Source organism: Serinus canaria, chromosome 4 (assembly GCF_022539315.1).
Source record: "Serinus canaria isolate serCan28SL12 chromosome 4, serCan2020, whole genome shotgun sequence".
Classification (NCBI taxonomy): domain Eukaryota; kingdom Metazoa; phylum Chordata; class Aves; order Passeriformes; family Fringillidae; genus Serinus; species Serinus canaria.
In genome coordinates, this window is record NC_066317.1 from 58,341,701 (window position 1) to 58,458,441 (window position 116,741).

The window sequence follows — 116,741 nt, forward strand, 5'->3', positions numbered from 1 at the left end:
TGCACAAAGCTGTTACATAAACCCACTGATGGAGATGTCTTCTTGCATCCCAGAGCCAGCCCACTCACTAATTCCAGACACCCAGGCAGGTAAAGCCTCAGTGAGGAGAGCTCTGCTCAGGGTGATGCAGGAACATCTTGTACACGGGTACCCCTGAGCCACCTGCAGCCAGCTGGGTCCAAGGGAGCTGTCACACCCCTGCACAGGGATCCCTGGAAGCAGAAAGGACACATGGGCAGGTGGGGGGGCACCCTCTGCTCTGCTGCTCTGTGCTGCCACTGGAGCAGGGGAACCCCACAGCACCAGGCTGCACACCCTGCTGGCACAGGGGTGCTCGGGGAGAGATCAAGATTTCCCATCCCCATTTCCCCAGGCTGCTTCTGATTTAATGAGGAAAAATAGGATAAAACACAGGCATTGCCCCAGGAGCTGGAATCAGCAGCAGGTGCCTGCACCTCTTGCATCTGATATCACTGGTTTTCTGCACAAATCCAGCTTAAAATGGTGTACTAGCCTCAACATTTGAGTAGTAACTAGAAAATGAAAAAAAATCTAACTCAGGTTGGGATAATTCATTTCTGCACCACCAGAAGCAGTTTCCTTCATTTTCATTTGAGAAAATTATTTTATTCTGGGTAAGTTTATCTTACCAGCAGGGCTACAACTATGGTTAACTATAACAACATATGATTGCTTTAGCATAGGAATGTATTCACCCTCGATGTCAAGCCATTAGTAGGTTGAACCTGGTTATGGGCATGAGATCTGTTTTTCAAGTTTCTCTAAGCCACAGTCACACTACCCTTCCCTAAGGACAGCTGTAAAGGGATATCACACTGAGATTTCATATCAACAGCAAAAAAACTGCTCAGGTAGATGTCAATCTTCAGTGACAAGCAATTGAAAAGGTAATCCAAGATGACACAACTAATTAATATCAAAGACTAAATACATAAAACATTGCTTGCAGACCAGATTGCAGCAGAGCCACCACAAAGGGATTTCAATCACGTGCCTCCCACACTTCTCCCACCCCATATCCCCAGGGGGTGGAAGATAACTCCCAAACCAGAATGAAGGGTTTAACTTCCAAGCAGGCTCAATACTAAGCCCATAAGATTCCAGCATCTGTTAAATTATTTTCCCTGAACCAAGCAGGTCCCACTTTCCCTCCATACATCTTACAGGGGCCTCCAGCTCCCAGTTGGGCAGGAGGGGGAGGCCCCAGGTCAGGGCCATTAGGAGGGAGGGAGAGCTGCAGAATCTACATCTACCACTCAATTTAAATCTGCTCAGCTCATTGCACAAGTATTTCAAAGGGTAAATTAATCCAAGTGTTGTTCACTTTGTGAGCCAAAACTTGAAATAAATATTGGTATTGCTTTCACTACCTTTAATCACTTGTTTTGGAAATAGCATCACTTTTGATTTCTGAGCTGAAAGCTTGCAACTGTTTCTAATATTCCATTTGATGTAAATGATTCAATAGAAAGAGAGTCAAAAATGCTCTTTTCAGTTTTAAAGATTGCTTTGAAATGTTTAGTATAGTTGTACTTACTGCACCTTTAAATTCCAATTAATAAGTAACTAAAATAATACATTATCAGAATTCTTCCTTCAGTGTGAATGAGTTCTCTAGTGTCTGCACTGGGAAATGATGATTATAAAGATAATTTTCAACCACAATTATTGTTTTTAGACATACCCAGCTCCTAATTCTATCACCAAATTCTTTACATCAATAACATTGTTAAAAAGTTCAACTACAGAATTAAATGGAAAGTTTTAATAGCTTATCCATATGTATACTTGATATTCTTGGCTTCAGAAAGGGATAGCATCATAATATTAAAGAAAAACAGGTATAAATCTAGCTGTAGGAGCCATATAAACAAGTTCATCTATGTCAAGAATTCCTATGAGCCTTGCTTTTACTCAAAATTTGTATTTTCTATACAGACTATTTGCTTTTAAAATAATAGGGTTAAGCTGTTAGTCATTCTAACTATTCATACAGAAATGTTAGTTGGAATACTTGTTGTAAACCCTTCAGGGTGACAAATGAAAGATAATAAACCCTTGATCAATATAACTTTTATTTATTCATCCAGGAACAGAGGATATCATAGGCAACAACGCCGCCTAGGAGAACAAGGATTTCACATAAACTGTTTTGGCAGAAACACACATTTAAATAATCATCCAAATCACCACCTCACTATCTCTATCTTGAAAAAAAAAATAAAACTAAACAAACAAAAAAATGGAGAAAAAGAAACATAAGATCTGAACAAACCAACAGCCCAGATTTTTTTTTAATGTCTGTGCCAGCCACATCTGTCCCTGATTATAGAAGTCATAATACTTAGCAGTGACAATGGCACCTTTCATTTGCAAACACATTATAAACATGAACTGACTGCAATTATGCCACAATACCTCACCACAGCTAATCAGCAGGACTGCCTGGTCTGCCCTCAGCCTGGAGAAGTGCTGATTTCAGCTTGTGCCGCCAGGCCTCTGTGTGACAGTGTCTACACCCTGCAAAGTACTACCCTCAGAAGTGAATTTAGCATAAACTGACTGACCAAGCTACAGCACATCATCAAGCAGGTTTTTCCACTCAGTGCTAATTTTTTCTTTTATATTGCAAGAAGAACTGACCAGACCAGGACACAATTTAATGTAAACCATTTGGAGTGAAAGGTGTTATCTTGCCTAGCGAAATCTCCCCCTCGCAGTCCAGCTCACAGGCAGAGTCAGTGGCAACCTCATGGTCAGGGGAGATCTGGGACATCCTATCAAAAGGGTCCTCGCGATTTTCCTCACAGTCAACCACATTTGGGATCATGTTAACATAAGCAGTCACTATCTCCTTATGGTAAAGGGTGTCCTGGTTGTAAGAGATAAGCTCATTGCTTATATTAACAGTCTCCACTGCAGTACCAGAGCAAAACTGACCACATCCCAGGAGGTTGGAGAAAACCTTTCTAAAGTCAGCATTGAAGGCATAGATGATGGGGTTAAGAGAAGAGTTAGCCCAACCAAACCAGACAAAGATATTAAATGTGGTCTCACTGACGCAGGGCAGGCCAGCGTGGGGGTCACTGGGTGGGCTCTCGCAGAAGGGAACCATGCAGTTCAGGATGAAGAATGGCAACCAGCAACAGACAAAGACACCCATGATGACTGAGAGCGTCTTTAACACCTTGGTTTCTTTCCTGATGGAGGACTTGAGGCTTGTGTGATGGTGGCAGTCAATGTGGCTGCTCCGGCAGCTCTGTGCATGCTCGGCTGCCCTCTCCAAGGAAGAGATACGACGAATCTGCACCTGGGCAATGCGGTAGATTCGGGTGTAGGTAACTATCATGATAGCCACCGGAATATAAAAACTGATCAAGGAGGAGGAAATAGCGTAAGTCCTGTTGAGGCTGGAGTCACAGCTCTCCGACGGTCCAGTGAGGGTATCATTGTTACCAGAGGTCCCATCAGAAGGTCCCACTGCCGCTAATGCCACCCAAGTGGTACTCATATCTTCTGCCCAGGTGGTGACAGCACCTGCTGCTGCCCAGGCAGTGCCAAATCCATCTTCAATGTCAGCAGCTGGAACAACATCCCCACCTTTGTGCCAGTTGAGCTGGACAGGGATGAAGGAGATGAGCACAGACAGAGCCCATGCCACGCTGATCATCACCAGAGCCAAGCGCTGGGTCATCTTCCTCTCGTAGCGGAAAGGGCTGGAGATAGCCCAGTACCTGTCCACGCTGATAACGCACAGGTTGAGGATGGAGGCCGTGGAGCACATGATATCAAAGGCCACCCAGACATTGCAGAAAGCCCCAAAGGGCCAGTACCCGGCTACCTCTGCCACCGCCTTCCAGGGCATGACCAGCAGGGCCACCAGTAGGTCCGAGACAGCCAGGGACACGATGAAGATGTTGGTAACCTTGCTCCGCAGGTGCCGGTAGCGAACGATGGCCGCGCACACGAGCACGTTCCCGAAGAGAGTCCAGAGGATGAGCAGCGCCAGCAGGCTGCCCGCCGCCACCTGCGCTGCGCCGGGGGAACCCGCCGTGCCCCGTGCCTCGCTGGGGGGCCCCGTCGCCGGGGGCAGTGGGCTCCGGTCACCCCGCAGCATCGCTGGCGGCTCCCGCCGGCGGCGGGGCGGCTCCGGCCGGGATGCGCCGAGCAGCCAGCGCCGCCCCGCCGCCCGGCCCCATGGGGCCGCTGCCCCCCCGCCCCACCGCCACCCCCGCCGGATGGCCCCGCTCGGCCGCTCAGCACGCACCGGGCTCCGCGCCTCGCCACTACCGTGGCGCCAGCCCTGCCGGGGTCCCTCTCCCGCGCTCCGGGGACCCCGCCTGGGGTCCCCGCCCGCGGCTCAGCGCAAGTACCTCTGCTCGGGATCCCCGCCCCGCGGCTCAGTGCAAGTACCTCTGCTCAGGATCCCCGCCCCGCGACTCAGTGCGAATCCCTCTGCTCGAGGTCTCCGCCCCGCGACTCCTTCCAGGGGCTCCAGCTCCGCGGTTCAGCGCGTCCCCCTGCTCGGGTCTCTGTCCCGGGACCCGGTTTGGGTACCCGCCTCGCTTCCTTTCGCTTGCACTCCCCGCTCCGCAGCTCAGCGGGCTCCTCTCTTGCCAAGCTCTCCGCTCCGCGGCTCAGCGCGTACCCTGCCCGTGGCACACACGGCTTCGCGCCCGCTCCTTCTGGGTTCGCTCTACGCCCCCGCGATTCCCCGTGGCTCCTGCCCGGGCTGGCGGCTCCGCTCGCCCCTTGCCCGCCCGGGCTCCCAGCGCGGCGGAGCGGCGCTCCCGCCGGTACTGCCCGCCAGATCCCCGCTGCCCGGGCCGGCCCGCCCGCCCCCGCCGCCCTGTGAGCATGCTCCGCCGCCAGGGACGCCCCGTCCGGGCCGGTGGGCACCGCGGCTGGCAGGGGACGGGACGGAACGGGAAGGCGCAGAGGGGCCAGCTGCCCTCCCCGCTCCTTCCCTCCCTCCGAGACCGAGTCTCCCTCGCAATTGCTCGGTGCCGTCACCGGCTCTGTGCGGCGGCTTTGCGCAGCACAAGAGAAGAGCGCGGTCCCACCGCGGGGAGCGGGGAAATGACCCCCAGCATCCCCGGAGCAAGAGGGGCTGTCCAGGACGGGCACGGACACAGCTCGGCCGGCCTCTCGCTGGGAGCGAACGGGGCTGAAAGGTGCGGTGTGGGAAGCGGGACGGGCTGGGTGTCTTCCACAGGGATGGGAAATAGAGTGTGCGTCCGTACTTGTTCAGCAGCTTCTGCTGGATGGCTGAGATGTATTACAGGCAGAAAGCCCGGCAAGAGAAAATCCGATTCTCTCTCTTTCCAGTTCTATGGGATGAATCACTCCTGTCGGTAAGGCTCCAGCGCAGCTAGAAACAGATTATGGCCGTGAGCATCACAGGTGTTAATGCTCTTGGACTCCCCGTGTGCTAATGTCATGCTTGAGTTTCTTCAGAGAACATGTCTTAGTTATTTTTATTGGAAATACAATTGTTTTAGTTCCTCTAAAACTTAATTTCTTTTCCAAACGGTTGTCAGAGATCAAGCCCATTCTTGACTCAGCAGCCTGGGTTTTGGCACTGAAAGGGCTGGAGAACTGACACTCTCCAGGGGCCTTCCAGCTGCTTCTCCAGACAGATCGGGAAGGACAAGAATCACTACATCTTGCTGGATCTGCAGTGACATGAAGGAAGATTAAGTGCTAGAGTTACTAAATACAGATGGAAAAGGAAAAAAAAAATAAATCAAATTCTGAAACCTTTTAGGTAATTTTATGAAATTGTCACAAGAAAACTGAAGCTTCACTTTAGCTCTCGCTTAAGAAATTGGCGCTACTTTTCCACATTTAAGCAGAGTTATATTTAATATTGGAGGAAGAATTTAGCTTTTGTCACCACTGAATTCTAAACAGTGTGACTAAAGCTCTGATGCTGAGGCAATGTGTTGCTTGCACAAACTCTGCTTTCCTAAGCAATGCCTCCTACAATTTCTCTAAACGAAGAAGCAGATTGCACAAGTATTTGTGCACATGCCTATTGGAGCTGCATGTCATGAGGTTTTTTTGTAATGTAGTTAATGGGGACATTTTATTCCAAAAAGCAATGATCCAATTTGCTTGTTTAGCTTATATTCATTGCTTCAGAAAAGTAGAGGTGCATGCATTTGCTTGTAATATGGTATCTGTACATTTACATGTGTGTTTACACATTTGCTGCAAGTATGCATGAGCTATTGAAATAAACACACGTGTAGGTATCTGTCTCAATAGCAAAAGTAGCCCAATAAAACATAGCCTGCTCACAACTCAGCAGCCCCTTGCCCACACTGGTAGCTTGGTACAAATCAGAGGTGCAGGTGTGTGTTATCTCCTGCCAGCTCTGCCGGCTGTGCTGGAGTCAGGCACAGAGGAGGTGCAAGCAGATGGGAAAGATGCCTTAACTCATTGAAACAGAAATTATAAGAGCTCACTCGTCAGATGTTTAAAGAATGAAGTTTCACTATGCTTTGTTCTTCACTGTCTGCAATAGGTGGACCCAAAGTGGAGGACCTTCCAAAGTATTCCATTTATTGGCCACGAGTTGCATTTGGCTGTCTGAATCCTGCAACTCAGAATTTAGAGGATGCAATATCCTTTCCCACCTATTTAATCTTTAGCAATCACTCTTGGTTTCCAGCTGGGGTGAACTGATGTTGTTCCCCAAAGCTCCCTGTGGATAAAGATCCAGCTTTGAGCTGGGAGAAGATTTGTCACCCAACGGTGCAGCTGTAAATGGGTGCATCAGTGACAGGGTCTCCAATGCTGATCCAACATTTCATGCATGCATGTTCAAAACTTTCTTTCAAGGCAAAGGAATGCATTAAGAGATCAAGAATATTTTCAATGGTAGTAGAAAGAAATCTTAGTTTGTGATGGGGTGGCATGTGAGACTAAAGCCCCCATGCTGACAGACTCAGTGAGTTGGGAAGAAGTGGAGCAGGAAGGAGCAACAGGACAACTGCTTTTTGCTTTTACTGGATCATTCATAATGGCATCAGGTCAGAGAAACAATCATTTAATGGGGACATTTATGGAGCGTTATAACATTCCATCCATTGCCATCAAAATTTTTTGAGCCTGAGATAAAAACCTTTTGCATTTATAGGTTATTAGCATCCTTTTTTAACTTTCTGTAGGCAGTTTGCATATAAATCTCATTTTAAGAATAGTCCATTAAACCCACAGCTGTCACTTGCTGAGAGATCTGGGGTGGGGTTTTTTTTTCATCCTGAAATCATCTTTTTAATGTCTTTTGTGCTTTTCCTTCAGAGCTTTGCCTCATTTTTCTTTTTTTTTATTCACCTGTTAAAATTGCAGTTCTCTCTCACAGCTGGCAGATTGGAAGTAATGGAATTTAACTGCTATTGCAATGATTCTGAGCAAAAAAAAAAAAAAAAATTCTTTTCAGTTCCTGATTTTAGAAATGTATGTTTTACTAGCTCTTTCCCTTCATTGCCACATTTTCTATTTCCACTTCAAAATACAAATACCTGTTGTTCTGCCTAATAATATTTGTTTAAAAATCATCAGTGTGGATAAATTCACACATTCTCTCATTTGAGAGACACTTGGTATAAAGAGATAGGAAAATAATTATTGCTGAAAGGAAATTAAAATACAGAGACACAAGTGTACTGCTGAGGTTTAGGCTGTAAAAGCAACCCATCAAAAACCTCCCATTACTGTCAGGCTCTAAAACAGAGAAGAGGTAGTGGTAGAGGCTTAAGTGTAGAAGGATGCTCAAGTGGAGCTGTATTTTGGAGCATGGCTGAGCCCATGCTTAAGGTCAGTCACTTTTACTCCCTGACAGTGACAGTCCTTATTGCACAGGTGCAGGTGTATGTATAGCCATGTGAGAGGACTGAGGAAGGAGGGAGATAACTGGTATCATCACTTTATGGTGATGATACCAGTTTAAACAAAAATAAATATGAGCAATTGGAAAATGATTAGAAGTGCATTACAGGAATTATGTCTGGGAAACTTCCTCAGCTGAGCAGAGGGCAAAAGGAGGGTTAGAACAAGCTGATGATACCTGACAAGGGGAAAACTTTTCCATAACAGATGACTTAATATTTTAGGTAAAATTAGAAAAATTTCAGAGGCTAAAAGCTGAATCTATGAGAAATCAGGGTAGAGGTAGGGTACACATTTTTAACAGTAAGGATGTTTAATGGCTGAAGCAATTGGTTTTGGATTGTAATAGATTTACCATCATTTGTAATCTGAATGCCAAGGCTGAACGCATTTCCAAAGGCTGTGCCTCAGCTCATCCCGCAGCTCTGTCTTCATCCCAAGGCTACCAGACAGTACTCTGTAGCCCATGTTGTGGGAAAAGTAATTTTGGATGGCTACAGTTACCCCCGCTGGCCTTAAATCCTATTTCGGTTTCTTTGGACATGATTAGCAATATGTAACAGGATCTGTACTGAGTGTGACATGGTTCCTCCATCAGCCACGGATCACTCAGGGAAATCATGAAAAAACTGATGCTAGCAGAAGATATTTTCACAGATTTATTTTCTTTTAATTCAACCAAACTTGACTTCATTTTAAACCTATGGTAAAAGATAAAAGATGGATGCAAGCCAAGGCCAAGATCAAAGGGAACAGCATTTTTGTAAATATGATTCCTACTGTATTGTCTTTGTTAATTTTGGGGCTTTTGTCTTATAAAATATTATCTTTTCTTTTTAGATACTTATAATCATGTCTTGAAAATAGTATAATTTTTTCCTAATAAAGCAAGGGTTCATATGATTGAAAACTACTAAAGATCAGTCACATTTGAAAGAAGATAAATAAAAAGAGGAAAACTCCTGGTTTTTACAATTTGGGAATTTTATTTGTATTCTCTGTGTGTGCATGGCCATATCGCAAGGGAAGAACTGTCCTGAGAAAATAATCAAGATGAAAAAGGTGATTTTTAATTTTCTAATGCTGAATACTTCAAGATTTTTATATCATCTTTTGCCAACTATACTATCAAACTGCAAATAAAAATCAGGTAGTCTTAGTTCCCCAAGAAGCTGCTGTAATACTGTATCTGGCTTCAATAGTGTAACAATTTGCCCTGTGGAGTAATTTGAAAACAAATTTCTTTTCAGTGTTCTGATTTCTATGTTTCTCTAACCTACCATACATTAGGAGGATCTATGAATTTTATATTGAACCTGTACAATATAGGCTTTTTTAGTTAAATAATTTTATCAGAACTTTTACCAACAGCATCATTTATCTTAGGATTTTACCCTGTCCATTAACATAGTATGAGATTATCTTTCACAAAATGGGTAGGAAAACCAAATCCCTCATGGAACAAACAGTAATTTCAGCAATGAAATCAGACACTATTGTGAAGACTGTTAAGTCTGATAGAAAAGATGGGGCTCAGAAAACAGAAGTCAGCAGCTGGGTGTCTGCCTCTCAAGGAACACAGATGATTTCTCATAGGGTCAGACAGTGACTCATCCTTGGGCTCCCCTCCTCCCAGAAGGCAGCTGCTGCATGGAAGGAAATGGGGTTGGGAAGAAGGACACCCAAACCTCATCTGTTTCACTGGCACTGTGGGACAGCTTCATCCTTGCAGAAGACCCTGTTGCAACTGCTACACAGAAAACTGCAGAGCCAGGTAATTTTACAAGTGTGTCAACAGTTAGAGCTGATGGGGTTTTTAATCTGTACATTTTAGAGTTGTGTAAGACCAGCATTAGATTTTGTAGTTCAGGATTTATTTGGAGAAAGAATTCCAGCTTCAAATTTTTAAACATTAGTGGTAAGGATGAGCAACTTTGTTACTTTGAGATAAACAGCAACAAACTGCACCTTTTACTTATTTCTGCCTTCCCCCCCCCCTCCCCCCTTAAGCAGTACTTGAAATAACGTGCTCATTTAGAATCCTTCTGGTTTCTTGTCCAACACACATAATGAGGGTCAAAGGAATTTCAAGTGCAGAGAGTGTCAAGCACCCCTGTAATGCCTTTAGGACCTCCCCATTCTCCTGGCTGGTGCACTGCAAATCAAAGGAGGGACCATACAGGTTGAAAAGCATATGCTCAAATAAATCAAGGCAAACACCCCAAATTCAGCACAAGGTCAATGTATTGCTGCAGTGGAGCAAAGTTTGAAAGTGCAGGCACAGTCAGCTCTTCTTCATGTAGTGAAGTTTGGGTTCTTGACTCTTATTGGATTGGAAAGGTTTTCCAAAATGGAGAACAAAGAAAATAAAATTAAAGGTTTAGAGAGAAGACATTCTGATGCTTGGAAAGGACTCGAGGACACTTTCAAAAGTCTATTTGGCTAGTGATACATCTTTTAAATTTACTTCTTGGTAATTAAACTATTAGATTCAAGCAGGCAGTGGTGGAAAACCTACTTGGGGAGCACTGCAGGCATGCTTCTGCTTCTGTCCCTCCTGCTGCTCCTTCTCCCTCCTGGGAGAGGAGCAGCAGGAGGGACAAAGAATGGAGTTCATGGAACCAGCCACCATTAAGATGTTGTTACAAAGCTATTGCTTACTGCATTGTTGCTGTTGGTTGCTACCTTCCTACAAAAGTCATTGCCTGCTAGAAGTGAAATTACAAAATTCAGAAAATTATGGACTCAGGTTGGAACCAGACACAAAGTGTGGACTTAGCCTGAGGTATATTCTATCTGTTCATTCTTAAAAGCATTCTAATCTTCAGATAAGCCTGGAAAATGTTTGATAGCACAAAAAATTAGAATAAAGGAGTTATGGTATCATTAAAAATCCTGGCCAGCCACTCACTCCCTCCCCCAGAGTGGGATGGAGGAGAGAATCAGAACAGCAAAGGTATGAAAATCTGTGGGTTGAGAAAAAGACAATTTAACAGGTAATAATGCAAAAGGCATGTGAGCAAGCAAAGTGAAACCAGGAATTAATTCACCACTTCCCGTGGGCAGGCAGGTGTTCAGCCATTCCCAGGAAAGTAGGCATCCATCACATAACAGAGACTTGGGAAGACAAATGCCACCACTCAAAATGTGTGTCCCCTCCCCCACTGCTTCCCTCTTCTTCCCTCAGATTTATGCTCAGCACAAAGCCATAGGGTGTGGGATATGGTGTGGGATATCCCTGTGGTCAGTTGGGGTCAGCTGTCCTGGCTGTGTCCCCTCCCAGCTCCTTGTGCACCCCCAGCCTCCTCACTGGTGGGTGGGATGATGCACAGGAAAGGCCTTGGCTCTGTGGAAGTGCTGCTCTGCACTAGCTGAAATATCCCTGAGCTACCAGCTGTGTTCCCAGCACAAACCCCAAACACAGCCCCACACTTGCTGCTCTGAAGGAAATTAACTCTATTCCAGCCAAAACCAGCACGTGTGGAGCTGTTCCTCACTCAAATTAAAATGCTGATGTAGTTCACTATAGAATTAATGATTCTATGTGTGGTTTTCACAATATGGCTTTTAATTCCAGGTGTATTGCAGTGACATTCAAGCAAAGATTTATTGGAAACTAAACATAAAACACCCACTGCTTTGTTACAAATGAAGTAAAGAGATAGCAGCTGTTTTCTCTGCAACCCCTGCTCTTTCAAAAATGTCTACCTACTGCATCTATCCTTATTTGTACTTAGGCATAAATTGTGATCCATTTACTTCTGGCAAGAAAATAAAAAATAGGCTGGTAAAGATTTTACCAGATATCATATTTTAAAGATGAAATTCAGTTCTCTTTTAGGTGAAGAACAGTAACAGTGGAAGGCAGGAGGATGCCATATAGAACTATAAGTTTTGCTTTAAATGACAGCCAAATTAACATTATGGGACATGACACACCTCCTAATTAAAGAAACAAAACTGAAAACCAACCAACTAAAAACAAAACAAAAATATACTCCAACCATTGACTACTGGCATCAAAGTATCATCAACTTCAAGATGAAATTGGTCATTTAGATACTAATAGAGCCAAACCTCTTATTTAAAGTTCTCCTTAACAATTGCAGCTGCTTCAATTCTGTTTAAATCCAGATCTCATTTTATTCATGCATGCATAGAATGAGGCCAAATGCTTGGGGACAAGGGCTCCCAGGGAATAAGTGATCCAATGAGCCATCTGTACACACATCATGTCTAATCAGGGTGAGGTGGGGAAAAGAAAAATTATTAGATTAATAAAATCTTGAAGTTTGGGAATCTTTTTTATCTCATGGATTTCTGGTGAAGATGAATGAATTCTTTAAGCTAGTGATAAGAATGCCCTTACGTTACTTGGGTAATTTCCTTCTCTGCTGTTCTCTGGAGCCATCTATTTCTCTGCTCTTATAAAGTCCACTCAAAGTCTATGGAACTCAAATGGACAACAAAACACACAAATATTTCCAAAACTATCAAAATGGACGTTATGTTTTGCATGATTAAAGGAGGAAATTCAAAGTATTGAGAAATACTAGTAAAAGGAGTTAACTTCTTTTAGAAGGCCTCAACCATGGGTCTTCCATTTTCTTCTATCTCAGTGTCATTGACACAAAAAACCACTTGGAAAATCTGTGGTCATGCAAAAATCTGTTGACTCTTCTGGTAAATTGAGGATTGTAGTGCTCTTTTTGCAACTTAGCAGCCTTTAATTCTGCACACATATGAGTTTAAATGTAACCAAAGCACGCATTAATGAATAGATAAAATTATTCAATGAAGAAAGGGAAGGAGTGGAAGAGCCTAACAGAAGGATAACTTTCTGGTTAAGATTATGAAACAAAAATTCAGAATCATTTCTATATCAAGTGCATTTCACTAAAGAAATTCCCTTTTAAAAAGGTCTCTTTTAAAGTAATATTAAATTGGAGCACCTCAGGAGAATATCAATGAGCAGCTGTTAGACCTCTCTCCTGGGTAAGCAGGCTCTCGTGCCTCCTGTCACATGCTCAAGCAGATAGGTAGGCAGGAATAGGGTTGTTTTGTGCTATTTATTATCTTTTCAAACCTGTGATAAATCAGTATTGTTGATACGTACTAGAGAAGAAAAAGTAGAAAACAGTTGTTGGAGAAAGCCCAGGTTTAGCACTGAGCAGAGAGCTAGAGGTCAAACTATATTAACTATGTTAATCTAAGTATTTTTCCTTGTCCAAAAATCTATGCTTCTTAAAAATGCATGCTTCTATTTTTCCTGGTTCAAAATTCAATATTTCTTAAAAATATATAATCTCAAATATTCAGAACTTCATGGCTCACTATTGCTTCAAGAGTAGTTAAGCTAAGAGCTGCTTCCATAGAACAGTCTGTATTTGGATGAAACAATATTTTTTGAGAGAAGTCCTGTTGTGAAAACCTCTTAAGCACGTCAGGTCAAAATCAAGTCTCTGGTCCTGAAACAGAACCGTTTCAGTCAGCGGGATTTCATCAGTGCAGCTTGGAATAGAATTTGCCCATTAGCATGTTTAAAGCATTTGCTCACTGCCAGAGTGCTACCTTAATTCACTTTTCTGAATAAACTTCAATTTCAGCACTCAAAAGCAATTTAATATTGTGGGCAAATGAAATTATTTCAGTCATCATGTGAAAAAGCAGAAAGGGCTAAGTAATTGCAAATGAAATATAACTAAATAAGGATGCTATTTATTTTTGAAACTTCCAAATGTGTGCTATATGTTTGTAATAGAGCATATGGCCACTTCTTGGCCTTAGGGATTTACAGCTAGCTCTGCTCTGCTGGAAATCAGTTAAAGAACACCAGTTCTAGCTAAAGAATGACATGGGACCCATCCCACAGGAGCAGAGGAAGAAGAAACAGCCTTCCTCTAGCCATTTTTATGAGCACTTGAAGGTTGAAATAGAATTTTTGCCCCTACCTAGGGAAATGATTTTTTTTTTAATGATACTGGAATTAGCTGTAGAGTTTGTGCAGGATGCAAGATTAATTATTGCTCTGGAAGGAAAATTAAAGCTTCATTTCAATATCTGGATGGCCCTATTTACTCAAATTGTAGAGAGACAACTGAGTGGTGAGAGGTGGTATTTACTAGAACTAGGTGAGATCAAGCTACTGAGTTCAAGCAGAAAGATAAAATATGTTGTCTAAGAATGAATATAAGAGCCAATAAAGATGTTTTAAAAGAGCATGACAAGCAGCCCTAGGGACAGGCAGAGATTACAGTGATGTACAATAGTGTCTCTTCTAAAAACCACTTAAAATCAAACAACTGAAATTGCTTTGCAGAAGACTGCTTTGCTCAGTCTCCTGATGCTTCATCTAATTCAGACTTCACCAGAGACTTCAGATGGATACTGAAACTTCTTTACCTGATCTGGGCTCTGCAACAGGAAAAGACAGTAAAAATTCCTAAGCTGCCTATGGCTATGTGTACCACAAAACAGAACTGAAGATTAATTTTGATGTGAAGCAATTCCTGAAGCAACCTAAAGCAATCAGGTAATTTATCGAATGGTCTGTGTTTGCCATCTAGTGGTACAAAGCCATAAGTTTTTTTCCTGCTGCATGAGGGCAGATAGAGCTGCTGAAATCTCCTATCTCAGGAGCAAACCTCTCCCACACGGAAATGTTCCTGCTCTCGGGATGATGGTGGTGATAAGTGTACAGCTGTCCTTTCAGGAACCAGGTGCAGGAATTTTTCAGCCCTTGACCCCCCAGATTTAGAACTAGCTCATCAACAAATTAGCAAGGGTTATCCAGTAATTAATTGATCTGTAGCTCCAGTATCCTGGTTACCACTCCAGTCTTTTGCTCTTGTAGGTGAAAACTCTAAGAATATTCAGGCACTCAATATTTCACAGCTTTCTGTGAGAATTCAGGCAAGTAAATATCACAGGGTTTTGAGAATATATTCTAACACCTTTTAAACCACACTTACAAAACTCTTGGCCACAGGCCCTCTAGATTTCTAAAGGCTTCAGCTTTGCTTTACAGCACCTCTGTATGAAAACCTATGATTATTTTCCAACCAGGAGTCTGATCTACAATGAAATTAGCAGCTCATTAAAAAATTGTGCAGGGAATACATACCATTCTGGCACTGGAACATATATACCTAAATATGAGCTACAGGACTAGTTTTTTCTCTTAAAACATTTCAAGAATACTTGAATAAAGAATTTAGTAAAAGGAATAATTTTATTTCTCAGTCACAGAGCAAATACAAGAAAATTATTAGTAATATATTTTATCAGAAAAAATTATATACAGCATCATATCTAATCATACATGTTACCTGGATTTCTTGCTATCTATATCTATCTACAAAATAATAATTATATATTAATTTCTACATGCAATAAGGAACTTCAAACTAATTCCCATGCCCTAATTTTCTAGCAAATATTTCAGTATATTAATATTAATTATTAATATTTTAAAATTATTTTAATTTTATTACCAAAAAAAAAAAAAAAAAACAAACCAACAACCCCAAAGCTAAGAATTAAAACTTGGAGTTTTCCTAATATCTCTGTGATTCAGGAGAAGCTCTTCCTGGGATTTTCTGTTCTAAGCCATAAAGAATTTTTTGTAAACCCCTTTCACAAGTCACAATGAATGAAAACAAAGCCATACAAATTGTATAGAGAACAAATCCCAGTTGACTAAAACAAAGATTAATGAGATAGAATTAACTTTACTATGTAGTGTTAATCATATTAACACTAATATGATTCTGTGAATTAACTTTACTATGTAGTGTTAATCATATTAACACTAATATGATTCTGAAAAGAGTATTTATACAATAACACCACATATATAACAAAACATGTGGAAAGAAAAAAAAATACATGCTATTAGCTATTGTCCCTTCTTTAAAAAAAATTATTGAATCTTCTATTTATTGAGCAGCTGCTGCATTCACTCATCCATTCATCCACTCCCTCAACTGTTATTTATGTAATTAATTATTCAATCAATTGTTCACTGAGGGACCGTATATGATCTATGTTTTACAATTGACCTCAAAGAGAGAGGCAGCTGAATGCATCCGATAGAAAATAGAAAAAGGCATCGCAAGGTTCACAACAATTATCCAGGGTTCAAAGCCAAAAACTATTTCTTCCAGTCCATTGTCATACTCCGGGCGGCACCCGAACGCCGGTGGTATCCACAGCTGCAGGGAAAGAACGTGAGGCCAGTATTAATCACCAGCGGTACAAGTCAATAGCCCTTAATGACTGTGACTCACCGTGCTGCAAACTGGCTTCAGGAGTCCCTAAGAAATCCCTTCCTGTTGCTACGGGGCCACACTGGTGGAAGAGGGTTTCAGCTTCTGCTGTTGCTACAGTTTTTGGACCATTACTGAAAGGAGCCTCCCATATTCCTCATTAAATAAACTTTGTTCCCCAAAAGTATATTCACCTCTTCTAGAAGTAAAATATACTGCCTACAAACTATAGAACCATGCAATTTTAATATACTTATCAGACTTGAAAGGATAGGAAGCTTTTGGGTATACCTTGTGAACTATATTCAAAATGTCTTACCGAAAGGTTGCAGAGGAATAAAAATGCAGCGATGTTCTTCAAAATTCTCCTCTTGTTGTTAGTAACTGAGTTTCTGCTGTAAAATGAGAAATCTGAGGCTGAGTGCATGACCAAACTATTGTCCTGACTCATTTCTTCTCCGGCAACACCAGCACCATCGTTTTCTCTCGCACAGATGCTGCCTTTAAACAGACAGGGTACGTCGCCGCTGTCACGAGCAGCTCTGCCGTTGTAAATCTCTTTGTACAAGGGGGTGAGGGACAAAGTGCTCCCCCGAGATATGGTCACTATTCGAAGAGTTTTAATGTCCTCATTCGCCTTCTCCTGCTCACGGTGGATGGATTCAATGATAAAGAGGTTCTGAATATATTTCTCAATAATAACCAGAACAGAGTAGGGCAGGTTATACCATGTGTATTTGGGATGACCTTGGGCACAGATAATGGCAAGGATTGAGCCCCAGGAGAGCAGCCAGGACCCTGCAGCTGTGCCCACCAGCAGTTCTGCATCCAGTTTTCGAGCAGGGTTCTTGGAGTTATCCAGCGACCTATCCTCCAGTCTGTAGATGAGAAGGGCGACGATTCCAGCTGTGCACATGAGAGCCAACACGAAGATAGCGTGCAAATAAAACATAGTGAGTGCTAACTCACTTTTGATTTTTGAGCCTCCAATCTGAATTAAATACACAACAACTATGGCTATTGTGCTAGTTAACACTATTAGTCCAAAAATCATTCCAACAGTTATGCCGTGGAATTTGAATGGAGTTTTGTTTTGCTGGTGGTGCTCAACTTTACGACCAATGTTCTTCCACAGGACATAGAGCATCGTGGATGCTAGGATGTGATACTCTATATTAAAGGGATATAGGTAATATATTCCCTGTGAAAATATCGAGCAGAGGGTTGTTGTTGTGCAATTGCATTGAGGTGCATGATCATCTAGAACTAAAGGAGAAGGAGAGATCAGTTATGTGCATTATCAAGGTTCCTTTTTTTAAATGAATAAATAAAACATAAATAAAATAATGAAACACAAAAGGTAAGATTTCAGTCAAACAACACGCAGATACCCACCTAAGAAAAGGCTTCCCCCTGCTTCACTGGGGTTTGAAAGCAGAGGACATCCCCACCAGCTGTCATAGAACAGCCTGGGTTGGAAGGGACCTTAAAGATCATCTATTTCAAAACCCCCCTGTTGTGGACAGGGAACCCTCCACTAGACTAGGTTGCTCAAAGCTCCATCTAACCTGACCTTGAACATTTCCAGGGATGGAGCATCCACAGCTTCTCTGAGCAACCTGTTCCAGTGACTTGCCACCCTCACAGTGAAGAACTTTTTTCTTTATTTCCTCCTTACTCTAAAAGTTTGCTGACTACAGCTTGCACCATTTCGCCGATGGAGAAAATGATTCATTAGTAAAAAAAAAACCCAGAGCAAAGTCCTTGTCTTGTAAAACAGCACTAATAGACAACTTCTATTCCTTTGAGCCATCCCACTGAATCCTGTAGCACCACAGGCTACATGCAATCACTCTCCTGGGAAAGACTAGCAAGATTATCCATACTTGTTTTTTTACAAATAACTTAGTAAGGAGTAAAGTCTCTTTTTAACACTGCTATGTTAATTTATTACTGTGATTTAGTAAAAAATTGGTTTCTTAGTGATGTTCCTCAGTGATGTTATTCCTTAAAATAAATGTTCTCAAAAAATTTATTTGTTTGGAACTTACAGGAAAAATACTGCCTTGTTCACATACATGATAACAATCCTGTATGAGCTAATTACCATGTGCCCCATGATATGGGGCACATGGTAATTACCATGCCAGAATGACTATGCTGACATAATCATGAATGACTCAGCTAAATTCTACAGTGACTGTGTTTTGTATCAGTGTGCTAGAGCAGGAATTTCACAACACACCAAGCCTTTTGCTTACCTATAGTTATGTTCCCAAAACCAAGTGTGATTAGTCTTTCTTTATGTTCATTCAATTGATGTTTTGACTCTGTCAACACGCCATTTGTCCACAGGAGCAAATTTGTGAAAACAGAATGGATAACACCAAACCTACAAAACAAAGTAATTATTGCAGGAATCCTCACAGACTGTATCTCATGAAATATGTGAAATGAAATTAAATGGATTAACTTTCTGTGTACAAGCTAAATGGCACTATTTATTTGCCAGTGCAGGGAGAGGGTTGAAAAAATCATCACCAATCTCTAAAGATGTTCTGCAGTCACTGAAATCAGTCTTCCAAAACCTTACAGAAATTCAATATATTAAATGGCCTAATGCATTAAACTATTAATAGAATGCTTTTATTGTTTCTTATGCTCTCTTATGTGATGGGTTTTATTCTTTGGGCTGGATAAGCTTCATGTTAGTGATTGAACAATCTGAACAGGATTATTTGTTTGCAAACCATATTTCACAGCCTTCTGCAGTGCTTCTTCATATTCTCTGTCTGATCTTTCTTCACAGATGCCACCACCTTCTCCAACTTCTAGCCCAAGCATTTTTGTCTCCTGGAGAGAGCTGAAGCTAACAGAGGGCTTTATTCTATTCAAAGTACAAATGAGGGTAGGTCTCCATGCATTTTTGAGGTCCCTGGGCTCTGACAAGCCATTGCAGCTTGGCGAAACAGAATGGCATTGGAGAAAGAAGTGTATTAATGGTTCTGAACTTTCTAATAGAATCCAGAAAAAAAAATGTCCTCCATTGCCAAGCAGTCCCTTTTCTGTAGGAGGTCATGTATCTATCTCTTTCCTAGGCACAATCCTTTCACAGTGCCAGGTGATTTCCTGCACCTGAGGATGTTCATGTTTCTTCACCAAGAAACAGTTCTTTATTACAACACTGTTCTAATGATAAACTTGCAGTTAGAAATTTTTAAAATCTACTTATAAACAGAGCTGATAGCTGACATTGCACAGCCTTTTGTAATCACTCTCTTCATGAGCATGGGGTTTCAACACTTACCCAAGAGAGTAGAAAAAATGCAGAACCTTCACCACAGATGATGTTTCTGAGCAAATTTATTTTACCTCCTACAGAAACTGGTCAGATCATTGATAACTTTAAATTTAAAGTACTTTGAAAATTACCATGTTTGCTTACTTATGTCCTATGTACAGACAGATTAATATACATAAATTCACCTTCTCACAAAAGTAGAAAACACATTGGATCTGATTTGTTAGACAGGATACCACCAGGGAGGTTGTGTTTCCAGGTGCATGTGCACAGCTGCATCCAGCACAGCTGTGAGGTGTGGTTGATGTGCCTGAGGGGTGGGATGCCAGAAGGACACGGATGAGCTCAAGAAGTGCCCTATGGGAACCTTATGAGGCTCAAAAAGGCCAAGTGCAAGGTCCTGCAGCTGGGTCAGGGCAAGCCCCAGCATCAACACGGGCTGGAAACATTCAAGACCAGGTTGGATGGACCTCTGAGCAACCTGATCTAGTTTAAGGTGTTCCTGCTTATTGCAGAGGGGTTGGACTAAATGGCTTTTAAAGGCTTTTTCCAACCCAAACTATTCTATGCATCTAAGACCTAGTTTTAAAAAGATGTTTTCCATAAAATCAATATAAAATACCTCAGTTACATTGCATTGACTGAAGGTTGGTGGTACAGGTTTCCTTTCAGTAAATAAATAAAACATAATATAGTGCATAGTCTTAAAATACATATATGATGCTTCCTTCTTAAGTGACTCTGTGGTATCATATATTGCCATCTTCCTCTCTCATGAGAAAAATATATGTATTCTGTCACTATTTTGTATTACAAAATATCAGTGTAGATTAAATAAGGCTAAATGGAGTTACTTTAACTGTTCTATTTCTTTCTACTTAATGCAATCAAGAGGAGAATCGATCTCTGTATATTTTCTCTGTCTCTCATACAATAAATTTTTGGTGTTAAAGCAGACCTACATCTATTAACTTGCCAGATGAGGATCAGATCCACTTTACCTTTCAAGTGTTTTGAAAGACTGGATGACATCCTTTGCATGACACCACAGAAAATACACCTAAATGGAAGAAATACAGAGAAATATCATTACACTGATGCACACATGTAACACTCAGAAAGGAAAGTGCATGATAGACATTCAAATTGTTAAAACTCCTGATGATTTAAACTGAGGCAGCTCCATCTCCACACATGTGAACGAGCTCATGATTTCATGTGATATTTACACAGAACCTGAGATTTCTTACATGAAAAATCAGTGGCTTAACAGTAGAAAGTCTAAGTATCACTCACCAAAACATATTTTCCTTCTGTATCTGAAGAGATTTTATTTCAATGACAAAATAAAGTCACTGGCTGTGGATAGAGGTGTGATTGCTGCAGGGCATGGTGATGCTAAGTTTGAATAATTTATGAAATATATTAAATTCTATGGAGGGGAAGAGATTGATGAAAGGATGTTAGATTTGACTAATAAAGCAACAAATTCCCAGGAAGCATGAGAAAAGTTTGTACTAACTGCATGAGAGACAACCCCATTAAGAACACAGCAGCTGCACTCAAGGATAGTCCAGAAAACACAAACAAGGAACAAAAGAGAGAGATAACAACAAGTTAGCATGTGAAAGCAAAGAGGAATAAAATTAGAGCTCTCTGTTTGTGACAGTATAATGGAGACCTCAGAAAGAGATTCCCATTGAAACAAAACAAAGTGTGGATAGGTTCAAGAGCTATACCAAAATTCCTCAGGGATGTTAGGGTGACACTAACAGTCTGTTAACTCCCAAGAGTTCCTAGGATACTGAATCATCAGTAGGTGAACTATCAGGAGAGAAAGAGTCCTAAGATTTCTCTTAGAAACCTGCCTGGTTTGGTATTCCAGAAATGGTCTGAAAAGTGATAAAAACTTTGGGTTCTTCTTCAGCAACCAGTATAACTGGAAGCCCTTTTTTCCACAGCATCCATTACTGTAGGATGCCTTCACAGCCACTGTTTCTGAGCCAACCAATGCTGGGCAAATGCAGTTCTTTATGGCTCAACAATGCTACCCAGCAGTAACAATTCCTCTAATGAAGCATTTATCAATGAGAGGAGTGGCCACTGGAAAATCCTAGATGTAAAGACTAAAATACTTAATGTAGGTTTCAGCTGAAATCAAACTGAAATTACCTTAGTCTCTAATGCCATATTCAATTTCCCATCCTGGGATAAATGCAGTAAAATCTGACAGCAGATCTGAAACCATTCTTTAAAACTTATAAAAACATTAGTTTTGAAGCTCTGTTCAGACACAAGATGATAGGAAGAAATAGGAAAATTTAGTACAGAAATAGCATAAAATCCAGTTTTGGCTCACAGAATACTCATTGCCTCAAGGGGACTTCTACCTGCAGAAGAACATAATGTACAGCCTGCTCTGGGAAAGCAGGTACATGTTAGTTCATACATGAGTGCAGAATGTATATATTCATTTCATGGCATGTATCAGGATGCCTCACTAAGAGTAAATGACAACAGAATCTGATACATATCTGGTAGAAAACAAATTCTTTGGTTTTTAAATGACACATATTAGGGATGTTCTCTGCTGTGATTTCATTCACTGTTTCAAAGACACAAGAAGTCTTAGGTAAGAGGTATTTGGTTAATTACTTTTTAAATTTAACTTTTTCTTTGATTTCTCAGGCTAACATTCAAGTGTTCATTATTTTAAGCTCTGTAATGATAAATTCAGTGACACTGGGTGATGTAAAATTTAAATTAGAATTCTTGTTGCCTTTGTTCAGCATTTTTATTCACCATTCTTCCACACTCCAGTTCATGGTGGCTGGAAACCTTGTCAGCTCTGGGTCACTGGCTGTAATGAAGAATGCTGTGTTCAGACCAGCATACAGAAGAGCTTAATTTCATTGGTTTATTTTTCAGAGATGAAGGAAGGAAGTTGCAAGACATGGAGGGTGGATATTACAAGAATGTAAAACTTAGATTACTTCAACCAACTCAGAATTTCAGAGAAAAACATAGATGGGGTGAGAGTTACTGTTTAAATTTCAGTGCACTATTTATTTTTTTTACTGTTGAAGAAAGCAGAAAAATGTAGGCTGTTCCAAAGCTCATTTACATGCAACCACAACTGCCAGGAAAACCTTTCTTTCTGAATGACATAAACCCCTTGGAAAATTCATAAAAGTGCCTGGCTGTGATTATCTCAACTGAGTGGCTTTTTCTTTTCTTCTTCCCTACAAACCTGCTGACAGGGGTTTAGAGGAGTTAATGTGAGAAACAATCAGCTATGGAGTGTCACCACACACTCTAGACCCAAAGCCTTGTACCAACAGGCAGCTGGAATATTTCACAGGAGTCACTGACTATGTTTGCTACTGTGCAGCCACTGATAAGAACAAGTAAATGCTTCTAGAAGGAACTTCCATGTTCATTTGTTACAGGAAAGTTGTGCAAGTGTTTTAGAACCAGCTAGGAAGGGTTTTGTCCCCTTTAACTTACCAGGCCTACACCTCTAACCACACAGGAACATCAGTTTAGACAGATTGAATTGAACTTGTGTGGCAAGTCCTACATACATAAACAAGGGAATTGTCTTTAGCCAAAATACTCTTTCAGCCTCAAAATTCTGAAAATTCTCTATGTAACTTCAATTAAACAAAAAGGCCATGTGACTTCAACTACAGGAGAACATTTTTTTATTATCCTTTTTTTCAAATCCACGTTTGAAACCCGTGAATTTCAGGTTGCAAAGCTTGAATTTACTATACATGCAAAAGCATTTAGTCCTCAACAGTATTCTGTGACATGATTAGAAATGAAATTAGTGTTAAGTCCACTGATGACAAGATAAAATATATTTTTGAAAAGAAAAAAGATTAATATAAAAGTGCAACCAGTGACTTTTACCTGTAAGATGGTGTGGACAGCATGTGTAACAGGAAAAATGCCTTCAGTTGGTGATAAGCAGTTTGAAAAATCAATATAATATCCAATTTTAAAGGAGTCCAGAATTAAAGTAATCACGGCAAATAATGTAATCCCACCTACAAATGAAAAAGATATTAGAAAATTATAATTTATAGTTTAGTGTCTAGAGACTATTTGTAAAATATACAAAAACCTCTTTAGGGGAGTGAAAGTTGATCAATACCTGTGTTCTTGCTTAGGGAAATAAGGGAAATGCTCAAGAAGATAATGGACTCTATGAAATAAGTGCCTCTAATTTGTAACAGCCTCTGCCCAGTAGATGAAGCAAGGTCACCACTGGACAAACAGACCCTGCATGGTCAGGGAGGAGTTGCCAGCCCAGCAGTGCCCAGGACATTCAGCCCCTGGCAGAGTGCCCAGCTCTAGGCAGGACAGGCTCCCAGGTGACAGTGGCACTGAAGCAGCCATAGAAGGCAGGAATTACTGCCCTCAGCAGCTCCACAGCAAACTGGGCACTCCTGGGGAGCTGAACAATCACCTCACATCCCCCAGCCCAGCACCTCCACAGTGGGAAGTCACACAATCACTTGGTGTGCCCTCCCCATGGCTGGGGGGGTCACTCTGTAACTCAGAGACCACAACCACAACGAGCTGTATCGTTTATTCTCTTAGAAAGGAACCACAGATTTAATTTCAGTATCTATATTTCACACACACACACACAAATATCCTAACATATTACTCTATACCCTAAAGAACTTTGAAATACATTTCCCTTTGTTCATTTTTTTGTTGCTGTTATTATTGGGTTTGTACCTGTACGACAAAGTATAATTGGCTACAAGATTACTGAACCAAGTCTTAGGTTTGGTTTGAGGGATTTTTTTTTTGTGTTTGGGTGGGAGGTTTTTTCCTCCTTTTTAAAAGCTTTTTTTAAAGCAAGTTTTCACTGGATTTAATTTGGACTTATTTGAATGAAGACTAGATAAAAATTTATCCACGGACCTTAACCAGACCTCATGATATAAACCAGCATCAGTAATTTAATCTTTCTTTATAATTCCTTACAGAGTAAATAACCTCACTAGTGTTGACTTGGATGAATATATTTTATATGGGGCCACAACCTAACTTCCTATAAGTACCATGTATTCCACTTGACATGTGCTAGTAAAAAAGTAACACTAAATTAAAATTTATTTAATTAATACCTTTATTGTTAAAGTTACATTGATAAAAATTAAGTAGAAATTATATAAACACACTGCAATTTAGTTTCGTATTTCATTCACTCTTTAAAATTAAACAAAAATAGACTTCAGAAACCTTTTCAATCACAAGGGTATGAATTCCAGTAGGATTTTATGCTTCTGCTTTACAATCCCTCTATAATAAAAACAGTGTAAAATTACTGATTGAGTGTAATTTCTACCAGGAGCTAAAAACTTTTGCTTTAATATTGCAAAATCTAAAACCTCAGCTCTGCACTTCATGCATGTGTATAATCCCATACATTTTTTTTTAATTTATGCTTCTTAGGTCAGCTAATTTGTATTCTAACACACATTACAGGACTGGAGTCCACATTTTTAAATAGAGGTGCCATTTTTATTGTGTATGAAACTAAATGGTATCATAAAATACAAAATTATAGGCTGCTCTTGAGATCAAATGGTAGGTTTCTTTCCTTATCTAAGCAATGTTAATAATTACGATATAAATTAGAATTTCTAGTTCTGATTATAAAATTATAAATATAACTGATTATAAATCACTCTGCTTGAGGTAACTAGACATGCTCTGAGCAAGGTGTTAGACTAGATGGACTTCAGAAGTCCCTTCCCACCTGAATTATTCTAAGATTGATTTAGAAGACTGATTTTGTGATTTATGGTTTATTTACTAAGTAGGCAGGAAACAGCCTATTGGTCTGAAATGAGTCCATTTCACATGTGTTATAATAAGAAGGCAAAAGTTATCTTCTGAAGCAACAAGATTATAGACTACTGACCTCCAAGGATTAGAAGAATTTATATGATCCTTAATTTTAGATTGTTTCATTTATTCAAATGGTATTTAGATATTTCTGCAATCGCCCAGGTGGCCACACTACAAGTGTATACAAAGTGTCCAACATGCTTATTTATGGGCTTCAAAAGAGAATGATTGTACTAATTTTCTTAGTCAAAAATCAAAGCCCAACCTTAATGACCATGCATATGGTATGTTTCTGACAACTTTTGTGATAGAAACTTCAGTAGTATGTGCTAATGCTAAATGGACACCAGTAATTTCAAGGAAGATAATGCCACCACTTAGTTATTTTCATTTAAAGTTGTAAGAAATGTGAAATTATTGCTATGAGTAGCTGTTTCATTATTTTTTCCTTTCAAACATTCATTGAAACCTCTGTGTCTTACAGGATCAATAATATAGGATTTTCAATATTGCTAAGTGCTGGCTCATTTCTTGCTAGTTACCATCAAGAAGATCAGAAAAACTTAATGATACAGTTGCAAAAATGCCAGTCTTATTTTAAATTATTGTTCAAATAATTGGCAATTCAATGCAGGCAGTAAAAAGAAACAAGCTGAAGTCTGTTAAGAGCTTTTAAGTTGACCAGTTGTCAATGCTCTAAGCAGAAACTGTGCTGCTAAAGAATGTGATAAAATAAAGCTGTTTGTGAAGCCAACTGATTTTCGAGTTCTCTGGCTCACTTCACTGAACTTTCCCAAAAATGGTCAGAGAGCTTTTCCTAGCAGGAGAGCTTACTTAGGGGAATAACATTTGGAATGAGATAAGGAAAGACTTCCTAAGGTTCCCTGTGGTTATTTGGGTCAGGATAACAGTGTTGTTTTAAAGACACAGCTCTGCCACAAACTTTTCCCACATTCAGACTCCAGGAGTGGTTCTTGGTCAACCACGCAGGTGGAAGAGAACCAAGCACAGGGGTTCACACAACTGACACCTTGGTGCCGAAAGGCTCAAGGAAACCTTCCTGTGAGCAGTTCTTACAAACCAATCATCTGTCCTTCTAGTGTTGATAAACATGTACAAGGAGTCAGTTATAGGAGGTTTTTGTTAAATCATTCTTTTTCAACATTTGTCAGAGCAAAATGGTCTAAGCAGGCAACTGCCACCACTTTTACTAAAATGATATTCACAGTTTGAAAGGATTCATGAAAATACACTCATTTAATACTGTTTAATACAAGGGCATTTGCTCTCACAATTACAGCAAAGAGATGTTCTTCAAAAGTAGCTGATAGAGCTAACAAAAAAATTGCAGAAAGCTTTCAGTGGAAAAATCCAAACAAAATATGTCTGTCCCACTCCATCCTCCCCTTTCCTTTTTGGACTTTTGATCCTTTAGGTAAAAGATTTCTGTGACAAATGAACTGATAAAGAGGAGGGCAAGGGGGATCTTGGCAGAGGAATTGCCACCTGAGTTTTTCCTTAGCTCAAATAAGTTTTATTTTACCAATAGAGGATAAAGGAGTTATACAGACTTGTTGTAACTACAAGAAACTCCCAAGAACAGGAAAGTGTAGGTCATTCCCTAAGGGCAAATTTGTTGAATTGCAGCCTAAGAGAAGCCATGGAACCCTCAGCCCCTGTGAAGCCAGTACAAAGAGGTATCCTGTGCTGGTAAAAGAAATGGATAAAGTAACCTAGTTGTTCAATTTAGGATCTTATTTCTTAGTTTCTGTGACTCCTTATATTCTGTAGGACAAATGAAATGTTGTGAATGCGGCACCAAAAAAAGAGGGTGGGGGATCCTGCTGTACTTGCCCATGCTAGGCAGTATTTATTCCATATTTAGGAGGGGAAAGCTACCCCCTGAGTAACAAAAGCTTAGCTTGGCCCAAGGTAGGATCATATTAAGCCTTGAATGAATTTCAGGAGGTTGTAAGCCACATAAGCTAATAAATGAAAAATGCATGAGAGATTAACATTGCCTTGAAAAATAGTAAATAATCAAGAGGAACAATTCAACAGTTGGTATGTGAACTCCATGCATTTCAGAGATAATGGCCGTGCATAAGACATTAAAAAAAAAAAGGTTTTCTGTCAGCAATTCAAACACAAATGTTAACAGTTGCTAAGAAAGTAAATGATACACAAGCACTGAGATTGAGAACTACATTTCCACAGCACAACCTTACTTTCCAAAACAATCAGGTGACAGGTGTTCTTGGAATTTTCATTTAGATGTTTAATTAGCTGCTGTGAAAATTAGCTGTTGTCTCATTGTTAGTAGGTAGAAAACATTTTAGGGGAAAGCTCTCATAACATTCCACTTAAATACTTCCCAATCTATCATTCACAGTGCTGAGACTGGAAGAGGCTGGTTAAACTGGGACTGCCTATTATTCCACAAGCACTGATGCAGGTTTTTCCTTGGTACCTGAAAACAAAGATTCCTGTCACTACAACTCTGTGATGTGTTCCCCAAACACCTTCTCTCAATATACCTTCGTATCCTCACTCTGGTACACAGCTGACTGCAGATAAGGGCCAGCACACCCCAATACTACCTTCACAAACTTGTGTACTTTTTCTGCAAGCAAATACTCAGTTTAGATTCCTTGTTTAACTGCTTTATGTACTGATTACAAACTGATCTGGTCAGGGATTTTTTCCTCTTCTGTCTAACTCGAGACGTTTTGGAAGCATCACTGTACACATATAAGCAGGAATCTCTGATATACGCTGCTATAGACACAGCTTCAGGAACTTTCTGACTGGTACTACCATAAAGTAAATTGCATTATATCATCTGAAAAAGGTGATAATTCCTCCAAAACGGCTGAAAGACACCAACAAAACTGCCTATTCCACTAGCTATATTTCATTTTTCAAGTTTCACCAAACAAGCCTGGTAAGGAAGAAAGGCACCAGAGCTTTCAGCACTAGAAATGGTAGGTTGGAAAGTGAGGATGTTTAACAAACAGCTTCCCAATACAATCTTCTAGTATGTTCAGCTTATGCATATATTTACTTTAGAGTGCACTGCATGTTCATTCAGTTTGCAAATACCAGGATGCCTCCCGGTAGGGATGGAGAGGTAACAAAGAGGCAGCAGACACAGGTGATGGCACAGATGTCCCTTGTGCGGTAGGCACCACTCTGTGCCATCCACAAGTACTTACACTTCAGCCAGCGGGCTCCTGCGTGTGTGTCCTTGTCCCGGATCAGCCTCCTCTGCGTGCAACTCCTGCAGAGGTACCACAGCATCCACAGCAGCTGGATGAGCATCAGCGTGATGAGGTAGGAGAGCAGGTGGCTCTTGCTGATGCCCACAGCATGCACAGCCCAGGCGAATGTGAGCAGCAGCCCGGCCAGGAAGAGGTTGATGCCGTACTGGCTGCTGAGGATCTCGGCGTTTTTCTGCGGGTAGCTGCCGCCCACCGCGGGGCACCCCGCGGCTTGCTCCATCTCCCACGCCGCCGGCCAGGTGCTCCAAGCAGGCGGCCCCGCTTTCCCCGGGGAGCCCCGAGGCCGCTGCTGGCCCGTCCCCCATCGCGGCGGGGGCGGAGCGGGACCGCGGGCCCTGGCCGTGCCCTGCCCGCGGGCGGGGGTTCCCCGGCTGCCGGGGCAGCCCCGCGCTCCCCGCTGCGGGAGAGGCTGCTGAGGTTTTTGTGGGACATTCCTCCTAGAGACTGACAACAGCTGGGGTGCAGACCAGGGTGAGGAGAAGTGACTCGGACGAAGGTTAGCTTGGAGCCAGCTCTGCCTGTCTGCCTTTGGTGAGGGACATGGGGACATGGTCCGTGTTGGGAGACACGTGCGGTGTAACACATTCCCTGGACAGGAAGATGCAAAAGACACCATGTGTTGAACAAACCCCCGGCTCGACGGCTGGAAAGCCGAGGAACGGCCAGAACCTGGAGCTGGTGAGGCTGGAGCCTGCCCTGCAGCCCAGGAGCCAGCAGCTGCTGATGGAGCTCCTTAACACAGCGAGGCAGAGGGATGACACACGTGCTTCACACTCTGGCCTCCACAGGCCATCTTCTTTTGAGCAATCGGTACTTTCACTGGTAGGACAGAACCTCGTTTTCCAGGAATTTTCTAGATCTTTAAAAAGTGGTAATTTACTTTGGTTTTTTTAGAAAGTCCCATTCTGACAACACAGTACTATAGGAATTGCTAGCTGGAGAAGCAGCTACTGAGCTCAAAGTAGCAAAACCTTCGGCAGAATTTAGTCCGCTTCTTATATATTCATTTTCCCAATATTTATACACACTTTCAGTATTGACCCTTTTCTACTTAAACTGAATTCTCCTAACTTTAGGTATTTGGATGCTGAGCATAGCTTGGAGGCCAAACACCAAGATACACTGGTCCTTGTTTAGGCCAAGCACATCTTTTGCATTTTTGCTCTGTACCTGTTGGTTGCATATTGATTACCCAAAACACTGGCTTTTACAGTGAGCGACCCACACCTTGCATGAAATTAAACCACTAATTCAACTACAATACAAATGTAAAAAAAAAGATATCTTGAAAATACAGTGTCTATTTTACTCCACTTCCTCTGGCAAAGGAGTCATTTTAAGCTTTTTGTCTTCTGAAGCCAGAAATTAATAGAGGGGTTTTTCTCATATAACAAAGGACACTTCTCAACTTACATAAAAGTGTCTGGGGTTCACAAGACTCTTAAAGAACAGGGAAGGAAAACAAAATGACAGAAAGGTGGAATGAGTGAATTCGGGACAATCACCTATTTAGATAAACATAAAGAAGTAGTTCTTGTCCTTTATCCATTTTGTTCTGTTCTCAAGAAACAGGTATTTTATACCATGTGCAAATTTTCCTTTTGAGGAATGCACTTAACAGGAAGCAAGCCCCATGTTTCTGTCTGGCCTGTTAAATCAAAAGCATAGCTAGTCAAACAGTCAGGCTTCAACCACCTCTAGCTCACAGCTACATCCATTGTTATCAGAAATGGCATTGTGGAATTGCCAAATCCTACTTCTATCTCCTATGATGTAACCTTTAAAGAATAACTAAGAAAGATCTTTCCATTTCACAGAGCTTCTATGGGTAACTGTGATAAATAATCTTCACTGCATGGACTATTTTACTTCAAATTATCCAAGAGCATCCCTTGTCACATGTAAAGGAAAGCTCTCTGGTGCTGGTACACACTCTCATCCTGAAATGAAATAATGTAAATGGATACAGAGGATACCTATGGTGGTCTGTACCAAGAGAATACATTCAAGCTTTAGTAGAGGTGGAGATATCAATTGCTACCCCCTTGCCCTAAATTCTTTATTTGTGGTAAGGAAAATAACAAAAGCAAGGAGTTCACAGAAGTGGCAGCAGCATTGTGTCAGGTTACAACAATTAAAACAAGCATTGTTTTACATTCTTACCAGATTTTCCACTACTTCCTTTTGAGCACACAAGTGAATGAGCATTGTGTTGGATACTCAGATCTGTTAAAGACTTTGCTGAACTTTGTACAATGAGCATTTCTACCTGGGATTCTCAGAAAGACATCAAAGTAGTCTGAAGGCAAACAGCTCTCCAGAGGTGAACAGAGTGTTATTACACCTTCAATAAACACAGCTGAAGGGGCATGAAAGACAAAGGTACTCTGAGTCAAGTACAGTATGTAAAATCTACATGAACATCTATTTTATAGAAAAAGCAATGAGATGGGGTGGAAGTCTCCAAGAAAGTGTAATTAGATGGTTAAACAATTAAATATTGAACAGCTATTGATCATTTTTGTACAAAGTTTATTAAGATGTTCAGAAGAATGAATTTTAAAAATCATGTAGCAAACAGTAATTTTAATTCAGATCACAAGGCAACTTAAAACACCTAGAGCATTTATATAGCTGACAAATAAAAACACAGCTATAATAACCATCCCTGAGCAATACTGCATTTTAAATGTTGTAATAAAGAAAGTTACTCAAATGTACCTGTGTATGCAGACATAAAATTGGTAAAACCTTTTAAAAATTGAAGAACTGAAGATAAGCTATTTGCACTTTAAAGATGTGAAGCATGACTGGTTTTGGCAAATTTAAATATTACATTTAAACAAATCAAGCTGTTCACTTATCCTACAAACTACTTCAAGTAGTGCTGAATGCACTTTATTTTGGTTTGTCTGATCCACTGTATTACATACTACTAGGTCCCAATTTTTTCATTAATGGAACAGTAACAACCAAAGACAATGTGTATTCTCTGTCATTACTAAACATTCCATGTGTTCAGCAATGGTGTGAATTTGGAAGTCAGAGTGAAGAACACAGCATCCTCTGGCAATCCAGACTTTAAGCTACACTCACAAGGAGTAGATTTTAACAGGTTTAAATGCCCAATTTCTACATTCTCCTATTTTCAAAAAGGTGTGCATGGAAAAGTATTTACAAGAGGATCTACATAAAGTGGTCTAGCAACCAGATGGTGCCCAGGTTTTCAGGTAGTTAAGTATCTCAGCCAACATGAACAGACACTTAATAAAAATAAAATGCTATTTTATTTTCCCAACTGAGTATAACTAGTAGCTTTTAAGTTAATATCAGCCTCTTCATTGCTGAGTAAGGAAAATGGCAACTTCATTAACAGGCACTGCTAAGAATTAAAATTTGATTTACAGAAGAAAAAACAACCTGAATACTGAAAAACAGTACATACATCAAAAGAATTTAACGTGTACTCCAAATTTCTTGTGTAGTGTTAATATTGTTCATTGTATTGCTGATTATTCACATCTTGATCATTCACCTTTGGCTGTGGACAAACTGTATGAGCACAAGTAGAATTTATTTATTTAATTGATGGCACTCCCAAATGTCAACCAGCTCTCCCTTACCCCTGTCCATACTTTTTTTAAACATTAGCATATCTGAATTCAAGACATTAGATAATAAAATATTTCCTACATGGTAACACATATAACAGCAGAAATTTAAGAGATCAAGAAATGTCTCCTGTAAGTAAGTTTACAAGTACAAACACAGGTTCCAGATAAGAGTATTTTACCTTCAATAAGAGTATTTTACCGTCAATTCAAATGGAAAGAATATAGTATTAAAACCCCACAACACTTGATTTAAGTATCACTTACTTCCAAACCAAACAACATGATTTGAGCAGGAAGTTTGAGTAGGTAACCTCTAGGCCCCCAGAGATAATATTTAAAGGTCCCTTTCAACAATAACTATTCTATGGTGCTATTACTTACTACCCATGTGCTTAATACTCAAATATAAATAGAAGCTTTACAAAGCTTTACAAAATGAAAGGTTTCATGTTACTAAGAGATGTACAACATATTTATCTTCCAATTATTGACTAATCTGTTGGTTTTTCCTATGGTTATGTCCATTGATTTATAAATCAAGTAGATTAAGAATTACTGTATTAGAGCAAACAGGCAGTATTAGAAACAACAGGAGTAGTGGAATGTAACAAAAGTGACATACACTTTGCAGGATTACAGTTACTTGAGTCCTTCACATGAAGCTGAAAGAAAAGAAAAAAAAACAAATTTAACAAAAATATTTGAATGTTCTATATACTGCACAAGATGTATCATAAATGAATTAAGGATTTTGGAACACTAAGTAATAACTTGTCCCTAATTATTAGGCAAATAATTAGTTGACCTAATAGAGAATTTCCCACATACTTCAAGTGCAGAGACAGAACATGGCAGATGACAGATCCAGCAAACATGGACATGTTTGTATCAGCAAGTGTGACTCAACATTTTGACACAGTAAAGAGGTTCCGAATTAAGTATTGTATTTTTCAGAAGTGTGAGTTTTCTGAGTAGAAGTTAATTATCTCCCTAAAAATCAGGTTTCTTGATATCTCAAAAATAGAGGGGAAAATGCAACAGTGGTTCAGCTTGTTATTAAAAAAAAAAGTCAGAGTTTCACCATCCCAGACATTGAACACTTTTGCCTACAACTTTGTCAGTACAAGAGACTACACTTGTACTGACAATCCAGCAATCCAGCATGGTGTTCTTTTTGCTGCACTCCTAAAAATGCTGAGGATCTCTTCAGAAAGGATTTGTGATGGCAAGCAAAGCCAAACAGGCTTCCTCCATATTCCCTTGAGAAGTACAACAAACAAGACCTGCTGAAGGAGGAGCTGCCCTGGATGATGTGAGACACTTGTGATACAGAGGACATCCTTTACCCTATTTACTGTATTTGGTGTCTTCCTTAGCTTTTTACATTTCACTGGATTCATTTGATAAGTATATCCTAACAAGAGATATGGCAGTTATTGAGAATGCATTTTTCAAGTCAACAAAACAGATGGGTTGGCCTTTGAAAATTCTTTTTAGAAAGAACAAATAACTTCTCATATCTGGCAATTTTCCACACAGCAGGTTGATCTGGGCTGTGCATCACAGAAAATGAAAACAGCACACTTGAAGACAAAGACATGACAAAGATTTTTAATTTTAAAAAATGGAGAAGGGCTTTGTCCATAGATGTTGATATCTTCTCCCCTTTACTATCAGGTCAAACACCTTTACTAAGAAGTTCTCCCAATCTAGGTAAAAGCTGCAGGTTTCTGGCCTATACATCTCCAAACCATCCATTCTCACTAACATTTCTTTTCAATGTTTAGAATAGAATTTTAGAGAAGTGGAAAGGATATTCTTCCCCCTTTGATGTTCTCTGTTTACTCTATATGCCACAAAATGTCACAATTTGAAGAATGTCCATAAAACACAGAGAAGGAACCCCTAAACAGCCTCCCAATCCTTATCAAAGCAGTCCCCACAAGATAATCATTTTTATGTGCTTGAAAAATTCAATTATTTACCTGAAGGGCTTATCCCAGGAGTGACACAAGCATCACAATACCCATGAATTGAATGAAGAGCAACACAGGTGTCAAAAATGACCAGACAGGCCACAAGGCAACATTGAAACTGGGAATAAAAGCAGAAAATATTTGGTAAGTTCAGTTGTCACATTACAGAAACACCAGGTGTACAAAGGAAACATGTCAAAAGAAGAAATAAGATATAAATTACTTAACCTGGAAATATACTTCTTTGTTTCTGAAAACACAACACATCAAGGGTAAAGGATAAACATACCTTTTACTTTCAGAAAATCTGTATCTGAAGCCCCTGAAAATGACCTACTCTTTGATTTTTCAATGGGCAGACATGGCTGAGAGAAACCCTAATCTAAACTTTGATCCTGACAGATTTCAGTTAACTCAAGAGACAAGGGGAAAACCAACTTATTTTACAACTGATTTACAAGAATTACAGATTTGACTGATTATAAACCATAGGGAACCTTTATTTTCTTCAGTCTTCCTGTTTTTCACCATTGCAACAATACTGACTGATACTTCGACACAACAGCTAAACAAGAGGAAATCAATTTTCATGCAGAAAGCAAATAAATTAACTGGCACAATGTATGTAATTTTCTTCATTCACATTTGCTCAGCTCTCATATAACCTCATAAGTAAAGCAACTCTTACTAAAAGTACCATTCTCAGACAAAATATAAATCCTTAAAGCTCAAATGGCAATAGTCAGAAGTCGAACGTTATGCATATGTTTGCTACTTATAGATTGTTTCATAATGAAGAACTCTGACAGAAACTGATTTAACAGAATTTTTTCTCAGACAGGGAGAGTGCACCTTTGTCTCTAATTTGTAAACTCCACAAGAAGTTGCTAGAGGTGAGAAATTTACACTAGCAAAGATAACTTCAGTTTACCCCTAAATTTTCAAGACAGAAAAGATCCAGTACATCATCAAGTAGACAATATACAGTTTCAACTGTTGCAACTCTTGCTTTGTGGGTCAAAGTTGAAAGTGCAAGAAATTATGCTACATAGAACTGGTAGTGTCATCAATACACATAGCAGAATTACAGAAATTATAGTTCTTATAAAATGAGCCCATTAACACACAGACTTGCACAGGTTTAGCAGAAGTTTGCACACAGTGTTGGAACTCACCAAATTGCTGCTGCTATAAAGGTAGCTGTTGTGATAGGAATCAGTGCAGGGTACTGTTCATCATAGTCCTGAATTCCACAGTACCACTCAAGATACAGTATGCAGTAAAAGGCAACACATAAACATGCAGCCAATAAACAAGTGCCACAGAAAAGCCACCAGCTGCAGGAAGAAAAGCACATCAAACCATGTTTAGCATAGTCATGCTGCAGTTTGCACAGTAATCTTCACTCCAGTTGACAAACAGAACAGGCAGTATCTATTAAAAACACAGATTGTGGCCTAGAGTTCCTGTAGGTTTTACCTTAAATTAATCTTACTAAACACTTTTTGCCCTTAAAAGCTCTTAAACTGAGTTTAATTTTGCAATGAAACATTCCTTTCATATATTGTCCCCTCCAATATTTTGGAAATTCAATGTGACAGATCTTGTCAGGAATCTACTATACTACCACACCAAAACCACTTTGTCCCTAATAAAATAAAATAGGCTCCACTCCAACTGTGCTTTTCACTATAAATTAGGCTGGTGATCTTTGTGCAACAGAAATGCTGCAGAAAGCTTTAATATGATTTCAGTTTGGGAACTCTCAAATTTAACAAGAAGCATGAAGATTATTCTTTATAACTGCTGAAGAAAACCATAGAAAAATTCAGTATTTTAAACTCAGAATCATAAAAACACAGGGTATGTGATTATTTAGGGGGAGACACTTTTGAGCCTCTTTGAGGATACACTTCAAAACTAGTTCAGATAAAGCAACTTGGGAGAAGGATGCCCTTTAATAACACCTTATCTGAACGTGTATTAGCAAATAAAAAATTTGAAAAATGAATTCTTACCATAACTTGATTACTAAATTACAAAAGGTAATCAAGGCTCTTTCTACTCAGGTACCATGTGCTCTGTAATGGTACAGCAAACATAATATGCTACTTTGAAATCTTGTTACTACCAATGGAGAATCCTGCACTAAGAGAACTGCTGCCAGGGCCTACCTAGACAAGCAGTGCAGGAAGACAGGGTCCTGACCCCAAATTTTGATTACACATTGGAGTCACTGGTTTTGCTTTTGCAGTCAGGTGTATGAAGAGTATAACTAGCCTGGGAGAGCAGCTCCAGAGAAACCCCCAGCACAGAGCCCTGTGCAGCTACCTCATACTGATATAACAATGACAACAGCAACGTGTTTTAAAAGCACTTCCAGCTGAAGCTATCTAAAACCATTTAACATACATCAATCCCATTGAAAATATTTTTAATAGAAAAGAAATAGACTAAATATAAAAATTACCTCACAGAAATTATTTCACTATCTTTTGCTGACCTACTCAAAATAATCTACAGATCTTCTAGAGAAATGAACTTCTCTTTGACCTCTAAGGATGAATTTCAGGGGGCTTGTTATAAAAAAATAAAATCAAAACCAAAATACTTCCAACAAAACAGGCAGCTATTTCTTGGACTTAAACGAAAACTTGAAGGTACAGTATTTAAATGTCTGGTATCAGAGCAAAATTTGCACGTACAAAGACAGCTCAGTAGAGTTTACAGAGAAAAAACCAATTGTAGCCAATTGCAAGCATTGTATTTACTTTAGAATTAGTTCAATAATATCAGCTTAGGTGGTCATCTGGTCCAACCTCCCTGCTCAAGCAAGCTCAGCTACTGCCAGTTGCCCAGAATCACGCCCAGATGGTTTTTGAGTATCTCCAAAGACAGAGACTCCATAACCTACCTGGGCAACCTGTTCAGTGCTCAGTCACCCTGACAGTAAAAAAGTGTTTCCTGATCTTCAGAGGGAACCTCCTTCATTTCAGTTTGTGCCCTCTGCCTCTGGTTCAGTCCTGGACACAACTGGACAGAGCCTGGCTCCGTCTTCTTTCTCTTCCCTCCCTTCAGGTATTTACTTGCATTGACAAAATGCCTCTGAGCCTTCTCCAGGATGAACAGTCCCAGGTTTCTCTATTCCTATTGCAAATCTTATTAATCCATTATTTAAAATACAGTGACCAGATATAACAAACTGAGTATGATTATAGGACTAAAACACACCTTTTTGTAAGAAAAGATACCTTACCTATTTCCTTGCATAGTTTCTTTAATATTTTTTAAAAAATCAAAGTAGTATGTCACAGCTATTGATGCCAAAATCCAGAATGCAGAATGAATATTCAGTCTGTTAAGAGGCCTCATCGTCTTCTCTACAGCTGTAGACTCTTCTGTAAATAAGAACATAATTATAGCACTAAAGCCAGTCATTAAATGAAGTATGATTACAGTAACATAAAGCATGATACTTTATCTTTTTAATTCATTTATCTTGGGAGATTATTCTACTCATCATAATACACTTTGTGCTACGAATATTTTAAAGAACTCTGAGCATTTACTGAAATGAAACAAAGCAAAGTATCCTTTGATGAAAGGACAAAGCAGTAACAATCAGCACAACACCATATCTGTGTCTCTTTTTAGGAAACAGCTGACTAGATTTTGTAAGGGCTGTTTAACTAATTAAAAACCCCATATGTTATTAAACCATTTTTATTAATCTAGTATATAGAATTTCAGGTTGTTACATCCAATTTAATTTATTTCTATCCTTCTTAATGAAGGGTATATGCAAAACGATTGCAGGCATAATTTTCTTGTTCTCAACTGCAGATAATTCACAAATTTTCAGCTGCAGTTTCAGGAACTAGCGGGACCTACACTGCACACTTTCAGCAGGTAAATTGCAACTATCACTGTGCAGGAAACTACCTTCTTTTTCCCCTCATTACCACGTACTGTTTTAGACAGCGAGACATCAGAGCAAGCAGATGAGAAAGCCATTTTTGTGCACGACAGTAACCGTGCAAGACAGTATTATACACACTGTCAAAAAAAGGTATCAGAGGTGGGTTTGATGTCTCACACCCTTAAGTTTATCACCAGGAGTTCCTGGTGGCCCGTGTGCCTTCAGCAGTGTCACATGTGCCGACTCCTCCACACGCACCGCCACCAGCAGAGCGTACCCACAGCTCTGCTGGCGCTTACAGGCAGCTTTATTTTTCATTTCCTAGATTCCTCCTCATCCTATTGGAGCTCGGGCCCGGAGCAGCCGAGCACTTCATCCGCATCCTGCAGTCCTCGGCTGCAAGCCCCTCGCATCCCCCACGCCCAGCTCGCAGTCAGGAGCGGACACCTGAGGGCAGGCGGGGCCGCGCTCCGCGCCGCTCCACCCGAGATGGCCCCACTGCCGTCCCAGCGCCCGCCGGCGGGGCCCGGCACCGCTCCCCGCGCCCCGGCACCACCCACCGGCCGTCCCGCCGCCCCGGGCAGGCGGCTGCGGCTGCTGCGGGTCCCCGGGCTCCGGCCCGCGCCGCCCCGAGCGCCGCAGCCTCGGGAGCGCGTCCCCGCCGCCGCCGGGCTCCATGTTGGGCCGCTCCGGCAGTGACGCGGCGGGGCGGGAGCGCGGCGGCCGCGACCGCCCCGGCGTGAGGGGCAGCGGCGGCGGCCGGGCCCAGGGACCGCCGGTCCAGGATCCAGAAACAGCTTCGGGAATCGCGCTGATCCCCCCTGGAGGGAGGGAGCACTGCCGTGTACAACCGAGTGCCGCAGTGAAGGCTGTGGTGCCGAAATGATTCAGGAAAAGCCCCCAAAACACTCTGTGGGTAGATATGTTTTCCTCATCTGCCAACCAGATATTCTCAATTTCTGTGACACAGACCAGTGGTGTGAGTTAAAAATGATGGGAGCGTGGTGCTAGTAACAGCAAGCTCGGAGGTTCGATCCCATAGGGGCCGTTCACTCAAGGTTGGATTCCGTGATCCTTCTGGGATCCTCCCAGCTCGGAATATTCTGTGACTGTGAAATGCAAAGCTCTGGGAGCTTTCCAGAGCCACGCGAATCCTGTAGCACTCGAGGCTGCAGCTCCTAACTGGAAATAACAAACATATTTGTAAGACAAACTGGAAATAACAAACATATTTGCAAGACACTCTAGGTAAAAGTTAAATAAACTAATAAAATTGTATAATAGATTGTTTCAGTTCTGTAGTTGATTTCTGCATAAGTAAATACCAAATTCACACCTGCATATTTCTGCAAACAAAACCTTGAAACCAATTGGGCTTTCTTGTTTATTCACATGGACAAATTCAAAACTAGTCAATTTTGCTGGCAGATTAACCTTAGATCTGGTCATTATAAGAATACTCTGAATATATGTACTGTATCTTCTGGGGTGTGTTCAGTGATTAAGCCATTAACATGGCTTTAAAATTGAAAATTGATTCTAATAGTTATGATTGATTAGATTAATTAGATGATCCATGTGATTGTTACAAAACCTGTGTTTTCTCAGAGAAAATTTTGTGGTGTAACATTCCGCTTAAGGCAAAAATCCCACTGACTTCACTGTGGAAGTACCTGTCCAATACAGCAGCTGTTATGTATAGCTTTTCTTTACAACGGGATTAAATGTAGAAATATTCAATAAAAGCTCAGATTATTATAAGGGTGATTGAAGAAATAGAAACCTAATTTCAGTATGTGTGTTTTACTTACCAAAATCAAATTTACTAGCTGTATATAAATTAAAGTTCAAAAATCCAAGTGTTTCATAACCTGATTGTACTTCTCCTCTCAGAAGGCAAAATATTGTCCATTAAAACAGTGATTATGAGAAATGTGTTAAATTTCCACTTACCACATGCATTCTTTGCATATTGTGCAGCATTTATCAACAGAAATGCCTTGCAGATACTTCCTCTGTAGTTTTATGTTGAGAAAACAGGAAAAACAAAAAGAATGGATGTAGGCTGTGGATAAATAATTATGTATTTTATCAGGAAAACCTAAAAAAAATGTAAAAAGACCCCTAATTTTAGGCCATCATAAGGGAAGAAACTAACTGGTAGAAACTAATTAAAAAACTAAAAGCTAATTAAGAAACTAAAAGCTAAACTTTCTGTGACGATCTGTTTTTAAACAGTTCTAAATCTGCTGGCGAACTATATTTTACTAAATATACTATTGTGTGTTTTATTAATGAGGGAGATTCTAGGAACAAGGGAAAACAGGGCTCTCATTATTTTTTATTACTGCACATTGAATTTAAGTAAATTCAGCCTAAGAGATGCAAGAACAGGGAAAAAAAAATCATTCTCTGCAGAAAGACAGGCCTTCATTTACATCTGAATTTCATATGAGAGGTGTCATAGTAAGTAGAAATTGTTTTCCCAGCCTCAGAATATGTATTACATAAGGGCCAACCACACTGCAGTCCTTAGTAACTACAGGGATTATTCTTTATGTAGTTCAGTTGAATATTTTGAAGTTAGCAGCTCATGGGAGATCAGAGCTCTGCTTTCTTATCAATGAAATAGAGGTTTCTTTGTTTTATTCCTTTGAGTGAAATGACTACCTCAGCCTTCACTTTCATCTTAGTGATTCAAATAAGAAACAAAGGAAATCTTCATGCACTTTCTTTGCAAAAGCTATTCATAGGATATATCTTTGATTTAAACATAGCAATTAAATAAATATGTATGCTTGGAAAGGTTAAGATCTGTCAGTGTTGTTAAATGAACACTTCTGTTTACCTACAGAGTAGGTATTGTGCAAAGAGCTGAAATAAGAGCTTCCTTCCTGGGCTCACTATTGACCTTAACTGAGACCGCTCATGTTCTGTGTTTGTAGAGCTGAGATGTTTTCTGTGATCTTTTCACAGTGCTTCTCTGATTCAGAAATTATTAATCTGCCAAAGAATGGATAGTGATCAGGAGCTGAACTGAGACTGTCACAAAATGAACAACGTAATTAACAAAACATCTAATCAACAGGCCTGTTATGGATAATTAATTCTTCCAAGTTAATGTTTAAGAATCCCTGCACAAATGTTAGGAAGTATTTTAAAATGTGATGCTTGATGTGATAACTTTAGTTAAAAGTCTGTGAAATAAATTTGTGAATTTGAAGTTTCAGTTAAAGAAATGTACAAAGGGCAGAGTTTGCAGTAATTTTTTTGTGAACTGTAGTCCTGGACTCTCACATAATGTGATTCAGTTTCCACATCTTGGGAACTGAATTCAACACCTTCACATTCTTTTATTCTAAGCAGAAAATAATGCTTTGTATGCTAGTTGAATGTCTTTAAATACTCAGATTTTTTGGTTATAAGGTGAATTTCACAATCTATTTGGATATTTTGAATTTTATTTTCTGGTTGCTCACTGAATATTTGCTCCTTAGTGATTACTTAGTTATATGTTGATTTACAAGTAATTCTTAATGGCACATAAATGTGGTCTCTTGACTGGGTAGATATAAAATTAAGAATTGGAATTCCCAGTTAAATTCTCACTTTTAGGAAGTCAAATTAGTTTTCTAGTATTCTAGCCAATTTTCATAGCTTTTTCCCTATTACAGAAATCAATAGCTAAATTAGCCCAAATGTTATCTGTTCACAAAACACCTGATTGGAATTTTCTTCATTCCATATCTAAGTAGGGTGGGCTCCTTCCTATGTTAATTTTTAGCTGAAGTAGGTTGGATACAATATAGACGTATTTTTTCATTTTGAGGAATAAAATAATAGTGCTATAATAGTCTGTGCTTCCTGTTCACAAACTAAATAAAGTCAGTAGTAATCTGCCATTTATCTTCCACTATCAGGAGTAAAAGATTGGATGGGTAGAGATTCTCAATCCTTTCTGAACCTTGTCCTTGGACTAAAGTATTGTGCATCTTCTCTTACACTGAGTGAAAAAGTAAATACATTGTCTGACTCATCTAGGTAACAAAAAAGCCTCCAAATAGTACAAACAATTCCCCTGCTTTCATCTTGCATTCTTTTAACTATTTTAAATTCAGTACAATGGAAAGGGACTTAAAAGCATTTGGTGTGAATAACGTAATGCAGATCTGAAAAACAACTGCTGGGTAAAACTCAATTGACTCTGAATGTGGTCAATATACAAACTCCTGAACTCAAGCTGAATTCTCATGCGAGTATTAAATTGCAGTGCAGCCTTGGATTGACCCTTTAGGAAGGAAACAATACATAGAATAGTGTGTTTGATACCAAGAAGGCTCTATATTTAAGCATGCAAGCATTTGAACTTCATGAAGAAAAAGAAAACAGCAAAGATAAAGGCAGTTTAAAAGGTGAAGAGGACATCTAGGAGAACAGAAAAAAAATGCACCACAAAGAGACATCTAATTTATGTAGGTATGTAATTCCCCACCTTGAAAGTTGTCAGCAAATTACAAAAAAAATAGCTGAAGTATTTATTTGATAGAAGACCATCTTCACCCTCAATTATCCTGATTAAAGATGTTAGATATCTTTAGCGTTCAACACTTGCCTTTTTATAATCAGCAGGACAAATATAAGAGGACTGTTCTGTTCTTTCCATCTTTAACTGTGCAAACAAAACCAAAATATTTATCCAAATATACAAAACTCATCCTATTTATCCAAAACAAATCTGGATAAACCATTCTCCTAGGAGTAGCTAAGTCAAATTTCTTACTCTCTTCTAAACCATTTGTTTAGTTTCACTTAACTATGCTTACTTTCTTCAGGGGGTACAATGGCTCTCAAAATGTTTTCCCAAGACTACAGTTTAATGATACAAAGCACTTGGCAGCAGTACTCCAGCTATAATTGTTCTTGACTACTCAATCCCCAGTAGTGGTATATAATACCTCTCAGTTTGAGGATTTGATCTGGTTTTAAAAGCCTGCAAAAATGCAGGGGGTGGTGGAGAGGCAAAAACAAATGGCCAGATGTGGGAGAGTGGGAAAGAGAACACTTGGGACTTACTGAAACTGATTTCTTTACGTAGAAAAAAGTCTGTGCAGCCATGCATCTGTAACAATATGAAAAGAATTTCATTCTTAGGACATTTAGGAACATCCTAAAGTATGGATTTTAAATACTGAATGTCAGATTTAATTCATACAGGAAAACTATCAGTTGTGGGAATGGGCATTCAAGTGTATCTTTCAACATTTACTGTACAGGAGTATTGGTCTCTCTTGGTGGGACACTTTATTTCTCTATTGGTAGAGGTTAACATTATTTTAGGCTGTGATAGAATTTTAACTATGATTTTGCAGATGTCTAGTGTCACCACTGCTTGTGATTTGACTGATGTACTAAAGCAGTGGCTCTCACTGTTAACAAGATTGGAAAGTACAGTTCAGCATAGCAATATCTCCTTGCTGTATTGTGGGATTCAGCTCATGCTATTTCTGTGGAGTCTTGAAAAAAAATAAACACAAAACAATGTTTCATTCACAGTGAAGGTTTTCTTTACCATTGCCTTTCACAGTCCATTACCACTTACATATTCTGTAGGGTCAATTTTTCATGTATTTTGAACAGGTATTGTAAATTAATTGGACAAGAGTTAGAAGGAACACTGACTGAGTACTAAACTGTCCAAGACAGACAGGAAGAGAAAGATGTTTCCTTTATGAAGACTGAATTCAGCAGTTTGAATTTTTGGCTAGAGGATGACTGTACAATTCCCATTACTGTTTTGGCTACTCTGCATAACATAAACAGGTCTTTAAGAACATCAGCTGAGCTCAAATTGTTTCTTTCATGGAAAACTTACCCAGTGCTAACCTCTAGAATCACTTCTGGTACTGTAAGTCCACCAAAAAAAGCTGAAACTTTCAAAGGCATAATACCTGAAACAGAACTGTAGGAGCAAGAAGCAGGAGGAAACATATTTTCAGGGTATAAGACTTGGTAAGAAAGTAAGTCTAGGAGAAAATCCTGGTCCTGTCTCATCCACAGAAAACATGAGCCTTTGTCATGTATGGATACTGTAGAGTGTCAATAGGTGTGTATTCCTCCTGGAATTCCTTCTCATCAAGAGAAAAGGCCAGCAGAAGGGCAAAAAATTAGAATATAAAAGTGCACTTTGTGCTTTGTGTTTATACATTAATGGCTGGCTAGTGGAAGTTCATTGTCTGGCTACTGCAAGAAACAGAGAAGGAGGAAACACAGTGTGCTTTGAGCCACCTGCAATGCAGGCAGAATTTGGGTTTTTTTCTTTGTCACCTAAGTGAGATTCAGTGATCTGAATACTTTCAAGTGGATTTCATGCTGCCTGAGAGGAAGATCCCATTATGTTTAAAAGCACCTTTTTTCTGGTAAACCAAATATATGTGAGTTGAGCTTGACTGTAATCAGGCCTTAATTAGGCTTTTTATACTAATTTTGTATTAATGCATTCCACACAGAAGCTTGAGAAGATGGGTTTAATGGGTGGGCAGGCATAAAGATATAATTTCTGTTTTTCTGTTACTTTCAAGTAATTCCAGAACTATAAAACTAATTCTGTTGGAAGTCAGTATTTTACTTCTGCTGTAGCTCAGGTATGAAGTTGTGCAACAAGAGCAGTTTCTACTAAAAGATTCTAATGAGAAGAGCAAAACACACAAAAGACTGGACAATTCTAAATCTTCTAGAATAAATTTTAAAAGGAAACATTAAAAAAATATGTGTTTGGAAAGGACTAAGATCTATGATCTGCAGTCTTGAAGAAAAAAGTCCAATCTATGCAAAAATCTTGATGGTTTTTCAGTCTTTGCTGTCTGACAGCATAAAAGCATGAAGATTCAGATGCAAAAGGAATTACATCCAAGAATTGCAAAGAGAAGCAGTAGATTACCAGGGCCAAAAGGAACTGTATCTTAAAAGTATAAGGCAAAGTTACTAGTAAAACTTCCTCTAGTCCAAGTGAAATTTAGAATTCAATATAAAGTAACACTTCCTGTAAAAGTACTAATGGGAAACATAATATGCAGTTTTTCTTGGCTGATAGAGCAGAAAAGAAACTTATTCCTGTTTTTTTTTTTTTTTAAAGGCTAATCTGGGAGAAGAAAGGGGTAAATGTTGAATATATTGACTGAGATATCTTGTAACCTGTGAATACAGCTCAATGTACAGAACAATATGCCTTTTTTCACTTATCTTGCACAAAAAGTTTAATATTTGCTCTCTTATTTCCTTAATAAGGGTGAGTGTTACAGCCTTAAAAGTTTCTGAATGAAATAATGTATTGGGTCTCTGTATCCTGTGGTCATCAGCTATGAGCCACTACTCATGTTGGGCTCTGACTACATTGTCCTGATGCAATTGGATTATAGCACCAGGTGGGAGGATCATTTTTCATTGGAGAAAGAATGAACTACTCTAATGCACCAGGACAGTGGAAGGCTGAGCACAACAAATAAGTAGCTGTCCTTTGAAGCTTTTTTTCTTCCAGTGATTAAAGTCCCTGCTTAAGTGCTTATGCTATAGTCATAATGAAAGCCACTAGCTTTAAACAATTTTCTAATTTCTCCCTCAATCTGCCACAAAGACACTCATTTTTCAATATACTATTTTAGAAAGGAAAATTTTAACAATAAGGTATAATTATGGAGCTATGTTATGCTGTTTAGAAAATCACTAAAATATATTCTGGATTTAAAAAATACTGGTAAATATTTTACTGCTGTTTAATTATTGAATAGAAATTAGAGAGGTCCTGCTGTTTTTCTGTCTTCTTGAAGGATTCTCAATGATCTCTGAGGGATTGTGTATGCCTCCCTCTGAAACAATTACCAACAAATTTGTAGTAAATTCAATCTGATCAAAACATCATTAGTTGCGAGGAGTAAATTAAAGTCCAGGTCTGTTGTAAGGGGAAAATCAAAATTCAGTCCTCTGAGTACTTTATTAATATTGTCTAATGAAAAAACATCAAAGTCTGGGATTTTTTTCACTGGAGAGCTGCATGTCAATAATGCAACTATGCATGGACTGGAATAGCACTTGCAGCCTTCTACAATTAAAGGCATAGACTCATCTACCATACTACATTTTACTTACCATACTTACCGTATTACATTACATATTACATAGATGACCATACTACAGTATTCCCAGGAACACTCAGAAAGAAAAATACGCCTACAAAGCATATTGCTCCCCCTCTTTCTGCCAACAGAGCAGAAAAAGGTAATACTACTGCAGCAACATACACTGAGGTTATATTATTGTAATTATAACAGTTGCAACAGACTCCCACTAATGACTGTCAAATAGAGACAAGCATTTGATTCATGTGTGCCAAAACATGAGAGGAAAAAATGCACATCAGCTGGTGCTGCTTTACCCTTTAGACAGAGAGGGGAAGAGTAATTTATAGTATGCTTACTACTCCACACAGGCACCACTAAGCCAACCATGGCAATGCACAGGGGAGTACACTGTTTGAACCTTTAAGAATGGTAACAGTTAAAGCAGGAAAGAAAATGACAAGGTCACATCCTACTCTGATAGGTCATCTGCATACAGTTGATTTGATATTCCTTATTCCCAGCTTTCAGCTGATCCATGATGTTTGAACACTTAGCCTGCTGCTTTGCTTCATTCAGTGATCACTGCAGAAAACCCTGAGCATCAGACACCAGAACTCTGCAATGATAGGAGCCAAGATTCTGGTTATCTGTTAGACTGAATAAAAAGAACTGTTGCATAGCTACAACAAACAACTAACACTTGTTGAACAGATCTTAAATTCATTATGTCCCTTCTTGCAACCTTTACAGTAAGACAAATATGTACTCAGAAAAACTGAACCCAGTGTATCACAGTTAATTTTTAGTATTTATGCCTTTAATATAGTCAATATTTCTAAAAATTCAGATATTTTTACCATGGAGTTTTGTAGAAGTATATCTGCTTGAAATCACTAAGCAAGTTTTAGAAACACCATATGACTGACTGCTTTATAATGCTGTTTTTAACAGACTATTATCATAATATGAAACTTCCTACATGGAAGTAAATTTGCAATTAAGTAAAAACCTACAAAACTTCAAGTAACTTTCCCCAGGCAGCTCTGACTCTTACATACCTGTAACATTTCTAGCCTATCTACATTGTTTTGGTGACAGCAATACAACAGCCTCTTCAAAGGATGTATAATTTGTGCATTTATTATGCAATTATAAAGTGAGAAGATTCATTATATTTAAGCTTGTATTTTAAAGTAATCTATTTAATCAGTCAATTTTTAGTCCGTGTAACCACTTCTATTGAAGTCAGTTGCATTACTAATCAAGACTTTCAGTAGCAATGCATATACAGTTAACTCAGATTTTCACTGAATGGGCAATATTGCATACACAAATCTGACACTTTATTTATGCATTTTACAACACAGAATCAACAGTTTATTAAAGGCTGCATACACTATCCACAGTGCATAAAGTGGGTATCAGCCATACCATTTTGAATTTTAGCATAACAAAACATTTATTCCACAATGGGGTTTTGAATATGAAAATCCTATTTGCTCTGAAAATAGTTCCTGCAAAAAGCCACACAACCCAGGTCTTGAAAAACATTCATGCCTATAAATTATATTCATTATTGGAAGAATTTTAATACAGTAGGCCAGCAATTACTTTCAATGCCGCTTAAAACTTGTACCAAAAAATATACATTTCCATAAAATCAAAAAATAAAGTATCTGAAAATGTTTTGTGATAAATCTAGAAAAAGGGGAGGGATCCAGTATTAAAAGTTAAATTCTGCTTTCACATACACAATATAAATTGATACCAATGCATAGTATTTGTACAGCTGACAGAAGAGTTTGAGACCATCTGCAAGATTAAAATGCAACAGCTATGAAAAGTATGCAAACTGTTTATTTGACAAGTTTCACTTTGTCCTTTAGAACTCTAAATTTAGGATTGTTATTCACTTTCTTATTGAATATGGCCAGGATGTCCTCTTCTGTTTTGTGACGTTCACCAGCTACTGCATAATATTGAGCTATCACCTGCACAAAGACAGAGAAATGGTTTTTAATCCATGAGATGATTCCACTGTAAGCAATAATATATTTACATTACTGGATTAAAAGTGGCATGGAAGCCATTGTGCTATTATTCCTTTTTAGAACTATCACTGCATTTCTTGTGTAATTCATTAAGCAATAAAAAATCTGTCCTACAGCTGACATTCTGTTAATTGATATTCCATTAAAAAATGTTGAACTTTTTTTGTTTATGCCATCCAGAATTTTCTGAGCTCCAGCATTACACAAATAAATTCACAAGACCATAGGAGATTTTAAAACCATGTTGTACAGTACCTTTTTTCTTAGTTTCTTAATTGAAATTTCATTATCTGGAGCCTGTTTCAGAACTGCTTTGATGGTTCCCTTCCAGTTGAATTTACCTAGGAAATAATTAGGTGTACGACATTGTTAGTGAAAGGAGGTATTCTGGGTCTTCTTCTCTACCAGTAACCAGCCATCAATCTCCTAATTTTGTAATCAGTTTGGCTACCACAACAGTTGTTACCTTACTGACCCTACAAGAGGAGGGTGTCTTAAGCATAAAAGTCATCAGTTGTTCCTGAATATAAAATGGAATAGAGATGAAGAATCAACCCAGTACTTGAACAACAGGGGTCAGAATTGTTTTTACCTAACTTCTGCACTTCAGCTATTAAGCAGAAACTCTCAAATAACGCAGGGATAGTTAAGATCCTGTCTCTTCACGCTTAAATCACAGGCAGTTAAATTTGACCATACCACCTTCAGAGGTCATTAATTGGTAGTTTCCAAAGAAATGATCTGTATGTTCAAACACAGTCAGAGCATGACAGGTGTTGGGCAGAAGTAGGTTTATCTAAGCATAAACTAAGGTCCAATGTATCTGAAGTCAAATTTATGATTCACTGGGCAAAAGTGAGGATATGAGAGATATCAAGAAGTCTAAGAGTTATTACCCCTTTTGTTATGCTGTCTAATGTGCATGGCAGCAGGGAAGAGACCCACTGTGGTGAAACGTCAGTGTCCACTGGAATCAAGCATAGCCAAAGGCTGCCAGCACAGTACAAACAACAAATTAGAGAAGTAATTTGTTATCAGAGTAGCACAGGCTACTTATTTTGGAACAGATCTGTATACTGAATATACACACATTCATGTATACTAAGGCAAAATTTATTTCATGGCTTGTTACAGAAGCTGTGTTTGTATCACGCATTAGGTCTTTTCCAGAGTAGTTTTGTAACAATCTAAATCATTCCTTTAAGAATACCTTTATCTGTTCCCACATTTTCTTCATTGTCATTGACATTTTCTGTTTCCATGTCTTCTGAAATGCTTTCAGTTTTCATTCTCTTTGGTTTGGTATGAGGTTCCTCTAGAGATGGAATTGGACAAAACATACACAAGAAAGATTTAAAATGAGAAGTTCTGACATGACTTAAGTTTTTGTTATTGTAACATGACTTTATATTTGCAAAGTGGTTCAGATTTTATAAAAGAAATATGCAATCATTGTTAAAAATAATCTAATTTGTCTATGTTATGCACTACCTTAAAATTCTACTTAGGTAGTTTATTGAGCTTTGGAATTGAAAAAAAGCCTCTTCAAAACAAACATGAATGTAAGTTGTATGAAGGATACCTTCTACATGTTTATGTTTGCGTTTCTTTACATTTGTTTCCTCTTCTGTTTCACTGTGATTGCCATTTCCATTTATTTCAAATCCATCCTCCACACTCTCTTTTCCTTTTTTGGACTTTTTACTCTTTTTTACTTCTTCCTGGTTTTCCAGTTTCAGATCTTTTTTCTCCTTCTTTTTGTTCTTTTGTCTCTCTTCTTTTCGTTCCCTCTTGCTCTTTTTTTTCTCAGTTTTTCCATCTGTAATTCCATTTTCTTCTGCCTTTGTATTTTCCCCAGTTTCTGCAGGCTGCTCCTCTTCCTTCTGTTGTGGTTTGTCTTGTTCTTTTTCATTTGAAATCTTTTGTTGAAAGAAAAATAATTACAGTTTTCACATGCGGTTTTTGACATTGCAACTTTCCTCTACTAGATCACTGGCAACTGTTCAGAACACCGATATCCTGAAATCAATTAAATTGCTCACATATGATGTCACCAGTTACCTGAGAAGCAGCACTAGTGAAATAATGTGCCTGATTCTTTTAACTTAACAGACTAAATGCTGATCAACATCACTGAAGAAATATTATCTTACAACATATGTAATTCCTTGTTGAAGTGTCTATTGTGTTTTAAATTATTTGTTAAATGTAACTAAGGAAGTGACAGCTCTTTAATTTACACAAACAAAACTACAGCAAGATGCAGAACTTCTTCTCAAATACACAGCCCTTGAGTAATTATCTCTTTTTCATCCACTTCCCTGTCTTGGATGAGTCTGGGACAACAAGCTGTTATGACAAGATGCTAAAAAAGGCACTCCTGCTTGTTTTGATTGTACTTTTCTCAACATATTTGGTTTTCTTTTAATGTTCCTGGGCTTATAATGATTTTCTTGTAGAATAATTAGTATATTAATGAAAAAATTATTGTTCAATTTAAACTAGTTTTAATAACTATAAGTGAATTACTGAAATGTTAGTGTAGCTATTTAGAAAGAGAATAGATCTTTAGACAAGCAATTTAACACCAACATATAAAGAGATATTTTAATTAAATTTGAATTTTACTTAAGAATTTCAAGTGAGTATATACACATCAAGGTATGTATTACCAATCATATCTTAAGATCTTTTTAAGAATTCTTAGAAGTGAATTGAAATGCTGTGTTATATATTTTATTTTAATGCTAAGTTCTATGAACAGTGTAATTGTTTACATTTGTGTTTAAATAAAAGTTTTCAGATTGAAGACCTTTTATAAATTAGTGTAAGTCAAGGAAGAACTGCTTACGACTTTAGTGAAGTTGTATAAACTCAGTATTAATGCTCCAGCAAAACAGTGTACTTCAGTGTTCAGAATTTATGTTATGTTCCTATCCTTTAGTAAATGCGTTTCTTTCTTTCCTGGCTCTTACCTTTGGATTCCTCAGAAAAACTGCAAATAAACTTAACTGGAATCATAAGATCAGAAACACAAAGCACCATCAACAGGGGGTTAATGCCAAAGCTTTGCCTATACTCTTCCTCAAAAGAATTTGGGCAAAAGGGGGGAGAGCATCTTTACATCAGCTGGGAAATGAGCTTCTCCAACAGCTTTCAAGTAGCAGCAATAGATGCAAACAAACAACACCCTACCAAAACACACTGAACTATAATGAAATACTAAAGAATTAGGCACTGCCAAAGGGAAGAGTGAGTCCACAATTTGGACAAAGGAACAGGAGGAACTTCCACCACAAACTGGAGGATTTCTCTCCTCACTAATGAAGTAAGTAAACTATGTGCTTGTTAATTTCTCATTCCAATACACATAAATTTGAGACCAATAAACTCTGAAAGATGTCTTATTAGTGTGTGATAAAAGACTGGAACAAGGATAAAGGCAGTGCTTTTCCCTTTTTTTACGTACTAGTAGCCTCCCGATCATCATGGCACAATTGCGTCACCATGTCCAAGTTTTCAATCACAACCTACTCATTATGAACAACTTCAGCAACAGTTCTGTGTTCCACAAATTAACAATTTAGTCAAGAAATATTACATCATAACATAATCTATTGGAACTATGGGAGACAATGTTTCCACTAACATCTACAAAGGGAGTCTGAAAGGTTTCCCTTCAAACATTTTGGAGTGCATTCCCATTTTATAATGTACCTCCAGTTAAACTTACGTTTCTGGTTGCTTCTGAGAAAACACCCCACACCTGATCTTGCAAATTGCTGTCATTAATTCTCAAACTGTTCTTGATCCAATTCTGTACATAGAAAAAACAATAATAACTGAAAACATGATCTGATTTTATTTCTTCATTACTACATAACTGGTTCCTGTTTTTTAATTTTCATTTAAGAATAGAATCTTTTGACTAAGATCTGGTTAGAGGTTACTCCTCTTAAATCTCTCAAGCCTCTTTGCTGAATTGTTTCATGTAATGTCTAGGAACTGTTAGGAGGCTACACCATATATCTCAGTTGCCTTCCCAAGTGGTAAATATATACAAAAGATAATCCTGAAGCTTTTTGATACAAATGGCTATGTTAAGGTCCCACCAAATCTTCTGACTGTTCCCATGAGTTAAAACATTAGTGATCTGATCTTATTTATTTGTGTACTGGACATATGGTCACACTCCTAAATGGATACCTTAGTTTATTACAAGAAAGTATAATTTAAGCAAATAGCTCAATGCAAACATTTCAAAGTTGTTTGGGTTATTGCAGGTGTTCCTGGTGAAAATGAAAATATAGCAGTGAATTATGCTGTTCACATTATCTGCAAGAGAGATCAACTTTCAGAAATGTGGAATTCAACGTTAAATGTAATGTGAAGTTTTTTGCATTGCAATAAAAACCCCAGGAAACATGCATTAGTAAATTGGAACAATTAACTGCAAAAACTTTTGACCTTCCAGTGCAATGTATCTTATCAAAAAAGAAAGGCTTCTGGAAAATACTAGTTTTCCTGCTCAGAACATTAATCCTGTAGGGAAATAGTCTAACCTTCAGCTTGCTAGCAGCAATTTCACCATAACACTATTAAGTTCTATTTGAGTGCTTTGGAAGCAAGCCTGATCTTCTCTCAGCCTCACAATCTGAGGCAAAGAAGGGGGAGGGGGTGGGGGGAAAGGCCCATTTGTGAGTAATTCTTCACTTTTAATGAAATTCTTTACACACAGTAAATTCTCCACATCTGTAATTTACTTTAGTGAAGCATGCAGAGCAGGAGAGTCAGTCAGAATACTGAGTAACAGGAAAACCCTCAAAACAGGACCTTGCCTTCAGAAAAAAAAACAAAGCCCAGCAAATAAGAAATCTTTAAAAGTATGTATAAGAGTTTGGGCATTCAATAGAAATAGCAAATAGTAAAAATAGGAAAGGTATTGAAAACAGAACAAACCCACATAGGGAGATTAAGCTTAAAAGGTAAGTCTCTGGCTTAATACCTAATTCACCTAGCAGACCAAGAGTCCTTTTAAGCAAATTTTACAACCACTGCCTAACTGAAATACAGTTATTACACAATCTAATTGCCCAAATAAGCAATTTGTCCCACCTGCAAATCTCTATTAAAACATACCTGAAACTTTACTTTTTTTCTTGGAATGTTATCAAAGGCACGTATTTGCTCCAGAATGTTCCGCACTTTGGGGCTTATGTTTGGCTTCTTCATTACCTCATGAATTTTCTGAATGAAGAAAACCAGAATTAAATTAGCAAAGCAGCATAAGGATCAAATGGTACATGTCAGGTGTGCAAGTCTGAAATACACTAGGCAGAAATCACCCAGCACTAGCAGCTGGTATAGTGTGCTCATAAGAAATGCTCAAAAAACATGGGATAAACACTGACCTTTGGCTCTGTCATAGCTTGTTAAATGTGTCAAAATTATCTATATAAACATTTATACCTATGAAGTAAGCAGAGGTAAGCATGACTGCTAACCAGTGCTTTCTGATGAATAAGTTACAAACTGTAATAAAAACATTTCAAACTAAAGTAACTGTATCACAGAGGGGATTCTTGCAGCATGAAAAAGACCTGCATTAAGAAAAGCAACTTTCTTGTTTTGGAGGTAATTATGAAAAATCAGGCTAACTTCTGATGCCACAGCTGACATGCATTTCTTCTGGCAGCAGTGCCAGCTTCAACAAGCATTTATCCTTATATGACAGCTCGGGATATTCCTGGTGTCAACATGAGAGAAGAGAGATTAGACCAAGGCCTCATGGCAGCCCTTGAACAGCACTGATGCTTGTGGGGGGGAAAAAGGCTCTGGGCTTCCCAGTGCTTAAGAGAGTGCAGCCACTGGACACTGCAGAGCCTTCCTTACTTCTGAAGATCTGGTGACTGAAAGGCTTTGTGAATATCATAAGACTGTCAGAAAAAGGTGACTGATAATCCCTCATCCTTCTACATAAGAATCACTTACTATTGAGGCAGGTTACCAATGCTCATAAGCAACATGCTGCCTTTACAAATGTCCTCAAACAGTGTTCAATCTCAACAAGAGCACTCATCTGAGTGATGGTTTTCATCATATGCTTCAAGTATGCATGTAGCTTAGCACCTTCTTAGGATGTGTTCTACATAATAGAAATAACAATTCCATACATAAATGTGATCTAACTTACTACTAATGAGGTTTTAAATGTGTTTGAGGTCCTTCCAAAAACCTTTGAAGGGTAGATTCTTGTGTAAGACAGAAAGAGAAGGAGATATTTCTATCCATGCTGGAGCTTCTCCTGCTCAACGTATTTACAAAATATCTGACAAGAGGACAGAAAATTTTCCCAATGATATGAAGCTATTCAGGATGAGGACTATGAGGATTCCAGAAAGATCTTAAGAAAATTAGTAACTAAGTAATAAAAAGGTGAAATGCCTTCAACACAAATTCATGTAAAGCAAGAAGAAACGGAAAAGCAATCCTAATTTCACATTTTAAATGACAGCCTTTAGTTGACCACTGGAGCTTAGATACAACATCTCAGGGTTAAAATAGCCAATTCCATGAAAATGCCAGCACAATGATCAGCAGCAGTGTAAGAAAAAAAAAAAAAAAAAAACACTCAAAAGTAGATTAACTGACAAAAAACATTTAGAAAGGAATAAAGGACACTGAAAACATAATTATGACATATGGTTCATCTATGGTTCTACCACATCTTGAACAGCGTTTCACAAGCATACAGTAGAGTGGGAAGATTTTAGAAGACCAAAGATCTAATTTACACATGAAGAACAACTGAGCAGGGTAGGATTTTTGAGCCTTGAACAAAGAATATGAGATGGGGACAGATGCCTGACAGAGACCTACAAAAGCATAAATGTCATGAAAAGGGTAGACAACTACCAATGTCTCTTTGTATGCAGTTGGGAACATTATACTAATTCAAACCAGTAAGAGAGATTCAAAACAAAAGACACATTTCTTACCAGGATAAACACAGACCTATCAAGGAAATTCCAGAAGACAGCTGGGGATAGTGGTAAAAATAGATCTCTGGCTTGAGCCAGTACAGGCTCTTTTCTGTCTTTGGTAATTACAAACAATAATTACTGTAGGTGTATATAGCACAAACCATACCTGAATCCACTCCTGCTGTTTAGCATCTCCTTTGCTAGCTTTGGCTTCAAAGCCTTTCCCGCCATATTTCTGGTCTTCACTTACACACTTGACATGTTCCTTATAGTCATCACCCCTGAACAGAAGAGATTTTTAACCACAAGTCACTGAAATGCTTCACTCTTCAATCTATGCAACGCTTAGCTAACCAACAAGCTAAAGTAATAGATTATTCAAATGAATGGATCATTTAAACCTTATTGCTGTCAACACTTAAATTATTAAGATGTGAAGCGCGTAAAATACCTGTTTGCAAGACCACGGGCATTTCTGTCACGCTACAGCTTTCAGTGAAAATTTCTGACTTGCATCTCTTGCATTTGTGACAAGAGCAAGTGAGTTTGCAGAGTGAGCAAGGCTATTTCCCATTCTTTACATACCAGAAATCCTTGCCACAATCCATGCAAGACAGACACTGGCAGTTTCTGCAGATGTTCACATGCTTTTCAACCTGTGCTTTCTTCACAGCTTCCCCACATGCATTGCATGTGAAAACTACCATGTTGGCGACTGGTCAGGAGCCTCTTCCTTCCCACAGAAGCTCAACTCTAGGAATACAAGAAGAAGATTATCTTAATTTACAGCTTGAAAGAAGCACTTGGAGGGCCGAAGGAAAACACACCCATGCACCCACTGACAGACAGGGTGAGCAGCCCCGTGCGGAACGCGCAAGAGCTCCTTCCACCTGACGCCATCCCTGAGCGCAGGGGAGAGCATTACCCCGGGAACCAGCAATCCCTACATCGGCCACGCCAAAAGAGAACCGGTAACCTCGAACCCATCACCCGAACCCGGAACCGGTAACCCCCATACCCATCACCCGAACGGAGAAACCACCTGTAACTCCTGCACCCACCACCCCAACCCCGGCACCGGTGACCCTCGCACGGCCCCCACACCGATACGTCGCGCAGGCGGCATTCCCCGTCCCGCTCCTTTCCCCTACGGGACCTCGCCGCTCCATCCCGCTCCCCGCAGCTGCAGACCCGTCTCGGCCGGGGCCCGCCGGCCGAGCAGTAGCGCTGACGGGTGGCCGGGCCACACGGCTTGGGAAGCCCAGCGTGGCCGCCAGCCGGGCTCCTGGGCGGCAGCCGGCTGCCGTGCCGTGCCCCGCTCCCGTTCCCGCTCCCCGCACCTCAGCAGCGGCCGCCGCCGCCTCCGCAGCCGCCCCCCGCGGCACGTGCCGCCCCGGCCCCTCCGGCCTCACCGCCCTGCGCCTGCGCTGCCCTCGCCCCGCGCACCGGAACGGGAAAGGGAAGGGGAAGGGGAGGGAGCAGCGGCGGAAGCGGCCGCTGGCGGGGATGGAGCTGGGAGGTGGCCGGAGCCGGTAAGCACTGGGCTGGGCAGGGCCGGCTCGGCTCCTGCCCTTGGGCCGCTGTAGCGCCCGTGCCGGGCCGCGCCGCGTTTTCCCTCTCCCGGGGCTGTGTGTCCGTGGGCTCCTCCCGCCGCAGCCCCGTCCCCGAGCCCGCCACCGGCCGCTCGCCCGCGCTGTCCCCGGGCAGAGCCGGCCCGCAGGGAAACAAACCCTCCCTGTGTCCTCTCCTCCGTGCAGCACCTCGAGCCTGGGCTCCACCTGGGCGAGGCTGAGGCAAAATTAGCCATAAATAGCGGCTGTGCCGGAGCGGTTCCTGTGCGGGAGCGGCTCCCCGTGCCCGCCGGCCCTGTGGGGAGACGCGCACCTGATGGATGAGAGGCACTTCGCTGGCAAAGTAATTGCAGGATGCCGCGGTCGGACATGTTCACAGGGAAAACAAATTGATGTGGTTTCTTTATTTTAAAGCCTGGTCAAAGTATGAAAAGCATTCTTAGAGAAAAAGCACAATATAATAGCCCCTCCCCCGTGTAATACAGCCAGAGACAGGGAATCACAGAGCAAACCAGGATAAATTAATGTGGAATCCTTATCGTTCATGAGGTTTGAGAATGGGGCGACCACTATCTGGTCATGCTTAACAAAAGGTGTTTTTTCTGCTTCATTCCTTAAAACAGGAAGGTTTTCCTCTTTCGTTCCTAGTTTGAAGACTAGAAATTTGGATTGTCCTAATAGTTGGAATTGTCATATGTACAAGGGGAGGTATTACATCCTTGTTAGGGGAAAAAAAAAAGGAAGTCTGGAATTCAATGTAAATGTGTTGTGTTGGAATGTGGCTTGTCTTTTCAACTTGTTTTTTTTCAAGGGTTTTTTTTCCTTTAGATATTACATTGTATTAAAAACAATACTATGCTAATGTGTCTAATTAATCAGATCCATAGTGGAAATGTATGTAGCTAGAACAGCAACAAATGCCAGAAATAATACTAGTACTATGTTCTCTCTTCTGAGTTTAGAGGATGAAGAAACAGGTTTTCTTCTACAAATGCTATTGATTTTGTACATGCAATGTGTTTTTGCATTAGAATCTAATTATCGTGGAAGTTGTCTAAATTGTGGTGCATTTTTTTGTGGTTATGGAGTCCAGTTTATTGGCAGCACCATTAGATTTTTGCAGATGCTCTTTGTTGTAAGCAAAGCTCTGTTAAAATCAGTATTTGATATGTGCATTGCTGTGTATCTGTTGGTGAGCCATACTGTGACTCATCTTTAACCAGAAAAATGTCATTAAGGATCAAATTGCATGTGTAACCTGAAGTCTGTTTCTTTTGAAAGCTAAAATAAATTGTAACAATGTTCTTAATATTTTAAATTAATTTAATATTCACCTTAGCATTTTATTTCCTTATAGGTGATTTAAATGGTTTTCTAGCATGGACACTGTTGCTAGCCATAGCTGTCATCTTCTCCAGCAGCTACATGAACAGCGCATTCAGGGGCTTCTCTGTGACTGCATGCTGGTGGTGAAGGGTGTCTGCTTCAAAGCACACAAAAATGTGTTAGCTGCTTTCAGTCAATATTTCAGGTATGTGATAGAAAATTCTTCTCTTTAAAAAGTTAAATAATTGTTGCTGGCTGAGGTTTTCTCTGAGAAGAATATTATTTCTGTTGGTCGCAGGAACTCTTTGGAGTATAAGGAGAGAAGGGAACTTGTTTGGAGATAAAGCTGTGTCAAGAGCATTCACAGTATTCTCTTTGATTTTGACATTTTCTTGATTTACTTGCTTATAGGGCTTCATATAATAGATTCAGTCATGGACCTGCATTCAGTGTTTCACCAGAAAAAATTAACTGCTTACAAGGAACATAGTAGAGTATATGAACAGAGCCAGATAAGGGATAGAATTGATAAAACGTTATCCATTTCCAAATAATGGGACTTGTTTCATCAATCATATTCTAAATAAAATGTGACTGTAAGTTATTAGTGAATCTCTTCTTACTCAGATTCTCAGAGACAGCAGCTGTGTTTTAAAGTATACAGGTGGCCCATTGCACCACATCACTGCTTTTCTTACCTGTCTGTACTGCCCTCAATTGTGTCTCCAAATTTTGGAGGGTGCTGGATCTCCCAGCTTAGTGTTTTATATTAGTTATGAGTAAGCTGTTAGATCTGCAACAGTTAAACAGCAACAGTTCTTAGATCTTGTTTTTTGAACCATCTCTAAAGCTTGACTGCTAATTCATTTGTAAGAAACCTAGTTTTATGTTATGACCAGAGAAAAAAGATAATAGGTTCCTTTTTCTCCTCTAGTGCTCTGCTGCTGATGAAGTGCAATTATGCTCAAAGACCAAATTTTTAAAGTAGTTAAAAAGAACTAAGAGCTCAACTCCTATTAAAATTCAATAGGATATAAGTGGCTAATTAATTTAGGCTCTCAGCCCATATCTGTTCATTATAGTTCTGATTTTAATTTAGATTGGATGGTCTAGATTTATGAAAGTTTTTGGATGTGGGCACTGGTTTCAGAGTATCCCATGCATTTCTAAAGTTTCAGCATAGACTCACATTTTCTTAATATTTAGAGCTCATTGATATCATGTTCTCCTTTAAACAAACCCAAATTTGAGAATTAGCCCACAAAGAGGAGCCATTAAATTTGGGGCATTTTTTAGTGTAGGAAAGTAACTACATGTGACTGACCTGACTCCATTTATATGTCATTGTTTACTGTGGGAGTATCAGGATTTTAATGGGTCCAAAGTTTCTGACTGAGGGAGAGTATGAACTCACTTCATATAGGACTGCTTGTGCATGTGAAGAACTACATTTCTGATGACGAGAATACTTTACATCAAATAGTAAGAACTTCTGTAAATTCATGCATTTTAAAGATTCAGTGACAATTCGGTGTATATTGGTTGTACTGCTGTTTTAGGATTATGTACCTGTACTCTTCATTATCCTTTTACTTGGTTCTTATCCAGTACCAATAAAAAAGTATCTTTTTTGATATGAGAAAATAAATTGAAAATAATGCCATCTACTTGTTTAATATTGTCATCTTCTTTGTATTTGTGGCGAAAAATCTAATGCTAAGAACTTTGATAGGCTTACTGATGCAGTTCAATGGACAAGCTCAGTTGCCAGAGGAGAAGAGTTTAGCTGACTTTGAGGTCTATCTTCTCCATTTTGCTAAAAAATATATATCCTGTTTGATCTGCCATTGATGAAAGGAGAAAAACCATTCTGAATCAACCAGTTCTGCAGATTGTCCATAAGTACACCACTGCACCTAATACGTGAAGAAGGGTGGATAAGAAACCACAAGCATAGTGTTATTTGAAAACATACAAAAATACAGAATTAAAATTAGATAAAGGATTGTTTACTTTGATTTATACTTCAAGTGCACTAATGTAGGACTAATATATAATACAAGTAATTGAGCAGTTTTGAGAAATTCATCATCAAAAACACAGCAGTCTTTAGAGTACAGACTTGTTTCATACCAAGCAGCCCATTTGAGATGTATGTATGCTTTTCTTATTGAAGTGTTTGTGAATTATTTGTGTTTGTATTTGAATATTTGCCTTATTTTATCAGGACCCTTTTCCAGAATTCTTCAGGCCAGAAGAATGATGTGTTTCACTTGGACATCAAAAATGTAGGTGGCATAGGTCAGATCCTGGACTTCATGTACACCTCCCACCTGGATCTTAGTCAGGACAATGTACAAGCTATGCTGGACATTGCACAGTGCCTCCAAGTGCAAAATGTGCTGAACATTTGCCACACCTTTTTAAAGTCTTCCACAGCTGTGGAGCAGGCAGCCAGCATGCCATGTAATAGTGTATTTTCACTGCAGAATGCTGTGGGTACAGATACCAGCTGTGCTGGTGATGGCTATGGGACAAACCTGTTGCCTGAGTGCTCAGCTGACAGGCAAACTAACAAAGGCTTGGCTGAGCACCACTCACAGTCTGTTAATCTGCACACCCCATCGGGTGATGGACAGAAACCACCACAAGATTCCTTAGATGGCAACTGCACAGAGCTCCCATTTAAACAACCAAATTACTACTATAAACTGCGCAACTTTTACAGCAAACAGTTCTACAAACAAAATGCTTGCTCTGATCACGAGAGAGGAGCAGAACCGTCCTCTTCTTACAGCACATCCACAGAAATAAACACAGTGGAGAGTAATTCTTGCACTGTCAATCACTCTGAGTGTATTCTGGAAACCTCTGAGCATTTACCATCAAACTTCCTGGTTCAGTCTGCAAGTGAAGCTGCTCCAGACCAAAATGCAGAGAGCACAGTTATGCAGCCCACCAGACAGATGCGGCTGAAAAAGGCAGTGCACCTCAAAAAGTTAAATTTCCTAAGATCTCAGAAATCAGCAGAGCAGCCCCCTGAGCCCCAAAGGGATGACAGTAGAATAACAGAAGTAATTGAACCTGTAAATGAAAGTACCACAGACACAACAGATGTTAGAGTTACTGATGAAAAAGAAGCTGATATAGTGAATTCAGAGAATTTTGAACAAACTGTTGATGTGGAAAGATCTCAAGGTCCTTTGGAACAAGAAGGACAGTCACAGACTCTTCAGTCACAGAAACAATATACTTGTGAGTTATGTGGGAAGGCTTTCAAGCATCCAAGCAATTTGGAGCTACATAAAAGGTCTCATACAGGTACAGTTATCAGTTACTTGGTCTGCAGACCAAATATTTCAGTTACAGAGAATATCTTGCCATGTCTCTTGATTTAGAGATGCCAGTTAAGGGTCTGCTTTCAAAAGGCTGTGGTTTGTTTTGTTGTTGGTTTTTTTTTTTTTTTAATGGATAATCCTACAGAAATAAAGAACTGTAATACCGAGTTTTGCTGGGAGTTGTAGAAAAGATTTCTATGTATTTGGGGCTTTGGGTGCTTTTTCAAAGAACATCGTGTGAATTTGATGAAAATGAAATTTCAATGAAAATGTTGGTTTTGTCCTGCATTTAGATGAGTCATGTCTAGTCAGTTTTTCAGGTGGCCCAGATGTTTGAGCCAGATGACAACAAAAGGTGTAAACAAATAAATGGTACTATAAGTATACTAGAATACATTGTTCTCTCTGGTCATATATTCATTATAAGATACAAGTGATTGGGGCTTGGTAGTAATTTTTTTTGACCTGTAGAAATATGCCTTATAACAACTTTAATTGTGTTTACCTAGAGAGTAAGGGCTCTTGCAGGCCGCAGAGTAAATGGGAATTTTGAATTAATGTACTTTGTTTTAAAAACAGGTAATATTTTTAAACCTAACATAGATTAATTTCTAAGTATCTTTTTATTCTAGTGAAAAACAAGCCCTAGTTTAACTACAAATTATTTAATTTGTCTGTTGAATTTAATGAGCATGTCCTATTATTAGATATGCTTCTTTAGGAGAGTTTTTAAAAGTTACCTTGGTTAGGCAGGTGACACCATTGATTCAACCTCCCTGAGATGGTATTACTCCTGGTTAAGCTGTTGAATATTTTTTGCTTTTCTTTTTCCCTGTATTAAATATACAAATGCATCTCTCTCAATCTTGTCAAATAAACATCATTTTGGAAATGATCACGTATTGGTACTTTGACAGTAAATATGAAACTTTCTTAGCAGACATTAATTTATTTTGTCAACTGATCCTTAGAATTAAAAGTTTCTTTTTTCTATGTTATTAATGGAAAAATCTTTCCAGAACCTGAAAATATGAACATTTTGCATTAGCCTCCTGAAGTTTTCAATTGTAAGCTTTAACTGCTTCTGTATGTTCATGTTGCTAATACATTTTCTAAAATTTGTTCTCCTGTGAAAGAGTTGCCTATGCCTCTTACCTAGGTCCTCTTTTTGCCTTGTATTGTTTTGAATCTTGGTATCTGGTTTGATCTGGTATCATCAGGTCTATCCTAGATTTTCAGGAAAACAGATGATCAGATAGATCACAAGAGCATCTAGAAAAGTCCCAGCTAACTGCAGTAACATGTCAGTTTGTGCTAGAGAGACCCCAGGATTCTGGTGTTCTCAGCTGCTTTTCACATGCCATCTTCTTCCAGTAGTTTTCAAAAATGTAAGACTTGAATGCTTGTTAATAAAGCATTAGCATTCTTCTGTGGATGTGCTAAGATGACAAAAGTGTAAGAGCCTAAGTTTAACAAATAACAAGCACATCAAAGGATGGAAAAACTGAAGCAAGGATAGGACTAGAAATGCCTGTTTGCTTCCCTGTTATTTTGGGGAATTATTCCTTGTAATTTCCCTGCTATTCGTGTCAATTTTTTTTTAAATACCCCAGCAGTACGAAAAGAGTGTTTGGGAAATTGCAGTGGATGGTGAGTAGGATGTTGATATTGGAAAGACCTGTAGCAGAAGGTACAGGGCACATCTGTTTGTAACTGTTAGGTGCACTGGTAGTTAAGTAATATAAGTGTATGCTAAAAGCCATTTCTATTCATCTGCCACTTCAGAAACCAGAGCAGATTGCTAGCTATCAATTTTATTTAAAATCATTAAGTTTCTAGAGCTAAGCAAAAGGGTTAGCAGGCATTTAAGTCTTACAGGGGTCACTGAAAGCCCTCCCAATACAGCTTTGCTGAAGAGATGGAGGAAGTTGAAGCGGACATATCACAGTGGCAAACCTGTTTTTAACCCAAAAATGACAATTCTTTCAACACAAGTGCTGAGGTGGTCTGATTGTCAAGAAAAAGCACATGTAAAATTCTCTGTCCCTGAACACTAGGAACTACTAAAGAATTTACAGGTTAGCATGGGTGCAACGATGAGCTTTCTATGTGAAGGCAACCAAACTGTGTTCAACAGTCATTGTACTGGCATGTCTGACTGTTTTATTTGTATTACTATCATGGACATTTAAAGGAATCTCTAAACAGAGCTTACTACACTGACTTTGGTTGATTTTGACTGAATATTATAATTTGTTCGTTATTATTATATTGACTTGTCTGCAAAAAAGGAAACAAGTTATCTCTTTTATATAATAGTCCATACCTGTCCAGGAGCATCCAGTGGTTTTGTTGGGATATTTTATGTATTTTCAGGGAACATCTCTAAAGAGCAACCCAAAACAAACTCGGGCCAATGGAAAGAGCTCTTGGCAGGATGGAATGCAGCAGGAGCAGAGTAGCACAGCCATGTAATACAATACATTGTTGATCCTCAACCTTTTCATTCTGAGCTCTGCTTGAGCAACTTCCAGCATTCCTTGCCTTAGTGAGTACAGCTCCTCACCTTTGTGATCTGGTCAGGAACACCACTCCTGCCTTCAGGCCTTTCTCCTCTGGAGCTGACACAACACTGCTTTGATCACTGCTTTGTTGTGTTCTTTGTCTTCACCTCTTCTTGCAGAATGTTGAACAAGAAAGGATGCAACAGAAGGTAGAAAGCACAAGGCAGGCCAAGAGTTCAAAAATAAGGTCCCCTGGACTAAGCACTGTCTAAATTGTATTCATGCACTACTTTTCCCCAGTTTTTATCTATTGCTGTTGATCCAGCCATGTATCCCTCTATTGTGTACTTTATCTTCTTGCAGGCTGTTAAACCAGAAGGATACAATCCTGGTGTTCTCAGAAGAGGTTTTTGGTTTGGAATTTATTGACGGTTGTAGAATCATAGACTAATTTAGATTGGCCTGGATCTCCTGAGGTAATCTGCTCCAGTTTCCTGCTCAAGGCACATCAAATTAGATTGGCTTGTTCTGCTCATGACCTTGTGTAGTGAAAATTTTGGACATCTCCAGAGACACAGTTTCCACAACCTCTCCAGACAATCACTCCCAGTATCTGACCACCCTCGTGGGGTAAAAGATTTTTTTCATACATCTAATTGGAATTTGTCATGATCAAACTTGCATCTCTTGTCCTCAAACTGTGTACCAGGAACAACCTCCTTACATCTGCCTTCCCAAGCCTGTACTCAACAGTAAGATTTCCTGTGTGTTTTCTTTTCTGAAGGCTCCAGATATGGTCTCACCAGTGATAGGCAGAGAAGAATAATCTTCAGCTTATTAGCTGCACTCTTACTAATCCACCCTCAGGTACAGTGAGGCTAATTGCCTCTGAGCAATAGGCTACTTGATAAGCTCAGTGTTTTAGAATTCTATACAAGTGCAAAATTGTTCTCCAAAAAGTCATTGGATGTTTCTTTTCCAAAAAAACCCTGTTCATTTTATCTTTATCTTGGGAGAAAAACACTCCAATTCTTTGTACATCAGTGCAGTTAGAATGAGGCTGCATGCAGCCTACAATAATTATTTGGAGAAATTTGAGCCTCCAATTCCTTCCCGCTCCCTCTAGTCATTTTACAATGGATTCCTGTTCAGACACTATTCTTTTGGTCTCCAGTAATTTTTATTTTTTTTTGTATGGGTAATTTCTGCAAAAACTGCTTACTGTTTGCTACTTCCATTTCATATTATCTTGATGCTTGTATGGCTTTCAGAATCCTTCCCAGTTGCTACAGATCTGGCTCCCTGTTGGTTTAATTTACATTTGTATTGACAGTATCAGAATTTTTAGTGTTTGCAAGTTTAAAGCTGTAATGAAATCAAGCCTCAGGGCTCTTTAGAGTTGAGTGACTTTATAGTTGATTTACTGGTTTCATAATTTTTATCTTTAATTGAAGGAAAGCTTTCTTAAAACTGCAAGATTTCCATTCTTCATTAAGCAGACAAAGTAGGTAAAGCACCAAGCTGTCAGACTAACTGCAAGGTTGCAATCTGTGAAGCAACATAACTGTATGTTTACTCTGTGCTTTAAATATAAAAAGAATTGCATTTAGTCCTTGATCCTAAAACATGTTTGAAGAACTTCATCTGTATTTGGCAGGAGGAAAGGAAAATGGAATTCTACGCCTGTATATAGTAGATATTCCTTGTAAAATTTCCAAGGATGGAGGAGAAACATTGATATAGAGAATACTTAATGGAAGAGAAGCTAAGAAGTGTTCTGTAAAGTCAGGAAAATTAAGGAAGTAAATAAAAATCTTTATACAGATCTTAATCATGATCAAGATGAAACACAGTTTAAGATCTCTTTTTTTCCCTTTGGAAATAGTCTGTTTTCAAAATCACGTGAATTTACACCAGTTTTGTTGCCTGCACATGTGGAACAGATTATAAATGTCCTTTAAATGTGCAGTTAGACTCATGAAAGATGATGATAAGCATGACTGCCATTGAATGAATGGTATTTGAGCATCATTTTTGTTTTCAAAATTCTAAAAGATGAATTCTAAAACTTTATCAACACTCTAAAAACTTGGAAACCAGGAACTAAGCAGGGGGAATTAAAAAACACCTATATGAAATACTATAGAGGAGAAAAAGTTATTACAAAAACATATTTGTCTTAAATTAACAACGAGAGAGTTGAAGTGTTGTATAATCACATTCTAGATTGAGAGTCAAGTTGTTTTGAAAAGCTAAAGTGGGCTGCATCAGTTTTTACTAAGGTTGCTAATCTGTTTTTAGAGATTCAAGGATAACAGTTTTACATGTATAATTTCAGAATTTTGGAGCAAAATACTTGGGTAATTTTCAGGTACTTCTATATAGGATGAGAATTTGAAGGCGAATATATATTTTCTGGAAATGAATGGCTATGTGCTGAGCAGAGAGATATGGTAGACGCTAAAATCAGAAAACACAATTCTTCCAAATTAGCCTCCCTTCATTCCTCCTTTTTAAGAATGTGTTTCTGTGCAAGTGAAAGAACAGGTGCTCTTCCCATCACTGTTGTTTTTGGGCCTTGTCATCTATTCTGTTCTTCCTGGTCTTAAGATACTGCTTTCATTTAGAATCAAAAGTATTTTAAAAAGATTAATATCTGTACCCATTCATATCAAAACTCTTCTACTTGTTTTGAAAGAAATTCTGAGCACGTCTGCTTTACGAACTTAGTGGTAAAAGCTATATTTCCCTCTTGAATTTCCCCTTAAATAGATGGGTAAGTATCCTTTTGGGGATATTTTTTACTCTTACATTACATGTTTTAAAAGGAAGTGTACCAATTTTAAACATTTCTGTTCTACTGCAACTATTAGAATTAGAATTTTAAAAATTTCTGTTCTACTGCAACTATTAGAATTATTACTATGTTTCCTCTTTTAGGTGAGAAACCTTTTGAATGTAACATTTGTGGGAAACACTTCTCACAGGTGGGAATATTTTATATATTTTGGTACTTACACTTGAAATGCATCTGTGTGTTGATTCTAAAAATCTTGGGTTTAAGATTAGATTAGATTTTTTTGTTCAAAGACACAATTCACTCTAGGGATAAATTATTAAAATGTCTTATATGAAAACAACATGTTGACTCTTTCAGATATCTTTGATTCTTTCTGCTCTCAGTATATGTGTTATGTATTTTACATTCAAATGAAGGTTTAAGTATACAGAGCAACAGCTATATTTGAAATACAAACAACATTAATTTCCAAACTGTTCTTTTGCTTTATGCTTAAAGGTATGTTGTGAATAGCATTTTTACAATGTCTGAAAAAAGCAGATTCAAATTTTATGTAATGTTGTATTTACAATACAGTTTCATCTTCCTAAATGGCATAAATTATTAAGTAGATTTGAGTCAGATAAAAAGAATTTGTATCCATGTAAGTAGGCTCAATTTCTTTCAGTGAGAACACCACCTGTTGGAAGTGACAAAGCTCAGCTATGATTCAAATAAAACTTCTTGTGAAATTCCATACTTACATACAGGGCCTAAGCTTTAGCTGCTTTATTTGCCCTCCAGCGTTTACTTCCTCTTCAGGGTCCAAAAATAATTTGTATTTCTACAAATTTGGTGCCTAGTTGTTTCACATTTCCAAAATGTCGATCTCCTTTCTGATTTTGTGGTTGAGAGGTGCACATGTAAGAACAGCAGACAATAAATAGGTGCATATTTTTATACTAAGATTACATAATTATTGTTGAATAGCTTTGACATTTCTTATGGGTCCTGGTTTAAGAATTAGAGCTATGTGCTTTTAGCCTACCGACACACCACTGGTTGTGCTGCTCTTGCTTCAGTTTCACAGCCCACCATGGGCCTTGTTTGACCCATGAGTCTGATGCCTTTGTGTCCTCCACCTTGTTGCCAAATATAATAAGACTGCATCCAGTGAACAATACTGTTTCACCATGCTTATTGGGCAATTCTCAGCAAAACTGGGGTTTTTTTAGGAAAAGAGCAGCATTTTCATTCATTTTGATGGCTGAACTCCCAGTTATTAAAAGAAAAAACATGGCTATTTCAAATTCCATTGAAAGTACTTTTGGTGAATAGAGTGGTATTTTGTACTACTACAGTGGGGAAAGAGGGGGGAAGTGTCACACAGTGTTTGACAGGCATGACAGACTCCTCATGCAACATGCTTTGCTCCTCTTTAATTACAGAAACAAACAAAACCTCTGACAAAGCTGGAAATTTCTGCCTTTTAATTAAACCCTCCCAAACATCTTCCCTTCCCTCCCTGTGACTTGACTTGCCTGAAAGGGCAGGCAGATACATTTCACTCCCTACACATCCAGCATAGAGCCAGAGCATTCAGCCTCTGTGCTGCAGTTCTTTCTCTGCTCATAAAGGGGTCTTGCACTTTGCTGAGGTACTTGCTTTTCAGTCCTGCAAATAAGATTCCACTCAACAGAAAGTAAGATGCAACGATAATTATTGTCTACTTTTTGCTTAAAATACCATCTCCGATCTTGTCCTTTGTCTTCTCCGTCTGCAGGCACAGAAATAGAAACACTGTTCTTATTTAAGCCTTCATGTTCTGTGCTTTTGAGACAGTGCAGCTGTTGGGCCTGGTGGGATGTCTGCTGCTGCTGAATGTAGCTGATGGGCTGTGTGTTGGAATGTGGAGCAGAAAATGAAAGAAGTAGGGGAAATTGATGTGGGAACTCAGTTGGGAACAAATAGCCATAAAAACCTTTGGGGTTTTTTTTATGGAAAACTTTCCTTTTTTACTTCCAAGTCTTCATCTTCCCTTATTGCTTGTACACAGCTTGTTGTGATGTGAACCCTCTCTGGCTGGTGATCCAGGATACTGTGTTTCACCTCCTCCTGCAGAGATTCTTTTGGGGCCCACATGCAAAAGGTGCTTTACTTTGAAAGCTTGCCATTTACAAAAGGACTAAGTCTGGTGTATCTCTCTGGTCTCCAAATCTGGGAGGAGATCTCTGCAACCATTTAGAGGATTCTTCTGAACATTTTTTTTCTTGCACTGAAATGCAAGCAGAAGTTCCCTTAGTTTTTTTTCCATTGGGATGGCATGTGATGCTTTAACCAAGGTTGTGTGCCAGCTTTAAAGCTTTGAAAGAATACAAGCTATTGATGTTTTTTACTGTTTTTTGTCTTAGCAACAGATAGTAACAAGCTTTGCCCTCATTAGGAGGAAAGGACATATGCTTGTAATAAAGAAATGGATCTACTTGCTGCTTTCTGTAAAATGTTTTTATTCTTACTTAATATACCTTTGTGGGAAATAGTTGCACTTCAGATTCGCCCTTTGTCTTTATCTGGGATAGCTTTCAAATTCCCATGATAGGGTTTGTTTGTGACATGGATGGAAGTAAAACTTCTGTCTTTTTTTTCTGTTTGTTTTTCTAAAATGCACTGTGACATAAAATCCCTTGTCTTTGAAAAGCAAAAATTATTCCATGATTCATCTCCTTCTTCCCCAGAAATAAGTACTTAATGCCTCTCTTTGAGTAGATTTCAGTATTAGAAAGTTTGGCCTTAGAAAACAGTTGTTCAGTCACACTGTTGTCTGAAAAAATGTACAGGGGTTAAAGAAAGCTCTTTCAGGGTTCCCACATTGATCCATTCAATACTGCCTTATGTGTGTGTCTGCAGTACTTCTGGTATATTATAAGGTCTGATTCCAGTGATAGATCATAACAGGTAATTTATTATCTAAATGAGTCAGAAGGAATTTGTCTGAGTCTTATTTTTGTTATCTTACTGTGACTGATGAAGACATGATAATCTTAGCATCCCAAATTTTCTTTCCCAATGTAAAGGACTTGATGTCTCCTTAGATAAATAAAACCCAGGCAATTATCAATCAAAAAGGTTTAAAAACTGACTGTGGAAGTGTGCACCATGTATGGAACATATGCAGCTCTTCTAGAAGGTGTGTCTTGTGGTTTGAGAACTGGACTCAGTGCAGTAGCCATTCATAAGGACTAGTGGCTTTAAAATATTTCAAAAAATGTTGGACTCAGTAAGAAGATTTTATCTAGTCAATGTTTGGTTTGCTGGCTAGACTAGCAACTAGCATGATTTTTAGAGGATTGAGAGAGGAAAGATATGTAATACAATTGTTAGCAGTAGTCCCATTTGTTCTTTTCTCTACTTCCTATTCTGTTTTATTTTGGTATGAGTGAATAATTTCACTCATACCAAAATAAAACAGAATAGGAAGTACAGAAAAGAAGGTTTGGAGAATCTGAGTATTTTATGGATAGAAAAATGCTCACCCTATTCTTTACTTTTTAACCACCTGGTAGGTGAATTCAGACATCTTTGTGTAACAATATTTTATTTGTAGGACAGGGAAAGTGAGACTGTCGTGAACCATATTGCTAGTAAGTTAGTAAGTTTTCTTTTTCACTGCATTCTAGATAGTGTAAATTTCATTTATAATTGGATCTGCTTTCAATTGTAGGTCTTTCTTTTCTCTTAGCATTTGATTTCAGTCTTCTTGTTTTTATCTTTTGCCCTATTTCTCTTCTTGTCAATGGATAATTGCATATGTAAACAATTTGATGTTGGGAGTACATGGTAGTCTGTCTTTACTAGATAAGAGTGCTTGAGTTCATACATGCTTTGTAGTTGTCACTGCCTTAGAAGTAGGAATAAAAAGCCAGTTTCATAGTTCCCATCATTGGGATTTTTTTTTTAATCTATATACAGCAACAGGCAAGCTGAACTTGAATGCTTAAATTGCTCTCCCTTCAGGCAGGTAATCTCCAGACACATTTACGTCGACATTCTGGTGAGAAACCATACATTTGTGAAATCTGTGGGAAAAGGTGAGTAGAATTGTTCATCTTAGTAAAGTTAACATGAAAAAATTTGTTCATGTTTTCTGCTGATCTTCATGATAAACTGCGAGCCAAGAGCTAAGGCAACATGCTGCTCAGTTTTGTTTAGAAGATGCCGGGTTTAAATGTGTGCTGATGAGATTAAAATACATAAATGCTTGCCATTGACTTGTAAAATAATTGTGTCACCAGAGCTTGTGGTCTAAATTTTTTTTTGTATTGGTATGTAGATAAGAATAGCATGGAGTGTATTTTGTTGTGTTATATGTATTGTGTTGTGTATTTTTGTGTGCATTTTGAACAGTGTGAGTCACAATAAATCATGTGAATTTGTACCTTTCCCTCACATTTCTGTCATTATTTGGTGATACTTTTTTTTTTTTTTTTTTACGTTTTATAGAATTCTGAAGTATGGGAAATTTGACAATTTTAAGCAAAGCATTAAATGATTCCGCTAGCTGACAGGTGACAGAAAATACACTAATGTGGGAATAGCATAAAATGGAGAATGAGTTAGTAACATTAAAGGTAAAAATGTTTTTTTGGAGGTTTTTTCCTAGCATAAATTTAATTGGACATTGTCAGTTTAAATTATGCTTATTTGCATCAGTTTATCTGTTTTAGGTCTTAGTCTTTGTTCAGAACATCAGGCATTCATTCAAGCCAATTTCCATATGATAATTTAGGGAAGTAAGAGCCTTATAAAGATACTAATTGGGTTTCTGTGTTGTGTTACAGATTTGCTGCTTCTGGTGATGTTCAGCGTCATATAATTATTCATTCTGGAGAAAAACCTCACCTGTGTGATATCTGTGGCAGAGGTGTGTAAGAACCAAAGTTTCTGTCTCAGGCTTTTTGGCTGAAAAGTGAGGAGTCATTTTAATCTCAGAGTCTGTCATATTTTTCTAGGTTTCAGTAACTTCAGTAATTTAAAGGAGCACAAAAAGACCCATACAGCAGATAAAGTATTCACCTGTGATGAATGTGGGAAGTCATTTAATATGCAACGAAAATTGGTCAAGCACAGGATAAGGCACACTGGAGAGAGACCATACAGCTGTTCAGCTTGTGGTAAGGTTACCTCTGCATTGCTTGGTTGTGTCTTTGCTTTCCAAATGATGAGTAAAAATTCCTTTGTCAGCAGAACAACAATTAATCAAATCTGTTTTAAATTGAAATACCATGTTGTGAAAGTCAGTCACAAAATTTTCTGTCTTGCATGCTTCATAGTCTTTCATTTGGTGTAATAAACTCCTTTATTTCTCCTAATTTTAAAAGAATTTCAATTGAAAATTAGAGAAAGGAAGTAAGAGGAATCAACATTGTGTGTGTTTGCTAACATGTTTGCTACAGAGATGCTCAGAGTAGCTGCTTCAAAAATAGATTTATTTTCAGAGTATTCCTTTCTGGTGGGAAGTTAGGTTTGACATCATTTAGCTATTGATGGGGTCTTTTCTTTTTTTCCAATTGCATACCATTTGATTTTAACTCCATTCACCCAGAGTTTGATAATAACAACCTTTTATTACTTTGCTTCAGCCTCTGGAATAAAATCAAAAACATATTTCAATATTTCAGAGCACTCATTTTCAAAGTCTGTCAGACAGGCCGTACTGCCAGGAGGTCTGAAAATGGCTTTTGATCAGGTACATCTTGATCTCATAGGTTACTTAGCATCCTACACAGTATTTCTTTTTTTTGCCATTATGTGTTTTTTTGACAGAATTTTATTAATGTTCTGAGGAATCAGCTTTGGAGGAGGGTAGCTTCCTATGTTCAAATCCAGCTGCAGTATGTTTTATTTGCACTGTCTTAAGGCACAAGAAAAAACCAATATTATCAGGAGGCCTTGCATCAGAATGAGGAAATAGATACACAGGATGCAAAAGTAAAGACAGTCAGTTGTGTTGCTGCCATTAAACAGACTTGTTTTAATTTTGTCTTGTAGTGATCTTTTGAATATTTTTGATTTGTGCAAAGAGGATCTGATGAAGCATTAAGAAAGCATTCATTCACACTATGCAAAACATCCAGATGTATTACTCCAGTAATTTTTAATCTTATCATTACTGTTTAATGGCTGTTCTGAAGAGAAATCTATGCAGCAAAATAAAAAGTATGCTGCTGAAAATTGAGACTGCAGTTTTATTGGGCAGTCATTTAATATGGTTCATTTTAGTTGGTCCTTGCAAAATAAATGAGATAAAAAATCACAAGCTTACTTCTGCTGTTTTAAAGAATGAGGTGTCTGAATCATGTGGCAATTCTGGAAGTTAATTCTCTCTTTTTCTGCTTGTTCTCCTACACTTTGCCTTGGTTCAGCCTCAGACTCATTTCTTAGCAATATGGTGATTGAGCTTATTTGAGTCTGTAGCTTTGAAGATTGACAAATAGTTGAATATTTTTCTGTGTTCTAATATTTATAGCAATAAAAAATTACAGTTCTCACACATTCTCTGGCCAGAATATAAAAAGGACTGCTGCATTATGTTAGCCTAAAGTAAACAAAAAAGCTAACTTTGTCAGCAGTTTGAGAGTAGTTCCTTGGTGATGAACAAACCATTTCTTTTTATGATGCAGCTCTCACTGGAAGAATATATTTAGAAGCTTATCAGCATATTGTTTTTCCAGACAGACAAATTAAATTGATAGTTTAATTTTTTTTTTCTCTGTTAAGATTGAGAAAAACTGAGAGCACTCACAGCTTTCAAGTACTAATGGATATTCCTGTCTCTGGAGACAAAAACTAAACCCATTCATTAGGAAACACAAGTTAGAAAATCAGAACAAGAAGAAGAAACAAGTTAATGGAATTGTAAAAACAGATGAAACTTGTTTGAACCTGTTCTAGATAAATGATGATACCTTATTGCTTGATAGTTTCTGTAAATAAAATGTCAGAACCCAGGAAATTCCTCTGACTGCCCTGGAGGACTCGAGACCCTGACTTTGGAGTCCTTGGCACAGAGCCCAAGACACCTGTGCCTTTGATTTTGACCCATGGAAAAAAATGACCAACCTTATATGAGGATCTGCAAGCCATGAAAGTTTAAGTACAATGATAGTGAATTTATCACAGGGTGAAAATGTAGAATTTTGGGGTTTTTAGAATGGGGGTTCATGAGGCAAGATGGAGGAATCTGGGCATGTCCAGTCTTTCTCCTACTTCTTCTTGGTGGCCTCCATCTTCTGCTGAGATGGTGGCAATTTTAGATCGGTTTAGGGTAGAGACAAACTGTCTAACATAGGTGATAGGTATTGGGAAGTTATTGTAAATAATGTACATCTAGTTTTTAGTATAAAAGACAACACCGCCTCCGAGGGCGGTCTCGGGTGTGCCTCTGTCTGACCTGCTGAACAGACCTCAGCAGAGAAAGAATGTTATAGATAAAAAATAATAAAGAACCTTGAGAACGAGAGCAGAAGAATCCTGACTCCTCCTTCGACTGCCGGACTGGGAAAAGAGACCTGGACATATCTCGGGGTCACTCTGACCATTAGAAATCCCGAGATTAAACCATGTTTACTCACTTGTGTTGAGAGCAATTTCTGAATCTCTCCCTGCTCCCTTGTAGGGAAGTGCTTTGCGGGCTCTGGTGACCTGCGCAGGCACGTGCGGACGCACACGGGGGAGAAGCCCTACACCTGCGAGACGTGCAACAAGTGCTTCACGCGCTCGGCCGTGCTGCGGCGGCACAGGAAGATGCACTGCCGGGCCGCTGAGGAGGGGCACAGCGCCCTCGAGGAATTCGCCCAAGGGATTGAAACGCCCGACCTTGACAAGTCCCAGAGTTCTGACTCCTTTGGCCCAGAGATGTCCGTTACCTTGTTACCGGTGTCTGTTAAATTTCCCATTCATCCTGCTGGAAGCTCCCCTGAATTCGACACTCCTGCGGATTCTTACTGTAAGCTGCGATCGATGATCCAGCAGCACGACTCGGCAAACCCAGAGAAACTGGCGGTGGATTCTGCTAAAGTGCTGAAAGCCCAGGCCCAGCAGGCCCCAGCAGCACCCCCGGCGTATGCTTACCCAGAGGTGGATGTGGCTGCAGCAGAGGAGCCCTTGCAGCCCGATGGCATTGCCCTGATCCGCTCCGCCGTGCCCGGCCTGGACGGGCCCTGCGCCGAGCCCCTGGGCAGCCGGGCCTCCTCTGCCGCCTACAAGAGTAACGAGGGCCCCTTCTTCTCCAGCATGACCCTCTGGGGCTTGGCCATGAAGACCCTGCAAAATGAAAGCGAATTGGAGCAATGAGGGCTCAGCTGACTGTACCAAAACTTCTCAGAGGCGTTTCATGCTAACGTGGTTGCAGTTGCCCTGCAGCACAGAGAGTTTTTAGGCCAGGTAGCTTGGACACTGACAGGAATCAGAGTGCTCATTCCCAGAACCACATGTAGGCTGCCTTTACTTACACTGCTTCTCAGCAAAGTTTAAATGCACTGTTGGGGACCTTTGTTGTTCTGTGACTGCACTGTGTAGCTCCTATGTTACTGCCGTGATTTACTAAAATTTGCTGCCAACTAAATTTACCATTTAACTTGAAATTTTTTTACCTAATAAGGGAGGAAAGGATGGCCAGTGTGTAAGTTCATGATATGGGTACAGCTCCAAACATGGGTCATCAGAGCTGTGTAACAGTGTGGAGATGACAGGAGGAAAATGCTTAACCAATCTCTAGTGAACCTGAGTTTCAGTAGTGGCTTTCTTACCGGTAGGGTCATCGGGTTACAAGACCTGAGTATTGTGACATTGAATTTAAATATTAAATACTGGGCAATATTTGTGATAGTGCAAAGTAACTGTATATCTAGAAACTTTATTTTTTTACAATAAAAGCTTTTTTTTTTAGTATTTTATAAACTATTTTGCACAGCAGATTATTTGTAAAATGAAGGCCAAGATTAAGTTGTGAATAAAGAGAAATTGTTTTACACTGCTTGATGTATTTTGTCTTTCTATGAAGGATTTTCAGTAACAGTTCCATCTATTCCAGGTAACTTTACAGTACTAAAGGGGATGCCATCACAAGAAGAGCTGCACTATAAAATAAATGCAATCAGTACACCAGTAAGTTCTCTTGTACTGGAATGAGTATAAGACATTGGCTGATTAATGGAATAAATAGACTGTCACAGGATAGAAATGTTGCTTAGAGAGGCCTTTTTCTGCTTTGGTGCGTTGAATAGTTGCTGCATTTCAAACTGCTTGCTACAGATACATGATATTCTGTGGCAATTTAAAGTTTGGAAAATGTAGTATTCTTCTATCTTTTTAAGGTGTTTTCCCCCCCAGGAATTCACAACTAGTTGTTTCATCTCTTGTTGTGTTAACCACCATACACTACAATTTGGGGCTTCACTTCCTTACTTCCTTTACTTGGTCCTTGCACCTTCCTGAACTGCTTTCAACCTGACTTCAAATGAGAGAGTGTTTCTGGCCAGAGTGTTTGGAGACCTTGGCACAGAGGTGTGCCAAAGTCTCCAAACACCTTCAAACAAAAGGGCCAGCCCATTGCAGTGTCTGTGTGAGTCTCAAAGGATACACATTTCTCTCAATAGTCATTTAATGTTACAAAAAACTTTTTTACTACCTTAACAGGACTGTTAAAAAAAAAATTAGCTGCACTGGTGAGCAAGTTGGGATTTTTTTTTCACCTTTCTTTTCTTGTAGTGCACATATACTAGAAAACTTAAAAGCACTATTTTTCCAGCCAGTGAAGTCAGAACAACAAAGTTATTGCAGGGTGTGTGTGTGTTAAAAATATCACATAGTCCAGCTGAGCACAGTCCCACATGGATTAAGCAGGGAACACTTTCTATAGGTGAACCCTGAGCTCTCCCCTCATTCTTTGCCTTTGGCATTGTTTGCATTGGAACAGTGCAGTTCCCTGTGGGAATTGCCCATGTGCCATTCTACAGTCCAGGTATTACAGTTCTGTCCCTGACCACGTGTGCTCATGCTCACTCTCACTCTGCTTTCCTTGCACTGGTGCCTGAGGCAAAATGTGGGTATCTGCCAGTCACTAGCTCTGTAGGTTTCCTCTTGTCAGAAACTATTTTTAAATTTACTTATCCCAAGAGAAAATAGAAATTTGACTCTGTTCCCACAAGGATTTTGTTGCTTGGAAAGGATAAATCTGCAATTTAAACCTCCTAACTTTTCAGTTGTCTCTGATTCCACAGTGATTTTGCTTTCCCTGTTGTATTTTTGAGGAGTCACTAATGGGTAAGTTTAAATCAAACCGTGTTGCAACCTTTGTGCTCTTCTAACAGTGTGTTGGAGGTCTGGAGAAATGTGTAAGATTGTCACAAAGGGGAAGTGGCAACTTGAGATACTTTTAAACACATAGATTAGATCAGATCATGGATTGGTATCAGGTGCTTTGTGCCAAGAGGACTGCTCTGTTGCATTAAGGATTATTCCCCTTGCTTGGCAGTATTTCTGTGAGACTTGTTTCACACCAGAAACATGACAGTTCTCAAAACTGCTACCAGACTGGGAGTGCTGTCTGCACTTTGGAGGGTTTGTTAAAACACCACGTTGCAATGTGGCATCTTTGAGAAGGAAGTAGAGCAAACACTGGTAAGAGGAAACTGTTCCATCTGAGTTTGTGCAGCTGGAACCAGAAAAAGGAGGAGTTACAGCCCTGGGAAGGAGCACGAAGAACTGTTATTTCTAGCTGGCTTGAAGGAAAAGCTGAGCAAGAGAGAAAATGCAAAAGATTAGTAGGTGGATGGAGTCAGATGGAAGAGAATGAATTTTTATGTATGGAGTAGAAATTTTGGATTAAGAAGCCCCATCCCTGCAGCCACTCTGCAGTGAGAATATCACTGCCTGACTGCAAGAAAATGTATTTTGCTGTTGTGTTTCCAAAATAAAATAGAGTCTGTCATTCAATTTACTATTGCCTGAGCTTTCGTCAGGGAGACATCAGCAAAAAATGACCTTGAAACAGGATCTTTGCTGTATCCTAATAATTATCTATGCCAACCTTTAATGAAGAGGATATTTGAGTGGAAATAACAAATAAGGTTTGACAGTCCTAATGCTCCCATAAACCTGGCAGAGCTGGAGAGGAGCAGGGACCCTTGTGGCTTTGAGGAGCAGGTGGAAACCATGACACCAGTGCTGAGCCAAGGATATTTTACAAGCAGCAGATACCCGTCCATAGCTATGGCTCACAAATACCCACAGCCAGGGTGCTGAGGGGATGGATAAGCATTGGTCCTTTGGCTAGTACCAGACACTGCAGTGGTGCCATTATATTTGATGTAAATTATATGCTATTAAATTTATATATATATTTTTTTTTTTTAATTTTTTTTTTTTTTTTTGGGAAGAGGATGTTAACCAACCTGGCCTAGTAAAATTGGAAGACTACTAATTGTTATTTCTTGCAATAATTATCCTGCAGCTCAGAGCTGCTCTTCATCTTGCAAACCTGAATCACTTTTCTTTACAGAAGGTGCAGGTGACCATTCAGGGCTTTGTTTGTGTTTGTTCAGGGCAGACATATCTGTCATTTGACTCCTGAACAATATTTAAAAAATCAAATTAGTGTTTTGATTTCGGAAGGCATTACTGTGGTTATTTTGACTGGCTTTTTTTTTTATTTTGATTAAAGAGCATTAAATCTGTACAAAACGTAACCTGCCATTTTTATGTGAGGGTGTTTACTATGTATACATAGGAAAAGGAGACATCATATAATTACATCCAAGTTCAAATAACTCCCTTCCAAAAAAAAAAAAATCCTCTGCTTGAGACTTATTTTCTAGTTTAGTTAGAACTGAAAAAGTTGTGTAAGGAAGGAAATTTAAATTTACTAGTCAGGACTTACTGCTTGTTTATTACTTGTTGCCATTGAGCACAGAGTGTTTTTAGTGGGCTAACACTTCATCTGCATTCTCTCACACTCTTTTTAAACCTGGCCCTCTAGATGTTTCTGAAATTCAGAGGTCAGGCTTTAGAACAGAGCACTTGTGCTTTGTTTCCACTGCTTCTTCAGCAAATTCAAATACACTTAAACTCCTGTTGATAATATTACAGGGAAGTAATTGCTACACATGAAGTATTCCCAAAACATCTAAGTGGCATATACAAGAGCAAGCCAAATTTAAGACAAAATCAGTGTGAAGCAAGTGGAACTGGCCCCATAGGCCATTTGCTTCTGGAATCCACTTTTTTCTTTCCTTGCATTGTCTTCCCCACTGTGGGTAGCTCCATTCATATGTGGACAGCTGCATTCAATTCTTGCTGCTCACTTCATGCCACTTACCCCCCCCTCATAATCCAGCCCAGAGGTTAATGTATTCAAGCTCAGGAAGGAAAAGTGTTGAGGCATATAGGTGAACAGAGTTGTAAAACTTTACAAATTCTTCAGGCTCCATGCTTTGGAGTGAGTGCTGGGATTTTGGATATTTAGCTTTCTTTAGCTAAAGAGCTTGTTTGAGAAGTAGTATGTTAGATAAACATGGCAAGAGCTGTAGATGGTCCTGCTCGAGAAGAAGACTGAATAGAAAGCAAATGAACATGAGCTTTACAGACAGATTCAAAGGGGAAAATGTGATAGCTTGGGAAATGTGTTCTAAGGACAACGTGAAGTGCCTTAGATGCAGCTATTTGGTAATTCAGTAGGCAAATGACTTCAAAGTGACCTGTGCTCCACTGTGCTGCAAATAGATTTCTTTGTATAGGTACACACAAGCTTGTGCTTTCTGGTCCATAGCCTTATTCATTAATCCTTACTGACATCTATTATTGAATTTGCCTTCTCTAAAAGTTGCTTTCCACCTCTGCTATTAAATCTCCATCCTAGAAAATAGATAAAGACTACCTTTAAAACACAGCCTAGTGAAGACACAAGCTAGTGACTCAGACATCCTTTTTGCTGAAGACAGTACCCCTACTGTTTAAATATAATTTTTTCTTCTTTTTTGTAGTTGATATTCACATGTGTGTTCAGACCTGACAACAGTTTTGTTCACTTGGTGAGGGAATTTTTCCTGGAAGGTTACAAAAGCCCATTAACAGAAGCACACAATGCAGTGCTGAGGAGCGTGCATGCATGAACTACAAGTCTGCCAGCTTTTTGTGAAGCTCTGCATGGGGCACTATACTGAAATAAAGCCTTTCAGACCCTTTTAATGTAGTTCTGACCTTCCACTCTATATTAAACAGATGACTGGAACCAGAAAGATAGGTCATTGTGATTGCAGTTAATATTTGTAAGGACCAAAGCAGCTCTCAGCCTTTGAGGTAGAAGGGAATCATCTTAAGTGTGAAAATGTATCATCACAAGAATGGAGAGGATCAAAGGAAGGCCAGCTGGTGCTCGGACATCTTTTCATAACCTTTATTACAATGCTAGAATACACTAACCTCAATGGGAAGTCCATTCAGTTCATGTATTTCAAATAGATAATCTGTATTCTGGTGAAACAAAGAACGTGGAAAAAAGCCCTTTCTAAAAGGGAGGTGGTCAGCACAAATTGCCTATGATTTAATCATTTTGGTTTTCTAAAATCAGCTTAGCTTTTTCAATGCAAATATATGAATGTTTAACATGCTTATTTTAGAAGTGATTGAAAATTTGTAAAATTTAGGTGCAGAGTGTTCTAGCTGATTTTATTGTGGTTTACTTCCACTTCAGAATAAATGCCCTCCACACATTCACATATTTCCATGTACAAAAAGTAAGACATAGTATTTCAGGAAAAAAAAGCCAACAGAACAATCATAAACATTAAATCATCCAGAAGGCATGCACATGTGGAGTTGTGAAAAGGCCGAGGTTAAGGCTGACTAGTTTTGACAAATACCCAAAATTTAAGTTTGAGCCTTCAGGGAACATCAAATCACTGTAAACATCTATGAAATGAGCAATATCAAAGCAGAAAATCAATGAAGATTGCTCTTTGTTGGTCTGCTGCTACAGTAAAGCAGCCCAGGGGCTGAGGGCTGTGCTACCCTATCCATGTTGAATGGGTAGGGAAAAGCAGTGGGACTGCAGGTACAGACCAGAGGTGGGAACTTCTGCCAGGATATTTTTTAGATGGGGAATGCTGTATATCACTAGAATATCAAAGTTCAAATTCAATTGTTATGTTATTTAGTCATTGCTTTTGGATTTGAGTTTCAATCAATCACTTTCTGGATTTGTTCTGTGGATGCAGATAGTGGAAAATATCCCTTCGACTTGTTGAGCAGGGACCTGCTTCCAGCCAATTCTATTCAATTTTTTGACTAAAGATGGCTACCAGTGACCAAACTGCATTATTTATGAAGTTAGGATTTGCCAGGAAATGCAGCAGTCAGTCTCTTAATATTGCAAAATGCCAAATGGACAAAAGGATGTTGCCTTTTCCTACCCAGACAGTGATGGCAGAGTCATAGCATCAGCTGGATAACAACTGTAGCCTGTGGAGCAGACCTGAGGTGCACTGAAATTCTGACAGATCCAGGAAATGCAACTTCATTTCAATTCAAAAGTCATTAAAATAATTCCTAATTTCTAAAGCTCAGAAGAAATGGTATTTAATATCTTTTTCTCCAAGTCATTTGCATGTAAAGTCTCTCTCCCTCTCTCTCACATGCTCTCCCCGTCTCTCTCCTGTCAGTGATGTCTCTCTCAGCAGCTGTCTAGTCATGAATCACTCCAGTCATCTGAAGCATATTTTTAACACTTCTGGACGTGCTCTAAAAGCAAATGCTGTTCAGCAAACAATTTGCACTGTTTTTCCATACATTTCCTTCACTTGCCCAAACCTTTTATAATCATGACATTAAAAGCTGGGTCACAGGGGAATCAGGTACTGGAAAATACAACCTTTTGTACTTGTGAGAGTATCATAATGCTACATCAAGTTCTCATGTAATGCAGATATTGTCTGACTTGCAGAAGACTTGAAGTTGCCTGAAGCTTGAGAATTCAGCTTCATTAAGATTCATATAAATGTTGCCTTTGGTTTCACCCATTGTATTCTGCACCCTCTCAAGCTCAAACTTCACTTTAAGTTTAGGAATTGAGCAGACAAAAAGGAAATCACTGTCAAAGCTTAGTTCAGCTGCTGTTTCAGTAAAGTAGATTAGATTATGCCATGTTTGCCTCAGAGCAGCTACTTTACAGCCTGAAATGGAGAACATAATCATGGAGCTGATAAATTATTTTCCTTGTAATCATGAGTTTCAGAGCCACCAGAAAAATTACATTGACCAAAAAGTCTCTGTTTTTCTCATCTATTCTTTGGCAGAAGGATGCCTGCTGGGGCCTTAGGGCACCAAGGATATTTGCTAAGTGCCTGGAAGGCCTTTGGAACCATCCAGTAACAAGTCAAAGAAGAGCAAAATCTTGTTCTTCTGCCACTGGCTAGTAAATGACTCTTCTGGTAACTTTTGTCAGGAATACAAGTTTTTGAGCTCCAGCTCCAGATCATTACATTGGCACATGGGAGAAACAGGAATCCTGGTTATGCCCAGCTGGAAAGGACTTTCTTTTTTCAAATAAAATGTGGCTTTCAAATACCCAGGACCAAGTTAGGTTTACATTTGCAAAGACTAGAAGCAGTAACCCTAAAGGATGCTTTTCTCTGAAGTCCTAATGAAAGTGTTGTACAAATTATGAGCCATGTACTTCCACTTCATGTTTGCACCTGGAACTTTCTGGAAGCTTTGATGTCACATCCCTTTGTATTTTTAAGTGCTTAGAAGAACCCTTCTGTGACAAAACACTAAATAATACTTGAAGTCTGGAAACTATCTAAAGTACTTCTGATAAGGAGTGCTGTCATATGTGGACTGTGATATGGATGAGCACTGAGCACTCTGACTGTCCTAGGTTTATAATTTCATCTTTCTGACAAGCCTGGCTGTAGTGGAAGCATCAAAGCTTTATCACTGGAAAGCTTTGTTTTAAACAAGGAAGCTTTGTCAGCCACCAGTAATCATACCACCACTTTTCAGAAGCTTAATTATATGATTTGTGCTACTTGCTGTTCTCAAAAACACTTCCCTTTGAAAAGAGGATTAAATAAAACCTACCTTTGAAGGGGGCAGCCCTTGTCATTGCAAGAAAAGCCTAACACACTTTAAGTGCCTAGAAATCAGAAGACAAAAAGCATTTCAAAACATCCTCATGAGCGTTGCTGAGCAGTTGATTTTATCCCGCGAATCCCCAGATCCAGCGCCCCTGATGCGCCGCTCCGGCCAGCGGCTGCGGAGCCTCTGCCCGCCGGGGGGCAGTGAAAGCCCGAGAGATAAATGGGCTGGGCTGGGCTGGGCTGAGCTGAGCTGGCTTGGGTTGGCTTGGGTTGGGTGAGCTGAGCCGGACCGGGCTGGGCCGGGCCGAGCCGGACCGGGCTGGGCCGGGCTGGGTTGCGCTGTTCCGCTCCGCTCAGCTGCGCCCGCCAGCCTCCCGCACATCCGCGGCAATCGCGCTGCGGCGTTCTCAGCAGTAATAAACCTCCTTCCGTTTCGTTATGAAATGATAATGTGCTAACTGCTTTAACACTGCTTTGTTATCCGCATCTTTACAGACGGCAAGGACATCATTTCTTGCCCTTGGGCGTTCCTGCCGAGCAGAGCTGGAGATTGCATTGCCGGCGACAGGCAGAGCGCGGCTGTGCCTCGGTCTGGTGGATGTTGTGATGTGTGACACAAACACCGCCAGTGCTGGGGTGTGTGACACAAACACCGCCAGCTCTGGGGTGTGTGACACAAACACGGTCAGTTCTGGGGTGTGTGACACAAACACCGCCAGCTCTGGGGTGTGTGACACAAACACCGCCAGCTCTGGGGTGTGTGACACAAACACGGTCAGTTCTGGGGTGTGTGACACAAACACCGCCAGTTCTGGGATGGGTTTTATTTAAACACCGCCAGTTCTGGGATAGGTTTATCTCTGTGCTTTGTGACCGTGCGCTCCCGCCCTTCGCCTGAGCCCTTCCCAGCTGTTTCTCTTGCTGCAGGTTGCCACACGAGGTAAGCCAGCTCCCTGGCAATCCTAGAGAGGTCCCTTAGGAAACACTGACCCCCTGGCAGAGCTCTGTGGGCTCTCTGGACCTCTTACATTTCCTGATACTATGCTTTACACAAACCCTTAACCATTTCCATCACATGAAGTGAAAGTGCTCAGCACAGCAACACTGCTCTATGTTGATCTCACTGGTAGCCACCTTCTTCGACTGTAGCATGCCCACCTGCCAACTTAGGAAGTCACTCCCCACTAAATCCCCCGACAGAATAAGTGTTTTGGCTTCTACTTCTGGCAAGGATATAAAAATATTGCACAGCTGCCTGTGTTCAGGCTGAAAGGGCAGGGATCACAGAAGTCAGACAAAGCATAAACAGTGAGAAGTCTGTGTTCAGAATAATTGGAGTTTGAGTGGAAAATGCAAAACTGAAATTGTTCAGCAATGTCTTCTCCAAAACAAGACGAGAATAGGTTAATAATAATAATAATAATAATAATAATAATAATAATAATAATAATAATAATAATAATAATAATAATAATAGTAATAAATCTGAAAGTATTTCCTGTAAGAGAAAGCAGAAAATCTCGTTAAAAATTTACAAAACCTAAACTCTAATAGTAAAGTGAAAAGTATGGATTATGTTCCCTACATGTAATTTTCAAGGATGTCCTGATGTGGAGTTTCAATATTTGGCTTAGTGATTTTGGCTGTACAGCTTGGTAATAGATACAGATCAAACACGATCATTAGTTTTAAATCTATTTACACATCTGGAAGCAAAAGAGGTATCTCTGAGGTGTTGTGAGTCAAACAGAATGACTTTGTCAATGCCATAGCTTTACAGCCCAGCTACATTTCATTGCTGTAGCACTTGTGGTGGTGCTGGCTGTAGTGGAACTGCCCTGTTGATAGGACCTGTGCCACAGCAGAACAGCAGACTGCCAAAAGTGACACAGGATGTGCCCCTCCCTCTTGCTCCAACAGGGATTTGACTGCTGTTACATTTTCAGCTCTGTTCAGCTGAATTTTTCCAAGGAAATCTTGAGTAAATGTCACTGTGTTTATTTGTACATTATTGCTCTTTGAAAGCAGTGTGCTTTCACAGAGTAACAATTTCCAAAAGTTTTTAGAGTGTACAGCAGCTGATAACCACAAGTTATCAGCTGCTGGTTATGAAAACCACTGCTTGTTTATCACATTCTCAGTACCCAGCTCTACCAGAACTGTCAATTGCTCTGTTAGTTGGCAGTTTTGTAATACAGATCTGTTCAAATACTGTTCCATAAAACCCTTCTAAAACAACTTGAACCAATTATTTTCTAGAAACTTACTTTCCAAATATTTTAAATATCTTGATAATAGTATTTTCTTGTTAACTGGTTTTGCTTTAAGTAATCTAAATGAGTTATGTACATTGGATGTAAAGGATATTCAGGCTTTTTGTTAGACTTGGGAAAGTACTGAGGCATCTCAAAAATACACCCTCCTGTACCTACCTATAATCATGGAAATATGTAAAAATGTCTCTAAAAGTTGGCTTTGAGTTTCCAGCAGAGCTGGTCACTGGTTTTCTTTAGAGTTTGTGTATACAATGCATGTTGGGTTAGTTGCACTACTGAATGAATGTAGGGTCCATATTTGTGTCTATTTGTAGTCCCTGTTATTTGGACTCATTATTTATGCTTGACATACATAAATGTAATTTTTCCCAAAAGAGAGGAAGAATAAGCTTGATGAGGATGAAATGCCTCTACAGAAATGGAACTGCCATTGGGTGTTGTGTTCTGTATCCCATTCTTTGGCAGTTTTTTTTAAAAAAACTAAAAACTTTTTTAAAAACTAAACCATGTCCCAAACTCACATAGCTGTAGCCTAAGTAAAAGTAATGTTTTGAACAGGCTTAAATTCCGCTGAAATTCCATGAGTTAATATGCTGATCCTCCAGAAAAATGTCTTAAGAAAGTAATTAAAAGCCTCTATGCATTAAGATCACAAGTTTTTCCCAGAAGAAAATACTGGAGACTTAAACTTACTGAAGCTCAATGTGATCTAGTTTAAGAAAAAAATGTATATATAGATTAAAAGTTCTTCCCTTCTGGAAGGGAACTGCTGCTCCTTCTAGAATGCTGTCTAATATCCCCAGCTGCCCAGTAGGACTAGACTGGCAGAACAGACAGGATAGCTCTTGAATGGCTGATGTCCTCCTTAGGAGAAGTGACAGATTTTTCCTTGTCACTGCCAAATATTTCCTTACACTCCTTTTTGATTTTCTAGGAGTCAGCATTTGCATGTGATTATTGGAGATAGATGGAAACAAGACCAGACTACTGAGAAACAACAAAATCATCCACCTGCTCCTCTCAATGTCCATTGAGTTGTTGCTTTATGATCCTATGCCTGCAAATTCTTTTGCTAGTATGAGCCAGTTGGATTGAGTTCAGCCAAGAAAAATGCAGTTAGGCAGCTGGGAGTGTATTAAAATATACCACTTTGGACTTTTCTGTAGGAATTATGACCTGGAGATTCTCACTAAACTACTATTATTATCTAGCCTGGCCATCCCAACACTCTTGAAGAATTGTCCTTTTCTGTCTCTGAAGCCTGAGGCCTGATTTGCTTTTCTTTTGGAATTCATCTTTGTCTGTAATGGGAAATGGAACAGGGAATTGTTATTTCATCTTTGTCCAGTGCTTTGAAAATGTAAAATATTTTTGGAAGCTGCTTGGTGCAATTGCCTATATTCTCCTCAGGGAAACTAAAACAACATTTGCTCTCCACAGCCCTTAGCAGAGCATTCAAGGAGATCTCTCTTCCCTTGTGTCCACAGTTGGAAACTGGATGTCTTTACTGCCAGTTCTGATTGAGGACACTGATTCAAGAACCCAATTTATGGGGAGTCTTAAATGTGTTTGATGGATTTCTTCAGCTGATGTACTTTAATGTTTAGTGGGGGGGGTTCTGTCTTTCTGGAATTATTCCTCATTTGTCATTCTTATTTTCTGTTTTTCACAGTGTTTTTATTTCAACTAATTATTTTTCAAATGTACACCATGTTTAGAGACTTGATTGATTTAAGATTCATAAGTACAGGATTTAAATTTCTGAGCATGTAAGGTGCTTAATGCCCTCAGCTGCAGTTTCCTAAAGTAACATAAGTAATTCAAATACAGCGGTGACAATGTTGTGCATTTTACAGAATACAAATAGGGGGGTTTAAGTTCTTAGATCTCTTGCTGTGAAGTACCAGTAATCCTGTGGTAGTCAACATCTGGGCTGTCTGGATGTAGTTGGTCTTGGGTTTAATTTTTTTCAGCTAGCAGGGGAAGAATTATTCCTGTGGCAACCAGATCCTGCAGGGTTAATACAATTTCTTTGAAGTTACTACTGAAACTGCTTGCTACTTCCTTTGTCGTTGTTTTTCAAAGTATCTCCTGTTGCATGGATTGTCAGTTTAAAGGAATGCAAAATGGGTTACCAGGATAGGAAAAACTCTGCTGTTTTAAAGCTCTAATCTTCCAGATGAGTGTGATATGCAGTGCAAATAAGCTGCACTGCACATCACAGCTTTTTGCTTTTACAGGTCTTAATAACAGGCAAGTGTAAAACCCTTTCCATTCAGAATATAAAGCTAATGATATTAAATGTAAATTGCAGTACATTTTTAATCCAAGAGTACCCTTCTGATATCAGTTAATTAGCTACACAGTTCTGCTTCATTCATTGAGTTACTTTATTTCATATGGGAGTAGTTCAAAGGTGCACCAGGAGGGGTTCCAACTGGACATTAGAAGGCATTTCTCTGCCAAGAGTGTGGTCAAACACCAGAAGGGAGATGGTTGATGGCCCAAGCCAGTCAGTGTTTAAGAGGCATTTGGACACTGCCCTTAACAACTTGCTTTAACTTTTTCTCAGCCCTGAATAGGTCAGGCAGTTAAAACAGAAGATCAGTTTAGGTCCATTCCAGCTGAAATACTCTCTTCCATACTTTCCTATACCATTACTCCATGCCCATAATTACCTTGCTCCACCCACCCTGAAAAATATGAATATAATGTAAGCACAGCACCTTGTTTTTTAGTAATATCTCTGTTTGCAGTTTTGTTTTTCAATATAGCATATTGAAAGCTTTCTAAAAAAATGTATACATCAGTGGACAGCTGCTGCATTCCAGGCACCTAATTCTAATCATTCATTACTTTCTAAAAGGAATAATTCATCCTTTCAGTAAAGGTGGCTGGCTAATTCATGAGCTGCTTTGCAGACTCCCTCTTATTTTTCACTTGTTAGTCATCTGGAGTGAGCAGATGTTTTGTACACCCCCCTCTTTTGTCTTTTGACATTTAGATATCTGTGTAAATAAACATATTTAGGAATTCCCCAAAACCATAGACAGTAACAGAATTGCCTACAGATTGAGGCTCCTCTGTCATTTGGCTGTTTTGAACAACTTCTCCCATAATCCTATACCCCTTTCCATTCTTTACAGCATTCCTTCTTATTATATCTTTAAATATCAAATATCTTTTTAAAATGCTGACCTTAATTATCAAAAGTGATCTTTAATTTCCTATGCCTCAGATTTTAAGAGCCCAAATAAAGAGTGAATCTTGATGAGCTGGCTTTTTTCCCTTGAAGCCTGTTAGATTCCCTGCTAAAGACTGAGATACCACAAAATCCCTTGGTGCTTTGAGCAATTTCAGTCAGTGAATATTGAAGTGAAAGTGAGATCCTAGGACTCCATCACAAGCACAAATTGAATGAAAGAGCACAGACACAAAAGATACAGAGCTTTGAATTTACATGTACATTAGAAAATGTCTGATTGCTTTTTTTTTTCTCCCCCTCTGGCCAAGTTCTATTTGCAAGCTGAAATAAAGCAAGATCAATGCCATATGCAAAAACTTAAATGGCAGCTTTTGAAAAATTGTCCCATTAACCTGATGAGTTTCTAATTACAGTAAGATATAAGAGCTTTTTTCCTGATGCTATGTAGGATTTTGTCCTAACAGGGTTTTTTTTAAAGCTACCCTGCTGTTAAAATAATTTAACTGCAGTGTTTGAGTATAATTTGTCCTATATTTCTTTTGCTTTCTCTGAGGAGTTACATAACTTTTTCATTTCTAATGAGGTTTCCTAAATATAAATTGTGATGTTATATTATGCACCTCCTTTGGCTGCAAACCAATTAATTTGAAGTGGTTCAAGGCCAAAGAGAAGTTTAGGATCACATTCTAGTATTCTTGGTGAAAGGTTTGTTTATGCACCTTAAAAAAAAATATATAAATGGTTTAGTGGTTAAGTCCAGCTTCTATTGGAATTGATCTTATCCTTTAAATTCATGTAATACTCTAAATTAATAGAGGATTGCTTTGAACTACATGACCTTGTGTTACTTAGATGCTGTTTGAAACCCATTTGTATAATAGCCAAAACATTATTTTGCTTCTCTAAATCAGGTAACCTTAGCCATTTAAATGGCAATTTAAATCATAAGCAGGATTAACCTGGGAAGAGATCAGTAAAAGATCAACCTCACTTTATCCCTAAAGCTCTGCTTCCTTGTGTTTCAGTATATCCCATCACTGCTGTCTCCCCAGATCCCTGTGCCAGACAGAGCTTTGTCTCCTCATCATAGGACTGTCACTTCTCTGCCCCAGCTTAGCCAAGTGATGGGGCTGATTTTTGGGAATATCAGGAGGCCTGGAGAACAAAGCACCTGCCTGTACTGATTCTCCCCTCCCTTTCTCCCCAGACCCAGAGCTGTCATCTCCCTGCTGTATTTTGGCACTTCTCCTCACCAAGAGATGAACCTGCAGGCCTACAGATGGTGTGAGGAGGCACAGGACATAATCTGCCTTGCAGCACAATTTATCCCTTCTGCTGCACCTGCAAGCTCAGGGCACTGATTCTCAGAGCAATCCTTCTGCCTTTTATGCCCTGTATTTTATGTGGGTGTATCACTGATGGTTTTGTCACCACTTGAGAAATACTGCTCTTGAGAAACTGAGTGCTTAGAACTTGTTCTGTCTCAGCATTATTCCAATGTGTGGACTACCTTCTTTCTGAAAAATCCCATTTAGATAGCTATGTATGAATTCAGTGTGATTAACCCAAGGATACCAGACTTGAAAAATGGTTCAGTGTTTTAAAGAATTTCACAGCTTTCCAGTGACCATTTCTCAATTTTCCCCAAAGAAGAATTCAAACCCATCCTTTTCAGTAATTTTGGAAATAGCAGATGTGCATTCTTCAGTAACAATACTTTCATTTTCATTTGACAGTTCTACAAATCTGACAGTAAGTGAAAACCACTATTTTTCATATTGCTGTTTTCTGTCACAAAGGTGACACTTCTGTTCACGCACAGGTTCACTATTCATTTATCCATTACCCATTTCAGTATGAATGCCACAATTCTAGAGTTGTTCACACATATACAAATCTCTCACATATAGAAATCCAAGCATAAAATCCTAAAGAAAAAGTTAAGTTTTAGGTTCCCTGCTCTCCCAGTGTGGATTTGCTGGGCAGAGGGAGGGACTAAAGGGGCTGTACAACCTGAGCCCTGCCTGCTGAGGTGAACTCCTGGCTGCATCATGTGCTGGTAGCCATGCAGCTGGCTCTACCTGGCTGGCTTCACCATGCATTTCCTGCACCTCCTTTGGTACATCACTTAATCCAAGTTTCCCCATTGCTGCCCAAGAGTTCAATATAATTTCTGAAGTTTATTGGCTTCCTAAAATGGATTGGTGGGAATGCTCTTCTTCTTCGGTATTTGTAAGTACCAAACACCAAAGGGACTGGATGCTTTAGGGGAAAAAAACCTGCTGGGACACCTGACAAACAGCAATAGGTAGTGCTGCTCTCCTTCAGCAGAGTTTGTTCCCTTTCATGAATGCTTATGTTGCACAAGCAATTGCAGCATTTTACTGCATCAGCACTGTTCCTAATCCTGATTTGGAAACATCAACTGTTAACTTGACAAAGCGTGACACATGGCACGTTGAAGTGTTTTCAGCTGCACTCACACAACAAATTGTAATGGCTCCAGAAGAGCCATTTCAATTGATTGTGTCAGTAAACTACAACCCACAAAGAAAAAGACATGTGGCTAACCTGAATAAAGCATCATCAAATCACAAATAATAGATTAATTGTCACAATTTCGGCCTCATTTTTAGAAAAACTATTCTGCAGGAAAAAAAATCCTGTAATTTCTTGATGTTTTGCCCATGATGAATCAGAAGTCCAGCCCTGTGGAACATAGCAATTTACAAAACGTCCTTAATTTCCGTATGCAGAGACTGTGTGACTTTATTCTTCATGTTTGTGCTTCAAAATGAGGGCTTGGTAAGTGGTTAAAATGTAGGCTGTCCCATGCAATTGCTCTTTCTCCATCTTTTGTGAGACATGGGCCTATTCTTATTTGAAAAAGACTTCTCAATCTTTTCCTAGACCAAGTGCCAGCAAACACAAGCTCCACATTACTTCCTTTTTTCTATTTTCTCTGGTGCTTTTTTCATTGGGAAGTACTACACCTGCTTGATGGTGAACTGCACATTTTCTGCTTTCATAATCAGGCTGATGGTGCACAGGGGGAATTCTAACCTCACTGAGACCATTAAGGTTTCAGAGTTAGTAAATCAGGGTACAATCTGACCTAATGAGAGTAGCTACTAGGTCATCAATTCTGTGTGTGGGCTGCTGTTCCTGTTGCCCACATACCCACGAGGAGCTGCCATGTTTCCTCAGAGAGAACTAACATGAGATGAGGATTGCTGGCCACAACACTTCAATGGCTCAGCCAGGATGAGGGTGATTTGTTAAGCACCTGGAACCTGAGTTACTTTGCAGAAGATAGAGGACAGTTTCTTCTCCAAATTTAAAAGCCCCTGAAAAATCACAGCAAAATGACCTACAGCAGGAGCCCTGGAGAAAAGAGGTGTGCTAGTTTCAACAAATCAATTTATTTTCAAGTAGTGTCTAGGCTAATATACATCTTTTTGCCTTGTTAAGGCAGCAACTTCTGACTAGGAAGCTTTTGTAACTGAGTTACTTCATTTTATCTTCTAAAACCATCAGTAGGAAGCTAGAGTTGGCTATTTGACATCAGAAATTGAATCCTTTTAATGGCTCATTTTACACAGCTAGCAAATAAAGACACTTATTAGTCACAGATATTTGTGTGTGCATGCACATGCAGACAAAAACACAGAGCTTTTCTGCTTTTACCTCACAGTAATGGGGTGATATGCACTTAAAATGAAAATGATGTAAGCCACTGAGTGTAAGTACTGAGTGACAACGTGTAGTGTTCAGTTGCTTAACAAAAAGATATTTTTCTGAAAGACTAGAAAAACAGGTAAGACCAAAAGCAGATACCATTAAAGAAATGCACAGTGAGTGGCAAAGAGAATAACTCACTCTGTAAACAGACTATCCAAATTTCTCCTTTTCTCTACAACAGACACTAAAACTGAGTAACCTGTGCACATGCTCACATAACTAAAAAAGATACCTCACCAGCCAACTGGGGAATTTAAATCCATTCATCTTAATCCAATACTGATACTTCCTCAGGCACACACTTCATACACAATTGCCCTAAGCTTTTGACAATCTTCAGCCAATAGGGCTCAAATATAAAATCACAAAAGCTAGAGATGAAAGAATCTAGTCAGTCAATTTGTTAAACCATTTGCTGTGTCATTTGGGCTCCCTGTAGTATACTGCCAAATACACTTCTGATCATCACTTGGACTTTTGATGTCATTTGGATTCTGAATGACTTTGGCTTCACATACAAATGAATGGATTACACTCATCCTTCTGTGGGTTATTAATCTGTTCTGTTCAAGAACACTCGCAAGACAAGGGCTTTGCCAAAAATTAAATAATTCAAGTGTTTCTTGTTTTCTGAGAAACCCCTTCATTTCCACTCACAGGTGCAATTTTCTATATAAAGCGAAACCCCTTTTCTTCTACTTAACACACGCAAGTATGATTTATGAAATGTTACTCAGGTAAGACAAGCTTATTTTACACTTTATTTACTCAGGACAGAACACTGATGGGAGAAATAAATGAGATAGACAGGATGATCCATAGCTGGAGACAGGACTAGCTTTGTGCCACAGCCAGAAAGGGCCTTTAGCATTACAGACCATTGATCTCAGGAAAACGGGATGCGTGTTGGATTGAGCAACTGGAACAAAGCACGCAGAGAGGCTGCTCATGCTGGCATCTGCGAGAAGAGGTTGGTTGGTTTTGAAGCATGAAACTGGCTCTAGGCTGAGCACCTGTCTGCCTCTCCTCTCTCAGAGCTGCCTGCCATCCCAGGCACTTGTTGCATCGCCCACAGCGCTTTCCCTGCGCCGGCTGGGAAGCAATGCACCTGCAAGACTACAAGAGGAGCGTGCTGGCTGCTTTGGGTTACAGGAGACAACGCAGTGAATACGAATCACGGGGTTTTTTCCGCCCCGAGCCAGCCGAGCTGTAAGATGTCCTCTCTCCCGGCTGCAAGGCTCCGCAGTACGCCTTTGCCCTGGAGTGACGCGAGCGCCGGCCCCAGCGCTCGCATCCCCGCGCTCTGCAGAGCGGACACGGGCCGGGCTCCCCCCGCGCTTCACCGCACGCCCGGCCCGGCCCGGCCCGGCCCGGCCCGGCCCGTCCCTTCCCTTCCCCGGAGGAACGGCCGGAGGGAGCGGAGCCGGCGGAGCGGAGCGCGCCCCTCTCAGCGGCCGGGGCCCCTCGCCGCCGCCGCCGCCGCCTCATTTAGCGCAGCTTCCCCGCCTGAACCACCCTGGTCAGGACTCGCCGTGCCGGGCACCGGCAGCGCCGAGCGGGGCAGGGCAGGGCGGCGGCTCCCGGCCCGCTAGCGCAGGGCACGGCGCGGCCCCGCCTGGGGAGGGGCGCGGGGGCCGGGCGGGACGCGCCGCCCCCTCCACCTGCTGCCGCTGCGCCATCGCCGGCTGGGGGAGCCGCCGCCCGCTCGTCCCCGCGGGGCCCCTTTGTGCTGCTGCTGCTGCTGCTGCTGCTCCAGAGCTGCCTCAGCCAGGCGGCGGCTGCGTCACGGCCCCGGCGCTGCGGCCGCCCCGAGCCCCCCGCGGAGCGAGAGCCGCGCCTCGCCCCCCGCTCCGCCATCGCCGCGCGGCCGCGGCCGAACGACGCGCCCCGAGGCAGGGCCGGCAGCCGCGGCGGTGAGTGGCGAGCGGGGCCCGGCCCGGCGGGGGGAACCCGGGCCGGGGAGGGGGCGAGGGCAGCTCCGGGGACCGGGATGGGGCTCCCGAGCCCTCCGCACGCCGCGGGCTGCGGGCGGTGCCGCACCGGGCCGCGCCGGCGGCATCGCTCGCCCCAGGCTGACGTGTCGGGGATTTGGGCGCTGCTTTGCGTGCGTGGTGGCTTGGGGTTTTGTTAATTTTGATAGTAGAAGCTCTGGTCGTCGTTCGTGCATCCCAGAACGCCAGTAGCTAACCGAGTCATAGCGACCAACACGGATTTTTTTTTTTTATTTTAATTTTTTCTTCCAGAAGGAATTTCGGGTCCCCCGAGGGCTAGGAAAAGGTCTGATTTCTGATATTTTGCATTTCTTTGCGTGTGTGCCTGTGTGTGCCAGCAGAAAAATCCCTCTATCCTGGAAGAATGGTGAAACTGGGGAATAATTTCAGCGAGAAGAGCACAAAGCAGCCCCTTTTGGAGGATGGATTTGACACCATCCCCTTGATCACACCCCTGGATGTCAATCAGCTCCAGTTCCCACCTCCTGATAAGGTACAGTAGGCTTCAGTTTCCACCATGGAGAATCACACCCAAATCTCTGGCAAACAACAAAAGAATAGGTTGTGGGTAGAGAGCAGCTTAGGAACGACAAGAAATATGGGGTGTTTCAAGGGTGCTAGTTACCTCTAGGGAAAAACCCAAACAGCAAAGATTGTGAAAATCCATTAATGGTGATTTGCTTTAGAAATCAGTGTGAAATGTTAGCAGTAAGCACGTAGAGATTTTAGTGTATATGGAACATACACTATACAAATGCAAGCTTCTCTATACTGTATTGCCATAACCCTTCCTATTCTGTTTCTTTCTTGCATCTGGAAGGTCCTGTGTATTATCTGTGAATAATATGAATTTTCTCTGTCCAGAAAATGCCCTCCTGATGGGGGAATAGTGCCCTGCCTTATTTCTCTGTAAGATGGGCTTGGGCATACCTTCTGTGCTTCAGTAAGAAACTAATGCTAATGCCAGACAGGCTGAAATAATGAGATGAGAACAGGCCATTGAGTTTTTTCCTTGGCAATTTATTTTGTTCAAAAACCTCCAAATAGGTGATTCAGATATCCTCTGTAGCTGGAAGGGGGCAGTCCAGTGAGCTGCTTACAGGCTGGAAGGGAAATGTGCTTCCTGCATTCCCCATTAATGCCTTGATTATTAGGCATTAAATTTTAAAGATTTAGAAAGGTGATGTGATAGCCTGTAAATATGTTTATTGTCCTCACAATAAAGAATTCACTAAGTGCTACTACACATGAGGCACATAGGAATAGGATTTTTTCAGGGTTTTCAGTATCCTGTTTTAATAGGATTCTTGTAATTTCCCACATGTATCTGCTAACAAAAAGCTTTGTGGTCTTCATACAGTTTTTATTTTTGGCCTTGTGTCTTCCACAAGCTGAATTCTATTTCTAGATAAGCTGATAGCTACACATTCCTCAAACCTCAAAACAATTCACATGATCTGAATTTAGGGTAAAGAGTTTTAGCTTGTAAAATTTACCTCGGTAGAGTGTTGCTGGTAGGCAATACAAAATATGTGACCTCCATTTTAATTGCTGTCACCACCATTCTGTGTTGTGTGTGGTGACCAGTTGGCAGACATAAATGCAATAAGCCATAACAGCTGTTCAGGAGCCTGAGGGTCCATTTTATGCCCTCAGTTACATGGGTGTAAATCTTGTAACTGAGGACAAAATCTCACCCCAAGGCTTTAGAACAAGCTAAGTCTTAGCGTGTCTGGTACATCTGCCAGCTGGTGACTGGATAGAACCGATTACCAGGGACCAATGACCAAAGGAATTTGTTCTGTTCCTGCCCTGCTAAGCAGAAGTCTGAACAAGGGATCTGCATGGTAATAGCTTTAACCTGAGCAGAGCCTCTGTTGTTGAGCCCAGGGGGCTCTGTGCCAGCCCGTCTGCTCCTACTAGAATGGGGCAGAACTCCTCCCACCTGGATGGCATTTGCCTTGAATGAAAGCAAATGTCCAGCTAAGCTAGAAACTTAAATAAAGGAATATTTGATTGGCTCTTTTATTCGCCACTGTCCAATTGTATGTTAGCTTTCTTTTCCTTTTGCAAACATAGAGGAGGTAAATTAAATTTATTGGTCCTGCTGCTGTCCTTCTGTAACTGGTTAGTCATGTCAGTGTCTTTTTACTGGTTTGTTAGAGACTCAAAGGCTGGAGCAGAGCAACTGACATGCGAAAAAGACACTGTATAAAGAAAAGATTGACACACAGATCAAATTCTGAAGTATGCAGACACTCATGTATAATGAATAGAAGTACATACTTCATATATCTATGCTTATTATCCACTTGCAAGGCTCCAGCATGGCAGTGAAGCATAACTTCTTGAACAGTAGTGACTACAGCACTAAGGATTTGATGATTTTGACAGTTTCTAAATTAAAGGGATGAAGTGATTTAAATTCATATTTAGATATGTTAAACAAAAGAAGACATTATATAACCAAGCAGTTAGAACTGTACATTCAGTGTCAGCTGAATGTGATTTGAGTTGTCTGAGATTATGTAACATAAAGGGGGGAGGAAGGGAACTAAGATGTTAAAAAGCATTCCAGAAATCATCAGGTGGTTAACTTCCATGATGGCATTGGACAGCTATAAAGTTAAATAGGTAATAACTACTGTCTTACTAATTATAACTGAAAATAGGTAAGTAGGTTTTAAACCTATGTCCTGAACAAGTATGTGTAATACTGTGAAAGTGTCTAATAAACTTTTAGTACTGAGTCTAGGTTCAGTTACACATTCTAGGTACCACTCAGGGAGGTGAGAAGGAAGCCCTAGGTTTGTCATTTCAGTGTCTGGCTACCTGAAGTGTCACCATCTTAATTTCAGAAAGATGGAGAGAGATTGTTTACAAGGGGATGTAGTGACAGGACAAGGGGGAATGGCTTTGAACAGAGAGTAGGTTTAGTCTGAGGGTGCTGGGGCCCTGGCACAGGGCCCAGAGAAGCTGAGGATGTCCCATCCCTGGAGGGGTTCAAGACCAGGTTGGATGGAGCTCTGAGCAGCCTGGTCTAGTGGAAGGGGTCCCTACCATGAGGCATAGGGTTGGAACAAGATAATCTCCAAGGTCCCTTCCAACCCAGGCCTTTCTGTGATGAATATATTTTCTATTAATACTGTGGGTTGTGCTAAAGATAGAGTTTGATTTTCAGAGATCTAAGAGAGTAGATACTTATTCCTTGGAAAAACAGAGGAAATTGAGCAAATTGTAATAGCACCATCACTACAATAAACTGTTCCCTAGCTTGAGAATAATACTTGGAAAAAGTTTCTGAAAAATGCAGAAGACAAAAATGAGGCAAATAGGTTAGGTATGTGAAAATTTTGTGTGATCAGAATGCCTAGGAGAACACTAGAGGTACGACTGACGTAATGAGTATTTTGGGAATACAGCTAAGGTACTAAATTGTGTAGCTTGGGGCAGTAGTTCATAGCAAGGAACAAACTGGAGAGCCTTGGGTGTTTGAAGAAATCTCGTTAACACAAGGGTTCGTGTGCATCTTGCTGCTTGCAGCTGATAATTCAGAAATTAGATGTTAAAAATAAGAGCGCCAAGGGCCATGGTCTATCACATGGTGAATAGCAACTAGATTACATGGGTTCTTTCACTTTTTGTTTTAAACTCAAAATCCTGCCATCAAAGAACATGGCATCGTCATCTGCAAGATTTTTATGGGTACTCTTCAATAATCTTCTGTTGGTGTCCAGTTTGAAATCCCATTAAAGGAATTTCCTGAAGGAAATGGAGGTAGCTATTTCCAAACTATACAGAGTGGGAAGGTCCATGCTTTGGATTTGACCTTGCCTAGTATAAGAGCACAGGATCACCACAGATGAAAAAATGGAACCTTTGTGAAACTGTTGCATAACAAGTCTTGCTGTAGGTCCATCAAAACCACTTTGAGAGGTAAGTTAGTTGATGATTGATATACTAGAAGAAATAATTAATAATTTAGCACTTTCAAAGAAGAATTATGCAAAGTGGGGAGGGGAAAAATATGGTGCTAGATGTGCTTGTAAGCAGATAAAAGAGAAGTTAAAGAATAATTAAGGTTTTTATGGCCAGCTTTAGTTGACGGTTTTGTGATTGATTCTTTTTCTTAAAGGTTGTGGTCAAAACAAAGACAGAATATGAACCTGACCGCAAGAAGGGAAAGTTCCGTACTCCTAAAATAGCTGAATTCACAATCAGCATCACTGAAGGGGTTTCAGAAAGATTTAAGGTAAGCAGTGCTATGTGAAGATGTTAATGTCTCAGATGTATTGCAGAAGGGCTTAAAATCAATTGCTGGTTGTAGTCAGAACTGGCTATAACAGAGTGCCTGTTGTGGATATAGCTGGACATGAGAAAAATTAATTCAATGTTATAATAGTTCAATATTGAACAGTTAGAAACAAAATCAAATCTTGCTGCTTTATGGGTTGTAATCCCTCTGGCAGATGAATTCCAAAGGCATTTCTGTCAGTGTGTGGGCTCCAGAATGTGCCTTGCCAGGGTGTGTGTGGGCTGCACAGGGGAGTGCTCATGGCATGGATAAAGCTCCTGTTTGTGTCGAAGGACAAGAACCACCAGAACACTTCTTTTCTTTTTGGCTTCTTATTTATCACTGTGGCCAAACCATTCTCTTAAAAGCACTGTCATAGTCCATTATGTATTTTTTATAGTTAAATATATGACTTGGCAACCCAGGGATATATATCAGAGCTCCTTCCTATCAGTTTTCCTGGTCCCATTTAACCTTATGGTTTGGTGATGCCTGCTACTGTCACATGGCAATTCAGAAAGAATCTGACTCAGACAGTGTCCACACCCTTGCTACTCCCTTCATTAGTCCCCAGGAAACCTGAGGGCTTAACTGATGCAAAGCTGAATATCCTCTCCCCCTTCCAACTAGAGGATAGTTTTTCTTGTTCTGTGTAATTAAAGCAAAGCAGGGAAGTTGGTTGGCCCTTCAGCTTGTGCTCCCCTATCCTTTTAACAATAAGACTGCAGATTTCCAGTGCTTCTAATCTGGCATCTTACCCAAGGATACCAAAGCATTTTTAAGCAGTAGGCATCCACACTCTGCAATGCACAAGTACAGATACCTTTGGAAAGCCTGACATTTAGTATGAGGGGGAAATACAGAGTTTCAGTAAAGGTGTGGATTCTCTTTCTACTGCACAGTTCTAAACTCTGTCTGCATGACAGGAGTTTTAGGGCACACGCAGAGGTTTTGGTACTGTAGTGCCTGAGCAGTGCTGTAAAAGCTGCCCAGGCCCAGGCTGACCTTCAGAAGTGTATATGCAGCTCTCAGTGGAATCAGAGCATGCAAACAAACAAAGTGAAGGCTCAAGGAGGGATTAGACTATATTTGGAAAGGAACTTTGCAGAGGGTTGCTGCGACAAATGTTTTAAGTGCCATTCACCTGGTGGTCTTCAGCCATGCAGTGGAGCCTGTGGGTTCCCAGTCAGCCAAGAAGAGATGTTATGGGGTGTGGTAGGGTTTTACCAAGGAGGTAAGAAACCTAGTTCCAGCTTTTCCTGTTCCTTGGCTTGGGGCAAGGACATCCCATTCCTCAGGGAAAATGCTACATTCTGACTCACCTTCTCTCTTTATCCTCCTGGCACCATGGTACCAGTCCTTGAGAGCAATCCCCTTCCTCTCAGGTGAGGAGGGTAGGGTAAATGCAAATGGACAGTTCAGAACAAGGAGAGCTTATGTCTGGCTGTCTTTGTGCATGTCCTGGTCACACTGAGGTGAATGGAAAATGCTTACTGCTGTAGAGGAGAAAGGAGAGGCAGTTTTTAGTTTGAATGCCCTGATGGGGCTTTGGTTCCAAGCAGCTGAGCAGAGCCTATACTTGAAGAACTTTGCACTTATGGTTTAGCAGTAGGGCCTAAGAGATTCAATTGCTGGAACATTAAACTGTAGCTAAGGAAAGGTTTTGAATATCTTGGTCACATTTAAGAGGCTTGTGCATCCTTTTGTAAACCTGGGGGGATTTCCTGTCTTTGTGGGAGAGCTGAGCAAATGAGACCTTGCTGAAAACAAATAAATAGCTTGTGCTGTTGGGTAGTCTTTTCTAATTTGTGTAGCTGAACAGCTAAAAGCCTGAGGATTTTTACATTGCATTTTTATATACCTTTGGATGGCATACTTAAATAAAATATCCTTTAGATATTACTGGATGATGATCGCTCTGGGATTAATCTCCTACTACAGGGTTGCTAGGTTTTGCTGCTAGGTAACTGCTGCATCAGAGAGAGGTTTCTGTAGGATTTGCTGTCTCTTGGGAATTGCAGGGTGATTCACATTGTGGCTGTAAGTCCAGGTTTCCAGAGGAGAGTATGGGGATTGATCAGTTAGGAAAATTTTGGTTCAGTTTATTGAAAACAATGTTCATGCAGAACATTTGGGTCCTAAAAATGTCCCTTAATCTCTATATAAGAATTCTAGAATTGAATTATGCTGCTTGCAACATTTTAAAGAAAACTGACTAGCTCTCCAGTGGGGATGACTGTTGTATTCACCACTCCCAGTAATAAATATTACATGAATAGTTGATAACATTTCATAAATATGTAGATGAAAAGTACTGATTGTGTGAGGTTTTCTCCTGGGTCCTTATTAATTGTGAACCATCATGTTAACTTCTGCTGTTGATTCTGAGAGAGCAAAAAGATATTTGTTTGAAAATTAAATATTTGTTGTAATTATGAAATGCATTATTTAACTGGTGAGATATTGACTTTGGCTTGTGTTCATGAAAAAACTTTCAGATGCCATTTTAATGACTTCAGTATTGTACATCACCAATGCACAAGCTTGCCACAAGACACAACCCAAATGTTGTGCTAAAATAAAGCAAGTGAGTCAGTCATATTTACAAATAATTCACATGTGTATTATTTATATAAGGATGTACTCCTTAAATAATGACAAAGCAGACTGCATTTTTGGGATTCAGCACTGCAGATCATCTAAAGCTGTTCTTCTTGAGAAGTTACACATTATAACAAATGAAGTCACTCCAGCATGTGCTCGTGTCATGTAGATAATTTGGTGTTTTAGCACCTGGTGAATAATCAATTATAAAATGTATTTTTCTGCATTCAATTCACATTACCACAGTTATTATAACAGAGCTGAGAATGTTTTCAAAGAAAACTGCAAGTATAATTTTGCTCTATGAAGCCACATTTTGAATTCAAATCAAAATCTCTCAAAAGAAAGTGAAGATTTCCTGATTCTGAGAACCCTGTTGTCTTAATTTAATTATTTTTATGGCACTAACTACACCAAGGAAGATGTGGGGTTTTTTCACTTAAGATTATTTCCCATTGAGAAACAGATGTCTTGCTTTTGTTCTTTGAACAGTGTAGGTTGGTGTAGGGACTTGGTTCTGGAAAACATCTGGAGAGCAACCTTGAACAAGGCAGATTTTTCTTTCTTGTAAATTATCCACTCTACAGAGTAACAAAGGATCAGGACATAGGAGGAAGTGGACCAGGACATAGGAGGAAGTTAGGGCAGAAGAAAATTGATGGTCTGGTTACCCAAGGCCAAACCTGTGCCTCCCCCATTGACAGAGCAGTTTTTACAACCTCCAGTTGGATTTTGTAGTGGGATGTCTGCTCTGGCACCCACTGGTTGGGCTGCAGCTGGCAGTTGTGTACAAACACAACAATTAAAAACTCTTGTAGCAAAGCATGACTTTTTTTTCTGTCTTTGAGAAGACATCAGTAAAGAACATTTAGAGGTATTTTGAAAGCAAACACTGATTTTTCATAATAATTTTCAAGCCCTTAAATCAACACAAGCTGTGATGTGCCTTCAGTTTCTGTTCAAAGGCAGTTCAGTCCTTCTGACTTTATCTTTGACATCTCTACATACATCTAACTGCAGAGCCAAAGCCTCAAGCTTATCTCTGTGCTAAGACCATGCAAACTGTGTACTATCAAGTAGCAAGCTGCTGATAAAATAGTTGCATGAAGTTATGGAAGAGGAATTGAAACTTCAAGATCAGTTCTTGCAGTTTTACCTGGTCACCTCAAGACTGCAAAAATGTAAGCACCATGTATCTAACTGTTCAGGGCTTTTTTTCTATCTTAAAAAGGGCATCCTTCAAACATGTTTCTGCCTCAACAATTTTCTACCTCTTCTTAGTAATGCCAGTAATTATTATTGCTGCAAAAATAATCAGAAGCAAGGAAAACAGTTCTCTTTGCTGCTGTGTGATTACTTTGTGTGTTGAGTAGCTCTTTGCTTCTACTTTAAAAGTGTTTTAAGAGCAGGAGATGTCAACTGATTCCTGTACAGGTATCACTTCCTTAAGTAGATTCTGTGTCTGTCACTTAGTGCTGGAAGAGTGACAGGTACTTACTGTCATTAGTAGCTCTGTTTCTCCAGGGGAACTACTCACAGGATTAAAGTTGCTCACAAGTGTAAGTGTTTGGCAGGCTTTAAATTTTTTTCATTACTACTTCAAGTAAGAAAAATAAAAGAGGTGGTTCTTTCAATGTAACAATTATTTTAAAATAATTGATGCAAGTAAAGGCACTGCATGGCAACTGTCACTTTTCCTTTTTTTAATGTTTGATATTCTCTGATACGACATTGACAAGCCTCCTGCTAAATTTTTGGTTGAAAGAAATTTTATAGTCAGAGCTGGAAGATTTGAGTAGAGTGGATGCTTAACACAGCTCCTGTGCTATGAGTCAGGTGTCCTGTGCCACTGTCTCCATTAGAAATCCATTTACTGGAACAGAACCAGTCAAACAGGTGACACAGATGCTGTTTTGGATGTCTCCAGATGCATCACTTAAATAACCTTTCCTCTTCTGTAATAACATTATGCAGCCTTTTTCCTGGCCTCAAGAGTATCTTCTGGGATTGTATGAGAAGATAGTAAGTTTCTTATCTTGGTGCCACAGGGTTTCTTGAACTGCTTCCTCAGATCCCTGTTAAGAAATACAGTCTATGGTGCTGTGTGATAGAAGATGACAGGAACACTGCCATGAACAGCTGAGTTAAGCTGCAGTTGTAGGATCTCAAGGCCAGTGCCTTGTTAACCTGTTTTTGTGTAACAGTGTGTCCCTCAGGTTTCATTAATCAATTCCCTTGCAGACTGGTCCTGTTGTCTTGCACTGTCACTGTTAATAATCTGGTTCTGTAGCTTCTTTTCTCTTCCTGTCCTCATGAATCTGCCTGCCTTTTTTGCATTTTTTACAGCTACTCCCAGTCATCTCCACGTAAGCATCCAAGACAGTTCTCTCCACTTTGTCATTTCTGTTTGAGAGGGAGAGTGTTTTGATTTTTTCTGCTTTTTCTGTACAATCTGCCCCCAAACCATCATCCTCTTTGAGCACCAAGTTTTGATGGGAATGTTGTGGTGAAGCACTTGAGTTCAATGGATGGATACCAGTCATAGAGCTAAACATGACATGTAAAGTTAGAAATACTCTTCTGAAACAAGGCACCTGGTTGTCTTCTGGAGTCACAGGTCATCCTGTATATTCCCACAGCAAGTACAGGGCACTGCACCAGGGAGTTCTGTGTAATTTGCATTGCTCTGTAAATGAATATGAGTCAAATGTTGCATGTATGGATGTAAATGTTCCTTTTTTCTTTCACATTGCCGTTTCCCATTACTTAACATTTCCTAATCTTTGAGTGTGTTGTTTCAGACATGTTTTTCAGTTAAACTTCCAGGGACAGGCTGAGGTAATAGCAAACAAGGACATAATTTTGCAGAAGCAGTGATAAGTGGAAAGCTGATTTTTGTGTTCTCTAATGTGCTGGCAGAGTGCATTGTGTAGCTGGAGATGCAGGATTTTAGTGGAGAGAGGTGAAATGGAGGTCGTGGCCATTAGCAAGAAAGTCAATGCAATGTTTTATGAATTTTTGTCTGCGGGATATAGCCAGACACAATCTATTGTAGTTACAGGCCATCTGCCTAAAATTCTCTTATAGTTCAAATTGGATAGCAATAATCTTAATTTCCTGTCCGAAGTAGTTGTACAGAGTTGCTGTATTTTACCCCAAAGGTCTCTGCATTTTACTGGTGAGCAAAACACTAATTGGCTCTCAATCATTTCCTATGAAAGGTGCTCTGTCAGTGTCTGTTTTCACTCTTCTTGTTCAGGGCTGGCAGCAAGTCTGTGCCTCACACTTCACAAACCTCTCAGAAATGAAAGTTGTGTTCCCAAGAGGCTGCAGTTGAAATAGATAATGCATAGATGTGGAGCAGAAAGGAGATGTGACCAAGAGCCAGTGATTGAGCAGTGAAAGTAATTGCATATCTTGTTAGTTCTTCTAATAATTGGAATGCTTCTACATGGGTTTGTGTGCTGACAAAAGAAAAAGCATGAAGGAAGGCGTGGTGCAGAACAGCACAGTATGAGTGGCTTAATGAAAGAATCTCAGGCAGGGAAGGCAGAGGGAGAAATGAATTGTACCCAGGCTTTAATGGGACAGTGGGATAAAATAAACAGCAAAAGGATGGAGCTGAGAGGAGCAAAATGGGTAGACTTGTGCATGCCTTGAAATACAGCCAGGAAAGGGTTTGAAGAGAAGTAGGCATTGTTGGTACAGTTTTGCTGTAGTATTCCAGCTTGATTAAAAAGGGAGTCCAAATAAACATTAGTGCAGTGAGGAAGAAGGAGACTGCAGTAGCCAGGCAGAGAAAATATGACTTGTAGTATTTAGTTTCCAGTCTTGTAGTCTTGAAGCAAAGTATTGTGGACTGATGGGGAAGATCTGCTAGATCTTATGGTAAAGGCCTTATCACAAGCTGTTTACTTGATAGTGTAGTTGTCAGATATGGTGAGTTGCATTTGTTCAGCTAACTGCTTACAGAGTCTGAAGACAGTTTTTTTGCTCTGGGTATGCTTAGTTCATTCATTAGTCATCTCTCATGTCAATTACTCTAATGGCTTCTGGCTAGACGTTGTCCTTCTTCTGCTCTTCACTTACAATGTATTCAGAAATCTGCCACATACATAATATCTTGCCATCTCTGTTTGCTTCGTTTTGCTGCCAGATCTCCTTAAAACTAACTTTAAATGTCACACTCAAGATGAAAGCAAATCACACTTTGAATTCCTAGTTAAAAGAAATGGTTGTTTGTCCTATCTTATAGCAACTTCAAGAAAAGTATTTTAAAAGCCCATCACTTTTGAGGTGTGACCGTCACCTTGGAGTTCTGCAAGATGTATATGGCAGTGAATGATCAGAGTAATTCACAAGAGTTCTGCTTGTGAATGTACTATGTGGGGTCCTGCATTGCCACCTGGCTACCACAAAAAAGGAGATTCAAGATTTCCTTCCAGAGGAAGGGAAATGGTGTCTGTGCATGCATGGACTGAGGAGGAGGGCAAGTTGTGAGTAGTGTGTTGGTAAGAAGAAGAAAATAACTATTGTTTATAGTGAGGGTGCAAAGTTGCTATGGAAGAAAGCAGTACCATGACAGCTTTGGGGTTGCTTGTGGTCTGAAGAGCTGCATGTTGCTTTCTCTTTTTTCATGCTTTTATCTCTGAAAAGCATCTGAAAAGAGAGGGCTCAGAAGGTGAGGCACAGAGGTAGTAGGTTGCCCTGTGTTAGTGCAGGGAGAGAAGCTGACTGCCTTCAGAAGTGGTCCACGTGGGCCACTGGGGTGGGTTATTATCAGAATGAAGAGAAATGGCTATTAGAAGAAAGGATTTTCAATTTAAAAGGGAGAAGTGGACTGGATTAACAGGTGATGGCAATCACCTTGGAAATAAATCCATTGCTAGATTCCATCTGTGCCATTTTCATCTGTGACTGTCTTTAAATAGAAGTTCCTGGTATCCTGAAGGTTGGTAGAGAAGGGAGCTTCTCTCCTAATAGGAAGGAGACAAGAGCTTACTTGATTAGGGATTTGCAAATGGAGTGTGATTGCAAATCACTGGAGATAATGAGAATAAAAATTTACATGTTAATACCAAAATTAGTAACATTAGGAAATACAGTAAGTGAGAGAGAAAATTCTGTGATACTTTTGAAGCAGGACCCCTGAGAGCTCTTCCCATGGCTTACTGTGTGGCAATGGAAGTACTTGTCCAAGCAGTGAGAACTCACAGCTCCACACTGCCACTGAAAACAGGTCTCAGCAAATCACCCGAGGCCATGGCTCTGCAACTTGCCAGGCTCCAGCAATCAGCACAACACTGGGCTTTTATCTTCCTTTAAAAAGCACTGACTTCTCAGAGCAGTTTTGAAGCTTTGAAGAGTAATCCTGCAGAGACTGTGGAAATACAGTTTTTTCTTAATATCTTAACATTTAGTCTCAGTTACAAAACAGCTTGGTAGTATGTTCCTGAGACCTCATCTGTATGTCTGAATGGTTACAGTGTGGAAATAATATTACAATTCTCCTACGGGCTGTCAGTAGAAGGGCCAGGAAACACGGTTATAATACTTTTATAGAATATTTTTCAAATATATTTTCAAATATATTTTTCAAGAACATTTTTCATAACATTTAGAACTCCTGGCTCCTATCTGTGAGGGAGACAAATACAAGCTGAGCTGATCTGTGCCACAGCAGTTGTGCCCATTGCCCAGTCCCATGTCACAGGCCTGTGTTCCTGAAGGCAGCAGCCTTTGCTGAAGGCTCTGTGGAGCCAGGAGCCTGATAAAAAACCTAATGGAAGGGCTGAGCTAGGGCACAGCTGGGCCAGCAATGGGCATGTGTGGGAGTGTTATGCTGGTTGTTATTAAAGTGGGCCACAGAGAATGACCAGGAAGAAAGGTGAAAATGTACTTTGTCTCTTGGATTCAAGCAGGGCACACTGAGGCATGGGAGATGTAAGGAGAACATACAATGTTGACAAGACAGAGTGAGCTATCCATGTTAATTTTTGTGTATGCAAACAAGAAATAAACTTGGAGAAAGGCTAATTAGATATGAAAATTGTTGTCAGTGTGATGTTTTCAGAGGTTAATTAAGAATACTTCTTTTTTCTTTTTGTATTCCAGTGACTGCTGAGAAACTAAACATGTTGCTCCATGTCTCATTTCAATTGTTACATTAATATCTACGTTTCTGCTGCCAAGTTATTTTTGATCTGCAGTTCTCCTTGCCTCTACTCCAGCCTTCCCTTTTTTTGCTTTTTTTTTCTATCAAAAATCCTTATTAAATCCTTGGCTTCAGCAACACACAGTACTCAACCTTGATTCAGCCAGGAAATACAGCACTTGCTGTTGCCTGCCCATGATGAGATTTGCTTTCACAGGATGAGGAGTCCCTTAAGTTTATTGTTGTCCTGGAATGTCCTGACACTCCTGCCACACACAGCTTGCAGTGTTGCAAACTCTGTTAGTTCAGAGCTTTACAAAAGGGGGGTGTATGCTGGTTGTTTTTACCAAGAGGCAAAGCTGCCGTTTTTTGTTTCGGCTTTTTCAAATACCAGATTATTCTTGTTTCAATTAATTGACCCTGATATGCCTAAATTCATTTTTCAGGAAGTGTATATAGCTGGTTTACTCATCTTACTTTAAATTTAGGTCATATCATGCTTTGTTTTAAAAAATTAGTCATATAATCTTGTTTGTTCCTGTTTATTACTGTTTCTTATGCTGTAGCACATGCCTGTGTGCTAACTTGCCGAAAGGAAATTCATCTCAATCACTCTTACCATGTAGTCTCCATGACCTACTAATTTGTCTATCAGCAGAAGTTTTAGAATAATAAAAACACAAATCTGGGATACTTTCCCAGGTAAAGAATGCTGTTTGCTCACTCTCACCTTCCACAAAAACTGATCTGATTTAGAGAGCTTTGTACTGTAACTGCTGGACAAAATTTTGTGCTTTCTCTCATCAATGGGTGATGTAATTCTAAAGGTGATTCTGTCTTGTGACACAGCAGAAGGCTGCTGGGCTCCAGCTGCTCACAGCTTGTACCTGGGAAAGGTTAGCTTGATCCTGACACTGATTGCAGCTTTGGCCTAAGGTGTGTCTTGGACTTCTCTGCAGCCCAAGCTCAGGGGCAGAGAGGTACTGAAGGAAAAGCCATGTCAGGCTGTGTGTGAGGCTTCTCTGTGAGCACTCTGGGAAGAGGTGCCACACAACTCCTGGAGGCCAGCCCAGTGTTCAAGAGGGGGTATTTCCTCACGGATCTGGCAGTCAACCACTCCTGTACAGGCTCTGTGTGATGAGGTAGTACTGTTTCAACCTGTAAATTAAGGAGTATTGAGCAACCAAGAATGCAGACTACTGGTGTAGCTACCCCTCAGTTCAGAGCAGGTGCAATGACCTCTAATCCTTAAAAGAGAGGGCTGACATTACTTTGTCCATGCCCTGCAAGTCACCTCTGGATGACACCTGTGCTAACTTATTAGCACCTGACTCCATTCTTGGATAGGCACAGGGAAAACAAACATGCTTAGCAGCTGACATAAACTAGACTTAGACTTACATCATCCACATCCTGAAAAAACAGCAGACACAAGCTACTTTGGTGTGTCCTGGCCTCATGTGCCTTGAACAGAAATGCACCAAAAAGAAGCCTTGCAGTACACAGGCAATGGGCCACTGCCCAGATGAATCCTCTTTCTTCTGAGAAGGACAGGGTGGAAGCACTTACGTGCTGCTTCCCTGTTCTCCCTCAATAATTAAGCAGCTGGTTTTATCCTTTGCTTGACTTTACTGTGAAGTGCATTCACAGCTGACTTCTGCTGCCTGCAGTAACCAGCAGCAATAGAATAAGCAGTGCATTACTAACATAAGCATGTTTTCTTTTTCTTTACAGGTAACTGTGCTGGTCCTTTTTGCCCTTGCATTCTTAACGTGTGTTGTATTTCTGGTAGTCTACAAGGTTTACAAGTATGATCATACCTGTCCAGAAGGATTTGTTTTCAAGGTAAATTGCATACCCATTCTAGAAAAACAGTAGAGTATGGAATATTCTGTGTTGTTTTAGGCATGACCTTGATTAAGGCATGCTGTATTGCATAGATTTGGTGTTTCTTTACATAGGAAAGTGTGCTTCCTGCTATGCTTCTGCTTTGTAATTTATTTTGAAGTTGTACTATTGTACAATATTAATAATGTTATTCTGCTAACACTTTAAACATTGAAAATATAGCAAAAGTCTAAACACTGGTGTCTCTCAAACTAACCTCACCTGCAATTGTCTGGACAAAGCCCTCATTTATGGGTCATATGGTTTAATGATGCATGTTCCTCCAAATTACTGTGTCTTAGGAAATGAGAAAATGATAAAATGTGGAGAAAAAAAATCTGGAATATATGTCAAAGAAAAAGTAGAGTGATGTTCTCATTAAGAGTAGTAGAGTTACTTCAGGGTTATTTTTGTACTAAGAACTTCTTGTTCTAGAACAGTGACCTCTGAGCCCTACTGCCAAAAGTGATGCCAAAAAAGGGAAAACACATTTATTGTAAAAAATACTGGTTCTAACCAAAAGGAGGCTGGGCTCACTTTATTTGTGTGAGATGGTGGTGCTGGCTCCTTTGCTATGACCTGGGCTGAAAGTCAGGAAAGTAACACTGACTTCCCAGTTGTAAATTTAGCAGAGTTGAACTTGGCTGTAATTAGGTAAGAAAAGTAGCAGTGATAATGGCATTATTCCCTTTCATTTTTTAAAATAATATTTAGTCATGTAGTAAATCAAAAGGGTGCTCAGTACAAACTTCAGAAGGATTTAAGAAGAGATGGCTGCCTCAGCACTCCTCAACAACCTGTTCAGGATTTTATCTGTCACTTCAAGCCCATAAATATCTTACAAGAATCTAGTTCAAAATTATAATCAGTGATGCCCTTCTGGATTAATTGAGGTTCAAGCACTGAGTTGGTTACTGCTTCCCTTGTTCAAGGGCAAAAGATATTGTGGTTAGAATACTTGGTTGTAACTCAGGAGATCCAGCTTTTGGTTCTGCTCTTGGCTTTTTGTGTTGCCTCAGACAGGCACTGAAACCCCTCTGTGTTCATGTCTCAGGGGACAATAGGTCTTTTTTCCCTAAGCTTTCTCTTGGCATTGAACAGTCTGGAATATGGACTGTTATGTTCCTTTCAAGCCTGTCTTGATGTGGTCCTGGCTTGACAGGAACAGCCAGTTACATGTTCCTGTGTGAGTCTAGCAACAGCTTCCTGCTTCTGCCTCCTTTCACACCAAGTTGTCCTCTCCTTTGAGTTGCAGCTTTCTGCAACTCAAAGGAGAGGACAGCTTGGTGTGAGAGGAGGCTTCTTGTGGCTTTTCTTGCCAGTGTCACAAATATTTAAGGAAAGAACACTTTCTCAGCTACATTTCAGCTGCCCTGTGACCAGAGTCTGGTTGTGTTTCTCTCTTTTGGGTCCTGTGTTTGGGACAGAAGTTAGGCAGAATGTCCCGTAGCTCATGCTCTGTTTATAAGGTGCAGCACATGCACAGGGCTACATCATGGTTACTTTCCTGGTGGTTGTCTTGGAGCTGGTGTTTTGTTCCAGCTGCTGGCATAATGCCAGGAGACAGCATCTTTGGTCATGTACCTCTTTTAAGAAGGAGTTCTACAGGATAAGGATGTTGGCAAACGACACAAGGCCTGAAAACTACCAGTCTTAAGATGACTTTGTATTTATTTGTGTCCTTTTTTTTGGGAGAGTCCATGATATGTGATGGCACAGCTTGGCACACATGTCCTAGGAAACATGAAGTCTGTCACCTTGTGACCAGTGTCTCTGTGGAATGGCTTCATGTTTCGGGTGGACACAACAACTTTATCTGGGCTGGATGTTCCCAGGCTTTGGATGCTGATGTGATTTCCTGGTTAAGGGCAAAGGTGTGCCTGCCTCAGGAAGCCTGGTGCTGCAGGAATCTCTGCATAAAGGCTGAGCTAACCACAGCTCTGAGTCAGCCTCTCTTCTCTGCTTTGATGCTCTCATAAATGGAGCAGTTCCAAAGCTTTCTGCTGTACTACGCCTCCAGGGCATGAAGGTGTGCTTAAAAAGGTGCTCATTTTCCTTTGTGCAGCAGTCTTATTTCCGTGCTTGCTTAAGCTTTCTGAGACAGCCTTAGTACTGCTGCTTCTCTGGAGCACTCATCAGAACCTCCTGGTGAGACTCACCACAAAAACCTGAGTGCACTTAACATCCTGAAGAATTTCCCCAGGGTTTCAGTATGTTCTGTACTGTGTCTACCCTTTAGCTTCTGTTGCCAAAGCACCTGCATTCTGACAGACTTGTGGGCAGTACAACAAAGTCACTTCAGTGCATTGAGGACCACACCATCATCTGTTAAATTGGCAATTACTGACCCAGCAAAGTTAACGTGACAGAAGATACTATTTATAAGTGAATTCCACTGGGGTCTTCATGTCAGAGGAACAAAAGGAATCATCTTAATTCAGTCAGATATAGACTGGCAGACAGGGTTTTCTCTGGCATCAAAGGCCATAACCTGTAACTAATTTCCAAAACAGAAGAGTTGTGAAAAAAAGAAAAAGACTGGCAAGTCACTCTGGAGCATCCCAGTTTCTTCTCATGGCCTTCCTTTTTCTCTCACCTAAGAACCATGGAAACAAATAAAAAGGATGGAAATAAATGTTCTACACAGCTGAAAGTGGCAGGGTAAGATCAGCAGCAGTTCCCATCTTCCCATCACTCAGTCACTGAGTGCTGCATGGCTTGCCTTGACTGGGAACAAATCCAAGGAGCTGTCCTTAGGCAGTACACAAGGGGCAATGAGTGAAAGGAGAGGTTGTTTTCCCATCTCTTCTAGAAGCCTGAAATCCCAGGAGCAAAAATGCAGTTAACAGGGAAACTGATGTCTGTTTCTTAAGGCACTTCTGTCAGATGTCTTGCATGTTTGTAACTACAAGCACCCCCCCCACCCCCCGCCCAAAAAAAAAAAAAGAAACCAAAAAACATTACTGAGTCATTTTTGCCTGCTACAAAGCAAATTGCTTCTGAAATCAACACAGGATTCTGCAGTTTTTTTTCAGACTGTCATTAATCTTGGCTTGTCTTCAGCTCTAATAATTATATTTGCTTGAATTTCCTTGGCAGATTTCATTAGTTCAATGGATTGTGTTCCTTTCCCCACTTTAAATATTTAGAATTGTGATTACATCCCATGACTAAGTGAAATAATCACTACACATATGTCTGTGTCTATGTGCTTCTTAGTCATTTTATCACATTAGAAGTAGTGTCAGTTATCCCAGATAAAACATAGATAATACTTCCTGAAGATGACATGGTTGATGTATATGAATGTGCATATCAAATAGCTCTATTCCATATTCCTGGATTATGTTTTTATCTGTCTAGGTCCCAGTCTTGCAGCTGGCACACACATTGACTATGAGCACAGGAAAGCTTCTGTTAACTTACAGTGCTGAACTGACACAGGTGCTGTTTAGCCAGGTTAAATCCCATCTGCTTTTGGTGCTACTTCAACAAAACTGGGAGGCAGACTTGCCTCGGCTGCTGCCTTGACAGAAGGTTACAGATAAAGGGAACCAGGGTGGCCATGGAAACTGGGCACTCCTGTGAGTCTGACAGGCTTTGAGGCTTCTGTCACACCTGTCGTTTGAGCCAGTGAGGTGCTGACTGTGGGAGGGCTGCCAGTCTTGTGGCAGCCAGGCATCTCTGAGCCATCACATGTGATTGAATTTGTTAGGGGCAGACAGGTTCTAAGACTACCTGTGGACCTCTTGTTTTGGCAAGTATTCCTTTCTTCTTTCATACCTTTTGATGAATTTTTCCCTTTTTAGGAGGCAAAATTTGTATTAAGCCAAAACTGTCTTCTGGGTCTTCACCCATCTTTTGCTTTATCATTTAAAACTATTTGAAAGAGTTGTTGCTTGTGCTTATTTGTGCCTTTTTTTTTTTTTTTGACATGGACAAAAGTCAACTCAGAAGTAAATGTGGACACTTTTAAGGTAGAATCTGGTCCCCTGAAACCCATGCCCATGGAATTTTTGCATGTGTTTTTCTGCTGAGAAATTCCCAATATAAAATTTTGTTTGCTGAGTAGGAGAACAACAGCAGTTCAAAGCTGCTGTGCTGTAGTATTATAAATTTTAGTCCTCTGGTGCTGGAAGCAAGAAGACTAAATACCCTTTTTCTTTTCAAAACAGCCAGAAATGACTAAATGACTTTTTCCTCAAGCTGCAGCTACTACTAGCTTACAGGAGTCAGTTCAATTGCTCAGGTGACTGCCTTAACACGTTGAATTATCAGACAAGACTGCCTGGACTAGCCAGTGTGGCAAGAGGACCTGCAGAGAGACCCCAAGACCTTGTGGGGCAGAACCTGGGGGTCACAGGATATGCCTAAATAACTTTTTTCTTTGGTGCAATGAGCTGCTCTGCAGGCTCTTCCTGCAGTGTGACTGGAAGAGTTCCTGGATGATCCCTATGACAAGCACTGCACAGGCACATTCAACTTGGCTTTAAGATAACAGCAAAGTGGATGACTTATATTTTACTCTCTAAATTATCTATTTCACTTTCCAAAGCTCTGAGCATCTAGCAGGTTCTATTTAGTGCCCCTACAGTCGTGGGAAATGAAATAATTAGTCTCACAGCTCCAGAGAGCTTTTTAAAAGCCTGCTGTTGGCTACATCTTTCTGACAATGAGGAGTGAAGTATTTTGTATGTGTGTACACACTTCCACATATGCTTGGCCACCCACAGAGTTTTCCCTATAATGTGTGAGCTACTGGGCTGTAAAACTGTTCAGACATTGGCACCAATATATCTGTATTAATTTCTGTCCCTCAGACTGCAAACAGCAGGGCAAATTGCCTGAAGTTAATCTAACAGTACAATACAGACAGCTGTAATTGTAAACCAAACAGTTGGAATTTGGTGGGCAGGAATAAACAGCAAAATGTGTCTGGTACTGGAGACTGAATACTTTTTCAAAATGATTTTAAGCAAGCACATTTCTTGTATGTTAATTATTCTGGCATATAAACCTAGATTGGTCTTCCTGGCAAATGCACATGTAGTTTAAGGATTGTAGGGAAGAACATTTTGAACACAGTAGGGCAATACTGTAGTTAATTGATGTATGTTGCATCTCGACTCACAGAGAGTGACTCTTGGGTTAGACTAAAAGGAAAAGGAGAAAAAAAAAAAAACCTAATCTGCTTCATGTGTGTGTGGGGGCTATATCTGAAACCTAAGCAATGGATTTCCTTTTCAGAATAATCAGTGCATTCCAGCTGGGTTGGAAAACTACTACTCTGAACAAGACTCCAGCGCTCGAGGGAAGTTTTACACAGTCATAAATCACTACAACCTGGCCAAACAAACCATCACGCGCTCCGTGTCCCCGTGGATGACAGTACTGTCAGAAGAGAAACTGTCTGAACAGGAGACTGAAGCTGCTGAGAAATCAGCTTAGTATGATAAGCTAATTATTAAAACTATGTCATTTGAAGGTAACTAAGGGACTTCAAGGAACTTTTCATTAAATATAATTATGGATAATTTAGAGGTTACTCATGTTTATGGTGTAACTGCTTCTGTTTGCTGATACTGCTTTGCAAAAAAAAAAAAACTGAAAACAAAAACTTGCTGCAGAACATTCATGGGCATAACCCCAGGTGCATATCAGCATTGCTGTAGAGCTTTGACACCATTTTCAATGTTAAAAAAAAAAATCCAATGTTAGATATGTTCTTGCAGTTTATTGGATACTGATAGATTTTGTCACTGGATTTTCAGGGCTTGGACCTTAGATAAATCATGTGTTCTGTTATTTGAACAGATACTTAATTTATTAAGTTTTTGAATTCTTTGTCATTTTGCAAACTGAAACACCCCAGCCATAACTAGAGTGATCTCTTGTATAGCTGAAAGCTTTAAGTAATGTTTAGTTTGGGCTCAAGCAGAATGATAGTCAGCACTGACATCGGGGCATAATGTAATGACTTGTATGGAGAAAGAAACTGTCAGGTCGCATTTTTCCTTACATTTCCTTTCCTGTTTTTGTAAGTGATAATGAAGTTCTCTGCAACAAGGCATGCTCAATGTTTTCTTATTGCTGTCAGCAGGATTTAACTGCATTTCCACTGTGGCTTTAGCATCTTGGTAAGGATGTGCACTGAAACACAAACTAGATAGACTTATGGAAAAACACAGGCAGTTTTAGTGGTGGGTGTTGAGGATAGTGTAAAAAATATACAGTTCAGGATGTTTTAATGAGAAATGACATCTTTTGATCATCCTAAAGAGGCAGAAAGCCTATTCACATTACATGTAGTCCACTATGTCATTTGTTGGATACAGCTGAAGGAGTAATATGTCTAAATTTTCTCCTGTATTACGTTCACATTTTCCCTTTTTATTAGTTAGAAAGAGCTTTCTGTTTATGTATGGTTTGCAGTTTGATACTTTTTAAAACATGGAGCATCACAAGTGAAACAGTAGCTTGTTAGATACTACAATTGGCTGTTAAAGCTCCATGTGAAACAGAGTGAAGAGTAGAACTGTTTGTGTATGGCCTGGGAGGGGAAAAGGTAGAAGAACATAGTATTGTGGATGCACGTTAAAGTTCCATTGTAATTACAAACTTACCTATTCTTTGTGTGAAATCATGTTTCCATTTTTTATTATAAATCTTAAATATACATTATAAAAAGACATCTTATTAATTTAACATACAATAGTGTGTGAAGCATCTGGGCAAGCAAGTTGTAACTTGAATGGGACAAGGTAGAGTGGACATGTCAAAAGATCCTTTTTTTTTTTGTTAGAGTCTGTACAAAAATTAAGGAAAACATCAGTATAGGCTGTATCTCAAGATCTCTAGTAGAACTAATGTGGTCAGCTCTACTTCTGTTTTTCTCCAGCAGAAGCCTGTCATCCCAATACAGTAAAAATAACCATTATGACTCAGTGCTCTAAATTTGATAGAAAATCTGCATTACACAGTGCAGCTGTGAAAGGCTTTTTATTAAGTCATCATGGTATGTGGAATGCCTAAGAAGCAATAAACTACGTGCCAAATTTTTCTTTGCAATTAAAAATATCAAGCTCATGTGAAGATCTTTAAAGCATACCATGTTTGCATTTTCTGACAGGCATCTGCTTTATTGAATATAATTGATTCACATGTAACTTTTGACATTTTCACTCTGTGCATAGTAAAGAATAAGAATGATGCTACCTGTTGCATAAAATGTATAGAAATATACATTTTAGAAGAGAGATAGGAAAACACACACATTCCAAATCAACATACTTCGAGATCACATTCACATTTTACAGGATGGAGAGGTCTGTTTCCCAAGACTGTTCTAAATAGAAATGATTCATGATACATCTCCACCCTTAAATTTAGGACAATAAAAACTTAATGCAAAAGTAAATACTGATGAGAAACAACTTCTTTTTCTCTTCATAACAATAAACAATAAAAATTAGTAAGCCTTACGATCTAGGAGAAACAGATTGTTTATGCTTCTTGAAGTCAAAACCATTTTCTGTCTGATTTATCAGGAGGGAGTTTATTGAGTCTTACCTACACTTGGTTTTGAGACTTTTTTTAGTTATCAAATTGCTCCCAGGTTTAGTACTTTGAGGAGTTTGA

The 116,741-nt window shown here is 39.8% G+C and overlaps 6 protein-coding genes across 9 annotated transcripts; 2 read left to right on the top strand and 4 right to left on the bottom strand.

Moving 5' to 3' along the window:
• Positions 1-2,238: 2,238 nt before the first annotated feature.
• On the bottom strand, positions 2,239-4,138 carry DRD5 (dopamine receptor D5). Its single transcript, XM_018926971.3, has one exon. It carries the CDS (start codon positions 4,136-4,138, stop codon positions 2,681-2,683), a length of 1,458 nt encoding a protein of 485 aa, XP_018782516.2. The 3' UTR covers positions 2,239-2,680.
• Positions 4,139-15,959: 11,821 nt separating this feature from the next.
• OTOP1 (otopetrin 1) lies at positions 15,960-28,860 on the bottom strand. Its single transcript, XM_009101423.4, has 6 exons — positions 28,575-28,860; positions 23,401-23,537; positions 20,487-20,545; positions 18,446-18,576; positions 16,504-17,450; positions 15,960-16,130 (listed from the first exon to the last, which is right to left on the bottom strand). The coding sequence occupies exons 1-6, from the start codon at positions 28,858-28,860 to the stop codon at positions 15,960-15,962; spliced, it is 1,731 nt and encodes a 576-aa protein (XP_009099671.1).
• Positions 28,861-31,155: 2,295 nt separating this feature from the next.
• On the bottom strand, positions 31,156-38,850 carry TMEM128 (transmembrane protein 128). The gene is made up of 5 exons (XM_030239580.2): positions 38,710-38,850; positions 37,487-37,628; positions 35,406-35,567; positions 34,240-34,348; positions 31,156-32,916 (listed from the first exon to the last, which is right to left on the bottom strand). Exons 1-4 carry the CDS (start codon positions 38,825-38,827, stop codon positions 34,249-34,251), a joined length of 522 nt encoding a protein of 173 aa, XP_030095440.1. The 5' UTR covers positions 38,828-38,850; the 3' UTR covers positions 31,156-32,916; positions 34,240-34,248.
• A 9,250-nt stretch (positions 38,851-48,100) lies between these two features.
• On the bottom strand, positions 48,101-56,762 carry LYAR (Ly1 antibody reactive). 2 transcript variants are annotated; one of them, XM_030239532.2, is made up of 9 exons: positions 56,710-56,762; positions 55,883-56,050; positions 55,464-55,578; positions 53,454-53,561; positions 52,048-52,131; positions 49,897-50,233; positions 49,525-49,629; positions 48,570-48,655; positions 48,101-48,254 (listed from the first exon to the last, which is right to left on the bottom strand). In XM_030239532.2, the coding sequence occupies exons 2-9, from the start codon at positions 56,002-56,004 to the stop codon at positions 48,120-48,122; spliced, it is 1,092 nt and encodes a 363-aa protein (XP_030095392.1). In that variant the 5' UTR covers positions 56,005-56,050; positions 56,710-56,762; the 3' UTR covers positions 48,101-48,119. The 2 variants fall into 2 exon arrangements, with proteins under 2 accessions (XP_030095392.1, XP_030095391.1); XM_030239531.2 differs by having other exon boundaries at positions 56,638-56,740.
• Positions 56,755-75,844, top strand: ZBTB49 (zinc finger and BTB domain containing 49). 2 transcript variants are annotated; one of them, XM_030239138.2, is made up of 9 exons: positions 56,758-56,829; positions 57,055-57,211; positions 58,226-58,399; positions 60,422-61,515; positions 66,977-67,023; positions 70,830-70,903; positions 71,654-71,736; positions 71,825-71,986; positions 74,491-75,844. In XM_030239138.2, exons 3-9 carry the CDS (start codon positions 58,248-58,250, stop codon positions 75,165-75,167), a joined length of 2,289 nt encoding a protein of 762 aa, XP_030094998.1. In that variant the 5' UTR covers positions 56,758-56,829; positions 57,055-57,211; positions 58,226-58,247; the 3' UTR covers positions 75,168-75,844. The 2 variants fall into 2 exon arrangements, with proteins under 2 accessions (XP_030094997.1, XP_030094998.1); XM_030239137.2 differs by lacking the exon at positions 57,055-57,211 and having other exon boundaries at positions 56,755-56,829.
• An 18,121-nt stretch (positions 75,845-93,965) lies between these two features.
• Positions 93,966-114,908, top strand: NSG1 (neuronal vesicle trafficking associated 1). 2 transcript variants are annotated; one of them, XM_030238741.2, is made up of 5 exons: positions 93,966-94,086; positions 94,506-94,657; positions 98,300-98,416; positions 108,951-109,061; positions 114,351-114,908. In XM_030238741.2, exons 2-5 carry the CDS (start codon positions 94,529-94,531, stop codon positions 114,549-114,551), a joined length of 558 nt encoding a protein of 185 aa, XP_030094601.1. In that variant the 5' UTR covers positions 93,966-94,086; positions 94,506-94,528; the 3' UTR covers positions 114,552-114,908. The 2 variants fall into 2 exon arrangements, with proteins under 2 accessions (XP_030094601.1, XP_050829226.1); XM_050973269.1 differs by having other exon boundaries at positions 94,022-94,086; positions 94,417-94,657.
• The last annotated feature ends 1,833 nt before the right edge of the window (positions 114,909-116,741 follow it).

What these genes read in the sequence shown, in the direction of transcription:
- DRD5 (XM_018926971.3), bottom strand. Translation starts at nt 4,138, where the DNA reads ATGCTGCGGGGTGACCGGAGCCCACTGCCCCCGGCGACGGGGCCCCCC.
- LYAR (XM_030239532.2), bottom strand. Translation starts at nt 56,004, where the DNA reads ATGGTAGTTTTCACATGCAATGCATGTGGGGAAGCTGTGAAGAAAGCA. An exon ending in AACAGCAGGAGTGGATTCAG is followed by an intron (nt 53,562 to 55,463) that starts GTATGGTTTGTG and finishes TTCTTCATTCAG; the next exon opens with AAAATTCATGAGGTAATGAA. An exon ending in CAAACATAAACATGTAGAAG is followed by an intron (nt 49,630 to 49,896) that starts GTATCCTTCATA and finishes TTCCATCTCTAG; the next exon opens with AGGAACCTCATACCAAACCA.
- TMEM128 (XM_030239580.2), bottom strand. Translation starts at nt 38,827, where the DNA reads ATGGAGCCCGGCGGCGGCGGGGACGCGCTCCCGAGGCTGCGGCGCTCG. An exon ending in CCGGGGCGGCGGGACGGCCG is followed by an intron (nt 37,629 to 38,709) that starts GTGGGTGGTGCC and finishes TCTTATTTACAG; the next exon opens with AAGAGTCTACAGCTGTAGAG. An exon ending in TTTATAGCAGCAGCAATTTG is followed by an intron (nt 34,349 to 35,405) that starts GTGAGTTCCAAC and finishes TTTTATTCCCAG; the next exon opens with TTTCAATGTTGCCTTGTGGC.
- ZBTB49 (XM_030239137.2), top strand. Translation starts at nt 58,248, where the DNA reads ATGGACACTGTTGCTAGCCATAGCTGTCATCTTCTCCAGCAGCTACAT. An exon ending in GCTTTCAGTCAATATTTCAG is followed by an intron (nt 58,400 to 60,421) that starts GTATGTGATAGA and finishes TTATTTTATCAG; the next exon opens with GACCCTTTTCCAGAATTCTT. An exon ending in ATACAGCTGTTCAGCTTGTG is followed by an intron (nt 71,987 to 74,490) that starts GTAAGGTTACCT and finishes GCTCCCTTGTAG; the next exon opens with GGAAGTGCTTTGCGGGCTCT.
- NSG1 (XM_030238741.2), top strand. Translation starts at nt 94,529, where the DNA reads ATGGTGAAACTGGGGAATAATTTCAGCGAGAAGAGCACAAAGCAGCCC. An exon ending in AGTTCCCACCTCCTGATAAG is followed by an intron (nt 94,658 to 98,299) that starts GTACAGTAGGCT and finishes TTTTTCTTAAAG; the next exon opens with GTTGTGGTCAAAACAAAGAC. An exon ending in GGGTTTCAGAAAGATTTAAG is followed by an intron (nt 98,417 to 108,950) that starts GTAAGCAGTGCT and finishes TTTTCTTTACAG; the next exon opens with GTAACTGTGCTGGTCCTTTT.
- OTOP1 (XM_009101423.4), bottom strand. Translation starts at nt 28,860, where the DNA reads ATGGAGCAAGCCGCGGGGTGCCCCGCGGTGGGCGGCAGCTACCCGCAG. An exon ending in CTGTCCACACCATCTTACAG is followed by an intron (nt 20,546 to 23,400) that starts GTAAAAGTCACT and finishes TCTTCCATTTAG; the next exon opens with GTGTATTTTCTGTGGTGTCA. An exon ending in TATTCCTCTGCAACCTTTCG is followed by an intron (nt 16,131 to 16,503) that starts GTAAGACATTTT and finishes CTTTCCCTGCAG; the next exon opens with CTGTGGATACCACCGGCGTT.